This window comes from Bufo gargarizans, chromosome 6, assembly GCF_014858855.1.
Source record: "Bufo gargarizans isolate SCDJY-AF-19 chromosome 6, ASM1485885v1, whole genome shotgun sequence".
NCBI lineage: Eukaryota > Metazoa > Chordata > Amphibia > Anura > Bufonidae > Bufo > Bufo gargarizans.
Window position 1 is genome coordinate 86688445 of NC_058085.1, and position 133191 is coordinate 86821635.

General features: G+C 44.9%; 2 protein-coding genes across 3 annotated transcripts; both read left to right on the forward strand.

Moving 5' to 3' along the window:
* Window positions 1-15869: 15869 nt before the first annotated feature.
* PPP1R16B (protein phosphatase 1 regulatory subunit 16B) lies at window positions 15870-88758 on the forward strand. Of its 2 annotated transcripts, XM_044298002.1 has the most exons (11): window positions 15870-16067; window positions 27513-27827; window positions 48023-48093; window positions 54987-55132; window positions 63568-63671; window positions 63796-63920; window positions 66867-66992; window positions 77839-77914; window positions 81415-81544; window positions 86600-86750; window positions 87940-88758. In XM_044298002.1, exons 2-11 carry the CDS (start codon window positions 27572-27574, stop codon window positions 88414-88416), a joined length of 1662 nt encoding a protein of 553 aa, XP_044153937.1. In that variant the 5' UTR covers window positions 15870-16067; window positions 27513-27571; the 3' UTR covers window positions 88417-88758. The 2 variants fall into 2 exon arrangements, with proteins under 2 accessions (XP_044153937.1, XP_044153938.1); XM_044298003.1 differs by lacking the exon at window positions 66867-66992.
* A 23874-nt stretch (window positions 88759-112632) lies between these two features.
* Window positions 112633-122774, forward strand: FAM83D (family with sequence similarity 83 member D). The gene is made up of 4 exons (XM_044298788.1): window positions 112633-113082; window positions 119814-119981; window positions 120579-120703; window positions 120838-122774. Exons 1-4 carry the CDS (start codon window positions 112639-112641, stop codon window positions 121793-121795), a joined length of 1695 nt encoding a protein of 564 aa, XP_044154723.1. The 5' UTR covers window positions 112633-112638; the 3' UTR covers window positions 121796-122774.
* The last annotated feature ends 10417 nt before the right edge of the window (window positions 122775-133191 follow it).

Here is a 133191-nt window from a genome sequence, read left to right on the forward strand (position 1 = left end):
ACTGGCCAGATACCCACCATATCCCATTTTATTGTCAATGGGGTGCCAGGGGCATGCAGCACTATCCGACTGTGCCGGATCCAGACAACTCTGGGAGACTACCTCACAAAGCCACAATTTAATTTTTTTTACAAATGGTGCTTGTATAAACTTTTTTCTTCACCATTCGAAAAGGGCCTTGAAAAATTACACACTGTCCACCCAGCTAAATGCCCATCTCATTACATCCGCCAGTTCGCTATCCTGGTCAGCTCTGCACTATTCTACGCCTGTTTGACCCTTTCATTTGGCATTGGTGATCTTCCATATATGTACAATGTTGATCACTGTTGATCATTGATCACATATACCTGGGTACATTTTTCTTCTACTCTTCAATCCCACAAGCTTCTACCATCTAAATCCTTTATGTCACCAGTGATTCAGAATCCCTTACAGGTTTTTTTTCACGGTAAGATTCTAGACGTTAAGCTTCAGGACAAACAACTTAATCTTAATATACCAGTTCTATTGATAAGTCGGGTGGTAAGGTCATATGGGATTAAGACCCAGCATTCACTTACACTTGTACAGATTTTGGTAACCAGATATGTAGTAGTCTCGGCAATGTCTTTTGTTTTACTATATCTATTCTTAAGAGCACTTCATTTGTTAGACGGTGGCTAACCTCCAATTCTTAAACTCCAGTTTCAGAATATGTAGTAAATGTATTACACAACCATCAAGTACATCTCTACCTAATATTAGCCGTACCCTCTGTGAAGCATTCAATTACATGAATTCATGACTAACAAGCCTACAATAACTGCATACACATAAAGGAATCATCTTTGCAGACTGTCTCCTCCTTGGTGAATCCCGCAGGTTTTTAAAATTCTGGTCAATTAGCAACCAATTGACTTCCTGTATGGGTGACCACGGGTTGAGTACATGCAGCTAAATATACAAAAGAAATACAATATTGCCCATTCATAGTGCACACATTTTGTAACGGGGTGCCGAAGGCGCACTCGGTCTCCCATCAGCCGCAGACCTGCTGCTTAGCTTAGGGAGCGAGGATCTGTGTTTGACCTCGTTCCCAGGGCGGCTTTGCTAGCTGGGAGGCTACCTGCTCCTAGGTCTGCCTTGAGCGCCGAGCTGATCACTCGGTGCTCGACTGGTCGGTCTGTCGGTCATGTGACACTGGCCACGTCACATGACCTTCACTCCCCACTATAAATACAGGCAGCCTGCTGGCCACAGGTTGCCTGTTAATTTAGGTTCCTGGCGTTTGTTGGATACCTGTATACTTACCTGATCCTGTTACCTGACGATCCTTTGCCTGCTCCTTCTGTACTGCGCATCCCTCCTGGTATTTTGACCTCGGCTTCCACCTGACTATTCTTTGCGGACTCCTTGGGTACTTCTCGACTCTCCTGGTATTTATGACCCCGGCTTCTCCTGACCATTCTTTGCTTATCCCTCTGTACTGCGCTGTCCTCTTGGTTTTGACCCGGTCCGTTCACTATCTGTTATTTGTCTTGTCTGTCCTTCCCGCACGTATCCTAAGTTAAGGACTGCCGTCCAGTTGTCCCCTGTCATCAGGACTCGTGAGGCAAGTAGGCAGGGCCAGGGGTGAGTGTGGAGTGCAGTGGTCACTATCCTCCCCCCTGTGTGTGTGTGTACGTGACCTTTACAGATTAACAGGCCCAATAACCACTGTATAATGAATCCTCTGGTGACCCTGACTGACCATGTCTCTAATCTGATGCAGATGGTGCAGGATCTAGGGAAAAACTCAGTTCTTTTGAGTTAGGGCAAGGTTCTTCCACTCCTCAGGCCTCCAGTCCGCATTTTGAGCCCCATATTAAGCTCCCAGAACCCTTTTCTGGAGACCAGAAGAAGTTTCTCTCTTTAAGGAGAGTTGCAGACTTTACTTCCATTTGCGCCCCGTGTCCTCTGGCCCCGAGAGTCAACGCTTGGGCATTATCATTTCCCGACTACAGGGTGATCCCCAGGACTGGGCGTTCTCTTTACCTGCTGGCGCCAGTTTAACTTCTGTGGAGGGGTTCTTTCAGGCCCTGGGTACCCTCTATGATGAACCAGACAGGGCTCTGGTAGCCGAGACGGCTCTAAAGGCACTGGTTCAGGGCAATCTACCGGCGGAGGATTATTGCACCCAATTCAGAATGTGGTGTGTCCCCTCAGAATGGAACGAACCAGCCCTGAAGAGTCAATTCAGGTCAGGTCTGTCTGATAATTTAAAGGATCTTCTGGTCAGTTATTAACTTCCAGAGACCTTAGAGGAGATGATGACCCTTGTTGTCCAACTTGACCGACGTGTTAGAGAGAGACGACAGGAACGACAGTTCTCTTCCCAGTTGGGGATCCAGCCTGATTAGGAGAGACCTTTTATTGTGGAGGTAGATGCGTCCGAGGACGGCGCAGGAGCAGTCCTTTCACAAGGTCCTGCTAGACTCACTAACCTGAGACTGTGTGCCTTCTTCTCCAGGAAATTCTCTCCCACGGAGAGAAACTACAACATAGGGAATAGGGAGCTGCTGGCCATTAAATGGGCATTTCAGAAGTGGAGGCATTTTCTGGAGGGGGCAAGGCATTGTGTAACTGTTGTCACTGACCATAAAAACCTTATGTTTCTCGAGTCTGCTAAGAGGTTGAATCCCCGTCAAGCCAGATGGGCTCTGTTTTTTTACCCGTTTTGATTTTTCCATTACGTTCAGGCTGGGAAGTAAAAATGTGAAGGCGGATGCATTATCTTGGAGCTTCCATGCTTTTCAACCTACTGAGGTACCACCTGAATCCATCCTACCAGCAAAAATCTTCATAGCAGCTCTAACCCAGGATATCTCGGCTCACATTAGGTCTGAACAACATCTGGCACGGTATCCACCCCAACAGATAAGTTGTTTGTTCCCGTACAATTTCGTCTACAGCTGTTGGGTGAGTGTCACGATTCTGCCTTTTGTGGACATCCGGGTGTTGAGGGCACTAAGGATCTGTTTTCTAGATCTTATTGGTGGCCCACTGTAACTAGGGATGTCAAGTCCTACGTGTCAGCCTGTGAGGTTTATGCCAGGACCAAGACACCTACGACCCCTACCCATTCCCAGTAGACCCTGGTCCCATATCTCTATGGACTTTATAACTGAGCTACCGCCGGCAGAGGGTAAGACTGTGGTTTGGGTAGTGGTCGATAGGTTTATCAAGATGGTCCATTTCATTCCCCTGTCTAAACTCCCGAATGCCAAAACCCTGTGACCCCCCCCCAGTCTCTGAGGACCCGATAACCCGGAACAGGATGGTGATAGGTGGTGTGATATTACACCACCAATCACCATCCTGCAATCCTGAGAGGTGATGTGACATCACCACTCAGGATCGCCTTTGATTGGTAGGTGGGCGGGCGGTGGGACATTAAAATCTTGGCAACGCTCCTCTCCTCCTCCTTTTGTGTCCGGGGAGCAGAGGAGAGAGGAGCTCTGCTGCTGCATGTGTGGATCTCAGCCAGCATTACCCCATCTGTGCCCCAGCCCTTTTTTTAGTTAGCCTTTTTTGTTGTTGTTAGTTTTTGGGATAAGTACGTGAACACCCGTGCCCCTACACACACACACACACACACACACACACTGAATAAAGATTTACACGCACACACACACGCACGCAGACACACACACTCCCCTATGGCCCGCCGGATGTTCAAGGAGGCATATGCCCAGCTTGCTTCTGAGTCCGAGAGTCCTAATGAGGACGAGGATGACCCCACTTTCCTGTTGTCATCCGCGTCCTCCTCATCATCTAGCGATGATGATGAGCCCCCACGGCGGCGGAGGTGCCGCCAGGCGGAGCAAGGGGACCGCCATGCTAGGGACCCTGTGGCCCACCCTAGTACGAGCAGCTCTGGGGCTCGTACTAGTTTTCCGGCCCACCAGTTAAATCCACTGGTGAACTTGTCTGGTGTAGCCCAGAGCGATTTGAGCCCCTGACTCCTGATTTTGTAGGCCAACCAGGAATCCAGATTTCCACAGTGGGCTTCACTGAATATGACTTTTTTAGTCTTTTTTTCAGTGACCAACTGGTAAATCTAATGGTGGAGCAAACAAACCTGTACGCCCAACAGTTTGTTGCTCAACACCCGGGCTCCTTTTTGGCTAGGCCTGGTGGCTGGACCCCGGTCAGTGCAGCCAAGATGAGAACATTTTGGGGCTTCATGCTGCACATGGGCCTAGTCAAGAAACCTAGTGTCAGGCATTACTGGAGTGGGGACGTCCTCTGCCAGACCCCACTTTACAGTACGGCCATGACACGTACCTGGTTTGAGGCCATCTGAAAATGCCTGCATTATTCAGATAATGCAGCATGTCCCCCCCAAGGTGATCCTGCCTATGTCCGCCTGTACAAAATCAGGCCGGTCATCGATCATTTTGGGGCCAAATTTGTACAGGCCTATGTACCTGGAAGGGAGGTCGCGGTTGATGAGTCTCTCATTGTGTTCAAGGGGAGACTTATTTTCCGCCAGTATGTTCCCTCAAAGCGGGCGAGGTATGGCGTGAAGCTGTACAAACTTTGTGAGAGTACCTCAGGGTACACTTACAAGTTTCGTGTGTACGAGGGGCGAGATTCCCGTATTCAACACCCAGAATGTCCCCCCACTCTGGGTGTTAGCGGGAAACTTGTGTGGGACCTTATGCACCCACTGCTAGATAAAGGTTATCACCTGTACGTTGATAACTTTTATACTAGTATCCCCTTGTTCCAGTCCCTCGCCGCCAGATCCACGTCCGCTTGTGGGACCGTGCGGAAAAATCAAAGCGGCCTCCCTGCCCACCCCCTCCAGGTACCTATCCCCAGGGGTGAGACCCGTGGCCTTACCAGTGAAAACCTGTTGCTGGTCAGATATAAGGACAAGAGGGATGTCCTTGTACTGTCCACAATTCATGGTAACGGCATCACCCCTGTCCCTGTGCGAGGTACAGCGGCAACGGTCCTCAAGCCCGATTGTATCGTCAACTACAATCGGTATATGGGAGGAGTTGATCTCTCTGATCAAGTCCTCAAGCCATATAACGTCATGCACAAAACCCGGGCATGGTACAAAAAAGTTGCGGTCTACTTGGTGCAGGTTGCCTTGTACAACTCTTTTGTGCTGTCCCGGAGCGCTGGCAACACAGGGACATTCCTTTAGTTCTATGAGGCAGTCCTCAAGGCCCTGATCTTTTCAAACCGGGAAAGAGCAGGCCGGAGTACCTCGGGAACTGGAGGCGCCCGGATCGTCCCTGGCCAACACTTTCCAGGTGTGGTCGCCCATACTGGAAAGAAGGGACGGACCTAAAAAAAGTACAGAGTGTGTCGCAGGAGGGGGATACGGAAGGACACCGACACGTGCCCCGATCATCCGGGCCTCTGCATTGACGATTGCTTTAGGGAGTACCACACTTCCATTGAGTACTAAATTTATATCCCAATTTAGCCACTTGAGACACTAAAACAAAAACTAAAAAAATGCAAAAATATTATTTAGTAAAACTAAAATGAAAAAAGTTGACTTATTAGGTATCGCCGCGTTTGTAAGAATCTGCTCTATAAAAATACCCCTCCCCCTATCCCCTCAGATGAATATGGTAAAAAAAAACGGTGCAAAAAAAGGTATTTTTTTGTCACCTTACATCACAAATATTGTAATAGCAAGCGATGAAAAAGTCATATGCCCCCCAAAATAGCGTCAATAAAACCATCCTCTCATTCCGCAAAAAATGAGCCCCTACATAAGATAATGGCTAAAAACTTTTAAAAGAATGACTCTTAGACTATGGAAATACTAAAATGTAATTTTTTTTCTTTATAAAAAGATAATATAGTGTAAAACATAAATAAATAAATCAAAAGTAGACATATTAGGTATCGCCGCGTCCGTAAGAATCTGCTCAATAAAAATACCCCCCCAACCCCTCAGATGAACACAGTAAAAAATATTCCGTTTTTTTCCACTAACAAAGCAAGGGTTAACAGCCAAACACCCCATATGTGGTCGTAAACTGCTGTATGACCAAATGGCAGGGCGCAGAAGGAAAGGAACGCCGTATGGTTTCTGGAAGACAGATTTTGATGGCCTTTTTTGGGGGGCACCATGTCCCATTTGAAGCACCCCTAGAGTAAAAACTTTATAAAAGCGACCTCATCTAAGAAACTACACCCTCAAGGTATCCAAAACTGATTTTATAAACATCATTAACCCTTTAGGTGTTCCACAAGAGTTTTTGGCAAATGGAGATGAAATTTCAGAATTTCTATTTCTGGTAACCTTGCCTCACAGAAATGTACTATAGATAAACCAAAAATAATATGTACCCTAAAAATAGTCCCAACAAAACTGCCACCTTATCCCGTAGTTTCCAAAATGGGGTCACTTTTATGGAGTTTCTACTCTAGGGGTGCATCAGGGGGGCTTCAAATGTGACATGGTGTAAATAAACCAGTCCAGCAAAATCTGGCTTCCAAAAACTATACGGCGCACCTTTCCCTCTACGCCCTACCGTGTGCCCGTACAGTAGTTTATGGCCACATATGGGGTGTTTCTGCAAACTACAGAATCGGGGCCATAAATATAGCATTTTGTTTGGCTGTTAACCCTTGATTTGTTACTGGAAAAAAATGCATTAAAATGGAAAATGTGGCAAAAAAATTAAATTCTCAAATTTCACCCTCATTTGCCAATAACTCTTGTGCAACACCTAAAGGGTTAATAAAGTTTGTAAAATCCGTTTTGAATACCTTGAGGGCTGTAGTTTCTTAGATGGTGTCACTTTTATGGAGTTTCTATTCTAGGGGTGCATCATGGGGGCTTCAAATGGGGCATGTTGTAAATAAACCAGTCCAGCAAAATCGGCCTTCCAAAAACCATACGGCACACCTTTCCCTCTACGCCCTACTGTGTGCCCGTACAGTAGTTTACGGCCACATATGGGGTGTTTCTACAAACTACAGAATCGGGGCAATAAATATAGCATTTTTTTGGCTGTTAATCCTTGATTTGTTACTGGAAAAAATTGATTAAAATTGAAAATATGCCCAAAAAATGTAATTCTCACATTTTATCAAGACCGGCGTACCGATCACATACGTGACGCAAAGGGAGGGAAAAGGGAAGGCCCTGTCCAAGGGAGAGGGAAAGGTGGTGACCCCTAACTCACCTTGAGGCTGGCACCTGACTGCCCTGATGTCCCTAGAAGGGTTCCTCACCCGTACGCCGATCACGTGCCTGAAACCCTGGCTCTCCCTAAGATGAGCCCTAGGTAGTGAATAGGGTGGTGGGAACACTAGTCCGCACCACTAACACTAAAGGAAAACACCAAGGAGAGGACAGACAATACAGACAAAACATATAATCCCAGGTGGGCGACAACAGCAGACAACAAAAGCCCAACAGGGATCCGGAGGGTAACACTCTGGAACAACAACCAGGATTCACAGCTCCAGTGGGTCAGTATAGAAGTCCAGGCAGGAAGCTCTATATCTGGCAACCAGAGAAGTGGGAGAGGAGAATATAAGGAGGTTGGGAGTGACAGACAAGAAACAGCTGAGGAGAAGAAGCTACGGATCCCTGAGTGAGACAAAAAGGATTGCAAGGCAAACACAGAAAGCTATCATTAAGAAGCAGCATGATCTTTAGACATAGAGCGCGCAGCCACCCGCTGCGACTTCCTGACCCCGGGTATAACGGAGTCAGACGTGGCTCTTGACACCCTCGTGACACATTTAATCTCCATTTGCCAATAACTCTTGTGCAACACCTAAAGGGTTAACGACATTTGTAAAATCAGTTTAGACTACCTTGAGGGGTGTAGTTTCTAGAATGGGGTAATTTTTGAGTGGTCTCTACCTTTCCCTCTACGCCCTACTGTGTGCCCGTACAGTAGTTTACAGCCACATATGGGGTGTTTCTGCAAACTACAGAATCGGGGCAATAAATATAGCATTTTTTCTGGCTGTTAACCCTTGATTTGTTACTGGAAAAAAATGGATTAAAATTGAAAATTTGCCAAAAAATAGAAATTCTCACATTTCATCTCCATTTGCCAATAACTCTTGTGCAACACCTAAAGGGTTAACGACATTTGTAAAATCAGTTTAGAATACCTTGAGGGGTGTAGTTTCTAGAATGGGGTAATTTTTTTGTGGTTTCTATTATGTAAGCCTAACAAAGTGACTTCAGACCTGAACTGGTCCCTAAAAATTGTTGTTGTTTTTTTAATGTCAAGATTTGCTTCTAAACTTCTAAGCCGATGTGACGAAAAAACAATTTCAGAATGGCCTGGATAAGTCAAAGGGCCAGATTTATCATTAGCTCAAGTCAGAATAATGGAGTGAAAAAGTTGCAAATTTTTGCGCAATCACTAAAACTGCGCAAAAATTTGCGACTTTTTTCTGCTCTGCACTATGCTCGCCAGTTTTCTGAAAGTGGGCGTGTTTTCTTATGTAAATTAATCTCTAGACAGATTTACTATTGAGACTATTTAAAAAGTCGCAAAAAATTGCGCAATTTCACTCCAGTGAGGACCATGCTTATCTTATGAGACTTTTTAATAGAACATGCGACTTTTTCGTAAAGACGTGCGACTTTTGTAAAGCTTCTTACTGACGGATAAACTGCTACCGTCAAACCACATTTATTGCAGTCTTAAAGGGCCGATCATAAATCTGACTTGGCTAAAACTGACTTTAGCCATATGTGAAAGTGGAGTGAGCTGTCAGAGTCATGATAAATCTGGCCCAAAGTGTTTTAAAGTTATCACTTAAAGTGACACTGGTCAGATTTTCAAAAAATGGCCTAGTCCTTAAGGTGAAATAAGGCTGTGTCCTTAAGGAGTTAAATTGATGGTTGTGTTTTTGAGTGATTGCGGAACATACATACCTGCATACATACATCCTTCTTTATATATATAGAATAGAGAACATAGATCTTCTGAAAAAGTACAGTAGTATAACAGTCATGACAGCTGTTAAGGATCCATTTTGAGAAGCATCCTGTCAAATGTTGACTGTTATTGAAGTTTTGTGTTCTGCAGGGGATGTGGATCCACCGTGCCTACTGAATGGATTTTGCTTGGGGCTACTGCTGATGATCTTATCAGGGTGGTTCCCTGGTATTTACCCTTTTACCCCTATACAAGGATCTGGACTTCGCTGCAAGGGCTACCAGGCCAATACTTCTAAGAGTAGTCACCATTCACAGGCTGCTGACCCAGGTGGGCAAAAGACACCAGTGCTTGGCACCAAAGGAACAGGCAGAAGCATGGTCTTTTACTTTAAGGGTACACTTTTGGCAGTGTTGCTTCTTTGGTAGCTGTAGTCTCAGAGAAAAAGATTATTTGCACTTGGCCTAGTCTGCAGGAGCTTGCACATGCAGGTCTTTTCTGCAGCTCTGCTCAACTAAAACTCCACTAACCAGGTCTGCTTGTTAGTCAACCATTTGTTGTATATACATTGCCATTAGGTATACACAGTGTGCAGAGAAAAAAGTGCTTTAATAGTAAATCACAACATTTACCTCAGTAGCATTAAATTACTCCTAGAAGTAATAAACCTTTTGAAGTAGTCCTCTGGGGCACTGCAACAGGGCCAGTGGTCAGATTCCAACACTCAGACACATTTACCATATCTCTTGAATAGGGGATACGTTTAAAGCTTGGCACAATCCCCTTTAAGGGGAAACTAGAACTTTGATGAAAAAGCTAAGATCCACACACTGCACACTCCAAAAACTAACCAGAGGCTATGGAAATCAAAGGGGCAGGGCACTATGAGAAGTACTGCTACCCATTTGTATTTTCATCAAATGTTTAGCTACCTTTTAAGTCTGAATATTATTCCTTACTGTGTCCCCGAGATTGAGATGGGTAAATCAAAGTACACATGTGCCACACAATGCCATATGCTGTAATCCCGCAGTGACAGATCACAATGACTCCTCTCAGATTTCAAGCTCATATCATGTACTTTTCTGTGTCTTGTTATATCAGAACACTTGAAAACGATGAGATGAAAGATTCCAATTAACTTGTTATAGTTGAAGGATATATCTTCATAAAGGTGCTATAAGGAAGAAGAAGAAGACATAGAGTTCAGAGAAGTTTTCATCAAATAGATTTTACTTAACAATAGCATAGGAAGAAACTGATAAAGGAACCGGAAGCAGATAGGGAAGGAAAATAGGAAGAGACCTGCGCTATTTAAGACATACAGATACAGTAAATTCAGTAATGACTAGACAAATACTTATTGAATAATTTATACTAGGAATCTGTAAATCAAATTTTTAATAGAAGCTGGCGAAGCAATCAGTTGATCATTGTGGGTTCAGGCTCTCTAACTCCGAAGGTGCAGCTGCTATTGCCAGGAGAAACCTGTGGGTCTCCAGCTGTTTCCAAACTGCAACTTTCAGGATGACCTAACAGTCTGTGCCATGCTGGGAGTTGTAGTTTCACATCAGCTTGAGACCCACAGATTGTAGACCACTGGTCAATAGACATGTTGAAAACACCATCTAAAAGGAATTATAAACCAATCCAGCTGTGACCATAAGGATGTTTTATCTATAGACAGGAAGAAGATAAAAGCTTGCTGATTGTTGTATTTATAGCCAAATGTTCAAGAGCCTGGGAAAATAGCAAAAAGATCGATTACCCTGAAAAAGATAACTAAAAGCAGTTCCTTTAAGGTTTTAGGCTCCATTGTAGACCTCTTAGAAGAGGGGAAAGGAACTAGGGGTAGGCATGGGGCTAGGAAGGTAGGCAAGGGGATGTTTCCTGGAAGCATGGCAAGGACACACTCAGATGAACTACAACAAAAAGATCTGGACTGAATATTGCCATCACAGTACTACGGCCTCTACGGAGTGCAAAACAGTATTCCCAGTGAAAGGTACAGGTTTTGAATGTTACATGAACTATGATACAGTTTCTTTACGGTCACATATCACAGGTAGTAGCACTGGTGGTTGTCCCTTTTTGGCGGAAAATCTTCTCTCAAACTTGCTTATCTTCTTTATATGCTTGGCATGCCCTCCTGACTGACCTTTTCTGCTAATTAGTCCTGGGTTTCAAATCATTTGCCTCTCAGACTCTCAGTCTCGGTATCCATGGGGAGCCCAATCTCCACCGCTCACAACATCAGTTTGGCTGTGGATCTTCTACTCTCCAGACCCAGCTCTCTGAGTCTTTGTGGGGTGACTCCCTATCTGAATGCTACAATAGTAATGGTTGGTGACTCCACAATCACGAGGGAAGACTCTTCTCCACTCATTGCCCCAGTCCTTCAGGGAAACTCTTCTTCACCCACTATAGTAATCATTTGGGGAGACTGTTCTCCAATCATTGCCCCAGTCCTTCGGGGAGACTCTACTCCACCCACTACAGTAATCATGTGGGGAGACTCTTCTCCACTCATTGCCTCAATCCTTCGAGATGACTCTTCTCCTCCCACTAATAATTTGACATAGAGGCACTCTCTACACATTGAGTATTATGCCCTCACTGCAGGCCTACAGTATGTCCTCACTCTCATTTTTGGGACAAGCAGCCCCCTTGAAGATTAGTTACTCTACTCACATCAGAAACACACCGTCCCTACACCCTCTGGGCCGAACTACACGTGTCTCTCCGAACCCGTGATGGCATCCAGGGCTGTACTCTACTTTGACCATATTAGATTAGACATATGGGCACCTGTTTTGAGGAAAGCAAACAGTAAAACAACAGTAACAGTTGACTGGATTCTGCCGCACGACCAGTGGCAAGCTGGGAAAACATGTCATGTGCCATTCAAAACATTACATTATAACTAGAGATGAGCGAATCGAAGCTGATGAAGTGAAATTTGATCCGAATTTCAGGAAAGATTTTATTCGCACCGAAGCTAAATTTTCTCGCGCTTCGTGGTAACAAATCGCATTTTTTCCTAAAATGGCTGCTACACATGTGAGGAGAAAGGAACTCTGGGAAGGCGGGATCAGCCATAATGCCATGCATGCATCTAATCAGCAGCCAGCCGGCCCTGTGATGTCACAGCCCTATAAATAGTGTCAGCCATCTTAGATTCTGCCATTTACCAGTGTACTTAGTGCAGGGAGAGATATCTGCAGGCGCTAGGGACAGTGATGGGAAAGACTTGATTTGGTGAAAAAACTATTTATAAGTGCAGGGAAAGGATAGGGAGGAATTGTTCCACAACATTTATGTAGAACAGGGTTCAGTAAGGGAGGTTACAGACTGGGTAATGGGAACAATCCTATTACACCTTGCAGCACTGACTGGGGATCCTCTGTAATTCCAGCAAACTGTTCTTGTTATTAGGGTGCAAGTGCTGTTTGATACAGCCATTAACAGGGTTTATTACAATGAAATATTTCTACAGTACGTCTTATTTACCCTTGCGCGGTGCAGTTATATGTTGTAAAGCCCTTTTTTCCGTGTATTAGTGGCAAAAGAAAAATATATTTGCCGTTCACCGTTGCACTTACTGAAAGCCTTTTGTGTTGTGTAAAAGTTGAAATAAATTAGGGCCTAATTGCCGTTCAGCGGTACAGTGATATGTCCTACAGCCGGGACATACAGCAGGGGTTCATGGAGGCAGCGGTGGTAGAAGTCAGTTAGTGCGGAGTGTTAGGGGTAAAATCACCTACTCGGCGGTGTGACAGATTTTTGTTAAGTCGCCGGAGAAAGTGAACATGGCCATATGTCGAATCTGTGGGCAGAAGGTGGTAGCGTGGCCAGGGTGCCAATGTTGGCACTACGGCCCTGCGTCAACATATGCAGCGCCGCCATAAAGTGGCCTGGGAGAACCATGGCTCGGATGTGGTGGTTCAGCCTGCCGCAGCATCACCCAGTGGCATGCACCGGTTTTCAGGCAGTCAAGGCTCCACCACCTTAGCCGAAAGGAGCTGTCTGTCCTTCCCATCATCTGCTGGTCCTGATGTTCCTGCTCCTCCTACTCCTCATCACTCATTCCGTCAGCAATCGATCACCGAAGCGATTGCCAAGTGACAACAGTATGCGTGCACTCATCCAACGGCGCAGAAGCTGAATGTGCTCCTGTCCAAGTTGCTGGTGCTGCAGTCCCTCCCTTTCTAAGTGGTGGACTGTGCACCTTTCAAAGTACTGATGGCTTGTGCCGAGCCAAGGTGGACAGTCCCAAGCCGTAATTTCTTTGCTAAAAAGGCAGTACCAGCACTGCACACACATGTAGAACAGAGGATGGGCCAGTCCTTGAGCCTGTCGGTGTCTACCAAAGTGCACAGCAGCGCCGACGTGTGGAGCTGTAACTACGGTCAGGAACAATACATGTCCTTTACAGCCCACTGGGTGAATGTGCACAGCCACACCAGCAACTTGGAGAGACGATGCTGCTTCCACCTCCACGTTGCCACGCTGTTGGTCCTACGACAATGTCCGCCTCTGCCTCCTCATCCTCCACCGTGTCCTCAGCCTCCACTGCAGGGACAATTCACAGTGCACCTCCAGCATACCACATGTGCAGGGCACAGCGGTGTCACGTATTTCTGCACCTCGTTTGCCTGGGCCAACTGAGTCACACAGGGGAGGAACTGCTCCATGTCCTTCAGCAAGAAATCCAATCCGGTCTTTCTCCACGACAACTGAAAATCGGAACCATGGTGCCCGACAACAGGAAGAACATTGTGTCAACGCTGTGTCAAGGAGGGCTGAGCCATGCGCCCTGCATGGCACACGTGTTCAATCTGGTTGTCAAGCGGTTCCTGAAGTCTTTCACCCATCTGCAAAACATCCTAAAAATGGCCAGGAAACTTTACATGCACTTCAGACACTCGTACACCGCAAAGCACACCGTCCTTGAGCTGCAGCGGCAGAACGGCATCCCCCAACATAGGCTGACATGCGATGTTTCCACCCGTTGGAATTCCACCCTCCATATGTTGGACCGACTGTACGAACAGAGAATTGTCACCATTTAGCAAAGGGATGACTTCTGGCTCTCCACCTTGTTGGACCCTCGCTACCAGTCCAAAATGGGGGCCGCTAAGAGGGAGGACAAACTGAACTACTATAGAGACATTCTATGTAGTTAGTAGGCCGTTGCCTATCTGTGCCATCATCCATCCTCTCGCAGGTCTGACTGGTGGGCCCTCGGCGCTCACATTCCACTGCCATGTCTGCTGGGGAGGGATGGGGTGGCAGGAGCAGTACCAGCTGCATCAGCAGCAGCTAGAGTCGCTGATAAGCAGCTTTCTTCACCAGCAGAGTGAAGAAACTACTCACCAGCAGCCAGGTGTAGAGCAGAACCTGAACCAGCACTCTGTGGCCTCCTGATGCTGCTGCCGCCACCTCCACACTCTGTCATTGGGCCACTCTGTGGTCTGCTCATGCTGCTTCCACCTCACCACTATGTCATAGGGCCACTCTGTGGACTTCTCATGCTGTTTCCACCCTCCCCACTTCATGACTGGGCCACTATTTAACCTTTTTGGCTGGGCTGACATCATCATTTATTTGACCCTTCTTCTAATCTGTCAGAAGGAAGGTAAAATGAGATGCACAACGGATCCTCTCTGTGTAGCAGCTGTAAGGCCTGTATGGTCCCATCAGAATTGGAATATGATTTGGTAGCCAAAAGCAGGAGTGGGTACAAAACACAGAAGACATTATTTATTCAGTTTTGGCCCCGTGACTGCCCAAATAAGTGACGTGTGCAGTGATTCTAAGAGCGACACCTGTCATCTGCATGTCACCTTGCAGACGAGTGTTGGTCACGCTGCGAGTCTGCAGCACAGCTCCTGGCCTGAACTCCTGGCCGTGGGTCACATAGCATTATATTGATTTATGATGCTATGTAACCCTTACAGTTCTGGAATGTATTTGATATGATGCCAGTGTTATCCAATATATTGCAGAACTGTAAGGGTTACATAGCATCATGAATCAATATAAAGCTATGTGACCCCCGGCAGCACTGGAAGTTCAGGCCAGGAGCTGTGCTGCGGACTCGCAGCGTGACCAACACTCGTCTGCAAGGGCCCTAAAGGGTCTCTGCAACCAGGAAATAGCATTTTTTTTAAACGAAATTTGCCGCGAATATATTCGGATCGAACCAAATAAAAAAATTAAAAAAACGGTGAATCGTCGAATTACATTTTTTTTAAAATTCGCTCATCTCTAATTACAACACATCAAGACTGCAACAGTTTCAATATTGTCCATAGGGGGTCTCCACAATCTTGCAGACCCAAGATCCTGGGCTTAGCAAATTAGAAATCCTCCCAGGGTCATAACTGGAAGGGTTGCTGGGTGCCAGTGTGGGGACCAACAAGCCATTCTTCCCCAGTGAAGCAAACCTGGCAGAATGGACTTGAATGCTATTATGAGCAGCAGGTTTGACTTTAGGTGGGTGCACGGCCCATTGATGGTATGACAGCAGAGGCTATATGGTATAATTATTAGACTGTGCTCATCATATGGTGGGCAAGGGGTGCCCACAGAAGCTACCGCCCAGGTCACCATGCGATATAAGGCTAGCCTGGAGAACAGAGTGAACCTTTCATGATGGAATATAGGCACAGTGTACAGTGTATTCATGATGCAGTACTTGTCCGCTAAAGATACCTGATCCAGGCCGGTTGTAATGGATATAAAATGATGCCAAATAAAGAAATGAATCATTGACGTATATATCCAAGGCAAAATGCTAATGTAATGTATGCAGAGTGCAATGCACTGTAGGAGACATGCAGCCGGTGGTGTATGTAGATGGAGTAGCACTAGCTTATGCTGTAGGTGGAGTTGTATAATGAGAAGTCTCTGCACTCTCCCCCTCCTCTTTTCTGGCTTGCGAGGCTGCAGCAGACGCCTCCTCTCTTTACCCTGCAGAGCTAGTAGCACTGAGTAGTGTGTCTATACTGCTCTGTGCAGGGCTGTCTGCATTAGTCCCTCTATGCTGTCACTTGGATCTCATTCCCTATTTGCATCGGTCCCCAAGTGCTGTCTGCTGTCCATAATACTTCTTCCAGATCCTTGACTGCTGCTCCCAGGCTGCTTACACAGGTATGTATGGCTATTGATGATCTGTACTATGTATATCTGCATAGCCGTAATGTGTGTATACTATGTATGCTATATTTCCTATGACATTTGACTTTATTTTTCTATATGATATATATATATATCACAATAAAAAATGTAAACCAAAGAGCAGTTCTACCATATGATCTATTATTATAGTGGTATAAATTAGGAATTACTGTACATATGGCTCCTATTACTTTGCTGCAGGTGCTTTATCCTCAGTGGACACATAATACCTGAACATCATGCCATCAGTGTGCACATCGTGTGTGAGTGAGCACGTGTAGTGGTCATCCGGAATGACTGATATTAACTGCTATATGTAAAATGCACATATATACATTTGCTGCATTTAGCGTACATGGCTAAATTACGATGGGGTAAAATTGTCTCTAGTAGTTCTAGAGATGTAATCCGTTGATAGTCCACCTACCTATTCAGGACCTTTGAGTACAGATGTGCTGTCATTGATGGCTAAACCCAATGGGTCCCTCAATCAAATTACGTTATCACCTACTATGGCTAAGGCCAGGCTGCATTGGAGTTTGTACTTGGAGACCTATGTTCGAGTTTTTTTTTACCTCCCCAAATATTTCCATCTGCCACGAGCCATCATTCTGTGATCGTGCCCTGGAGATTATTTGGATAGCCCTTACCGATCACCTTTTACCTATTTTCATAGCTGTAGCATTTTACTAAATCCCAGGACACAGCTGTTGAGCAGGTGCATAACTACACATGGGTGCTCGCCTGCCTAATGTCACAGTCATATTCTTCTCGTCTGGTCAGAAAATGAAGAATATGCATTTTCAATGTTCTGTTTCTATAAATATAAAGGTTGAGGAAAAAAATTCTGAATTTTAAAGTTCATGAATGAAGAAGATATGCAAAGTTAAAGGAATTATGCATAGTTCAGGAATAATTATTTCCAACGAGCACTGAGAACATAGGACTGACCACGGACGCTATAGAGAGTGGAAAGAGTTCCTGGAAGGTCTGTTTGTTCTACAAAAGTATAAAGATTGCCATATACCTTAGACAGCTGTCAGAAAAAAGAGTGTTCGACCAACCGACATTAATCTTGAGCCCAGAATACTCTTGCACAATGGGTTTGGCCAAACATACATGTGTTCTCAATAGGGGAATAAGCTGCCACCAGAAACCCCTGGTGAAAGACCATCTCACTCAAGAACAACAGATTAGCCATGTTGAAATCCAACATGCCCAGTCCTTACCTTTACCCAGCATCCGTCATTGAAGGAGAGTCGGGACACCCCTCCATGGTCATTAGATGGTTGGCCAGTCCTACTGGTTAGGAGGGAAATATGAGCTGAACTTCATCTTTGAATGCAGAAAAAGAAGGATTCTGGTGCCAGCCAGCCATGACCCGGATAATTTTTTTTCAGATCCACATATAGTCAACATAAAACACGTTTTGGGGATGAAAGTCCCCTTCTTCAGATATAAATTTCCTTTTACATCTGAAGAAGGGGAGTTTCATCCACAAAATGCATTATATGTAGATTATATGTGGATCTTATAAAGAATTATCTGGATCATCCCTGGTTGGCACAAAAATCCTTCTTTTTCTGCTTCCAGTGTTGAAGTTCAGTTCATGTCTCAAGGCAAATTACATGTGTCCAGTCTTCTTCTGTGACGATTCAGGATCCTGCTGCCGTTTGACCTATTAGGATCTGTATTGGTGAGCACCCACCTATAAGTTTCTTTAGCTGCATCTGCCGTATCACTGTCCATACTATACTACTGTATGTGTTGCTTGGCTCTGGTTTTAGGGGGTTAGGCTGATGTCCATCTAATGTGTATGGTTTCACAACCTGGATTCTCTGGAGCCCGATATTGGGCTTCCCTAAATACTGCAACAGCAGGAAATATTTCTTCAACTCAAATGTGAAAAAATTGGTAACGGAGCCTTCAACGTATGTGTGAATCAAGCCTTATGGGAACGCACACTGGTATAGCAAGATGGTGACCACTGGTCAAAAGAACTGTTCTTTACTGTTGTTAACCAGTCAGAACTAGAAATGAATGAGAATTGACTTATTTGACTCTAGATGGCCATATGAATAGTCTTTCTCTGGTATGTCCCATTCCTTGTCCTGGGCAGAGCTTCAGTTCACTGCCCTAGCCCTGTATTTTAATATATTTGCCAACGAATAGTGCACTGTTAATGCTCTTCCAGGTACCTTACACCCTGGGCAAATGCTCCACCAACCCCTGCCAGACCAGCTACTCTTCTATACTAACTAAATTCCTATAAAACAGAGGATTAGGAGGCTGCACCCTGCTTTCCCAACATTCAGTCAGGTTTGAGGCACAGTGGGAATGAGTTAATATATCAGCAACAAGGGAAAAGCTGCAGATTGCAGGATAACAAGGTACTCCCCCACACACCGCCCACCTGACTGAATGTCTGAGTAGGTGGAAGCAGCTTGCAATCTTACCTGATCTGCAGTTTTATTTGGTGGGTGCAACTAGTGCCTTCAAAATTTTCAGGGAAATTGTATTCCAATGTCCATAGTTGAGACTGTATCTATTAATTAACTAGTCTTTCATTTTTTCATTATTTTTGTTTTCCTTTTTTGCTTTTATGCCTTAAATTACATCTAAGAGACATCAGAATGGACACATAGATTTGCCTTATCCATTATATTGGCTAAGGGTACCTAAACATTCACTCAAAGCCCAGAGTGGTACTTCTCAGAGTGCTCTGCACCTTGGTATTGCATTGGCTCTGCTCTGCTTTTGCAGAACACAGAGTACGGGTCCCTAGAAAGCACAAAGGATTCGTACTAAAACAGAGCAGAACCGATGCAGGCCGAAGTTGCAGAGCACTCTTAGGAGCTTTGCTGTACCTTCCATACTTTGCAAGAAGGTTTACTGTACATATCCTTTGACCCAGTGTGACCCATCAACCCACCTTAATTAATCCTAACTTGCCTGCAAAGGAAAGTTTCCAATATACTTTCTGTCTTGAAGTTGCGTAGACCAGCTTCTCTGGAACCCGGCCAAGTGATGTGCCTCTCTTTGGAAATCCCAAATCTTCCAACATCATATCTTTCAGTCTGAATACCAGGTTTCCAGTCTGGTCTATGGATAGTCAAGTCCCTTCTGCAACCCAGGATTGTGGAGGTGCTTTGGACAGGATAGGAACTTTTCTTCCCCCTGGCAAAAGTGGAAACTTATGAATCCAACTCATTTGCACACGCACCAGAACGATAAATGATTCTGGCCTGGTCCACAGCACTTCCCCTATCCTTGGTTCCAGAGAGGCTGATCCACGAACTTTGAGATGGAAATGTTTTTCTACAAACAAGTTGAAATAAGAGTACAGCTACACTGTCGCTGCCAGGATCACAGGTTAGTGATGATCCCATAGAAATGAATAAGAACGCAGTGCGACTCGCATGTTTGCTGCAATCCTATTCATTTCTATGGGATCACTGCTACACTGTGATGCTCCTGCGATCCTGGCCACAACCAGTGTCGCCGTAGATTGGGGGTGGTGGGTCCTGCTTGGCCCTGGAAAACCCATTTAAATTCTGCCTTGGAGACGATCAGGATGGAGACCCGATCATTATTATTTTCCCTTATAACATGGTTATAAGAGAAAATAATAGCATTCTGAATACAGAATGCATAGTAAAATAGCGCTGGAGGGGTTAAAAAATTAATAAAAAAATTTAACTCACCTTAGTCCACTTGATCGCGCAGCCGGCATCTCCTTCTGTCTTCATCTTAGCTGTGTGGAGGAACAGGACCTGTGGTGACGTCACTCCGGTCATCACATGATCCATCACCATGGTAAAAGATCATGTGATGGATCATGTGATGACCGGAGTGACATCACCACGGGTCCTGTTCCTCCACACAGCTAAGATGAAGACAGAAAGAGATGCCGGCTGCGCGATCAAGTGGATTAAGGTGAGTTACATTTTTTTTTTTTTTTTTTTTTTTTTTTTTAACCCACCCTCCAGCCCTATTATACTATGCATTCTGTATTCTGAATGCTATTATTTTCCCTTATAACCATGTTCTAAGGGAAAATAATACAATCTACAGAACACCGATCCCAAGCCTGAACTTCTGTGAAGAAGTTCGGGTTTGGGTACCAAACATGCACGATTTTTCTCACGCGAGTGCAAAACGCATTACAATGTTTTGCACTCGTGCGGAAAAATCATGCGTGTTCCCGCAACGCACCCGCACATTTTCCCGCAACGCCCGAGTGAAAGCGGCCTAACAAGTTTCCCTGCACAGTGGCACTCCTGGTCACCCTCTGTGCTGTGGAGCAGTGTTTCCGCTGCCTGCACAGTGGGTGAACATGGGTACCAGTGTTCAGGGGGAAACTTTGAAGGGACCACGGCACTAAACCAGAGATAAGGCCCCTGCGTCCTCATGAAGCGCAGAGATCAGAAAGTGATGGTGTACCCATAGTTATCTGCCATTGCTTTCAGTAATGTGGAAACCCTACTAATCTGGATTTAGACATGGGTAACCATAATCTTTACAGAACACTCCTGGTAAAATTGTTGCCTCATTTCTGTCTACCTTAGGACTCGAGAGGTGGTGCTTGAAAGGAATTCAAAAAACACTAAGGGGGTCATTTACAAACTGATATACGCCAGTTTTCTTTTCCCCGCTCACGCCATGTCTAAAAAAGGCATATGTGACGTGGACGGCAAAGGGGGTGGGCCACCAGGTCTGTCTCATTTATCATGTTCAAGGAAGCTGGCGTAGATTTAGGGTACTTTTTTACTAGCGTTTTTCTTTTCCGGCACTGAGTTCCGTCAAAAGGGCTCAATGCCAGAAAAGAACTGATCAGTTTTATCCCCATGCATTCTGAATGGAGAGAAATCCATTCAGGATGCATCAGGATGTCTTCCGTTCAGTCATTTTGACTGATCAGGCAAAAGATAAAACCGCAGCATGCTACGGTTTTATCTCCGGCGAAATAAACTGAAGACTTGCCTGAATGCTGGATCCGGCATTTTTTTCCATAGGAATGTATTAGTGCCGGATCCGTCCTTCCTGTGAAGACCGAAAAAAAAGGTGAAAAAGATAAATCCCGTATCCGTTTTGCTGGTTGACACCGGAAAGACTGATCCGGGATTTCAATGCATTTTTTTGCCTGATCAGGATCCTGATCAGTCTTACTAATGCCATCAGTTGGCGTACGTTTCTGGCGACTGAACTACTTGCCGGATCACTCTGCCGCAAGTGTGAAAGTAGACTTAGACCGGCAGTGGATGCGCCAAAGTAATGTAGAGAACGACTCCTTTAATTTATGATATGGTCCCATAAACTTTGTTGTAGATGAAGCCCTGCATCTTCCCTCCTCCCCATTATAGTGTCACTTTTTATTTCACTCCACATTTTTGGGTCCTTTTACACCAGCAAATAAATCACCAGTAACAAAATGCTGATTGACAATACAGGAAGTTGATCAGCGATTAATTTTCACTGCGCAATTTTTGGGAGGGGTTTGAATGAACGATTGTCCTTGTAATTGGTCATTCCATTTCCTCCTCTCATAAAGGACATCGTTTGTCGGCAGGACGTCTCCTGTTTACACGAGAACATGTGCTGCCAATCAATTTTATACCCACAGTAAATATGTCAGAAAGAGACAGGCAGTCCAGTCGCTAAGCATGCCCTCCAGATTTGATTGGCATCCCCCCACTCTGCATTCTTTTCTAGCTACTGTACCCCCTATGTGTCGGGAGTACAGCAGAAGAGTGAATGCTAATGGACTCTAACACTTTGCTTCACTGTGCATGCGCTATTCAACTGTAGTCCAGGGACATAGTAGTTAGCTGGGGATGAGGTCCTGTAGGACAACAGCCAAGACTTCATGACCTGATGGCGGCAATGGGCAGATGACTCCTGACTTGTAATTTGCCTACTGTGTATGCCATTTTAAAAGTTGATTTTATAGGTTGTGCGGCACACGCATCATAGACATGTCTTATATTATGACATGCTGGGGGTAGCTTAGTAGGCTGACCTGACAGGTTCCCTTTAAGTTGTGTATGACTTTTCAATATCATAGGGCAACAGTTGACTTTTAGGGGACGTCCTCAAGGGACATACTTTGCCGCAGAAACCCACTTGGATATTCATGCAGATCCTCCACAAAATCTGCAATAAAAATTGTCAAGCGACATTGGTGCAACAATATGTTGCGCGACAAATGTCATTGTGTAGACCTAGCCTTATGCCTCATGCATACGACCGTGCCGTTTTTTGCAGTCCGCATACCGCGTATCCGCAAAAAACGGAAGCCGTCCGTGTGCCTTCCGCAATTTGCGGAACGGAACGGGCGGCCCATTGTAGAAATGCCTATTCTTGGCCGCAAAACGGACAAGAATAGGACATGCTATATTTTTTTTGCGGGGCCACGGAATGTGCTGCCCGGATACGGAATTGCGGACCCGCACAGTTTAAAGGGAGTCTATCACTGCACTTCCGGGTCCGCAATTCCGTTCCTGAAAAAAATAGAACATGTCCTATTCTTGTCCGCAATTGCGGACAAAAATAGAAATATTCTATTAGTGCCGGCGATGTGCGGTCCGCAAAATGCAAAAAGCACATTGCCGGTGTTTGTGTTTTGCAAAACACGATACGGACATATGAATGGACCCTTAAAGGGAGTAGTTCACCAGGAAATTTACTGATAAACTAGACAGCCCGCTTTTTTTTGGCACATTCTTTAGCTGGTTATAGCCAAATGTCAGGTCCCCCACTGTAAAAGCTGGGGAACCCCACCACTTCTGTCTTCTCTGTCCTGACACACACAGCACTCAGTAACCACTGTATATAGAAAAGGCACAAGGACGCTGTCTTTGTTAGTCCCTGTGGTCATGTAACCAGTCATATGATCACCAGAATGCAGGTGCTAGGAGGCTGCTGCTGGACCTAAGTAGACAGAAAAAATAAATATAGATAAGTAAATACAGTAAAAATATGCCAAAAAAATGGCCCAATCCCAAAGATAGGAGTTTTTGCATCACTAGTATGACCCAATTAGGCAAAATGGACATGTAATATATCAACATTTACAACAGAAAATTATAAATGCAAATAGGAAATTTATTTCTGGATAATACTATATTATTGCTAGAAAAAAAATCGCTACAAGATAAAAAAAAGTATGGGCTACATTTTTGAAAAAATATACATCACTTTTTGGCCTATATAAGGCACAGATTTTGTCGCAAACGTGTTTTGTGGCAAAATATGCACCTTTTTCTCTGTATATGCCACTTACGCCTCTTTTCTCAAGTTCCAAAAAAAGGGGGCATGGTGTGGGCGGGGAAGAGGGCTGCCTGGCAGGACTGTCTTATTCATCATTTTCTACGCCTGTTTTTGGTGTACAAAAATGACTTAAATCTACGCCAGCAAAGAAGCTGGTGTAGATTTCCTCTTGTTGAACAGCCGCCAGATTATGCGCCTAAGTTATGTAGCGGCCGGCACCCTTACATAACTTAGGCGTATCAAGCTGTAGCGGACAGGGACTAAGACCGGCGTCTAAATCGCCGGTCTTAGTAAATGTCCCCCTGTGTTTACACTACTTTTGTCAAACTATAAGCCTAAAACTTCTAAAAAAAATAATAAATTACTGTCATGTGTATAAATATAAATCATGTTGCTAGCTCAACAAATAAAAAAGTTATAGCTGTTAAACTAACCCACGTGAACTCTGGTTCTGAAGACTGAAATTACTTTGGTCCTGACCTGGTAAAGAAAATCTTGGGAAATGTTGCCCTTCGCTTTTGTTCTGTTCCAATTTTTTTAGGAGAACCCGAATGCAAATTGATGTATCTCCTTGGATTGTTATTTTACTCAAATGCTTGAAGACACACTGTAGTCAATAGGAGAGATGTATTATTACTGTCTAGACCAGACAGGAAGAAGATGCACCGAATTGATCACAGCGGTTCACTCTGTCCCTATTTATAGACAATTCTAAAAATTGTCTAGTGAGGCACAACAGATATCTAAAATACTAAATAAATCTGGTGCATAGTGTACATCGGTGATGGCCAGTTCGCATTGTTCGCCCACAGACACATGCGGGCTGCCATCTTTTCTCACAAGTCTGGCGATGCACAGGTAAGTCCTTCGCTGTGCCGCGAGAACAGCCCGATGAAGGCCCCCAGCGGCTGTTCTCAAAACTGCCTGCTACCAGTGACCGCATTTGATTTCAGACCGGCTCATGCACAGGTAAGGACTTACCTGTGCATCGCCAGGCTTGTGAGAAAAGATAGCAGCCCACATGTGTTCACGGGCGAACAATGCGAACTGGCCATCACTGGTGTAATTGTCAGTTCTTTGGTGTAAACTAAGCCAGAAATCTGGTGCAGTTAGCTTAGTAAATCTCCCTTAATGTATATATGCAGAGATATGAGACTCCCATTACAGCCTTGCATTAGCTGCTTATCTTTTACTAGATAGAACTTAAAGGGGTTATCACATGATTAGTGTAAAAAAACATAAATCAGACATCATATAGTACATCACAATTTAATTCTACCAAAGCTAGAACCAGCCCGTGCCTCACATGGACCAAGAGATCTTCCCATAAATTCTTCCAGTTGCTTTGCTAGATTGTCTTGTGAGAACTCAGGGGGCATGTCTGTTCTGCTGCAGCTCAGGGGTGTGCCCTATTTGCTACAGCTCTCTCCCTATCACAGCTCAGGGGGTGTGTCCATCCTGCTGCAGCTTTCTCCCTGTGACTGTCACAGCCCTATCTACTGTTCAGCCCTAACAGTAGATAGGGCTGGTGGCAGTTGAAGAATGGAATTGAGCATGTGCGACCCAGTAGGTTGACATGCACTTTAAGCCATAATAATGAAGAATGGAAAATATTATACAACTGGAGCATTTTTGTAACGTAAATAAAATTACAAAAGTGACTCATTTGTAATGGCAAATTACGGTATATTAAAATAACAATTAGCGGTGGCACAACCACTGCATTAATTAGAAATAATTAATTCACTTGTACAGGTGCCCATTTTATCAATACAAATGCTCAGCACTGATCATATTAACTGATATCTGTATGTGTAGGATAAGACAATAGAGATAAGCTACTAGAAGAAGTGGGAGTTTGTGGCGGTCATCAGTATCCTTATATTATGCAGGTCACAGGACTGTCACCAGAATACCCAGAGGAGAAGGCTTCGCTTTCAGACCAATAAACATCCCATATCCATCTTCATTCGAGAAGGAATCAGTATTGACCATTTTATTGCCACTGGCACTTGATAAATAGCTCCTTCCATGACTGCTTTTTAAGTTCTTTTTTTCTGTATCACTTAGAGTAGGATGTTCATTTTCTTTCTTTGGATTCCTCCCTTAAAGTGGTTGTCCCACGAAAAATATTCTAAAGTTTTCAAACCAGCACCTGGATCTGAATACTTTTGTAATGTCATGTAATTAAAAAATTAGTATAGCTACTAGGTTATTCAATAAAATGTATCTGTATGGCGCCATCTGCTGTTTGTTTCTTTTCTTATTTCTTTGACCTGCTCACTGAGATGGCCGCACATGCTCAGTTTCATCCTTCAACGGTCTCCTGAGCTGTGATAGGGAGAGCATGGACACGCCCCCCTGAGCTGCAGCACAGAAGACACTCCCCTTGAGCTGTCAGCTTGATGTAAATCTAGCAAAGCAATGAATGGGGAGATCTCTGGATCCATGTGAGGTACAGGGCTGGTTCTAGCTTTGTTAGAAAGAGATTGCCATGTACAATATGATGTCTGATTTTCATTTTTTACATTAATTATGGGATAACCCCTTTAAGATGTCTACTTAGACTGGGAACTCGCCAGGAGATGTAGGTAGTAAATTGTTGGAAAGAAAAGGAATCTTTTTACTATAATCTAAGGAACAATATATTCAGGCCCACCATCCCATTTATACATTATGCTATTACATATTCTGTGCACTTTCCATTATCATATTCTGTGCTGATCTATGTGTCACTTTGTCACTGCAGGAAGTCGCATTGTGGGCCAGTCTGTATCTGTCTTTCCGGCTTTGGTTTCATTTGACGCCTCTGTTTCTGTTACCATACAGGATGTGTCACACAGCTGAATGATCAGAGATTACAAATTAGGTCACGTCGCTGTATTGTAGACTACCAGTACTATTAAATGAACACCCAGTGTCTGACTAGAGTACATTGGGACCACTGCATTTAATCATTCAGATGGACCAACCCCCAGCTCTGCAAGTGCATAGATCAGGGTTTCTCAACTCCGGTCCTCAGGACCCACCTACCAGTCAGGATTTGAGAATATCCCACAGAATGAATAACTGTGGTAAGTCCTGATGCATGGACACTAATTATATCACCTGCTCAATACTAAGGAAATCCTGAAAACATGACTGGTAGGTGGGTCCCGAGGACCGGAGTTGATAAACCCTGGCATAGGTAAATGAGTTTTATCAGGTTTTCGGCTGAGTAGTTATTTTTGAAACCCCCCACCCCCTAAAAATGTTAATCTCTATAATGAAGTGATTTGCCAGTTGGGTTGTCCTACTTGGACTTGATGAGTCATATTGCTGCTGGGCCTCATGATTGTGTCTGAACGTGAACCCAGACCAGGATTTGATCCTCAAGGTGGATAGTCCAACCATGTGGTCAACAGTTCTAGAATGTATTAACTATAGATATCTTTATCGTGATGGCTACCTAGCGGCGCACTTTCTCCTCCACTTTTCAAAGAGTACAGTCTCATTTCATGACTTGTGTAAAGACCCTTAGATTACCATTGGCTGAAACTCCCGTTGTTGGTGAAGCCAGTTGGCTTTCTACCAACATATGATGTTGAGGAAAAAGAAAGATCAGGCAAAAAGAATTTCAAATCTTGATCATTTTGCTCTGGCAGGAGATGAACTAGAGGTCCCAATTTTGGCAGGAGTCCAACAAATGTGTATGGAGGTATTTTAAATCTCTCCTGAAGGCAGAGTTGCTGCAAGAGTTGTCAGGCCTGGCATGTCTTTGGATGGGGGATCGGAATGAATGGCTGTCGGCCGAATGAGCATTCAACCAATAGCTATCTAAGTAGTATGGCCATCTCTAGTAATTTATTTGCCTCCTGCTTGAGATGAATAAGTGGCAGGTGCCCAAAATGGACATTTAAAGCAAACTGCAATGGAAAAGTGTTAGAGAGGAACTTGGCTTGATGCCCATTGCACGACATCTGCACAAGTAATAAGGGACAGTCTCATGGAGTGAACATAAAAAATACTAAAAGATGAGTGATAATAACAAAAAGATGAAAGTGACAGTGTCCCAGGAAGCCCTTTTCGATTGTTTTGGCTTCAGGCAACTGAGTGTTTTCACTAGACACAAGACATCTGAATGTCATAGTGCTGCTCTTTATTTCACAGATATGTCAGAACATCCACATTTTGTGAGAGAGACGCCTACGCTATCCTGACAGTGAAATATGGCCACAAAACCAATGGATCTATTGGCAGAACTTCAGCTCTTGGAGAAGGCATCTACCTTAGAAAGATTACGTGCTGCAAAGAAGCGAAGGGAGCAACAACTGAAAAAATGGGCCCAGAATGAGAGGGAAGAAGAGAACAGGAGACGGCGCCATCAGAAAGCCAGAAGGAAGACCCCCACCAGGAGCAAAAGAGTGTCTTTCCCCTCACGTGTCACACTCCATGAGGCTTGTCTGAGGAATGACCCAGAAGAAGGTAAGTTCATCTCAGATAACAATTGACAATCATGATCAGAACAACAATTAGCTAAGAATTTCCCATCTATATCACTGGACAATAGGTTTAATAATGCATGCATATTGGATTGTTCCTTTGGATGGGGCTATAAGTTTGTGTCTATGGTTAGAATAAGGAATTGAATTATGTAGTATGAAAAAATTCAGGAATCAATGCTGTGTGTGCTAAGGTTGTGCTTGAATAATGGGGCTAAGTTTTCCTGTGATATAAGTACAGGTGAAGCATTTATGGATCTATACGAGACAAAACAGATATGTGTTAAACTAGCGGTCTCAGCGATGCACTATTCTACACTAGGTGCAGACCCTGAGGGGGCGGAGCATGATACAAGTAGTCTCATTGCGGTGTCATACATCGCCCCCTCCGCCCCAGTATATGTTTTGCTCAGTGTTTCTTTAACCCTCTTCAGTACCGATCACAGCTATTACCACAAGTGCTGATTTGTGTGGGAATGAAAATTACAAGTGTTTAGAAATTAGTTCTGTTAGTCATAGAATTCAGATGCTTCAAAAACCATTTGCGTATGTGGGATCGTGGGCGGATGCACTCAGTGTTGTTAGCAAGGCGGTTGAAAAAAAAACCCAGCACATTACATAATAAGCCTGTAACCAAATAATCTTGTGCTGTGCTGGCTACATGACATAGGAACAGACAGATGAATACATAATGGGATGGGGCATATTAACCAAATTAATCTGAGTAATGAATGGGTTAGGCTGGTCAATAGCTGATGCACTTATCCTCAGCCGAGAGTGCATGTTTATTTCAGTGGGACGTGCCTCTCTGGCAGCAGCTTACACCCCACTGGAACAAATGATCAGGCATGTTAAAATGGTTGTCCAATTATGAAAACTTCCCCTATCCACAGGACAGGGGATAAATGTCTAATCAGTAGGGGCCCCGCCGATCACAAGAACAAGAGCCTTGATCTCCTGCTTAAATGCTTGTGTGTCTCCCTCCTTATTCAACTTATGGGACTGAATGGAGCAGCTAAAGAATCCATCATGCCTGTTCCTTCTTATCTCTCAACATCTGTTGTCAACGTTTATTGTAATTTGTATGGCCAAATTTATAAGTGTTATCTGATTTTATAAAATGCATACATGTGTCTGAATGCTCATCATGATGCCAACATAGCTCAGAAGTAGTTATTTTTCTTGCCCGGCTCTGTACTAAACCTTTGTTTTGATGCTGCTAGGGCTTGCTGTGGTGGCAGTTACCAATGTAAAGATCTAAAGTTACCATGACAGACATTGCCTCTGTTTACAGCTGCTTGCATTCCACTCTATAACAATTTTAAGGCAGTGCTGTAATTACTCCAGTCTTCACAGTCAGATCTTATGTTGTGAAACTCTGCTGTAGCCCAGCATGTAAAATCCCTCCATAAAAAGAGAGGGAGAAGCGAGCAGTGAAGATAGAGACATTTGATCTGTGATATCTAATACTCTGATGTACAAGATATCACACAAGCAGGACAATTCCCCCTTCTACCCCCTGACATGGTCATGTGTCTGCGTGTGTAATTGGATTATGCGCTTTTCTTATCTGTTTTGGACGCTCCATCACAGATTCCTCCATATTTGCCGGAAGAAAAACTGTGCAGTGGACAGAGATGGTTGAGACTGCAAGTGAATGGGAGTTACGGAAACAGCATAGTACAGCTCACTTGGTGGTTTCCATAGTCCTGACCACCTCTGGCCGTTGTATTCAGGCAGGACAGTGTCAAGGGCGGGTGGGGACCAACCAAGATACTATTTAAGGTCACAAAAACAGCAGATGTCTCTGGAAATATTGGTTAATAGATTGTCACCTGAAATCCATTTTTCCATTGCAGTCTGTAGATGTCAAAAACAATTCTATCACATATAGTCATAAATGTACTGTACCTGCTGTAGACTCATTTCCAGGTGTTTCTTAGTGCTAATTTTCATGACCTTTAATGGCTCGTTCACTTCCATAAAACTCCCATTCATACGACCCATCAGCACATCATTTACCCACTTTTATGTAGGCAAGAATGAATGTATAATTACCATAAGCATCCCTTTCATCAAGTTACTACCACATAATGGAAAAGCTCAGGTAAAATAGGTTTAACAAGACCAGACAAACCCCTCAGATTATTCTTCGAATAGAACAATATTATGAAAATTAATTGATTAAAGGGGTTCTTCACTTTGGAAAATCTCTAAATAATGTCCTGATCAAAAAAGGTCTCCTTGCTGGGACCTAAAAAACGATCACTCATCTTGTGGAAACCTGTCATTATGTTTTACATTTTTCTACAGCGCCTTCGCAAGGGAAATGAAGCATTATGCAGTGCCTATTATGAGTGGGTTGTCTGTGTAGTGTAGGTCTTTCATCCCATGCTGCTGTATAGTTGTAACATGCCGATACCTGTGGTGAACTAAGAATGAGAGTGATATAAGTCAGGTTAACGGGATGCATCGGGATAAAGGTTAATAACGTGAAATCCAATATAATTGCTAAGCTCTGCTGACGTGCGCGTGATGACTTCTGTCTGATTCTGATTGAGAGTTCAAAAAGATTGAGCATTAGATTGAAATATGACTACGTTCAGAATTATAGAGGCGTTGATATCAGGTCAAAATCAAGGTTAGGTCAGTAAGGGTTAAAGAAGCACAAGGACACTTGACTATTTCTGTACCAATAAACCTTGGTGAAGCTTGTTATGCAGACTTGTTAGGAACCGGAACTGGCGGGTTTGAGAGAGCTGAGCACCAGATCTTTGTTTAAGAGAACATAGGGTTGGACACTGCACCTACACAGGTGAGGTTTCTTGGATTCTTTAACCCCTTAAGGACTCAGCCCTATTTCACCTTAAGGACTTGGCCATTTTTTGCAAATCTGACCAGTGTCACTTTAAGTGCTCATAACTTAAAAAAAAATTGACTTATCCTAGCCATTCTGAGATTGTTTTTTCGTCACATATTGTACTTCATGACACTGGTAAAATGAAGTCAAAAAAATTAATTTTTCTGCATAAAAAATACCAAATTTACCCAAAATTTGGAAAAATTTGCAAATTTCAAAGTTTCAGTTTCTCTACTTCTGTAATAGATAGTAATATCCCCAAAAATTTTGATGACTTTACATTCCCCATATGTCTACTTCATGTTTGAATTATTTTGGGAATGATATTTTATTTTTTGGGGATGTTACAAGGCTTAGAAGTTTAGAAGCAAATCTTGAAATTTTTCAGAAATTTACAAAAACCCAATTTTTAGGGACCAGTACAGGTCTGAAGTCACTTTACGAGGCTTACATAATAGAAAACGCCCACAATTGACCCCATTCTATAAACTACACCCCTCAAGGTATTCAAAACTGATTTTACAAACTTTGTTAACCCTTCAGGTGTTGCACAAGAGTTATTGGCAAATGGGGATGAAATTTGAGAATTTTTTGCCACATTTTCCATTTTAACCCATTTTTCCACTAACGAAGCAAGGGTTAACAACCAAACAAGACTGTATCTTTATTGCCCTGACTCTGCCGTTTACAGAAACACCCCATATGTGGCCGTAAACTACTGTACGGGCACACAGTAGGGCGTAGAGGGAAAGGTGCGCCGTATGGTTTTTGGAAGCCAGATTTTGCTGGACAGTTTTTTTGACACCATATCCCATTTGAAGCCCCCCTGATGCACCCCTAGAGTAGAAACTCCAAAAAAGTGACCCCCATCTAAGAAACTACACCCCTCAAGGTATTCAAAACTGATTTTACAAACTTTGTTAACCCTTTAGGTGTTGCACAAGATTTAATGGAAAATAGAGATACAATTTCCAAATGTCACTTTTTTGGCAGATTTTCCATTTTAATATTTTTTTTCCAGTTACAAAGCAAGGGTTAACAGCCAAACAAAACTCATTATTTATGGCCCTGATTCTGTAGTTTACAGAAACACCCCATATGTGGTTGTAAACTGCTGTACGGGCACACGGCAGGGCGCAGAAGGAAAGGAATGCCATGTGGTTTTTGGAAGGCAGATTTTGCTGGACTGTTTTTTTTTTTGACACCATGTCCCATTTGAAGCCCCCCTGATGCACCCCTAGAGTAGAAACTCCAAAAAAGTGACCCCATTTTAGAAACTACGGGATAGGGTGGCAGTTTTGTTGGTACTAGTTTAGGGTACATATGATCTTTGGTTGCTCTATATTACACTTTTTGTGCGGCAAGGTAACAAGAAATAGCTTTTTTGGCACGTTTAATTTTTTTTTGTTATTTACAACATTCATCTGACAGGTTAGATCATGTGGTAATTTTATAGAGCAGGTTGTCATGGACGCAGTGATACCTAATATGAATACAATTTTTTTTATTTATGTAAGTTTTATACAATGACTTCATTTTTAAAACCAAAAAAATGTTTTAGTGTCCCCATAGTCTAATGCCTCATTCACACGTCAGTGTTTGGTCAGTGATTTCCATCAGTGACTGTGAGCCAAAACCAGGACTGGGGCCTCCATGGACATAAGGTATAAGGGAGAGATCTGCTCTTGTTCTGTGTTTAGAGCCGCTCCTGGTTTGGGCTCAAAATCACTGATGGAAATCACTGACCGAACACTGACGTGTGAATGAGGCATAAGAGCCATAGTTTTTTCAGTTTTTGGGCGATTATCTTAAGTAGGGTCTCATTTTTTGCGGGATGAGATGACGGTTTTATTGGCACTATTTTGGGGTGCATATGACTTTTTGATCGCTTGCTATTACACTTTTTGTGACGTAAGATGACAAAAAATGGCTTTTTTTGCACAGTTTTTATTTTTTTACGGTGGTCACCTAAGGGGTTAGGTCATGTGATATTTTTATAGAGCCGGTCTAATATGGCGATACCTAATATGTATACTTTATTTTTATTCATGTAAGTTTTACACAAAAATCATGTTTTAGTGTTTCCATAGTCTAAGAGCCATAGTTTTTTCAGTTTTTGGGCGATTATCTTGGGTAGGGTATGATTTTTGCAGGATGAGATGACGGTTTAATTGGTACTATTTTGGCGTACATGCGACTTTTTTTATCACTTTTATTACCTTTTTTGGGAAGTAAGGTGGGCAAAATTTCAATTTTCTCATAGTTTTTATTTTTTTTATTTTTATGGCGTTCACCATGCGGGGAAAGTAACATGAACGTTTTATAGATCAGGTCGTTACGGACGCGGCGATACCTAATATGTGTAGTGTATTTTTTATTTTTTTATTTTTATTCAGTGATAAATGTGTTTTCTTTTTATCTTAACTTTTTTCACTTTTTTGAAGTTTTTTTTTTTCACTTTTTTTTTTTACATTTTTTGGACCCAGACCCACTTGGTTCTTGATATATAGTGTATTGTACTGTATTTTACTTACACTTTGTCTGAACAGATCTATGCCTTTAGCACAGATCTGTTCAGCACCATGGACAGCAGGATGCCTGAGAAGGTGTCCTGTTGCCATGGGAACCTTCCCCGTCTGCCACAACTTCGCAGACGGGGAAGGGTAAGGGCGGGGGCTGTCTGGGGGCTCTCTTCCTCTCCATCGGGGGGCTGCAAAGGCACAGCAGCCCCCCGATGGGAGAGGGAGCACCCTGACAGTTAACCTTTTCCATACTGCGGTCCTTACGGACCGCAGTATGGAAAGGGTTAAACGGCTGACATCTGCACAACCACTGGCCACCAACAAATTTTCAAGAGGAGGCGGGCGGGGGATCGCGATCCCGCCTGCTGCACCGCCCACAACCCCCTCCCCTGCACCACCCGCCAGCATAAAATCATGCAGGAGTGCAGGGGGGGTGCAAAATTGATAGTTTAGGCACACTAAAGTTTCTGATTTCCGCGGAAACTGCAGAAAGCACAGCAAACCGCAGGTCTAAATTGACCTGCGGTTTGCGGCGATCGCCGATACGGGGGGTCACATGACCCCCCTGGCGTTGTGACAGGATGCCAGCTGAATGATTTCAGCCGGCATCCTGTTCGGATTAACCCCCGGGGCCCCGCAAACGCGATTTAAACTTAGGACGTACTGGTACGCCCTGAGTCCTTAAGGATTCGGGAAATAGGGCGTACCGGTTAACTGGTTTTGAAACATAAAGATTAATCGTCTTGTAAAAAAAAACATTTTCTGAAAAACCAAGGACTTTTAAAGCAGTATACAAAAGTCAAAAGTCATTATGAATGTAATGTATGATGGTAATGCTGGTGGAGTTAAGGGGCTTGTATCATAAATGCTCTTATGTGCTGTACATAGGTTCATCTTGTGCAACAAGACCACAATGAATGGACCAAAGATCCCATAGAAACAATCCAGTGGTTCCAGCTGTATTCCAATATAGCTTGGCTAAAAGCAGCTGAGACTTTACACATCCGTGAATCGAAGTTTGCTGTCCATGGTCTCCATGGACGGACCACTCACGCATCTATTGACGTTAATGTGTGTATTCATATGACACAACGGAAGCATACCCTATTTTGTCAGTGGTTACAGCTCCCTTATGCATGTTACAGTTTATGGGACTGTGAAAACTAAAACACAACACGGATGCCACTGGTAGGAAATGCTCTGGAAACTAATTTTCTGCCCATCATTGTTCATGGAATAATGATAACACACAGAGGGCAAAAAAACGGACACATGGACCAAACGTAGATTCTTCACAGACATGAACCACTGACCATCTTGTCGCAAATGTCACCACGGATGTGCGTATGAGGCCTTAGCCGTACCTATGACCTTCTAAGACATAAGGTGTTTCCCATATTAGAAATCTGTATTAAAATATTCCCTGATGTAATAATATTATTTTCTGCATTTAACTTCATTTTTTGGTTGTACCCCATGTCTTTGTCCTGCTCCTGCAGAGGTGACTGAGTTTACAAAGATGCCCCTGCATTCTTTCGCTTGATCCTGGCCATATTCTTGGCAGCGCACCTATCTAGAGTCTGGCCACCTCTGAGCTGCTCAATACAAATGAATAGGATGAATCCTGGCCATGCACAGAAAGCTTTGCTATTCCATTATACCTGGCTCAATTTCTTTCCATTTTATCACCTGTAAAGTTATGTTCTCGCTGTGGCTTTTGCAGTCAGAATTTGGCGCAGATTTTGTGCCAAAAACCCACCTGGCAGCCATGCAGAGTCTGACTCCTATTGTTCTCAAAGGGAGATCACCCTGCTGTTAATGCAGCTGTCTGTGGTATTGCCATGAGCACTCCAAGAAAATACAGCTTCTTACTTGGCATGGTCTTTGACCGTAAACCGTGGCCTCTGTTTAAGAACAATGGGAGGTGTAATAAGGTACCTGGAATCATTGTGGATGTCACAGAGGTTTCTGGCCTCTGTGAAGTAAGTCAAAGTGCTGGGTGGATGATTACTCCCCATGTTCCAGGCCGGGTTTTGCCAGGCATAAAAACCAGCCAGTACTGCCAGGTGTGGTGGATTTACCTCCCTCTGACAGTGGAGCTCAGGAGTCTGTGCGCTGTGAACTGAGGGCTGTGCTGGGATTTGAGGTTTGAGCCGGGCTGTAGGACTCAGGCCTCTCTAAAGGCGAACAGGCCGCCTATGGACTTGATGAGGCTGAACTGCTAACAGGGTGTGAATTAACACCCAGGAGAAAAGGAGACTTTTATTATTTATTGTGACGAAACCAACCTCGCCACTGGGTTTTGGAGGGGCCTGTTTGCCAGCATCTTGCCTCAGGATTATGGCCCATACTAACTTTGAAGAAGAAGACAGACCGGCCGCACAGCTTAAATCTGTGGAACTGTTTTGGGCAGGAAAGCCATGCTTGCGGCCGGCAAAATGTGACTTCCATGGAATTCGGGAACCCCTGCTTGGATCTGGGTGATTTTTGGATATATTGTTCACCCAGATCAAAGCTATCCATGGATGTATACATTATGGGGATATGTGAGGTTTTGAGGTGTTTTCTGTGTTTTGGGATAAATGTGTGGTTTCTGTCTGTGAGTGATTAAGTTAGCCCATTATGTTGGTAATTGTATTTTGTTGATTGCGTCAAAGACAATGCCAGTGTGTTTGTTAATTGCGTCACAGACAATGCCATTGTGTTTGTTGAATAGGGTTAGTTTTGTGTGAAAACTGTACAGGATTGGCTGCTATATCATGTCCTCAGTATGTCATGTGTATTTAAGTCAATGCTGTGTGTTCAATAAAGAGTTCCTGTTTTTACCCTTCATCATGTTGAGGCTGGTATTTGGGTAACTGATCGACACTGGGGATTGCTATACGCTGAAGATTTTCTATACTCCCCGGGCTATACTATTAGCTATTGTAAGAGCTGTTCCTGCTCTCTAGATTTAGGAGAGGTTCACCCACTGGAGCCTGGAGCCTTGTCGTAAGTCCAGGGTGGGTAGGAGACGGCGAAACCTCAACCAAGCTTCGGCGGTTCATGGGGTCTGCAGTGCTTACGGTCTCAAGCAAAGTGCTTGGAGTCCTCGGGAAGTGCTAGGAGCATCCATCGACGGAGGTACCCGGTCGGGGTGCCAGGAGATCCGTTACATTTATGGACTTTCCTTGTGTGTGAACAAACACCAAGTCACCTGCGTTTTGTGATACACCCTATCTGCATTTTGTTATACACCAATGTGTGAATAAACACAGCTGTTTGATTCAAGAACTGTGTACTTTGCCTCTATACTGCATCCGCTAGTCCTAACTACCAGAGCGAATCCCCACAATTGGTGGAGGATGCGTGCAAACGCAGTGAGGTGGGCGTGAACGCCGATATACTTTTGGGTTTGCATTTTTGGGCACAGTTGTATGTCGCACATCAAACCAGATGTATTTCAACCCATGCCCCACGACAAAATGGAGGCTGTTGTGAAGGCCCTTATGGAGGCTAATTTGCAGCAGCAGGAGACCAACCTGCACCAACGGGAGGCTAATAAGCAGGAGCAAGAGACCAACCAGTAGCTGCTACAACACGTGATTGCTTTGCAGGCAGCAGGAGCAACCCCAAGCATCCACGATGCCTGGAAAGCATCAGAGTCCCAGCGGGTGTATTTCGCCTTGCCGGATGATCAAACGGCCGACTACACGAAGATAAAGGGTGAGATTTTGGCAAGACTGGGGATGCATGTGTTGGTCAGGGCCCAGCGGGTACATCAGTGTGGGTTTAAGCCGGCTGAGCCCCCAGTATTATGACTTGCTCTACCTTTTGCAAAAGTGGCTACAGCCTAATTTTCTGAGTCCCACAGTTATGCTGGATAAACTATTGGCTGACATATTCTGGAGGGCGCTGCCACCCCCTCTCCAGCACTGGATCGGCCAGGTATCTCCCTCCTGGAAATGGTGGACCTGGTGGAGGCCACCAAGAATCTCAAGGGGGGTTATTTTGGGAGGAAGGCAGGCAAACTCCAGAACTCCCCACCCCAGGCCCACCGGTAGCCAATGAAACCCCCCCTGGGAGGTTCCCCCTATGGGCCCGACCTAGTTAATCTGCTGGCGGTGTCAGGAACCTGGCCACACCAGGGCTGAGTGTCCTCATCGGGTTGAGCCCATGGACACTAATTGTGGTTACCGACAATCGCTATATGCTAGGAAACTGTGTGCCACAGGTACCCCAGAGGCTCTAGACCACTTGTGCCAGGTAGAAATGGGAGACAATTAAGCGGAGGCGCTGCTGGACTCAGGGAGCTTGGGGACCCTGGTAAGGGCTACCCTCGTGCGGTCCGCTGAATATACTGGCTGGAAAATTGGGGTGATGTGCATTCATGGAGACTTGAAAGACTACCCCACCGCGCTGGTGTCTCGTCTCTAACCACGGTGGCCAGCAGGTGGACCCACCAAGTGGCAGTCGCCACAAATCTCCACTATAAACTCATATTAGGGGAGGACTTTCCAGGTTTCCCTGCCCAATGGCCGATTGTGAGAGTTACGGATACCCCTGAGACAGGAATGAGCCCAAGAGATTGGCCTTGTTGAGGGGGATGGCCAGAACCCTGGGAACCTGAGGCTGAAGGGTCATCAGTAGGGGTGACCGCCACTTCGGTGAAAGAGGGGGAGACAACCCCGCGTAGGGTAATGGTGGGAGATGTGGAGGAGTTGCCACCGGGTCCTGGGTTGGCAGACCCCAACGTCTTTTGGGATAATTTCGGTACAGCCCAACGCCGAGACCCAACCCTATCCTGGGCCCGGGAGAATGTGGTAATACTTGATGGTGTACCCCAACAACCTGGGGCCGAGTCGATGTTTCCCCGTTTTGAGGTTCACCAGAATATGCTATATCGGGTAAACCAGCTGCAGGGTGAGCCTGTTGAACAGTTGGTGGTGCCCAGGGCCTATCGAAAAACTTGTGTTAGAGTTAGCCCACCAACATGTTTTCAGGGGTCATCTGTAATTGCAGAAGACACAGGAATGGATACTACAACGGTTTTACTGGCCCAGTGTCTTTAGAGAGGTGGATGACTTTTGTAAGTCTTATCCCGACCTGCCAAACCACTATCTCCAGCACCTGTTCTGCAGTTCCTTAGTGCCCCTCCCAATTATCGAGGTACTATTTGAGAGAATCGCTATGGATCTCGTAGGCCCGGTACTGAAGTCCGCTAGGAGGCACCAAAACATCTTGGTCGTCCTGGACTACGCCACTCGGTACCCGGAGGCGGTGCCACTGCGACCTACATAGGCCAAACTCATAGCAAAAGAGTTAATGGAGATGTTTTCCCGAGTGGGGATACCCAAAGAGGTTCTGACTGACCAGGGGACTCCTTTTATGTCCAAGGTCATGCGGGAGTTCTGCAAGTTGCTGAATATCAAACAGATACGGACATCCGTCTATCACCTGCAAACTGACGTCCTAGTAGAAAGGTTTCATCAAACGTTAAAAATTATGTTAAAACAAGTAGTATCTAAGGATGGAAAGGACTGGGACCTCCTTCTGCCCTATCTTATGTTCGCAGTGCGAGAAGTGCCCCAAGCCTCTACTGGGTTCTCCCCCTTCGAACTACTATATGGCACACATCCATGTGGTGTGTTGGACATAGCCAAAGAGGCGTGGGAGCAACCATCCACATCATATAAAAGTTTTGTTGCATACGTGACCCAGATCCAGGAACGTATGGAAACTGTGTTGCCACTAGTAAAGGAACATATGGAGGCAGCTCAGCAAGCTCAAAGTCGGGTGTATAATCGGCAGGCTTGGATCCGGGTCTTTAACCCGGGAGATCGGGTTTTAGTTCTGGTACCGACAGTGGACAGTAAGTTACTAGCTAGGTGGCAGGGACCCTACGAGGTACTCGAAAAGGTTGGAGAAGTAAACTACAAGGTACACCAGCCAGGGCGGCGGAAGCCAGAGTGGGTGTACCATGTGAATTTACTCAAACCGCGGAAGGATAGGGAGACTAGTACTGACAATAGCCCGCGGCCGAGTTTTCTAGGGGGAGAGGTTCCGGCCCCTAAGTCTGATGTAAGGGAAGCGGTTGCCACAGTGAAGATTGCTGACAGCCTCTCCTCTAAACAGACTCAGGAGGTTAGGGAGTTTGTCAGCAGGAACACGGATGTGTTCTCCGACCTCCCTGGACGCACTTCCATAATCCAGCATGACATTGTCACTTAGCCTCAGGCCATAATCCGGTTGAAACCATACTGGGTACCCGAGGCAACAACTAATAATCTTGTACAACTAATGCTGCAATTAGACGTCATCGAGGAGTCTAGAAGTGAGTGGGCCAGTCCTATAGTACTGATACCCAAACCGGACGCGATGTTGCGGTTTTGTAACGATTTTCAAAAATTAAACGAGGTATCTAAGTTCAACATGTAGCCCATGCCCCGGGTAGACGAGCTGATTGAGAGGTTAGGACAAGCCTGGTATTTTTCTGTTTTGAACCTTACCAAAGGGTACTGGCAGGTACCCTTAATGGAGGCTGCTAAACAGAAAATAGCCTTCATCACACTGTACCAGTATAAGGTGTTACCCTTTGGTCTGCATGGCGCCCCCGCCACTTTCCAAAGGCTAATGGACATTGTGCTGCGACCACATCGTCGGTACGCTTCGGCTTACCTGGATGATATTGTCATCCACAGCACCAACTGGGAAAGTCACCTACCCAAAGTGCAGGCTGTAGTCGACTCCCTTCGAAAAGCTAAACTAACTGCTAACTCCCAAAAAATGGGCGATAGGGTTAGAGGAGACAAAATACCTGAGGTATGTCATTGGGCGCGGAGTGATCAAACCCAAGTAAACAAAATAGAGGCGATAAGAAATGTGTGACACTAGCCTAAATAAATTAAGTATAGTCTATTCAGGACTTCCCCGTACCTTTCTCTCTTCAAGAAAGAGCTGGCAGCTATATTGGGAAGTGTTAGGAAATGTTATGTCAGCGGACTAAATTATAATCTGTGCCCTAGATCAGTGTTCCTCAACTCTGGTCCTCGGGATCCACCTGCCAGTCATGTTTTCAGGATTTCCTTAGTATTGAGCAGGTGATATAATTGTTGTCAATGCATCAGGACTTACCACAGGTATTTGTTCTGTGGGATATTCTTAAATCGGCTGTTCGAAGAGGCTGCAACACTCTTGCTTGGGCCTCTTCCTAGGCCAATGACATCACTGTAGATTGGTCATATGGCCTAGACGCAGCTCAGTCTCATTTAAGTAAATTGGCCTGGGCTGAAATACCATTCACAGCCGCTATCTAATATAAGGTGATTGGTAAGCTGTGAGGAGACCGCAGACTCTTCAAACAGCAGATTGGCAGGGAGCTGGAGTCAGACCCCCCGGCTGATCTGATATTAATAACCTATCCTGAGCATAGGCCATCAATATCAAAATTCGGAAAAAACCCTTTAAAGGATATGGTAATTCTATGTCCTGTTCTCATTGGTGATCATATGGTACATAAGACAGGAAGTATGTTTAAACTACCTTAGACTCAAGTTACACAGTGGACGAGGAGTGTAGTCTCTTTTTTTCTGTAACAAGACTCCCACAAACAGCTGTTCGGCATAGGTACTTTGTTAACTAATCTACCCAGTCAATGCCATGTGCCACTTGTGCAGAGGGTGGAGAACTAGAGGCCCGCCTTGCTCAGTGGTCCATCCAGGGATTTACCTGTTCCACCTGTGGGAAAGTATGAGCTTTTCCACCAGTTCCATAAAGATGTATGTATTGCCCATGCTCAACCACCATTCTATGGGGATACACAGGGCAACCATTCTCATGATCGAAGACAGTCCTAACAGTCTAATTCCCTTTGATGGGACTCTTGTCACCTATTCTGTGGATGTGAGATAAATCTGGCCGACAAACCTGCTGTTTAGTTGTAGCTCTGGCTTCATGGGCTGAATAGTCATTACCATAATGCTGACAAACAAGGATTTTCTATGTCACATAAAAGATTGAATCCGGAAATTGAGAATATAATGAAACCCTTCACGCTTACGCAATGGTACTTAGAGGAACAGCTGAAAGGGACGTTAGGCCGATTAACACAATGAAATCAGTTTAAAACGATACAGGGCATTGTACATGCTTCGGCATAAAATCTCTTGCTTTTTCTGTCAGGTTGTATGGAAATTGCCAAGTTGTTAATATGGTCCTCGAGCAGGATACATATTAGGTTAACTAGTGTTAGGGGGCTAGGGAAGGAGGGGGGATGGTGGGAGGGAGGTTGTTGGATACAGAGGGGAAAAAATGGGGAACATATTGTATTGATCATTTGTTTTCAAATAATTGGTGCAAAAGTCATCAACATGTGCTTTTCATGTAAGAATGTCTTTTATTGATATGATTTGTAACCTCCAAGATATGTTGTCATGAACCATGCATGTCTTTTCCCGAAATAAAAAATGTTGTTTTAAAAAAAAAAGATTGAATCACCCGATGAACAAGTGTTTTCTCCAGCGGCACATCTGCAAAAGGCAACAGTTTCTGAACGAGCGGTCCTAAGAGCACTAATTCCTATAATTTCCCCGATCCGCACCCCTAAAAGGAAGATGGACATTGATCCAGGGATTTGTTCCATGGATCAATATAGCAGGATTGCAGGTTGGACTTGATAGAATTTTTCCTACCTTTGGGCACATTTGTTAAGACTGGAGGTTTAGACGCTGGTCTTAATAAAGCCCTGCACTGGTGCCGGCCTGTACATAACTTCGGCGCATCCTCTGCCAGTTCTAAATGTAAGAGAGCTTCCGAGCGTACAAAATAGTAAACGTGAATAGGCGTATTTCAGTATAGTAAATGACCCCCTATGTAACTATGTATTAGGGCTCAGCACACAAACATATTTTTCTTCCTTTCCATTTTTTTACAGGTCCGTATGCGGAACCATTCATTTCAGTGGGTCCGCAAAAAAACGGAATGTAACATGTAAAAGGGCTTTTACGGCTGCTGTATACATTCATTAGCTATCAGTCGAACGATCGTTCGGCCGAAAGCTATCACCCTCAACATCCTCCAGATTCCCTCATACACATTCAGTTCGGCCGAACGTGTATGTGTATTCATTAGGCAGAGGGGAGAAATCTGCGGGCTTATGTCGCAGGAGAACAAAAGTATTGGGCGAAAGTAATTACTTCACTCGATCGTTGTGTCCCCCAACAGCTTCCCACTAACATTAGCTTGTCCTCTTAACCTGCTGTTCTTGGCGGGTCGGCAGACAATACCGAAATGTGTATAGCTGCCTTTAGACAAGTGCCTTATCTGCCTGTTCAGCACCTCCTGTGATATCTTCTGACCTTGAGAAAGATGGATCACCGGTGATAAAGGTCCTTTAACCAAAGTGGAATTTTCAGGTTTTGGCTGGATATGCACCTTAATAGATTGTTTATGCGGTTCTGAAAGCTCATGCCATTACCTGATACTATAATTAGTACTCTTATGTATTACATAATAGGCATTATAAAGCACGTGCATCAGTCCAAGACCAGGGGACTCTCCAGGGAAAAACACTGCGCTATGCCTAGCGTGGGGCCTGAAGGGTGTGCTACATGACAATCCCCAAGTCATGTACCGGCCGCATGAGCCCTGCACTTGCCATAACACAGTGTATCAGTTCTGCCTGAAGTGTTCCTTTTCTGAAACACATATGGAGCTGTGTCTCATGTCTGTGTCTAAAAATCAGTTTCATTCATTTGAATGGGACTTTCAGAAATCCATGTGCAGGGGCGTAGCTATAGGAAAAGAGGCTGCTTTGGGGCCCGAACTCATAAGGGGGCCACCCAGGAGGAGGACTAAAAGATTTTATAGTCAGGGCCCCCTCAATGGTGTTATGCAATGACATTATATACAGTGACACTGTAGGACACTAACGGAGCGGCTGCCGGGCCTTGTCTGAGAGCGCGATCTTGACTAGCCTCAGGAGTGGAGAGTTGCGAAGAAGTTGCTGGCGGAGGGGGACTCTTTAAAAAATTTGCTGTGGGGCCCAGTCATTTCTAGTTACACCACTGTCCATGTGCTTGCCTTCAAAACAACCCCATTCAAAGGAATGGAAATTTCTGCAAATGTTATAGGGCAACATTCGAATTTTTGTTATTCTTTTTTTTTTAAAGAGGACCTATCACCACAAAAACACCATTACATACAGAATACTATCAATTACTAATAACTAGGCATGAGCCAACTTCAAGTTTTGAAGTTCAGGTTCTGGTATATGGTGAACTGCGTTATGGATTCCAATACCATGGGCCATAACGCAATTCCATGACGGAATGCCTTTAGAGGAGTTATGCATTCTGTCATAATAGAAGTCTATGGCCAGCATCCCGGATCCGCAGTTTTATTCTTCATCCTTATTAAGAGGCTGTGCACGATCTTCTATCTGTCCATTCCCTACTTTTTTCAAAAAAACATCAATGGATGACCTCAGATGACTGAGGAGCCTTTACAGGTTTTGATCTGATCAAACAGCTTTGATCTTTCTATAAGTCTGTCCAAAAATCGATTAAATCCAGCTGCTAACCAACCTCTGATGTCGCCTAACGTTTTTCAGGCTGTTTTTGTGATAAGATATAGAATAGACATGTGCAGAGGAAATACAAAAGCTGCAAATGCATTGTGAAGAGAGTCTGCTAATAATAAAAAGTCCACGGTGGGAATTTCTCATTCCCTCTGCGGCAGAATTCTGGTGGAAAAATAGTTGCAAATTGTGGGGCACGCCATTTTTGTGCAAATATGTGTGACTTTTTTTCAAACTGGGTGGAACAGTGGGCATATTTATGTGCTAAAATTTTGTCACATAGTGAGACAACACCAAATTAACCTTCCAGCATGAGCCACTGTAATAAATCTGGTGCATCTTAAAACTGTCTGGTGTAAATTTACGTAATCTACAAGATTAGTAAATCTGCCCCAGTGACTTTTGACATCTCATCACCTGCCACATTTAGAGCAGGTCTACTCTGTGTTTTGCTACACATAACCAGATTCTACAGCTAAAAGCTAGTGTTACAGGTTCAGGTAAATGGTAATTACCTAGTTGAAAAGCATTGAATAATTGTTGAAACAACTATTACTTCACTCCAGTGTGTACTCGAGTGGAAAGGTCACACTTCCCTTTAATTGCGTGTGAGGTGAAGGGGTTAATTGGAGCTTGGTTCTAGATTAACCTTTTAGTTCAGGAAGCTTCACACCACTACAGTATGTAAACTACAATAACTTAACAGCAAAAGTAAAACGGTCAGTGAAAGATTCTGGTTCTGTACTAGAAAATATGCCTAGAAAATTTTTGAGATGGACCATGGGATTGATTGACGACAGAAAAGGGTCTACAGAGTATTGTCGTCCAGCGAGGTCTGAAAGCCATCATAAATTAACTCTGAGGAAATCATGATAACTGATGTGTTGGGTTAAGGTTGGTGGATTGGGGTTAGGGGTTTTCTGAGAAAACATCAGGGTGGTTTTGTCACTTTTGAAGGCAACAATAGTCCACTATGCAGAACCTTGGTGAGACCACAACAGGTACCATTATCATGGCCAGGTTAAGGTTGGTGGAGGCCCCTAGGGGAAAAATGGTAGGGGTCCCAATCCCACCTCTGAAAATAAGAATCCAACCTATTCCCTACTGCAGGTAGATGTAGAAGAGGTGACCACATGTGAGCTTTTCCTTTTTTACTGGTCTATGAAAGTTATGGAGGCAGCCATGATAGTGACCCACAGAGATCTGGCCAAGGTCAGGGCAGGCAGAATTTGTGCAATTCGATAAAGAGTCTGAGATCAGGGCCTGCGACTCAGAGTCAGTATGGAGATCAGGCAGCGTTCGGTCATACAGTGACGGGTAAAATCCAGGAAACAAGTAAAAGTTGGTACATAAGCAGATGAACGTATATACCTCACACCATAGAAGAAAGCTGGAGGGGCAGGGCAGATTGGAAGGGAGGGTGGCTGGTGGAAACCCCCTAGATTCTATAAGTGGTGGAGTTCCCATATGTGCCCTCCCCATTATCCAGCTCTGCCCATTATAAATCAAAGTATATTTTCAGATGGAAGTTGCCTGGTCTGGCTGAGGAGACACATCCCCAACTGCTGACAACCAGTTATGCTTTTATTCGTAAACTTTTAGTAGGAATAATCAAAGAATTACAAAACAGCCTTTCCACCTCAGGACACACCTGGGACTTTAGGGTCACCTGACAGGTGGTGGCGGAGGTGCCCTTGATGTTAGGTGAGAAGTGGGGTGCAAAACAGAAGTACAAGGGTTCAACTCTGTGAAGGAAACCAATGACTAAGCCGGTTTGGTTGTAGTGAATATAAAGTCTCTCTTTTACTGAATAGATGATGGAGGTCACAGTACAAATACAAGCAGTAAGCACCGTTCTGAAGTATTCCACAGAGTAGGCTTTTTATAGGGGTTAGGCAATATGATGGTTCCCTTTAAGACTCTCTCTGCATATACCATGCATTCTTCTTAAATGTCCAAAGGCGTGTAAGCTCTCAATATTTCTCTGCAGAGCCCAATTGCCGTGTGCAGTCCCAGATCAGATGTCCAGTCCGTCTCAGTAGTGTAGTGGGCGCCAGAAACCATTAACCCTCACCACATGCAGTAAAGTGTAAAGCTGTATGCATGTATTACTTTACTTTCTCATTCCAAGGATGGCCCTTATAGTCCTCAACTTCTACAATAATGCAGTGCTTCTTTCTCTCAGGGGTTGATCCTTAGCAAAATTGCTTTTCTGGCAGTTTTTTTTATCCTGGCAGGTGTTTTCCTGGGGAAGGCTTCTGTCTTGGCCCTCTTGGCATCAGCACTCACCAAACAGGTTTTCACTGTAGCTTGCTTACCAGAAGACTTTTAACGAGGGGAAATAGAACCAGCCCACTAAAGATTGCCAGTTAACTATTTTTGGGTTACATAGTGCATATATCATAGTTAGTATAGCAGTAAACACTTGAATAGATTTAGTAATGAACCATAACATTAACCCTTTAGCAGTGAACCAGCCGGTCACTGCAATTATCCTGATGAAAGCCACTGCCATTAGAGAATACCACTGGCATGACAGGGTGTGCCTAGTCTGCAAAAATGTTTAGGTAGGTGATACATGTCAAAGTAACATCTACATGACCGGACCCATGATTTTCCAGCAGGATATTACGTACAGTTTCAAACTGCTCCACCAGCTTGTCTTCTTCCCATAGTGCATCCAGGTACCATATCTTCCCCAGTTTATTGATGCCAACATACCCGTCTGTCTACTTAATGTAAAAGAAGATGTGATTCTTCAGACCAGGTCACCTTCTTCTCTTGCTCTATGGTCCAGTTGTGATCTCACGTGCCCACTGTGGGAACTTTTGGCAGTGGACATAGGTTATAATGGGCACTCTGGTCAGTCTACAACTACACAGCCCCATACCCAGCAAGCTGTAATGCCCTATATGTTCTGACACCTCTTATCATTGTCAGCAGTAACTTTTTTGATAATTTGTACTAAAGTCTTCTGTGGGAATGAACCAGAAGGTCTAGCCTTCGCCCCCCTCCCCTTCCATGTGCATCAGTAAGCCTAGGCATCTGTAATCCTGTCTCCACTTGGCCTTGGGACACTTTCATTAGGTCATAACCACTGCATACTGGGAACAACCCAGAACACCTGCCATTTTGGACCCAGTCACCTAGCCATCACAATTTTGCCGTTTGTCAAAATCGCTTAGGTACCTTCTCACATGCCATGGCTACTACATGGTACTTTATGGCTGAAGACATCCTTCAGTTCAGTGCCCGGTGTGACCTTTCTGAAAACCATAATTGCTCTGCAAGTTCCTGGGCTCTGCACCATCAGTCACACAGTTAAATTGAATTCAGTATTAAATAAAGCATGGATCGATCAATGGGTAGCTGGTGACCTAGAATTAATTATATCTCTGCAACAGACACTGAAGTGAGCAGATACATGGTCTCTGCAGTGCACGAAGAGGTGCAGCCATGTGGATCCTGGAACTTTTGTTGCACTGAGATATACATCAAATCTACCTTTAATTTTTGCAATAAGGGTCTGCAGCCTGATAACATACACAGAGATGTCTGACATAAACATGGCATAGCAGCAGGGGCTCTCTATCATCAATAACATAAACTCACTGTCTGCACTAAAGTTAAAGGGCATCTGTCAGCAGATTTGTACCCATGAAACTGGCTGATCTGTTACATGTGCACTTGGCAGCTGAAGACACCTGTGTTGGTCCCATGTTCATATGTGTCCGCATTGCTGAGAAACATGGTGTTTTTATTTTATGCAAATGAGCCTCTAGGTGCAACAAGGGCGTTGCTGTTACACCTAGTGGCTCTGCTCACTCTGAAACTGCTGACAGATGCCCTTTAAAGAGGAATGTCTGACTGTCTTAGTAGAAACTTGCATTTCCCATTATATACAATTTCTGGAGCAACTCTTCATTGTGCTGTTATTCCTTCTGAAAATGTATTACTATGTTTATAGCTGAGTGTTACCATTCCGCTTGTCAAAATGATGCATCCCTACACACCTTGGCACTTCCAGTAGGAATAGCAATGCAGTGTCAGATCCTCTTTTAAAAAACTTGTACATTACTCTCCTTAGCTTAGGAATTGGTTATCATGAATTACTGCACACAAACATTGCAATGTGTTGAATAGGTTGTCTGTATTTTAGGGGTCAGTAGTATAATACAGAAACGTCCTATGCATTTGATAAATAGCTTACATACGTTTGCCGTATTTCTTCTCTTTTGCAGTCCTTTCATTACTGCAGAACAATGTGGACCCCAACCTGAGCAATGAAGATGGCCTGACAGCTCTACATCAGGTATGAGGATACGTATATATCTAGCGTTCAGCCAGCGCTCATCCCTGAGAATCATCCTGACCTCTACGTAAATTGTGTTCCGGTATGTGGCCACCTAGCAGTTATAGGGTTAAACCAAGCCAAGGGCCAGTCTTTGCAGTGGGAGAGAACTTCAGCCTTCAGCGCATTCCTTACCCCTACATGAATTTCACTATAACGAGGGCATTGTGTGCCACCCACTGCTTGTCTGTCTGATCTTGGGTGCTCCTAATACTTCTGCATCTTTACTGAACTACAGAGATAGGGAAATAATGGGGCTTGTTTTATGAAGGTCCAAGAAGGCAAGTTCCCTTGATCTTCAGGAAGTCTGATCAAGACCTGACCTGTTGTCAAGATGATGATCATGTGTTTTATACCACAATGTGTAATCTGATGTTTGATTTTTTTTTAGAAAGTAAAGAACCACTAATTTCATATTTGTGATACTTAGCTGTGGCTTCTTCATCCCCGTTCCCCCTGGCAAGGTGGCCGCATCCAGCTGCAGACTCTCTGTGTAACTCCACATTAGCTCATTCTGTCGTCCTGATCGATGGAGAAAGCCACGCATATGCACGTCCACCTTTTGTTTCAGACTGCAGACCCTAAAGATCACCTCAGCTAGTGGCTTGGAGGTCATTGGACCTCTGTCCTTTTGAACACAGGGAGTAGAACCCCCATCTATCAGACCAGTGACACCTATTGTGCCAAGTGAGGTGGACACATCAGCAACAGGCTCTATACATAACTCCCATCATCTCTTTCAGTAACATCCACATGGACAGAGCCATGGAACCTTTCCATTCAGTCTGCTGCCACTGTCGGGCACTTCATCTGGCAGATTGGGGAGTCAGGGGACATCTATTCTTTGATAGGTGGAGGTTTCAGAGGTAGAACCCCTATTTATAAGATGTAGTGACTAGTGTTGGGCAAGCATGCTCGGCTGAACACAAATTTTACTCAAGCATCGCAATGCTCGGCACATCGCGGTGTTCAGCCAAATACTGCGTGTTTGGCTGAAACACGCAGCGTGATGCTCGAGTTTCCTCCCCGTACGTTTGTTAGTTGCTACGCAGCCAATAAACGTGCAGGTAAGTACTGCCATTCACTGTAATGCCGTAGCCATGTTGGTTGCTGGCATTACAGTGATTGGCTGGCCGTAACGCGTCATCGGGTGCTATATAGCACCCGATGACACGTGTTCAGCTCAGTCTTAGTCAGGGAGAGCTGGAGAGCAGAAGGGAGAGATGGTGTAGGGCGTGAAATAGGAATATTTTAGCTTTTATACTTGTTATAGACCCAAAAGTCCTTTTAAGGACTATTGTTGTGTGTGGCAGCAATATATATTTTTAGCGCAACCTGCGCTAAATTGCTAAAACTTGTTAAAGACCCAAAAGTCATTTTAAGGACTATTGTTGTATCTGGCAGCAATATATATTTTTAGTGCAACCTGCACTAAATAGCTTGCAATTGTTTGGCCGCTGCAGACAGCGACATTATCTGCATTACATCTCCTGTCTAAAAATATCTGTGACATCCAGTGTACTTTTTTCCGTAGACGGTGTCCGCTGCAGACAGTTACATTACCTGCGCTACATCTCCAGTATAATGTTAGCGCATCCGAAATATCAGTGACATTCAGTGTCATTTTTTTTGCCGCTGGTGACAGCGACATTACCTGCGCTACATCTCCAGTATAATGTGTGCGCAGCCTGAATATCAGTGACATTCATTCAGTGTAATTTTTTTTAGGCGGTGGTTACAGCGACATTACTTGCACTATACCTCCTGTTTAACGTGTGCGCATCCTAAAAATATCAGTGACATTCTGTGTAATTTATTTGCTCATACACTTACAAAACCTGCCCTACTGTACATGTGACATACTTGCAAGCATATATACCATTAAATATGCGCAAGGCGAGCAGTAAGAGACGGGGCAGTGGCCGTGGCCCTGTACACAGTGAAACGGTGCCTGCTGCCAGAGCACAAGAAACACACTCATCCACGATACCTAGCTTCATGTCCCAGTTTGCAGGGCAGTGCAGGACATCACTCTCGAAGTCAGACCAGTGCGACCAGGTGGTCGGTTGGATTGCAGCAGATAATGCTTCCAGTCGGTTAAGCACCACCCTGTCTTCCACAAAGTCCAGTCTCAGTAGCCAAGAGTCTGGGCAACAGAATCCTCACCATGATCCTCCTTCCTCCCACCATGGAGAGTCTTGGCAAACAAGTGATCCCACACTCGGATATTCCGAGGAGCTGTTTTCATCGCCATTCCTTAATTTGGGCCTCTCGCCAAGCCCGCTTGAAGAGGGACATGAAGAGATCTTGTGTCCTGATTCCCAAACTCTAAAGCATCCACAGTCAGAAGAAGATGATGGTAGGGAACGGCAATTAGTGTTTCATGAGGTGGATGATGATAATGAGACACAGTTGCCAATAAGTCAACCACAATTAGTGTCTCAAGAGGTTCATGATGAGGATTGGACACAGTTGTCAATAACTGAGGTTGTTGTTAGGTTAACAAGTGAGGAGGATGACCAGAGTAAGGAAGTGGAAGAGGAGGTGCTGGACGATGAAGTCACTGACCCAACCTGGGAAGGTGGCAAGCCGAGCAAGGACAGCAGTACAGAGGGGGAGAGATCCGCAGCACCGCAACAGGCTGGAAGAGAAAGTGGGGTGGCACCCCTTACCAAGGGGTAGGTGTTCCGCATTCTGGTGCTTTTTTGAGGAAAGTGCGGATGATAAAAGAATTGTCATTTGCAACCTGTGCCATACCCAAATGAGCAGGGGGGTGAACACTAGCAACCTCAGCACCACCAGAATAATCCGCCACATGGCATCAAAGCACCCTAATAGGTGGGCGGAACGCCTGGGTCCACAACCAGTGTCTGTGGGTCACACCACTGCCTCCTCTTCCCCTGTGTTACGTGCTGGCCAATCCCCTGTCCAAGACACAGGCCCGGATCCTGCCATGCACCTATACCTTCGCAAGCACCATCAGCTAGCACATCCACTTCTGTGTCCCAGCGCAGCACACCGATGTCTATACCCCAGGCCTTTGAACGAAAGCACAAATACCCAGCCACCCACCCACAGAGCATAGCACTAAATGCGCACCTTTCCAAATTGCTGGCTCTGGAAATGTTGCGATTCAGGATTGTGGACACTGAGGCTTTCCGCAGCCTGATGGTGGCGGCTGTCCCGCGGTATTCTGTCCCCAGCCGCCAATATTTTTCACACTGTGCAGTCCCAGCCTTACACCAGCATGTGTCCCGTAACATCACCCGTGTCCTGACCAATGCAGTTATTGGGAAGGTCCACTTAATGACTGACACATGGACAAGTGCTTTTGGCCAGGGACGCTACATTTCCCTGACAGCACACTTGGTGAACGTTGTGGAGGCTGGGAGCGAGTCGTACCCTGGGATGGCACAGGTGCTACCGACGCCAAGGATTGTGGGCCCTACTTCCATCAGCATTCCTGATGCCACCTACGTTAGTGGCTGCAACCCCCCCTTCTCATCCTCCACTTCTACCTCCCTGAATTATCATATTGCAGCAACAGTCAGTAGCTGGAAGCAGTGTAGCACTGCAGTGGGGAAGCGGTAACAGGCCGTGCTTAAACTGATCTGCTTAGGTGACAAACAGCACACCGCCGAAGAGCTGTGGCAGGGTAACCATCCCACTTCTGAATCTACTCAAACGCTCGCTGCTCACAATGAAGGCGGACGCTTTGCATGTGGAAGAGGTGGAAATGGGGGAAGACAGTACACAGGGTGATAGCCAGACCACCCTCAGTTCGTCTTCTCAGCGCAAATTGGACGATGAAGAGGAGCAGGAGACGGTTGCCTCCGCTACAGAGGGTAGTACCCATGGAAGTTTTATTCCATCTGTTTAGCGTGGATGGGTAAAAGAGGAGGAAGAGGATGAGGAAATTGAGAGTCATCCTTCTGATAAGGACACACAAAGTCTTCTCTGTTGGGACCCTGCCACACATGGCTGACTTTATGTTAGGCTGCCTTTCCCATGACCCTCACCTTGTATGCATTTTGGCCAACACTGATTACTGGTTGCTCATCCTTCTCGACCCCCGCTACAAAGATAAATTCTCATCTCTTATTCCTATGGTGGAAAGGACGAGCAAAATGGTGCAATGCCAGAAGGTCCTTGTGGAAAAATTGCTCCAAAAATTTCCAGCTGACAACGCTGGCTGCAGAGTACGTAGTTTCTTGGTCAACCGAGGAGGGGAGATGAGGGGAACACACAGCCGTTCCTACAGAGGCAGGGCAACACTCTCCAAGGCCTGGGACAGTTTTATGACACCCCGCCAGCACCCTCAACCTGATGCACAGCCTAGTGTCACAAGGAGGGAAAAATTTTGAAAAATGGTGAAGGAGTACGTAGCAAACCATGTCAGATTCTTCAGTGATCCCTGTGTGCCTTACAACTATTGGGTGGGCACGCAACCCCTCCCACCGCTAAAAAGGGTATATGGTTCAATCTTCCTTTTCTCGTCCTCCTCCTCCATCATATCAACATGCTTACTAGTCTGCCCTCGCTCCTAATGTTTTAGAGGGTCAGCTCAGCAGCGGGCTCTCACCCATAATGTTTTAGAGGGTCACCAGCAGGCCCTCACACATAATGTTTTTGAGGGTCACCAGCAGGCCCTCAACCATAATGTTTTAGAGGGTCAGCTCAGCAGCAGACCTTCACCCCTAAATTTTTAGATGGTCAGCTCGGCAGCAGGCCCTCGCCCACAAATTTTTTTAGATGGTCAGCTTGGCAGCAGGCCCTCACCCCTAATGTTTTAGATGGTCAGCTAAGCAGCAGACCCTCACGCCTAATGTTTTAGATGGTCAGATCAGCAGCAGGCCCTCACCCCTAATGTTTTAGATGGTCAGATCAGCAGCAGGCCCTCTCCCCTAATGTTTTAGAGGGTCACCAGCAGGCCCTTGCTCCTAATGTTTTTGAGGGTCACCAGCAGGCCATCAATCATAATTTTTCAAGGGTGTTTGATTCCCTCCTTTATGTGTAACGGGTGCATTGGAGTGCCGGTTCCTTGTAATTTTTGGCAGCCCATTCACTAGTGCATAGGCTTTATGAGTGTAGGAGTCCCACTACCTGAACAATTGTACCGCAATGTGAATGAGGCCCTCCTTTATGTGATATACAGGTTGCATCAGAGTGCTTCTTCTTTGTAATTTGTGGCAGCACTTGCACTTTATATACAAGTAAATATACAGGAAAAAATGTTTCCTAACAATTCTTACTCTAAAAACGATTTTATCTTCGGTTTGGTGCGCATTATTGTCTGTAGAAGTGGCATACTACTCAGACAACATTGCTCCCAGCAGCGATCTGGGAGTCCAAGATGCATCCAGACATCCTCCCCATGCTGTTCCCGAAGCATTTCAGTGGTGTTTCCATCGATTTCTGACCTTTTCCTATGAACCAGACATCCTCCCCTCTTCAGAGCAGGGGGTGCCTGGTTAAATGCTCAGGTTCTCCCATTGACTTCCATTGTGCTCGGGTGCTCGGTTGAGCACCCGAGCATCCCGAGGTGTTCTACTCGAGCACCAGAGCACTTTGGTGCTCGACCAACACTAGTGGTGACTACAGCCAGCCACATACTTTTTTTAATATGATTTGTAGAATTGAATGGAGTAAGGCTACTTTCACACTAGCTTTTCTGGGTCCGCTTGTGAGATTCGTTTCAGGGCTTTCACAAGCGGACCAAAACGGATCAGTTTTGCCCCAATGCATTCTGAATGGATAAGGATCCGGTCAGAATGCATCCGTTTGCCTCCGTTCAGCCTCCATTCCGCTCTGGGGGCGGACACCAAAACGCTGCTTGCAGCGATGTGGAGCCAAGCGGATCCGTTCTGACTTACAATGTAAGTCAATGGGGACGGATCCGTTTTCACTGACACAATATGGTGCAATTGAAAACGGATCCGCCTCCGATTGACTTTCAACGGATTTTTTTATTATTTTTTTTCATGGTAATGCAAACGGGTCCGTTCTGAATGGATACAATCGTTTGCAATATAGGTGCGGAGCCGTCTGTGCAGATACCGGACGGATCCACACCTAACGCAGGTGTGAAAGTAGCCTGAGCTGCACACCTCTCTATTCAGTCTGCAGATGATGAAGGTCACCTCACCAGAAGGAAGAGGGGGTCAAAAGACCCCCATTGTAGGTATCTGAGAGTTGGACACCTCACCTTATCCTATGAATATGCCATAAATGCCTTAGGCCCAGTGCACACGACCATATATTTTTTCCTAATCCGATCCACATTTTTTGCAGATGGGATGCGAACCCATTCATTTCAATGGGTCAGCAAAAAATGCGGACAGCATACCATGTGCTGTCCGAATATGTATGTCCTATTTTTGTCCATTTTGCAGATAATAGGACATTTCTACAAAACAATGGTGGCATGCACACGACCGGTATCCGTGTTTGCGGACCACAAAACACATACAGTCGTGTGCATGCAGCCATAGATTTAAATACTATTATATTAATGTGCTAGTACTAGTATTATTGTTTTATATATTTTTATGTATTTACTGCCATTTTCCTTTCAATTACTTTACACTGGGTCAAATGTGTCACATTCTGAGAGCCTCTAGTCCTCCTCCTCACACCAAACCATTCCATGTAGATTGAAGGAGATGGCATATTTTATTTGAGTCACATAGTTTGTAATGTCCTCCTCTTATCTGGTGCTACCAGTCACCATGATGTCCTCTTTATTAGTCCCTCGTGTCTTTGTCCGCCTGTATTTATGTCAGGAAACCTGTTTTATTTCAAGCCATTGTTACATGCCATGTCACATAGTGTGTCCTGTCACTCTGTCCCCTCAGTGCTGCATTGATAACTATGAAGATCTTCTCAAGTTGCTCTTATCACATGGTGCTAACGTTAATGTCACAGACAATGAGCTCTGGACTCCTCTCCACGCAGCGGCAACCTGTGGTCACACCAACCTGGTGCGGATACTGATTCAGCAGTAAGTATGTTTGCTGAAAATATTCTATATCACCACATTGTGCAAGCAGACCAATACGAGATACATTATATCCAAGCAGGTCCTGGGACTACCAGAGTTGGACTGGCCCACTAGAGTACCGGAGGATCCTCTGGTGGACCCAGGCTCTGATTCCATAATGGGCCCCAAAGACCAAGGGAAAAAAAAAACATTAGGTTGCTTTTGGAGCCAGTCACTTGCCACTATGGTCTTATACTTGTGATTCAAAACCTATAAAACTTTATTGATAATATAGGGGTTGGGCCTCAAGAATAATTTCCTCTGGTGGTCCCAAGGAATCCCAGTCCAAGATTGGGGATTACGGACAGTGTTAGGAAGTAACTAAAAAGACTGCTTTTTTCCCCCAGCTCTGTTCTTTTCCAGGGGATGTGTCTGGTATTGTAGCTCAGCTACATTCATATTATATATCTGATGTTTAAATGCAGAAAATGAGACTATACACACGTTCATAAACCATTTTATTATTGCTCCATGGCACCTACAATAAAAAGTAAAGGAACTTTGAAAATGGTATTCATTAAAAAGTCCTACTGTTTTGTCCTCACACCTGCTATGTAGACTTACACATCTCCACGGTAACAGACTACAAACAAATGCTGGGTAGTCTGAATCTGCAGTTCTACTTCCTTCCATATGTCCCCTACTTCCTCCTAACCTACATTTAATACATATGCAGGGAATAATGGGACAGATAGAAGGGAATTATATGACTACTGGATCAGACTACATGGGTTTTATTGTCTGTTACCATGGAGATACACAAGTTTGCATGGCAGATGTTTTTAATGAAGACTATTTGCAAAGTCGCTTCTTTTTTTCCATTGCAGATACATCAATGCAAAAAAAAAATGCAATTGGTTCACAGAAGTCTATTTAGCCTACATTTTTGGAATGTTACAAATATGCATATGCAACATTAAAGAGGTTGTCCGGCCTTAGGATAGGTCATCAGTGGCGTGCCTAGGGTGTTTGGCACCCGGGGCGGGTCCTTTCTCTGCCCCTTAATACTTGACCACATACCTCTTACATCCAGGGACATCTCTACTCATGTAGACCTTCTCTTTCCTCTTCTCCTCCGTTAGACCGCCATGACAAATTATTTCAGCCGCATCTCGTCTATACAGTTTGTAACACAGACACATTAGATTTCAAAATTTTTCCATCATCAACCCCCCCATCCTGGTGTCTCCACAGTGTCATCCTGCTGCCACCCCCAATAAATGTGCCCGTTGTGCCCCCCGATGCCCCAGGTACCTACTGCTGAAAAAATAGTGACCCCCATTACACATAATTGGGGTCATTTACCAAACTGGTGTGACGTAGAACTGGATTTCCAAAAGAGCTGTCAAATATGAAAAGTGGAATCTGATTGGCTGCTATGGGCAACTAAGCCAGTCCTACTTTACACCAGTTTGATAAATTACCCCAAATGTCCCTATAGTGTCCACAGCAGCTATAATGTCCCCAGTAATAATACCACCCTCTATTGTGCTCCAGGTAATAATACCTGAATAGTATCCCCAGAAATAATAGAATTGCCACTACAGTGCCCCTCACGCTGCCCCCATATAGTAATTTCCCCCACACTGCCCCATATAGTAATTTCCCCCACACTACCCCATATAGTAATTTCCCCCACACTGCCCCCATATAGTAATTTCCCCCACACTGCCCCTACATAGTAATTTCCCCCACACTGCCCCCATATGGTAATTTCCCCCACACTGCCCTATTTAGTAATTCCCCACACACTGCCCCATATAGTAATTCCCCCCACACTGCCCCATATAGTAATTTCTCCCACACTACCCCATATAATAATTTCCCCCACACTGCCCCCATATAGTAATTTCCCCCACACTGCCCCCATATAGTAATTTCCCCCACACTGCCCCCATATGGTAATTTCCCCCACACTGCCCTATTTAGTAATTCCCCACACACTGCCCCATATAGTAATTCCCCCCACACTGCCCCCATACAGTAGTGTCCCCCACACTGCCCCATACAGTAATTTCTCCCACACTACCCCATATAATAATTTCCCCCACACTGCCCCATATAGTAATTTCCCCCACACTGCCCCGTTTAGTAATTGCCCCACACTGCCCCATACAGTAATTTCTCCCACACTGTCCCCATACAGTAATTTGCCCCACACTGCCCCCACACAGTAATTTCTCCCACACTGCCCCCACACAGTAATTTCCCCCACACTGCCACATAATGCGCCAGGATTTCACTACCGCATAGGCCTCAGGCCTATTAGGCCTGAAGCCTATAGCATGGTGATCAGCGGTGGGGCAGGCCGGGAACTATGTGCTCCCGTGCCCCACCGCAGTATGTGGGCGTCAGCGCCACAGCAATGAGCACTTCCATCTGTATTGATGGAAGCGCTCATTGCTTCTGGGCCTGGCACCCGGGGCGGACTATGTATGTATTTTATGCAGTTTATTGTTCATATATAGATATAAAGGGGCTTTAGAGATTGAGCTGCTCCAGGACGATTTTAACAGTGTATGGGTAACATACGGCAGAGGCAGTGAAAGCGCCAGCTTCAATATTGTGTTGTACATCTCCGCAGCTGTTTGTTCTCTTACATGTGCCATTTACGTAATCTTATTAAAGAAATAACTCCCTAAAGCTTCACTCGGGAAATAGTGCACATTTATTCAGTCCAATTAGTCATATTGCCACCTTGTGGTCACAAGTGGTATTAATCTATAAGTATGTAATTAAAAGTTGTGCGGAGGTTTACAGCCCTCAGTAGATACGTATTATGTTTCCATGGTTAATAATCTTCTATAATATACTAAGATAGGCTAATGTTTTCCTGCAGTAATGTCGATGCCTGAAAATAATCTTGTATATTTCTGTTGTGTATCTATCTATACTTCTATATATAAATATATATACATACATAATGGGACATTTATTAAGACCAGCCATTTATACGCCAGTCTTAATCCCTCTGCACTGCCGGTGGATGCGCCAATGTTATGTAGAGGTGCATGCCTTGCTGCTGCGAGCCATGCGACATGCTTTAAACTACGCCAGCTCCCTTGCTGGCATACCGTAGTTTAAGGCCGGTTTCCCACACCATAAACTGGCGTGTAAAATGATGAATGAGACAGGCCGGCCAGCCCGCCCTCTTTTCTGCCCACTTCACTCCCTCTTTTCTGCCCACCTCACTCCCTCTTTTTCCGCCACTTTGCAAAAGTGGCATGAGTGGGGTAAAGTCACTGATTTTGTCGCATAACGCCTTTGCGACAAAATCTGCGAGCTAAATATGCCGAAAAGTGGTGTAAAACAAATAATAAATGATCGCCATCCTGTATAATACACATATATAACGTTCTCAAGGGGGAAAAATACCCCTGATAGGAGACTCCCTTTGGGGTACATTCACAAATCCATTTTGGATTTTATTTAGAAAGATAAAATCCGTAATGAAAATCTGCTGAACGTATAGACAAGGTACACTGAAAATCTGCACCACATGTCAATTTCTGCAACATTTTTGGCTTTTGTATAACTGATGCCAAAGTTTGCTGCCCTAGTCCTTTAGATAAAAATCCTATCCAAGGCAGATTGGCTTACTGGCACCCCTCATGGCCCAGAGTGCACCTTGCTCATGTCCCATTAGTTCTCCCCTTGTGTCTTGGATATGCGCCTAGCCTTCTATGAATGAATAAATCACCTTAAATCTCATTATTTGGTACATTTGTAAAAAATCATTTAACACGAATTAAAGTAACATTTCATTCTGCACAGACTTGTCCTAGCTGTAAAGAGTTGTATAACTTGATATCATGTCTATATATGTGCAGGGACCCGGTGGTTTACTGCTAAAGGGGTTTTATGCCATTATAGTGCATTGTCATTCCCAAAGGCTGTATATGGGAGTAAAGGGGTTAAATTGCCAGGCCTAGATTCAGTTGCCAGGTGTGGGCCTGCTCCCAGCCTTCTGATCTGGGGGCTGTGAATAGTAAGGAGGTGGAAAGAAGCAAGCAGAGAGACAACAGCAGTCTGAGCAGAAAAGCAGCCAGCAGACTGGATGTAAGAGACAGAAGCAAGTGGCAGTCTCTGAGGGAGAGCTGAATGGAATCTAATAGAAGGTTTAGCAGCCAGTATAAGGAAGAGTGCTGCTAAAATAACACATGTATATTGGTTGTGGACTTCACTGCACTTTGGTTGGGGTTAGAAGTTTCAAGCTGCCTACCATACAAAAGAAAGAGATTGGCCATCTGTTAAAGGACTACAGCCCGCAACTGGGTATTTTACAAATAAAGATTGAAACAAAGAAAAGTCTGAAAATTGCACCCTTTGGATGAATTGGAAAGACTGCACAGTTTATCTGGAGAGGAACTCAGAGGGGCCATTATACTGTTTGACCCTATATGCAGCCTTAGGAAAACATGTGTGTATCAGCTGCCACATTTCTTCAGTAAAGTCCTGTTTACCGGTTGCACCTTAAAACCGTCCTTGTTATTGCTTTGAACCATCACCTGCACTGTCACAGTATTGCATTGCCCTGTACTCCAAGGGACCGCTGCCTGGCATCCCAAAATCCACTGACACTACAAGCACCTTATCTACCTTCAGAGAGGAGACCAGAGGTCAGGTTATGCCCCCAGGGAAAGCAGGGAGCACCCATCCCTTCATCATTGCCAATATCTCCACTACGGTCCTCTTCCCCTTCCCTCCCGAGCTTGCTGCATATCTCTTGCCAATGAGCTCCATATTTATCACCACTGCTCATTGCAGTGCCATAAAACCAGGCTTCAGCTTCAGGCGTGAGAAACTATTAGCTTTTGGACTTGAGGTTTTCTTTACTGCAAGAACCCTATCTGCATGGGGCAGGGGTATGCAACCTGTCGCTCTACAGTCATCGTGAAACTACGACTCCCAGCATGACATGACAGCTAATGTCTGTCTGGGCATATTGGGAGTTGCAGTCCCAGCTTACAACAGCTGGAGGGCAGCAGGTTGTACACCATTTATAGATGCCTGGAACTGGTTCCCCGGGAGCACACAATATATATAAAGCTGGAATAACTGAGCAGGAGATTATGTCCTCATAGTCTGGCACCTGGGCTCTTCATTTGGGGACAACAAAAATTGTAGAAGGGAACCAGTCTTGTACTTCACATGGGTCCAGGGATCTCCTCATTTATTACTCCAATTGCTCTGCTAGATTTATTTCAAGCTGGCAGATCAGGGGGCGTGTTCTTTCTCAGGGGGTGTCCCAGTTGCCAAAGCTCTGCTCTCCTGTCTTGCTCCCCTTGCATTGTAAGTAGTCCCTCTTACACAGCCCCAGTGAAGAAATGTACAAGAGTCAGGATGTTACATGTTTAGCAAGTAGGATATACGTTAAATTAGAAGACTAGATGGTATTGTAGAACCCTTTAATATTAAGTGTAAAATTGAGTGGACAGTCAAGGGTCTGCAATGACATTAAGGAATATTGGGAGATTTTAGCTCTTGAGCCTGCAGAACTGTAAATGCAGCTCTGGAGTGTAATACAGATTGAATACAAGATAAATAATGCAGTGTATTCATAATTTATTCTTCACTTAATGGTTATGTACACCTTTGGGACATTTTTTATAATTGCATTGTACTCATTTTGAGCTAAAAATCACTTTTTTAATTGGTCTTTGTTAAAAATGTTGAGCTCCTTTCTCTGTGCAGCCCTGTGATTCTCTAGTAGCAGACTCTGTTATCCTTCAGGCAGCTCAGCTGACGGCTCTTATCTCTGATCTCCTAAACACTCATTATAGCTCAGTTCTTATCTTACTGATAACAATATGGCTTAAATAAGTGGTTATGACCCATTAGTAATTTAGAGATTAGGTTTATTAGATGACCCAATGGACGATTCACACAGCGAGACAGTTAACCATTTGTGACAGAACGGCTCAAATTTTTTTAATAAAGACTAATTGAAAAAGGATTATTTTTTTTGCCCAAAATCAGTAAAATGCAATCATAAAAAATTGCCCCAAAGGTCCACATAGCCTTTATATTTTTTATATCACTTTAAAGTGATTGTCCAGGATTTTATTATTGATGGCCTATCACCAGGATAAGCTATCAATATCTGATCAGTGGGGATCTGACACTCCACACCCCAGCCAATCAGTTGTTTCTGGGTAGCTCCCATGCTGAAAGCTAGCGCTCCCAAGCAAATGGGAGCAATGCTGCAGTATCCAGTTCCGTCTATACCAGTGGTGCACAACCCGCGACCCCAGAGCCACGGTTTGCGGCCCCGTCCTCCTGGACAGAAACACAGCTGATCATGTGATGAGCTGTGTTTCTGCCCACAGCGCCACATGATGGAGCATTACAGTTCCTGCACTGTAGCATGAGCAGGACGGGTCCCCGGTTGTCAGTTACAGTGGGGGAGCCAAGGAGAAGGCAGAATCAGTGTATCAGCGCTTCTGCCTTCTCCTCAGATAGGTGAGCGGCGCACTATGCAGGGTGGACCCTGCTTGGGGGAAAAGGATTGCAGAGCTGCAAGGTCAGGAGACCTTGATCAGATCTGCCTTGTACAATTCCCCCACAGCAGGCTGATTTCCCCTGTAACTGGAGCTCCTTTGGATGCCCTAGTTACAGTGGAAATAGTGCAAAAAAAGTCTGTGTCCCCAAAGGTCTTTCAGTGACCTCTTGGGGACACATTATGCAGAAAAAAATATAAAAAAATAAGTACAAAGAAAATTGAAAAAAAAAACACAAAAGAAAAAAAGAAGTAAAATATGATGTGGAAAAAAATGTTAAATTATAAACAATTATAACAATCTTTTTATGATCCCTTGGGGGACACATTATATGGCAAAAATATATTTAAAAAAAATAATAGAAAATGTAAAAATTTTTTTTTTTATAAAATACAAATAAAATAAAAAGAAAGTGCAAAATAGTAGAGTGTTCATTGTCCCCCAACAGTATTTTTATGATCTCTTCTTGGGGGACATATTATGTGGCAAAAATATATTTAAATAATAAGTAATAAATCAATTATAAAAAAATACAATAAAAGGAAAAAATACAAATAAAAGGAAAAAATAAAAAGGAAAAAGTGAAAAAATTTACGAAAAGTGTCAGAGTATTTGTAGCAGAAATATATAAAAAATTCAGTTAAAAGAAAAAAAATAATAAAATACAGTACATAAAAGAAAAAACACCCACACCAACCAAAACTGTTGCCATTATTGCCCCATTCACGTGAATGAAAGGAGCTATAGTTTGAAAAAAAAATACTTTTTAAAAATGTTTTGTACAGTTTCCCCCAAATAAAAATAAAAAACTAATTATAAGGCCCTATGTATCAAGTGAAAAATTGTTGCAAAAATTATTTTTATATTCCCAACACAAAAAAGTTACAACCGTTCAAACCACCACGTGCGCTAATCACAATAAAAAGTGTCTCTTCAGGCCTGGTTATTAAAGTGTGACCCAATAAGCGCTTTCCCCACTAGTAAGGGAAATTGCTTACTGGTTATTACATGGCGCCTGTAACTGGCAGGAGGTGGTAATAACCAGGGAGCACCGTCCTCTGCAGTGAAGAAAAGCGCTGATTTATGAATAGGAGGCAGGAAGTTAATGTCGCCACTTTTCCGTAAAAATGACTTTTAACAAGTTCCTGCAGCATAGTCCCTGAAACAGAAGAGTCATACTTACCTGCTTCATGCCACCCTGGCCCCCTCTGCCTCCATCTTCTGGTTCCTGCACTTTTACACCTGCATGGCCATGGTCACATACACAACTCTAGTCAATGACTGGCTGCAGCAGTGACACGTTGCTTGTGGCCACATCACCGCTGAAGCCAGTGATTGGCTGGAGAGGTGCATGTGACCATAGCCATGCACTGCCAGGTGAAAACAGCGTGGGGAGCAGGTAAGTATAACTCTTCGGTTTCAGGGGCCATGCTGCAAGAACTTTTACTGGGAAATTGCTTTAAGCCCCTATTACACTGCGAGATATTCAGGTCAATTACTGGAAACAAGTCTTCATAGGAACGCTCATTCATGATAACTGGCGGTATAATCGTGCCGCACATCTCTGTGTAATCAGGAATGTGCTACTGCTTATCAATATAACTAAATGAAGGAAGAACGACTGTGATAGCGATCATTCCTCCCCAGTCACTTTACATTGGCCTGTGTAATAGGCTTATGCAACTTTTTTTTTAATTTGCGGCCCCTTGGAATAGAGCGTTATGATAATGCAGCCCTTAGACCAAAAAAGGTTGTGCACCCCTGCTCTATACAATAGGTGCAGTTGTGTAGTTCGACCCTTGCTGATCAGATATTGATTGCCTATCCTGATAGGAAGAAAAATCCCATATAACCCTTTAAGGCCATGACTGAGCTCTGATTCTTTGCTGTCTCCAGTGGTGCAGATCTCCTGGCAGTAAATGCTGATGGTAACATGGTGTATGACCTGTGTGAGGAGGAAGCTACGCTGAACGTCATAGAAAGCTGCATGACCTACAAAGGTGAGAAGCTACAAAACCCTTCTAATTCTTCAGACTTCTGCTCTGGGTTAATTAATACAAAAACATAGGTACCCTTGACTTCACTGAGATTGTACCTAATCTCACGGTGTCCACCTCTCTCTAGGACTCACACAAGAAATGGTTAATGAAGCACGGCAGGCCCCGGAGCGTCACATGCTGAATGATGTGAGAGCTCTGGTGGCAGCCGGACAGGACCTGAACAGAACAGACAGCCAAGGGGCCACTCTGGTGAGATAAATAGCCTGGTCGTGTTACTTTACCCAATTACACAATCTAAGCCCCCGCCTACCATATGCCATTTATATTACTGATGTGGCAGCGGTGCCTTTGGACCCCCTAATGCTCGGTGAGGTCAGCATAAAGCTGATGATAGGTTCCCTTTAAGTGTCAAGTTAAAGAACACTACAACTGTATTATGCAAGGTGCCAATTAGGCTTTGTTCACACTTGGTTTGGAACCTCTGTTGGCAGTTTTAGTACATTTGAAGGCAAGAATGGCTAAGCATGCAGCACTATTCATGACATGCAAAAGACAGGCACACAACTGACCCCATTGCAAGCCATTGATGTCTGTTGGGTGCCATTGATATCCATTGTATGAAAGATCTGGGAGAGCACTGCAGCTTCCATTATAATTTGAAGTACACAGAGCAGATGTGTCTTAAAGGAGTATTAGAGTACCTGTTGAATGTGGTGGCCAGAAGTGGCTGAGGTTACAGAATCAGCCAAGTGGACTGAGTTCTGCTGTTTCTGTAACCCCATAGAACTGAATGGAAGCCACAGACTGCACTCGCTGCAGGAGTATGACTGCAATTACCTGCGGGAGTACAACATTTGCATCTTCATTATGAATAACTCATTGGTTCCTTGCTGGCTGATTGGCTAAATGCCATTCAGCTGACTCACCGGGCATCTTCATGGGTGACACCTGACAGCCCAGGTATCCCCTGGTCCAAATCAGCCTGTGTGCCACTCTGTCAACAGGGTTAGGCCTCATGCACACGACCGTTGTGTGCACCCGTGGCCGTTGTGCCGTTTTCCGTTTTTTTTCACGGACCCATTGACTTTCAATGGGTCCGTGGAAAAATCGGAAAATGCACCGTTTTGCAGCCGAGGCCGTGATCCGTGTATCCTGTCCGTCAAAAAAATATGACCTGTCCTATTTTTTTGACGGACAACGGTTCACGGACCCATTCAAGTCAATGGGTCTGTGAAAGAACACGGATGCACACAAGATTGGCATCCGTGTCCGTGATCCGTGGCCGTAGGTTGCTTTCATACAGACGGATCCGAAGATCCGTCTGCATAAAAGCTTTTTCTGATCTAAGTTTTCACTTCGTGAAAACTCATTTCCGACAGTATATTCTAACACAGAAGCGTTCCCATGGTGATGGGACGCTTCTAGTTAGAATACACTGCATACTTGGTACAAGACTGCCCCCTGCTGCCTGGCACCACCCGATCTCTTACAGGGGGATATGATAGCACAATTAACTCCTTCAGGTGCGGCACCTCAAGGGGTTAATTGTACTATCATATTCTCCTGTAAGAGATCAGGGATGCCAGGCAGCAGGGGGCAGACTGGGGGCAGACCCCCCCCCCCTCCCCAGTTTGAATATCGTTGGTGGCACAGTGTGCCAACCACCATCGCACCCCCCCCCTCCCTCTATAGCAGTAACATTGGTGGCAGTGTGCCAACCACCATCGCACCCCCCCCCCCCCTCCCTCTATAGCAGTAACATTGGTGGCAGTGTGCCAACCACCATCGTACCCCCCCCCCCTCCCTCTATAGCAGTAACATTGGTGGCAGTGTGCCAACCACCATCGCACCCCCCCCCCCCTCCCTCTATAGCAGTAACATTGGTGGCAGTGTGCCAACCACCATCGCACCCCCCCCCCCCCCCCCCTCCCTCTATAGCAGTAACATTGGTGGCAGTGTGCCAACCACCATCGCACCCCCCCCCCCTCCCTCTATAGCAGTAACATTGGTGGCAGTGTGCCAACCACCATCGCGCCCCCCCCCCCCCCCCTTCTATAGCAGTAACATTGGTGGCAGTGTGCGGTCTCAACAGTAGAAGATTCATACTTACCTGCTTCTTGCTGCTGCGATGTCTGTGAACGGCCGGGAGCTCCTCCTACTGGTAAGTGACAGTTCTTTAGCAATGCGCCGCACAGACCTTTCACTTACCAGTAGGAGGAGCTCCCGGCCGGACACAGACATCGCAGCAGCCAGCAGCCAGGTAAGTATGAATCTTCTACTGTTGAGACCGCACACTGCCACCAATGTTACTGCTATAGAGGGAGGGGGGGGGGGGGGAGTGCGATGGTGGTTGGCACACTGCCACCAATGTTACTGCTATAGAGGGAGGGGGGGGGGGGGAGTGCGATGGTGGTTGGCACACTGCCACCAATGTTACTGCTATAGAGGGAGGGGGGGGTGCGATGGTGGTTGGCACACTGTGCCACCAACGATATTCAAACTGGGGAGGGGGGGGGGGGGGGGTCTGCCCCCTGCTGCCTGGCATCCCTGATCTCTTACAGGAGAATATGATAGTACAATTAACCCCTTTAGGTGCCGCACCTGAAGGAGTTAATTGTGCTATCATATCCCCCTGTAAGAGATCGGGTGCTGCCAGGCAGCAGGGGGCAGTCTTGTACCAAGTTTGTAGTGTATTCTAACCTGAAGCGTCCCCATCACCATGGGAACGCCTCTGTGTTAGAATATACTGTCGGATCTGAGGTTCACGAAGTAGCTCATATCCGACAGTATATTCTAACATAGAGGCGTTCCCATGGTGATGGGGACGCTTCAAGTAAAAATATACCATCGGATTGGAGAAAACTCCAATCCGATGGTATAAAAGAACTCCAGACTTTACATTGAAAGTCAATGGGGACGGATCCGTTTGAAATGGCACCATATTGTGTCAACGTCAAACGGATCCGTCCCCATTGACTTGCATTGTAATTCAGGACGGATCCGTTTGGCTCCGCACGGCCAGGCGGACGCCAAAACGACTTTTTTTTCATGTCCGTGGATCCTCCAAAAATCAAGGAAGACCCACGGACGAAAAAACGGTCACGGATCACGGACCCACGGACCCCGTTTTTGCGGGCCGTGAAAAAAAACTGTCGTGTGCATGAGGCCTAACATGTATGTTCTCTGTTACTACAGCTCCATGTTGCAGCCTCTAGAGGCTTTGCAGAAGTGGCAGAGACCCTGCTTGAAAATGGGGCTTCTGTGGATGTGACAGATCCTGACATGTGGGAACCTCTTCATGCTGCAGCCTTTTGGGGACAGGTAAGGACTGTGTAGACTATGACATATGTTTTGGTTGCAATACGTTGGCTTTAACATATATCCGGGCAGTGTTGGACTGAGGTACTTTAAGCACGCCAGTGGAAATGATTTTGAGGGATGGGACCTGCAAGGATGGGATTCAGATGTTTAACAGTTTTCCTACCATATAAAAAAAAAAAAACACTGTACCCCAGAAACAATACTGCAACACACAGCAAGCCCCCCAACTACAGACTGGCACACACAGTGCCCTGAATACAATACTGCCACACACAACATCCCCCCCACCCCCGAATACAATACTGCCACACACTGTTCCCCTGAATACAATACTGCCACACACAGTGCCTCCTGAAAACAATACTGTCACACACATCACCCCCAAAATAGACTGCCACACACAGTGCCCCTAAATACAGACTGTCACACACGGTGCCCCTGAATCAATACTGCCTGCACCCCCCATCCCGAATACAATACTGCCACACACAGTTCCCCTGAATACAATACTGCCACACACAGTTCCCCTGAAAACAATACTGCCACACACAGTTCCCCTGAATACAATACTGCCACACACAGTTCCCCTGAATACAATACTGCCACACACAGTTCCCCTGAATACAATACTGCCACACACAGTGCCTCCTGAAAACAATACTGTCACACACATCACCCCCAAAATAGACTGCCACACACAGTGCCCCTAAATACAGACTGTCACACACGGTGCCCCTGAATCAATACTGCCTGCACCCCCCATCCCGAATACAATACTGCCACACACAGTTCCCCTGAATACAATACTGCCACACACAGTTCCCCTGAAAACAATACTGCCACACACAGTTCCCCTGAATACAATACTGCCACACACAGTTCCCCTGAATACAATACTGCCACACACAGTTCCCCTGAATACAATACTGCCACACACAGTGCCCCCCAAATACAGACTGCCACCCATACCGTGCCCCTGAATACAGTACTGCAACACACAGCAAGCCCCCCCAACTACAGACTGGCACACACAGTGCCCTGAATACAGTACTGCCACACACAGCTTTGGGTCTCTTTCTGTCTGAGCTCCGTCTGTCCACACTATTTTTCGGCCTCCTCACTCCACCCACCACTCTGAACCTCAGGGGTTGACGCACAGGACAGGCATGCTCTTCTTGGCCTGCCGGTGGTGAAAAGTCTTCTACCTTCACCCACCAGTCTGAACCTCCATATCTACCAGCTCTATGCACAAGGTGCCATCATACAGCACCTCACAGGCCCTTGTTTCAGCTCCATCACTCTCTAGACCCGACTTCTATCAGTTGCTCTCTTGTGAGAGGACTTTTTTTCAACCACTCTCTCTCTCTGTTATGCGAAGAGGCTCTTTTCTACCTGCTCTCTAATTCTGTCAAGCAGTCTCTGTAGCTGACAGTCCCTCTCCCTGCAGCCATCTCCTTGGCTCACAGTCATTTTCATGTAGCACAATTTTTTAGTGCATTGTGCCCAATGACTCCAGCGGCTGCCATGACTGACCCGCACATTCAGCAGGTGGGTGTACGCTAGTGTTGAGCGCGAATATTCGAATATCGATTTTTTTTTTGCGAATATCGGCACTTCGCTAATTCGTGAATATTTCAAATATAGTGCTATAAATTCGATATTTCGAATATTATTTTTTTTTTGTTTTTTTTTAATTGTTATATTTTTTTTCCCCCCACTTCCCTAAAGTTGTTCTTACCTGTCCTTTGGATTCCTTGCCGCTTCTGCCGACTTCCGTGCTCATGGAGCGTCCCCATCACCATGGGAACGTCTCCATATACTAGAATGTACTGTCGGATTTGAGAATTACGTTGAAATCGCAATTCGATTATTTTAAGTTATAATAATCGAATTGCGATTTCAACTTAACACTGCTATATTCCATATTCGTTAATTCTAGCCTAATATGGAATATAGCAGTGCTAAGCTGAAATCGCAATTTGATTAATTCAAGTTATAATAATCGAATTGCGATTTCAACTTGGACCTGGTTTACTATGGTTGGCTTGGTAGAATTAGCGAATATGACGAATGTATTCGTCATATTCCACAAAACGAATATAACGAATGTAATCGTCATATTCCACAAAGCGGGGGCGGAGCCGACTGAGCATGGTGGAGGACGTGTGCGTCTGAGCTCCTTGCCAAAAGCCCGGTCTTTTAGCCTATCTCACAGCTACCCGACGAGATTATGGGGAAGATTAACAGAGATAAGAGAGGGGAAGTGGAGAGCACCCCGAAATTGAAAAGCTCACAGAGCGATATGAACAAGTACCTCAGCAAAAAGACTTCTTCGTCTCAGCCGGAGCGGGGGAAAGCAGCACGACATACGCCAGCTGCAGAGGCGCGGGAAGAGGACTCTGATGGCGACAGCTCGGATGCCTGTTCTGAAATACAAGGTGAGCGGGACGCTTTACCAATCACCAGAGCATTCCTACAACAGTCGCTAGCTCAATCGCTAGACAAAGCTCTGTCGCCAGTCCTGAAAGAGCTGGCGGACATTAAGGCAGAGGTCCTACATATGGGCCACAGAGTGGAGGCCTTGGAAGACTCACATTCCCTCATGACTCAGCACAGTGCAGGGATGCAGTCGCAACTTGCCTCGGTCTGTAAACAGGTGAATGCTGCCTTTTTGCACCTGGAAGACCAAGAGAACCGGGGGCGACGCAAGAATATACGTTTAAGAGGGATTCCAGAATTGATTACTGCAGAGGAGCTGACACCCACAGTACGCCATTTATTTGGGATGCTGGTGGGCAAAGAGCACGCAGACGCCATTGTTATTGAACGCGCCCATAGAGCCCTGCGCCCGAAACCGCCGGCTACAGAACCCCCCAGGGATGTGGTTTGTGCTCTTATGAACTACCTAGATACTGCGGCCTTGCTCAGAGCTGCGAGAGAGGCGGGTGATCTCTTACTGGAAGAACATAAGATCCTATTGTTTCAGGACTTGGCGGCCAGTACGTTGGCGAAAAGAAGGGCCTTTCGTCCACTAACTAATGCCTTAAGGGAGAAGAAGCTCCCGGTGAAGTGGCTCTTCCCTTTTGGCCTGACAACCACAATTGAGGGACGGCAATATACGGTGCCGGAAGATTTGCCCAGGTTGTGGGACGCATTACAGATGGAACCGCTTGAAATCCCATCATGGCTACCAACGTCTTTCCCGCCAGACTTACCTCAGCTTCCGCTCGCCGAGGAAGAAAGCCGCCTGAGATACAGGACTTTTTTCCTATGAGAGAAGTCCTTCTTCCTGTTAAATTGTTTAATATCTCGGTACTCATAGAGGATACCTCATGTGTTAGGGTTTTTCTTTGAGATAACAGAGATGGTTTCTCCAGTCAGGGGTTTACGGTTTTACTTCATAGTAACCTACAAATTTTTCCCATTGTACTTACATGTTGTTTAATTGATGTAATTACGGGTACTCTTTTTCCAGCTTGATAGACCGGGTGGATGGAGATGGGTCCTGTGACTTCTCCACACATGTCACCCCCCACTGGCCTTAGTTATTTGGCCAGCGTGTGCCTCACTGCGTCGCGAGACGCCATTGGGCTCTATAGTCCACTTGTTTTGTTCATTTTCATTTTTAAATGTTATTGTTTATGTCCTGTTTTGCTTGACATCCAATGTACTGCTACTCTCTTAGATAGCTGTTGGTTTGGATATGGCTGAAGTGAAAGTATACTCGCTTAATGTTAATGGAGCTAATATCCCTCAAAAGAGGAGTCAGCTATATCACACATTAAAGAAAGAACGTGTTGATATTGCCTTTATACAGGAGACTCACTTCAGGCATATGCATATACCTAATGTGATTAGCAAACAATTCCCCCAATGGTTTCATGCATCCCACTCGTCGGCCTCAAGGGGCGTCTCTATAGGTGTGGGAAAGAATGTCCCGTTCCAACTGTTAGCTAAAATGGTGGATCCAGAAGGTAGATACCTGTTAGTTAAAGGGAAAATTCCTAACTTAACAGTTACTATGGCGAACCTATATGCTCCGAACTATAACCAGATTAAGTGGATTTTACGGACACTAGACATCCTGAAGCCCTTTGCGGAAGGATTGTTGATCATTGGAGGAGATTTGAACATGATCTTTGACCCCATAAAAGACACCACGTCCAGAGGTAGGAGTGTGCCAGCTAAGCAACTCCGCAGACTTCACCTTGCGCTGTCGGACTTTGGTCTCTCGGATGTTTGGAGATTGTTACATCCAGAAGATAAGGACTATACGTTCCACTCTAGAGTACATGATTCGTACCAGAGGTTGGACTATATTTTCTTATCCAATCATGCGCTCCCATTGGTCACGGAGGCCACGATAGACAATGCAGTTATCTCTGACCACGCTCCCATAAGTGTAAGTGTGAGGTTTGCGGACTTGCCGCGTAGATCCTGGACCTGGCGTTTAAACACCACGTTAATAGATGATGCAACCCATGCGCAGGCAATCGCACAAAAACTGAGAGATTACTTTCTAAATAATGACTCAGATCAGATCTCGAGGCCCATTCTGTGGGAAGCTCATAAAGAAGTGATCAGAGGAGAGCTTATTGGTCTGGGCACTAAGTTAAAAAGAGATAGAGCGAAAGAACTGAACTCTTTATTACTGCAAATATCTACGCTTGAATGTATACACAAAAAATCGCAGTCAGATGAGATATACAACTCCCTAGCTTCTCTACGTAGGCAGGTTAGAGATCTCCTTAATATTAAAACAGCAAAAATATTACAGGCCCTACGTTTTAAACATTACCTTCACGGTAATAAAAGCTCCAAACTAATGTCCGCTCTTTTAAAGCATCAGAGAGATAAGTCCTTTATTCAGGTGATAAAAACTTCAGATGGAAGTAGGCTAACAAACATGCCAGCCATAGCAAAGGAGTTCTGTAAGTTTTATGAATCTCTATACAACTTGAAAGATGGGGGCTCCCACCCAGACTTAGCCCTGCAGATTAAAAAATTTTTAAGCTCTGTTACGATCCCGTCAGTCTCAGAGGCGAATAACCGTGAGCTACTGAAGCCTTTCACTGCAGAGGAGGTGGCACAAGTCCTAGATACCATTCCGACTGGGAAATCCCCGGGGCCGGATGGGTTTCCCATTGCTTATTATAAAAAGTTTAGAGATATACTTGTTCCTTACTTTGTCAGCTTATGCAACTCTTTACTTAGAGGAGAGACTCTACCCCCACAGTCTCAGGCAGCGCATATTACAGTGATACATAAGGAGGGGAAAGACCAAGAAGTATGTGGAAGCTACAGGCCCATTTCCCTGCTTAACACTGATTTGAAGTGGTGGGCTAAATTGCTTAGTTCCAGAATTTCCAAGCTCCTGCCTGAGCTTGTGGGGGAGGAACAAGTGGGGTTCGTCCCAGGACGAGAAGGGAGACATAATGTTAGCAGAGTGGTCCATGCGGTTTGTCATGCTAGGAAGAATCGGATACCAATGGTCCTACTAGGTACGGATGCGGAGAAGGCGTTCGACAGAGTCAGTTGGCTATACATGCGAAGTGTATTGGAGGCATTTGGCTTCCCAGTACAGTTTATTAATGCCATTTTCTCGCTATACTCTTCACCATCAGCACGCATCATGGTTAATGGGACTCTGTCGGACGCCTTCATGATACGTAATGGCACGAGGCAGGGATGCCCCCTATCCCCCACACTCTTTATACTCACCTTAGAGACCTTACTTCTAAAGTTTAGACAAAACTCTGCTATCCAGGGGTTGCGCTTAGGTACACACACACACAAAATGGCAGCGTTCGCTGACGATTTACTACTTATGTTAACTGACCCTGAAAAGGCTATGAGCGAGGTTTTGACTATTTTCCAGCAGTTTGGGGCTCTGTCCAACTTTAAGATTAACATGGACAAGTCTGAAGCACTAGGTATATCTTTATCCCCTGCACAACAAATTAAACTTAAGAAACTGACACCCTTCAAGTGGCCACCTACTTCTATCAAGCATTTAGGAATTAATATCTCTAGTGATCCTGGCCTGCTGTTCAGACTAAACTTCCCTCCTCTATTGAATAGGATAGAAACCTTTCTCACCAAAAGTTCTCTGCCATTCCTTTCCTGGTTAGGGAGGAAAAATGTGATTACGGCTTACATATTACCTCAGCTGTTATATACCCTAAGATCTCTTCCACTGTATTTACCGGCCAATTATCTACTTAAGATCAGGAGGATAATAGGGAGATATATCTGGGCGAACAAAAAGGCTAGGCTCCCGATTGGGTTACTTACTAGGAGAAAGAAGCAGGGAGGCATATCACTCCCAGATGTGGAGCAGTATGTAAAGGCTATACATCTGGAGAGATGGATTGCCTTGGTGAGGCCCACACCCTCACCATTGCATGTGGAGATGGAGCGTGCCCTAATGGGAAACTCAGCAGACTACATGCTATGGTTCCCTTTCAAAAAACCAGATAAAGATTCCCTGGTCAGTGTCATCACGAAAAAGTACAGTTATTGCCTGTAGTAGAGCAGAGGAGCTTAACATGGGGAGGGGGAAATTGTCACCTCTAACACCTCTTAAAATGCTGCCCCAGATCCTGAACAAATCATATGTCGAACCAGGTCCCATCTGGAACTCTTTTCCGGGGACAGTATTGGGAGATCTTGTGAAACTGTCACATCAGAATGACTACTATACCTCCTTTGCAGGGGAAAATGCTGCCAATTGGGACTTCCTGCAAGTAAGGGACTTTGAGATCACGTGTACTAAGCTCAAAAAGTCCAAGTTTGTCCCGCTTGCAGATCCTACCTGGTTGGAATCCTACACTTTACTTCCCAAGATCCCCCCGAAATGCATCTCACTCATCTATACGCAATTGTTGAGAGATAAGTACAAAAGTATACCCACGTATATTGGCGCTTGGGAGAGAGAACTGAACTACATACTGGATGATAGGGAAAGGAACTATATCCTGACTCATTCACATGGGTTTTCTAAATGTATTTTGACTCAGGAAAACTCCCTAAAAATTCTCACTAGGTGGTATAGAACGCCCGAGATGTTATTCAAAATGGGTTTGGTATCTGATGATCTCTGTTGGAGGTGCAGGAAGGACAGAGGTTCTATATCACACCTATGGTGGTTCTGCCCGAGTTTGAAGGCGTTTTGGGGAGATATTGAAAAATTAATCAACGAGATTTGTTCTGTTGACCTGAAACTTACCCCGGAACTAGTTCTTTTGTGGTTACCCCTAGCTGGATTCAGACCAAATAGAATGAATCTTTCTACACATATGATTGCAGCTGCCAAGTTGTTAGTCCCTATGAAATGGAGAGATAAGGACCCGCCGTCCCTTAGGATGTGGCATGAGAAAATGAGTGACATGTGCAGAATGGAGGAGTTAGTGGGATGGACTTATAACACAAGAGATAAATATTTGAAGGTCTGGGAACCGTGGATAAAGTATGTTAAGAGGATAGATATGGAGGAGATTGGCAAGGATCTGGTATTGGGACAGTAAACTTACATTATGATTCCACCACACACGCCCCAAGTAGCTCGAACCTGATAAGGGGGAATATGTTGCTCATTGAGTCTAGTCTTGACTGAACCTCATTAATATGCCTTTGGAACGAGTCATATGACACAGTAGATGGAAGGTCTTAGTGAACATTGGACAAAATCACAGGCGACAGGACTAATATGTTCTATTAGTTATTTGTGTTGTTAGTGTCTTTCTGTATGTTCTCACCAGATATTCCATATGTACATTTAGAGATATCAGAAATTACAATACGATTGGATGTCTTCACATGCCTGTATTGTCGGGTTATTGCCCTAGAAGCCTAATTGATACTTGATTGTGTTAATTGTGAAGATGTACAATCTGTCTTTTGCACTGGTGTAACTTAGTGAGACTGTTATCACTGTATGTACTATATATATGCTTTACTTTTCAATAAAAACAGATTTGACACATATTCCACAAAGCGAGGATAACGAAGTATTCTGCATCTTACTTTTAGCTACCTATTCATCAACTTCGCTAATTCTAGCAAACATATAGGAAAGTTTACTATAGAGACAGCTAAGTTTAATTCGCTATGCGATTATATTACTTTGCTTTTTTTTATAAATAGAATAATTATAATAATTATCAGGTATTATAATTATTCTATTTATAAAAAAAAAAAGGTAAGTAATATAATCGCATAGCGAATTAAACTTAGCTGTCTCTATAGTCAACTTTCCTATACGATTGCTAGAATTAGCGAAGTTGACGAATAGGTAGCTAAAACGAACATGCAGAATACTTTATTATCTTAGTTTTGTGGAATATAACGAATACATTGCCCTGGTCCTCAAGGGGTTATTGAATTTGCTTAGTACTTCCAGAAAGCAGACAGACCTTGTTTTGTTGTATGGTACTGTTGGCGCCATATGGCACTGGGTGGGTGTTGTGTGACTCTCGTGCATGTACAGTATGGCATATGCTATTATTTATATTCTCCGATATACAATAAATTACAGAGAATAAAACAAGCTTGGAAATAAGAAAAATTCTTGGATATTAAAAGAAAACCTTTGTCCACTGACAAGTGTCACGCTGTACAAAGGTAAAAGTAGGCAAGGGAAGGATTTTTAAAAAATTTATGAAATACCATTATGGAGAGAAGCTGCAAATGGAAATGATGTTGAGCAAATCTCTCTTTGGAGAGCAGATGTTGAGTAGATTGCTGGTTGTTGTTATCCAGCAAAGGAGGCCACTGGTGGTAGTTGTTATCCAGCTCAGGAGATCACTGGTGGTGGTTGTTATCCAGTACAGAAGGCCACTGGTGGTGGTTGTTATCCAGTACAGGAGGCCACTGGTGGTGGTTGTTATCCAGTACAGGAGGCCACTGGTGGTGGTTGTTATCCAACTCAGGAGATCACCGGTGGTGGTTGTTATGCAGCTCAGGAGATCACCGGTGGTGGTTGTTATCCAGCTCAAGAGATCACCGATGATGGTGATTATCCAATCCAGAAGTTTGCTGGTGGTGGTGATCCAGCTGTCACGGAAGGTGTACAGAAAACTAGAAGACACAAAATGAAGATCCGACTGACTGGATCCAAAACTAAGGAACCAAAGGGAAAGCCCTGCAACAGACCTGGCTCTCTCTCTAACTGCTCAGCCTATGCAAAAATCTCAATGGTAGATGAGCGCATATCGTCGTTCCTCGACTGTATAACACCTGAACACCCTATAATAGTGAGGGGACACGACCACCAGCTCCCTACACTTGATACGGAGGGAGTCAGGGTCACCTGGGATCCAACAAACAGGAAAACACAAATGAATGATCAAAACTTATCTGTAGAAGACTCAGTAGTAGCACCCAGCATGCACACACTCCAGGAAGTTGTATAAACCGCAAAGTGATGCAGTATGGGAAGGGATTTAAAGGGATGCAATCAGTGCAACTGCATGACAGCTGAGAGAGGCTAACGAGATAAGAAAACTAAAGCAAAACAAAAGGAAGCTCAAGCAGGAGGTTCTGAAGAACGTCTGACAGAGCTTCTCAGATGTCTGGTGGTGACACCAGCTCAGTAGAGATATTAGTGGTGGTGATGATTATCCAACTTAGGTGATCAATGGTGGTGCTGAACCAAGTCTGCAGATCGCTGATACTGATTATCGAGCTTAGGAAATTGCTGGTAGATGTTTTTCAACTAAGGAGAGTTTATGTGTTGTTCAAGTCCCACTAGGGGACTCAAACTTCTAATAGATTGATGCCTGGTATAATACACTGCAATACTTCTGGACTGCTGTATGGTACAAGTCTCCATTGGGACTTCCCTTTCTATAGTAAAAAAGTGTGGAATAATTGTGATTCACCGTTTTTCTATACTTCTTGGCGCAAGGATGCGACCTCAGGTAGTTGTAGATAGTTCCTTCATTATGTATAGAGGTTACAATGCGTTTCGGAGTTATAAATACTCCTTTTTGAAGTCTAAAAGGTAGTCAAGTTCCATAAAATAAATACATGGGTGAAAGGTTGGGATATATAACAATAAAGATTGTATATGATATATAAATAATTGGATAAAATAATAGTAGTGTTGGTAGTAGTATAATAAAAATCATGTTGATATGTATACATATATGTATATAGCAGGATTTTTTCAGGAAGTCTTTTAGGAGTCACGTAATAAAAAATAATAAATAATAATAAATAAACCATAAATTAAAAGTATCAAAAATTGTCAGAAAGGTATTTAATAATAAAAATATGTTTTCAAGGAAAAGGAAATGTATTGGAGTATATGTTATAAATAAAATAAAATGTAAAAAAAAGTGAAGGACGCGCTCCTGGAGCCGGCTTCCTCACTGCGCCTGCGCCGAATACAGAAGTGGACGCTGCAGGCGCGGGATTTTTTTCACCGATCGGGAGAACTCGGACATCACTCAAGAGGAGCGGGCGGGCTAAACGGAGGACCTGGGCGGGATAAAGGGTTAGTAGACCGAGGCTCTAAGTGCGGAATCAACGCCCTCATAGCACCTATAGGCTCATTAGCATATTTTAAAAGTGTGTTTTTTAGGAGAACGGCAGCAGGGACAAAAGTATAAAGAACGCTGTTATGTAGTGCTGACATTAGCACATCGCTCATGTCAGTCAGCTACATAACAGTAATTCTGATGGTAGAAACCCTTTAAGCAGTTCGTATCTGCTGAGAGATGGAAAGGAAACTTACCTTAATTTTTAAAGTGTACAATTCTGATAAAGACAAAAGTAAATGTGAACCTTCCCTAACATCGTCTTCCAATGGGATTGGCCTAAATTCTCTCTAATTCCTTTGCAGATTTATGTGGCTGAGATTTTAGTGTCACATGGTGCCAGTCTGAGCAGTAAGACTTCCTTGGATGAAACTCCTCTTGGTGAGTTTGGCTTTTACGGACAAACCCTTCTTCGTAATTCCTTCTGAGCACCCATAGGGTAGGTTCACACAGGGGTTTTGAAGGAGGTTTTGAGGCAGATTTTCCAGCAGGGAGGCAAAGTATAATCCTTCCTTTATATTTCTGAATCCTTTCGTATCCACTTCTTGCTTTGGCTTAAAAACCTGCAGAAAAATCTGCCTCAAACCTTCCTCCAAAAAACTCAGTGTGAACCTACCCTGTACAGAAATGCTTTTTTCCTCTTTGTCTGCCACATATCCAGATTAATGAACTATGAACAGAGATGAGCAAAGTTATCAAACATTTGATTCGGCTGCATCGCCGAAGTTCACAAAGAAATTCAATTAATTACGAATTACTTCGTAACGAATCGCATTTCATTGTATATAGCAGGCGCAATGGCGGGGAACAACGATCACGCCGCTCCCTGTCATTGAACCCCTCAGATGCTATGTTCAACGCTTCCGACAGTTACATTGAGGTTTTTCAGGGGTTAATCTGGGGTTTAAAACAAAAAAAATACATACTCACCTCATCCATTTGCTCGCTGAGAGTCTATCGTGGCCATCTTGATTGAAGAAAACGATCCAAATCTTGCACGTGCTGACATCACCACGTCATTACATTGGCCAGGCCCGGTGACGTCATCACTAATGACAGAGTGGCCGCCAACGGCCTCTCCGCAAACAAATCGATCAGGTGAGTACTGTATTTTTTTTGTTTTTTTTTAACGCCATTTCAGGAAAAATTTATTCGTTACCACGAAGCGCTAGGAAATTCAGCTTTGCGAAGAATCAAATTTTTCCTGAAATTCGGATCAAAGTCCACTTAGCTAACTTCGATTCGCTCAACACTATGGAACTGATGACCTATCCCCTGTAGCTGATCAATAGGGGTACGACACCTAGCTGTTTGAGAAGGCACCAGTGCTCTCAGTGGCGCCACGGCCTTCTCTCAGCAAACCAAGCACAGCTCGTACATTGTATAGCGGCTGTGCTTGCTATGGCGGCTCAACTCCATTCTCTTCAATGGGACTGAGCTGCACCTAGGCCATGTGACCGATGAAAGTGACATCACACGGCCTAGGCTAAGCTGTGAGAAGGTTTCGGCGTTAGTGCTGCTGAAAATCAGACATCATATACGGTAGTACATGACAATCTCTTTCTAACAAAGCTAGAACCAGCCCTGTACCTCACATGGATCCAGAGCTTCCCGCATTTATTTCTCCAATAATGCTGGATTCTCTTCAGGCTGGCAGCTCAGGGGTGTGTCCTTTCTCAGGAGGTGTGTCCTTTCTGTTACAGCTCTCACCCTATCAAAGCTAAAGGTGTGTGTCTTTTCTCAGGGGCGTGTCATTTCGGCAGCAGCAGCTCTCTCTGTGTCACAGCTTGTAATAGTAATTAGGACTGGTGGCATTTGAAACATAGAACTGAGCATTTATGTCCACTTCAGTAGATGGGCATGTGAATATTACTATACGGATTATAATCTGTATAGTAATATGCGTCATTATTATGATTAAAGAGAATATCTCACAACTGAACAGAAAGTAAATTACAAATTACTTTTACAACAAATTTTACATGCTGAATTATATTAACCCCTTAGTGACCAGCCTGTTTTGGGCCTTACTGACCAAGCGTTTTTCTTCTTTTTTTCATTGTCGCCTTCCTATAACTTTTTTTTCCCCCGACTTTATAGCTGTATGAGGGCTTGTTTTTTATAGTGTTATAGTGTTGTAGTTTTTAATAGTGTCATTTTGGGGTACACATAACTTTCTGATTAACTTTTATTAACTCTTTCTGGGAGGGAGATGTGAAAAAATAGCAATACTGCCAATACTACATGATAAATTTACGGAGTTCAATCGGTTGATTTTCGGTATAAATAATATAATATCTTTATTCTCTGGGTCAGTACGATTACAAGGATACCAAATACATATAGGTTTTTTTTTTTACGTTTTACAACTTTTGTGCAATAAAACCTCTTTTTTCAAAAAGAAGAAAATCTTTTTGCATCGCCGCTTCCCAAGACCTATAACTTTTTTATTTTTCCTTCTATGAAGTTGTGTGAGGGCTTGATTTTTGCAGTATGACTTGTAGTTTTCATTGGTATCATTTTGGGGTAAATTACGCTTTTTGATCACTTGTTATTATGTTTTTTGGGGTGACTAAGAATAAATGAGCAATTCTGCAATGTTTTTTAACTGCGTTCACCGTAGGGGATAATTTACATAATAATAGTGTAGTGCAGGTCGTTACGGAGATGGCGACACAAAACATATTGAAATTTATTTAATTAAAAAGCGTATTTCAGTGGAAAAAAAGTAACTTTTGTAACTTTTTTTTTACCACTTAATAGTCCCACAAGAACAGGCAATATTTTGATTGCTTTTAAAATACTATGCACTATCCCTATAGTTCATTGCATTTTATTGCCAGTACTATACTGACATTGACCAGCAGGCTGTGCCAGAGAGGCTGCTGGAAAACACTCAAGGCTGGCTTGGGGCCTATACAAGGCCCCAACCAGCCTATACACACATTGGCACCCCGCGATCGCATTTGTGGGTGCCGATGGGAGACAGTGGGAGTCTGTCACTTACATGCAGTGGGGGCCATTGCCTGCAGCATGTAAGGGGTTAAACAGCCCAGATTGGCACTTTTGCCGGTCTGGCCTGTTAGAGCAGGAGCACGGCTCTCATGTGAGAGCCAAGCCCCTGCTCTCTGCTGCACAGGGAATCCGTGCAGAGCTTAGATTGGGCCACTGTGAAAAGGCAGAGGCCCAGCCTAAGACCCCTTAGTGACCGCTGTAAAATGGCGTATTGGTGGTCACTAAGAGGTTAAAACATTTAATGGTGGCACAATCCCTTTAAGGCATCACAAAACGATGACAGGTGGAAATGTATAGGCAGAGTTGGACACGTGTAGAAAGATATAACAACATTTATGTATTTTGGATACAAGTTGTTGTGCAGGTACCATGGTCATTGGCAGTGTTGAGCGAATCAAAGCCAAAGGAATTGACTTTGATCTGAATCTCAGGAAAAATTAAATTCGCCGCAAAGCCGAATTTCTTCATGTTTCGTGGTAACGAATCTATTTTTCCTGAAATGGTGGCAAAAAAAACATACTTACCTCATCCATTTGCTCTTGGAGAGGGTGTCACGATCAATAAAGGGGGGTGGTGGGATCGCTGTTCCCAGTCATTGCGCCTGCCTGATTCAAAGGAATGCGGTTTCGGCGAAGCAGCTGAATCACATTTTTCATAACTTCACTCATCACTACTCATTGGCTTGTCACCATCTTGCAATCACCTATTTTAGATTTTTTTATCATGCCTTAAAAGACATCTTTATCAGGAAGCCGCCAGGTGATGAGGAGTATTCACATCAAGTACTGTCAAGAATACAAGGTTTCCTTGCTTGTGCCCCTCTTGTAATGTGTCTTCACATATATGTCATTGTATTTTGTCCCTAGATCTATGTGAGGACGAAGAACTCCGCTCATTGCTCCTAGAGCTGAAGCACAAACATGACCTTATAATGAAATCTCAGCAGAAAAACAAGTCTTCTCTGAGTCGCCGGAGCTCCAGCACAGGGAGTCATGGGTCAGTAAGAATATGGTACCTGGTTATTAAGTCATAAAATGGCTTCTTCCCTGTCTACTACCTTATAGGAACCCTCTCCACCAGCCTCAATACCACTCCTCTAACTGGTATTACTAACTTTCATCCAGTAACCAGAGCTCCCATATCAAAGGGGCTTTCCAGGATTTAGATACCAATGACCTATCCCCAGGATAGATCATCAATATCATAATGGTGGGGATCGGACATCTGGAACCCCCACTGCTTGCAGCAGCCGCCAGTGCCGTAATCTATACAGTGGATGGAGCCGGAAGCAGAAGGTTGGCTTACTGCAGATCAGTTCATGTGAATAGGAACTGAGCTGAGGCACACTGGTACAACCAATACACACAGGATGGTGCCTTCTGCTTTCAGCTCTATCCACTGCTTTGTGTCCGGCATTGGAGGTTGCTGCAAGCAGCTGATCAGCGAGAAGTGCCGGATGTCGGATCCCCACCAATCTGATATTGATGCTGTATCCTGAGCACAGTTCATCAATGTCTAAATCCAGGAAATCCCCTTTATTGTTGACCCTAGCGAGCCCATTCAATGCTCAGCGTACAACAAAAACAGCTACTTTTGTAGGGGCAAATAAATATTAAGCCATTGATACAAGGACATGTGTAGATTCAGTCCAAACATGGCTCTTCGTACTTTGAGTGGTTGTTCCAGAGACCTGGGTGATCGAGTGGCAAAAAAGGAAGTCCTATGAGAGCTAATATAGCTGTCAGACAGCTACTTCTTGTTCCAGGAAGCACCATGATTCAGGAGCCCACTCAGATGTTAAACTTTGACTGGAGGTATCTTGTTCTGTTTGGCGGTCCAAATCCTTCATTTCATTATAAACTAGATATTTCAGAAGGCCATTTCCCGAATGACTTGTCATTCATGGCTGGCCTCTGGCTGCCAACGGCGAATGTAAAATGATACAATTGGTGGAACTATCTGGGACCTGAGTTTACCTTGTATTGACGGGGTATAATACATCTGTCCAAGTATAATGACAGTCTCTGAACTTCGTTCCATAGTACGGCATTCGATCCATAGTACGGCATTCATCTGAAAGTGATGCAACCAACATATGGACTCTGCTAGCTACCCATCTCTTTCACTGTAGCCTCTTGTCTCTCGGTTCCTCTTCCTATATCTTCTTGCAGCTCCATGCTTCACTTTCTCCTGTTTTTCTCTCTGCTCAGCACACATGCAGTGAGCCCTTTAATAGCTGGAGCAGAGGATGGGAGTGATAGTGGCTCCTATTATAACATAGTCTATCACAGTGGCTCTCCTCCCACCATTGCTCCAAAGGACCAGTGCAGCGCAAGGAGAGGGCACCCTTTCTTCCTTTGAGGAACACCATAATTCTGGGGCTCCTACCTGAGGGTAGCTGCAATGCCCATGATGTTAGGTATTTGGATGGATGCAAGGCAGGGCATGTGTCAAGTGCAATGACCAGAGCATGGTGTAAGGGTCAGGAAACCAGGCCAGAGATAGAAAAACACCTCTCTTTACTGTAGTGCAAAACAGGAGTTGTAGTACATTTAAGTATAGCAAAGCACAGTTCGAACTGTACACAGTGCAATTCTCTCCCAGACAGCAGTGTATGGATTTAGGCAAGGATGGGAGTTATGGTCCTCTTTCCTCTCTATCTTGGTAAAGTCAGTAGAATCTATGGTAGGCAATAGGACTCTGGCAATGATGTCTGTGGCGCCAACTGCAGAATACAGGGTTTTGATATCATGTCTGGCCAGGATGTTTCAAGGTGTGAAGGGTGTCTTAATGGGGTTCCTCGCTTGCAGCAAAGTCTGAATGGTTGTAGTAGCAGATTACCTTGCTGATTCCTATGTAGAGATCTGTTAGTCTCTGAAGCCTTCCCGGCCTAGGAAGAAGCAGCATCAGGCAACAGCTTCCTTTTTCCCTCCACTCTCTCCTCAGACTCTCCTAGAACACTCTAGAGCTAGGGGTGGAGCCAGCTGCCACCTAGCAACCTCCTGCAAAGGGCTGTGTTAGAGTTAGTTAACTCTATCCATACCATACAGAGCTATACTAAGATAAATAAATGGCATAGCAATACATGACATTTCATTAAAGTGTAACTGTAATTATTTATTTTTATTGCTAGTTTATTAGAGCTAGGCATGTATACCTGAGTTAGTCTGTCAATGATTGTCAAAAGATCTGTAATTACCTTATAATAACAGCTTTCATTAATGTCCTCTGTCCCTTTCCACTGCTCTCTTAAAAGACAGTTGCTAGGGCTTGTCTGTCTCCAGCTAAGAAGACATTAAAACAGAGGGGCGGTCCTTCACACTGCATGGTTGCATTAGGCTTCAGAGTGTGGAGGCGTGTCTCTCAGTAATCTAATCTGATTGGCTGGCAGGGAGCTGTTGGCTTCAGCAAGTGTGTATGTGAAGTGAGGGAAAGCAGTTTTGGCCTCAGAGAAATGGCAGAGGAGCCATCTTGATAAGGTCCTCATATTGTAGAGGTTAAAACAGCAGTAACTAAGGGAAAAACTAAAAAAAACTGTGGTATGTGAAGAAACTAAAGATTGCTTTATGCATAATGCTGCAGCAGCAGTAACATATGCTAAAATAGATTTTTTTGATGAAAACATGGAGGTTACACATTAAAGAACAAACCATTTGCAGATACCTCCTGCAAAGGGCTGTGTTAGAGTTAGTTAACTCCATCACTTCCATACTGAGCTATACTGAGATGAATAAATGGCATAGCAATACATGACATTTCATTAAAGAACAAACCATTTGCAGATACCTCCTGCTCTGGGGTACTGCACACATGCCGGGTAGCAGGTTGCGCCTTTTAAAACAGTAGTATCTAACCTCCATGCACTGTAAGGACCTTGTGACTTTGCAGGGTCACATGACATTCAAAGCCTAAGTTTCAAGGTGACCATGCGCCTCACCCTACAAAAACATTGTTATTATTATTTTTGTATTATATTACTAATCTTTATTACCACAGTGCATGGGATGTTGATATTACCCTGCTGCTACATACCATGGCTGCTTTATACCCACATGGTCCTTAAGGCACATGGAGTTTAGATACAGCCCTTCTAAAATACCCCAACTACTTCCTGTGCGCCACCAAAGTCTTTCCCTGAGAACCAAGTCTTGTTTTCTTGTTCTGTTCCCTCTATTATAGGCTACACTTCTCTACACCAACACAAGCTACATCAATCTCATTTTCTTCACTAGAACGCCACTGGCATTTAAGGTTTTAGACAGATGCTTCATTCATGATTGTTATGATACACAAAGGAAGCAGTTTCTCATAGGGGAAGGTCGTAGCTCCATTCAGTCAGTCTTCGTATTTCCAGTCTAACAATATATAATTGTATAATTGGCTGAAAAATAGAGCAAGACAAAATAAAAACCAACATCCTGTTACGATAGGATGCAGCTGGTTAACCGCACCATACAACAGCTCATATAAAGGGAAATAACATACAAGTATGTAACATACATATGTACATACACATGTAAATGCTGGCTCACTTCAGGATCAAAAGTAGATGCACGAGAAGGAGCTACAGTAAAACACTCCGAAATCAATGCACATATTATGCTGTCAGATGATGGCCATGTTGGGAGGGTACCAATGGGCCTCAATGCAATGCAAGACACCATCCGCCAGATTAATCAATGTCTAGGAGGACTTCATTTGTTGAGCTTACAAATATTGCATGTCATGATGAGACATATATATTTAGCCCTAGCCTTAAAGGGGTTGTTCACTCCTTTTATATTGATGGCCTATCTCCATCAATAGCTGATCGGAGGGGGTCTGACACCCCACACCTCTGGCGATCAGCTTCAGTAACGGATTTGTCCACTTCACACAATGGACAGAATTCTGTAGTTCCAGCACCTTCTTCCAGCAATGGAGCTACTGCAGGACAGTTCACCCGGGGCCATCAATATAAAAGGAGTGGGAAACCCATTTAAAGGGGGTTGTCTCAAAAAGACAATTCCTTTTTGAAAATAAGCCATTTCTCGTGGCTATCTACACTGTTGTGGCAAATGAATGGGTGTCAACAGGCTCGGACTGGCCCACAGGGGTACAGGGGAATCCCCCGGTGGGCCCCTGAGCAAGGTGGGCCCCTAGTCTTCCACCCCCTGCACAAGTGGCACATAACACATTAGATTTACTGCACTACATACATATATTCAATGTACAGCACCTCAACCAACCTATGTTCATATAAAAAACTTGTTAAAGGGTAACTGTCATATTTTCTGGAAAAAAAATCATAAAAGCATTATGCATAAAGCAATCTTTAGTTTCTTCACTTACCACTGTTATTCTTGAGTTTTTCCCTTAGTTACAGCTGTCTTGAATCCTACATTATGAGGATCTTCTCAAGATGGCTCCTCTGCCAGTTCTCTGAGGCCAAAACTGCATTCCCTCTGGTCACATACAAACTTGCTGTAGCCAGCAGCTTCCTGCCAGCCAATCAGATTGGATTACTGAGAGACACGCCTCCTCACTCTAAAGCCTAATGCAGACATTCACTGTGAAGGACCGCCCCTCTGTCTTCCTAGCTGGAGACAGATGAGCCATAGAAATGGTCTTTTAAGGGAGCAGTGGAAAGGGACAGGGGACATTAATGAAAGCTGTTATTATAAGGTTTTTACAGATCTTTTGGCAATCATTGACAGACTAACTCAGGTATACATGCCTAGCTAGCAAATAAATAAAAAATGACAGTTATCCTTTAAATTATTTATTATATTCAAATGTATCTGTATGGTGGGCCCAAAAAATAAATTTTACTGTTGGGCCCTGGGTACCCCAGTCCAACTCTGGGTGTCAATATATCAATATGATACACATAGGGGGTTATTTATCTATCTATCTATCTATCATCTCATATCTATCTGTCCATCCATCCATCCATCCAGTCATATGGGCAAATGAATCTATTCTGTTATCTGTCCGTCCGTCCAGTCTACTCATTTTACAAATATCGCGCACATCTCATTGTAGCTTTCTGACAGTCTTTTTGTCTTTCAGAAAGGTGGTACGACGTGCCAGCTTATCGGAGAGAACAAATATGTACAGGCGAGAGTATGAGAAGGAGGCTGTGGTGTGGCAGTGCCTCGTCTCTGCAGGAGATACTGAGGGGACTCAAGATGAGGAAGACGGCAGCCCTGATATGCAAAGGGTAAAAACTCAGTCTAAACGGATGAAGGACTGGGTGAACTACACGGGCGGAATATACAACATAACTGTGTACTATAGTTGCAATTTAATCTTAAAAAAAATAGATAGTAACTACATCTATGGATGTAGCAAATGGTAGTCACCCAGACAGGAAACTGATTTGTTGCTAGGCAACTCACCCTGAGGAATATACTACAGGGGAGCTTAAAAAAGAAAGAGACATATGCTGTGCAAAAGGTATATATAATACTAAATATTATATCTGGAGACCATCCTGTTTTGGGTCTAAATGATCATTTTTTTTCATTTTCTTTAAAATCAAAAAAGGCTTTATTTTTTATAGGCTACTTTCACACTCGCATTTGGTGCAGCTCCGTCATGGACCTGCACAGACGGATCCGTTCAGATAATACAAACATCTGCATCTGTTCAGAACGGATCCGTTTGTATTATCTTTAACATAGCCAAGACGGATCCGTTTTCTATTGTGCCAGATTGTGTCATAGAAAAAGGATCTGTCCCCATTGACTTACATTGTGTGTCAGGACGGATCCGTTTGGTGCAAGCAGCGTTTTGGTGTCCGCCTCCTGAGGCAAACTGATGCATTCTGAGCGGATCCTTTTCCATTCAGAATGCATTAGGGTAAAACTTATCCGTTTTGGACCGCTTGTGAGAGCCCTGAACGGATCTCACAAACTGAAAGCCAAAACGCCAGTGTGAAAGTAGCCTTACTTGGAATTTTTTGGGGTATTTAATAAAACTTTTTTTTTACCTTTTTAAACAATTTAATAATCCCAAAAAGGGACTATATTAGGTGATCTTTTGATTGCTTCCCAAATACTGTTCTTGCAGTGCAATGTATTACTGTCTTTGCTATACTGATATCCCCCAGCAGGCTGCAGCAGAGAGGCATGGCCTGCTGGGACACACTGGAGGCAGGCCTGGGACCTTCACTAGGCCCCAGCCTGTGTGCACAGAGATCAGCAACCTGCGATCTCATTCGGCCCAGGAGTACCGAAGCCTCTTCAAACAGCTGATCGGCAGGGGTGCTTTGAATGTGGACAACTACTGATCAGATATCCTGAGGATTGATCATCAATATTTTACTCCCAGAAAACCCCTTTAATGTAAAACTTGTGCTGATGACATCATCAGACGTCAATAATTTCTCATATATATCTTCTTTACAGAGGGATTCTGTGGACCTTAACTCCGTGTTGTCATCTCCACAGACCTTTCCAGAAACCCCATATCGGAATGGGTACTGCTCTCCACTACCTCCTTTCTATTGCTCGCAAACCATTACTGATTCGCCAGTACCCACCCAACTAACCAATGGTAACAGCAATCATTCATTGTCCTCGTATTCACAAAGTCCTATATGGAGGGGAATCCTGGACCAGACACCTATTACCCTATCGGAGCTAAAAAGACAGAGGATGGCAGCCAAGCAGGGGCGATACCTAGCCAGGAGTACTAGTGAGTTGCTTGGATCTGGAAGCTTAGATTACTCTAGTGACCCTGGAACTCCACCGTGGTGCTCAAATGGGACCTCTGTATACTACACACCTACCAGCGGAGACCCTCCAATCTTACGACTAAAGTCTCCGGTTGACGATGAAGGACAAGAGGCGTGCAGGATGTTGCGCTGTTGTCGGCTGTCATAACTGCAAGTATACAATATTTGCAGAGGACTGTATCTGTGTTCTACGCAGAACAAGGGTTTCATGTATACATTCAGATCTGTGTAGATATATATGTAAAAAATCCTAAACTGTACATATGTCAAGCTACATGTACACAGGAATCGTACCTTCCTGTATAGAAGCAGACATATACATATATATGAAGGTGCTTACATAGACCAACAGTGGATTATACTCTTTTTAAAGGAGTTCTGTCATCAGGTATGTTGCAATAAAAACCATCTCACCTAAGGCCTCTTTCACACTTGCGTTGTCCGGATCCGGCGTGTACTCCACTAGCCGGATCCGGAAAAACGCAAGTGAACTGAAAGCATTTGAAGACGGATCCGTCTTCAAAATGCGTTCAGTGTTACTATGGCAGCCAGGACGCTATTAAAGTCCTGGTTGCCATAGTAGTAGTGGGGAGCGGTATACTTACCGTCCGTGCGGCTCCCGGGGCGCTCCAGAATGACGTCAGAGCGCCCCATGTGCATGGATGACGTGCCATGTGATCGCGTCATCCATGCGCGTGGGGCGCCCTGACGTCACTCTGGAGCGCCCCGGGAGCCGCACGGATGGTAAGTATGCTGCTCCCCCGCTCCCCACTACACTTTACCATGGCTGCCAGGACTTTAGCGTCCCGCTAGCCATGGTAACCATTCAGAAAAAGCTAAACGTCAGATCCGGTAATGCGCCGAAACGACGTTTAGCTTAAAGGGACACTGACAGGCCCAATTAGCATATTTAGGCATATATATGTCAGTACAGGTCTTCTAAAGTCTATTAAAATCATCTAAGTATCCCCCCTGTCCACCTTATAAATACCGAAATATAAAGTTTTATAACCTGCTTGTCCGGTCACCAATCTGCCCAAGGGGCAGCGTTTCATGTCAAAATGCGCCCAGCCAGCCGCTCCCAACTGCCGTTCTGAAGCCCCGCCCAGCTCATCAATATTCACTTCGCTGGGCGGCGGCTACAACTCTCCCGACTCACGATCCTGCGCATGGCCCATTCAATCCTCTGGGCACGTCCTCCGTCCAATCTTCAGTGCATGTGCCCGGCCGGGGTCACATCGCGCCTGCGTAGAGCGCTGCAGCCTCTGCTTTATGCGCATGCGCCGGGCACTTGAGTCGGGAGAGTTGTAGCCGCCGCCCAGCTAAGTGAATATTGATGAGCTGGGCGGGGCTTCAGAACGGCAGTTGGGAGCGGCTGGCTGGGCGCATTTTGACATGAAACGCCGCCCCTTGGGCAGATTGGTGACCGGACAAGCAGGTTATAAAACTTTATATTTCGGTATTTATAAGGTGGACAGGGGGGATACTTAGATGATTTTAATAGACTTTAGAAGACCTGTACTGACATATATATACCTAAATATGCTAATTGGGCCTGTCAGTGTCCCTTTAAGGCCGGATCCGGATTAATGCCTTTCAATGGGAATTAATTCCGGATATGGCCTTGCGGCAAGTCTTCAGGATTTTTGGCCGGAGCAAAAAGTGCAGCATGCTGCGGTATTTTCTCCGGCCAAAAAACGTTCCGGTCCGGAACTGAAGACATCCTGATGCATCCTGAACGGATTTCTCTCCATTCAGAATGCATTAGGATAATCCTGATCAGGATTCTTCCGGCATAGAGCCCCGACGACGGAACTCTATGCCGGAAGAAAAGAATGTAAGTGTGAAAGAGCCCTAAGACATGTGTGCTTGACTGGAGCTCGTTCAGTGCACGCGCTGTACAGGGCTGGAGCACCTCCCGCGAGACTTCAGTACCAGGCGTTACGATTGCCTGGCCCTATCAGTCGGTGGGTGGGAGTGAGCAGAGCCTCTGAGAATGAGGGGCAACGACACCACCCTCGTTGCTCCCAGGAGCTCAATTTTCTTAAAAACGTGAGCACCTAGGAAGATGGGACTACAACCATGATATTCAACTGTCAAGGACATGTCTCAGGTGACAGTTTGATTGCCACATATCTGATGACAGAACCCCTTTCAAACCAAAAGCCAGTGTTAAACATCAATCTTTAAATTCAAATTTTCAGATTGTTATACCTATTTTTGGAATAGCTGTGGGACAACAAATATGGCCACCAATATAATTCCCAAGCAGGGTTTTTGAGGGTCTGACTAGAGTGAAGTCATAATTTGCGGTATTTTGAGTTCTCAACAGTTTTCTAAAGTGTCCTGCCAGATTTACGATAACCTACACTAGAAAACTGGCGGAATTTATAGCTCAAGTCTATGCCAACCCCTAGATGGCGCAGATTTGAGATTCTGGCACACAAAAGGGCAGAGATGCACCTAATTTGTTAGGAGGAATCTTAATAAATTAGGTGCCTCTCACTACGGTGCACAGAGGCTCAAGACTGGCGTATGGGACCATCAGTCTTGATAAATGTCCACCCTAGTGTTTTCTTCTTCTTCATTTAAAGTGAAGATTGCAGCAGTTAGACCCCCACCTTTCAGGCATCCATGCAATATGCCAGCAAAGTCTGCACAAGACAACCCTTCTAGTGACTGATCATATGTAAATGTTGTATAGAAACTGAAGTTGGCCATACACATTCGATGAATGTTGGTCTAACCTGTTTTCGGCAACCTCTGTAGACCATCTAATGTGCATGGGGTATCTCAATAGCATATGTCAGGGGATAGAAGGATTGGGCAGTTGGATTTAAACATGCTTTATCATTATGTTTACAGGGAAGATAGGCCACCAGCAGAGGTGCCCGCCATCGGCTGAGGGCTCATCAGCCGAGTGTGCCTATGTATAGGGGAACCGGGAATCAGAACACGTGTTAGGCTGACTTCTATCTAATGAAATTGGTCACCCCAGGGAATATTTCTCGAGCTACATAATTCTGTACATGTATTATATGGAAAGTTGTATATAAAAAATATTGTAAGTATTCTAAGACAAACATATGCAGAACAGAGAGCATGATGGGTGGTAAAGCTGTGGAATTCAAGATGGCAGTGCCAATGACTACCTAGTCCTGATGATCATAGCAATGAGTGGTCACAAAGTACTACTGTGCATGTATCTCACACGGATTACAGCAGGGGATGTGATCATTAACAGTAGAGGTTTCTGCAGCTGTTGCAAAACTACAACTCCCAGCTTGGCTGTCAGGGCATGCTGGGAGTTGTAGTTTTGTGACAGGTTGGAGACCTCCAATGTACAGCAATACTGTGTGGACTGCAGCATGTCTCAGGAATGAGTATGTTAGTGGAGGATCAACCCATATATGCTCTGACAGTTTGCACTTTGAGAATATAAACCTAAAAAAAAAACTTTAAAATGAAATTTAATAAATTCTGCATCGTTTTCCTTTTGTAATAAAGTCGGTTTTAACAAAGAAATGTCATGTGTCTTCTTTAACCTAAGTCTGAATCGATCACATGACGCAGTTATATCTCCTGTCAGATCTCCGAGGGGTAAGAAAAGGATGAAACTAGTGTCAGAGTGTTTCCTTCAAGACATAATGGACATGAATGTGAGATGACTGCGGGTGAAGCAATGGTGACAGCATAAGTAAAAAGCTGCTAAAGTTTTCAGAGGGTGGATCATAAGGCAAAACAACTGTATTTACTGAGGCAACTTTTCCGAAAAGTCCTACATTTTAAAACAAATCCCATTTACACAAAAATTTGCAACTTTCTGCTTGTGCTGACCATGTTTCTAAAAAGTGGGTGTGGTGTTGTGAGAAGGGGTGGGGCCTATACATTTAACATAGACCAGAAATCTACATCAACTTCTAACTGGCCTAGATTTCAGTTTCTGGTCAATGGACTTCTTGAGATGCGGCAAGATTATGAAAAGGGGTGCACCTCTTAAAGGGGTTGTTCACCTCTGGGGACCTTTTCTACAGACCCTCAAGCATGGCCAGACCTATGGTGACAATCATAGCTAACAGATGACCACTGCGGGGTTCCGACTCAAACCCTCCCCTTTCGGCCATCGCAGGTCTGCAGTTGTCCGCATCCAGTTTGACGTGGGTCATGTGGCCGCTGCAGCCACAGTGATGTGTCATGTCACTGGGTCACATGACACATGGATGACACGCCACCGCTGCAGCCAGTCATTGGCTGTAGCAGCCACATGACCCACGTCTAATCAGATGTTGATGTGGGGACCCAAAACCTGGGGCAGCAAGGGGAAGTGATAGACCCAGAACCCAGTGGCAGGCATCAGGTACTGAAAGTATGATTACCTCCGCGGATTCAGCCATGCTGGGTGTGGGTCTGCAGAAAAGGTCCTTAGGGGTACAAAACCCCTTTGATAAAATCTGGTCATTTTATGCCAGCACCTCCTACCGCGTCCCTAATACTCTCCCTGACTCCTCACCGTATGAGCGGACCATGATGGTGGGACGGCTCATACGGTGAGGAGTCAGGGAGAGTATTAGGGACACGGTAGGAGGTGACCTGCTCCTTATTACTTCTTTTGGCCAGGCTGATCCCCTTTACCCTTTGACACCGCACGGTGGGGGGTTTCCCCCACTCCCCACCGTGACAGTATGACCACAAGGGTGGCACTCACTGGAAAGATGGTACAACCAGGCAGCATAACTCCAGCACACACCAAGGCTGGAGTACCACTCAGTTACAGGCTTCCAGCAGAGACTAGGGCTCTTTCACACTTGCGGCAGGACGGATCCGGCAGGCTGGTCTCCCTGTCGGATCCGTCCTTCTGCTGTTTCGCCGAGCCGCCGGACCGCTGCTCCGTCCCCATTGACTATAATGGGGATGGGGACTGAGCTCCGGCGCAGCACGGCGAAAGCCGCCGGACTAAAAAGTCGGACATGCAGGACTTTTTAGTCCAGCGGCTTTCGCCGTGCTGCGACGGAGCTCAGCCCCCGTCCCCATTATAGTCAATGGGGACGGAGCGGCGGTCCGGTGGCTCAGTGAGGTCAGCATAAAGTTGATGACAGGTTCCCTTTAAATTCAGGTGTATAAATATGAACATATGGATATTTCACACAATGAACCGTAAAGCGGGGGTACGCCTCTAAATAGCTTAGAAACTAATCTTCATCAATATTGTACAAGCTTACACACAACCGCATCTACCATGAGGCGAGATGAGCATCTCGTCTCAGGTGGTGTCCGACCTGCCTCTATGGAGGCGAGAGTTTACTTTAAGCCTCAAAGGCCGCAGATCACTAGGCCTGAATCCTATGACGAGGTAGAACAGTGCAAGAATGAGGGGTCCCAGCAGTATAATCACGTGGTTACAAATGACTGCGTCCTGACCTGGCGCAGGATATCACTGTCATTATATTATGACCCCCTGAACTTGGACACATCAACACAGGCTACAGGTAGAAGAGAGTGGGTCATGTGGGTATTTTAATTTTTTTTAATATATGGGGGCACTACAGTGGGGCATTACAGGCTGGAACACTACGGGTGTGCACCCTCTATGGGGTGCCTAATAGAGGAGTCCTATTACTGGTGGGGCACTATGATGGCATTATTACTACTGGAGGTAGTGGGGGCATTCTTATTGGGCACAATATGGAGGGCAGTACTACCAATGGGGGCACTTATGGGGAGCATTATAGCTATTGGGGGCACTACTACTAATGAGAGCAATCTGAGAGAGAACAATAACTATTGGTGGGACTCTGGGGAGCACTATTACTATGGAGGACTAGCTGTATAACACTATTTCTGCTGTATAGGGTTTGGGGGTAACAGGGAGCACATCAGGCACAGTATTGGGGGTAGCAGCAGGCCAATACTGTTGGGGCACTGGGGGGGGGGGGGGGATGATGTAAAAGTGAGGAACCTAAGATGGCAAACTCTGAAGAGACGAGACATGGGTCCTCAAGTCGGTCTGGTCTGAATAGAGAAGACGACTAAACAGAACATCTACATCAGAGGAGACGTCACTGGAGATACGAGGTATGTGGTGCTGTATTCTCCTGTATGTTGTATACAGCTGTATGTAATGTCCACTCAGATCTGTAGCGCATTGATGAGGGGTTGCTTTGGGAATTTGTCACAGGGAGTGGGGTGGCACCATTTCAATTTTAGTCTCGGTTTGCAGATAGGTTCAACCCTGACAATTAATATACAGTTTTACAATGAAAAATGAGTGGCTTGGGTTGTGTTATGACGTGTATGATTATAAATTGGAACTGTACATTCTGACTATTGCCACATTATATACAATTGATCATTTGGTGATACTAATTTTCTTGTTTGTAATTACTTGCATGAAACTCAATAAAAAGTATATTTAAAAAAATATATATAATTTAGTGGCAATAAAACATACCCCCACCCCAAGCATCCTGAATTGATCAGGACAGTCCCAGGTTACGTCTCATGTCCCAAGTGACACATTATTAGTTTTACCGGATGCAGCCAGCAGAGGGCAGCATCACTCTCTCCCTGCACAGTCCAGGAGAGTTTAGCAGTACAGAAAAGATAGGTGGTGGTTGGTTCTGTAGGTGACTGTGGGTATCATTTGGGTACTGGATGTGAGTGCAGTATGACACTATCTGGGCACTGTTTGGCACTATTATCGTAAATCTGGTACTGTTTGGCTGTGTTTGTACAAACTCTGTGTGAGCAGTGATAGTTTGTCACTATTGGTAATGTAATAGGTAGGTACTATATACCTGGAGAATGAATAACACCAACTAAGTACTTTATATAAAGTGACCCAGAGGGGAGGTGCAGAGCGAGAAAATGGGAGTGGTGGTTATGGCCCTGGGAGGGGTAGTAGTACTCACAGTTCACAGTGGCAGTCCTCCCTTTGGCACTCCCTAGGGTCATGCAGTGAATGGAGGGTGCACGCTTTCTTTCCTCAGGGCACACCCTGGTAATGGGGTTTCTGCCTGATGGTAGTTGGGGTGGCCTTGATGGTAGACATTTGGCTGGATGCGAGGCAGAAATGCAGATGTAGGGGTCGGCGAATGGTGGGGACAATAACCAGGCCCACTGGTTGCGTTAAATTTGGCTTCTTTTGATAATAGGAGTAGTAGTAGTACAAATAGCAGCAAAGGCACCAGGTAGATCACCAATCCTGTCTTAATAGCAGCATATAGACAGCAACAAATGATGGTGCTTGTAGTACTCCTTTGCTGACTCTCTATCACTTTTCAGTCTCTTCTGTGGTTCCCAGACCGAGGGGTGCACAACTTAGATACGGGCAGGGCCGGCCTTAGGTGTTCAGGCGCCCTGTGCGCGCTAACCTTGTGGCGCCCCCCCCCCCCCCCCAAAAAAAAAAAAAAAAAAAACTGCTTGTTGCTGGCATCATGGCATAGGCTGGCTGACTATCCAACCAAGTAGTTACCAGCCCTCACACCCCAAAGGCCGGTGTAATGTTATACTTCCCTAGTTCGTGAGATTTCCCTACCCTCGTCACTTCCGGTCGCACCGGACATGACGTGAGGAGGTGTGCAGCATCGCGCAGGCGCACAACGACAGGTTAGGGAAGTGATAGTTTGTCACTATTGGTAATGTAATAGGTAGGTACTATATACCTGGAGAATGAATAACACCAACTAAGTACTTTATATAAAGTGACCCAGAGGGGAGGTGCAGAGCGAGAAAATGGGAGTGGTGGTTATGGCCCTGGGAGGGGTAGTAGTACTCACAGTTCACAGTGGCAGTCCTCCCTTTGGCACTCCCTAGGGTCATGCAGTGAATGGAGGGTGCACGCTTTCTTTCCTCAGGGCACACCCTGGTAATGGGGTTTCTGCCTGATGGTAGTTGGGGTGGCCTTGATGGTAGACATTTGGCTGGATGCGAGGCAGAAATGCAGATGTAGGGGTCGGCGAATGGTGGGGACAATAACCAGGCCCACTGGTTGCGTTAAATTTGGCTTCTTTTGATAATAGGAGTAGTAGTAGTACAAATAGCAGCAAAGGCACCAGGTAGATCACCAATCCTGTCTTAATAGCAGCATATAGACAGCAACAAATGATGGTGCTTGTAGTACTCCTTTGCTGACTCTCTATCACTTTTCAGTCTCTTCTGTGGTTCCCAGACCGAGGGGTGCACAACTTAGATACGGGCAGGGCCGGCCTTAGGTGTTCAGGCGCCCTGTGCGAGCTAACCTTGTGGCGCCCCCCCCCCCCCCCCCCCAAAAAAAAAAAAAAAAAAAACTGCTTGTTGCTGGCATCATGGCATAGGCTGGCTGACTATCCAACCAAGTAGTTACCAGCCCTCACACCCCAAAGGCCGGTGTAATGTTATACTTCCCTAGTTCGTGAGATTTCCCTACCCTCGTCACTTCCGGTCGCACCGGACATGACGTGAGGAGGTGTGCAGCATCGCGCAGGCGCACAACGACAGGTTAGGGAAGTGATAGTTTGTCACTATTGGTAATGTAATAGGTAGGTACTATATACCTGGAGAATGAATAACACCAACTAAGTACTTTATATAAAGTGACCCAGAGGGGAGGTGCAGAGCGAGAAAATGGGAGTGGTGGTTATGGCCCTGGGAGGGGTAGTAGTACTCACAGTTCACAGTGGCAGTCCTCCCTTTGGCACTCCCTAGGGTCATGCAGTGAATGGAGGGTGCACGCTTTCTTTCCTCAGGGCACACCCTGGTAATGGGGTTTCTGCCTGATGGTAGTTGGGGTGGCCTTGATGGTAGACATTTGGCTGGATGCGAGGCAGAAATGCAGATGTAGGGGTCGGCGAATGGTGGGGACAATAACCAGGCCCACTGGTTGCGTTAAATTTGGCTTCTTTTGATAATAGGAGTAGTAGTAGTACAAATAGCAGTGAAATTTCACAGCAGAATGCGCATGCGCCAGGAGCCTCGCCGGCGGTTAGGGTAGGGAAAAACTATGGGCCAATGCGCAGTGATCGGATGGATGTTTTCAGCTGAACACCGGCCGACACTGCGCATGCACCGGGAGCCTCACCAGCGGTTAGGGAAGGGAAAGATTTACGTACGGGCCAGTGCTTTTTCCCTACCCTAACCGCTGGTGAGGCCCCCAGCGCATGTCGGCCGGTGTCCAGCTGAGAAAATTAGTTTCCAATGTAGTATTAATAACTAAACAATTAAATAATAAACATATTGCATTGTCTACTTACCACCAGGACAATAAGATGATCTGGACTCTGGCTGCAGTCTGGCTCTGGGGACTCCATTGTCACTCTCCCCCCCCCCCCCGCCATCACTCTCATTATTTCCCCCCCCCCGCCATCACTTTCATTATTTCCCCCCCCCCCCCGCCATCACTCTCATTATTTCCCCCCCCGCCATCACTCTCATTATTTCCCCCCCCGCCATCACTCTCATTATTCCCCCCCCCCATCACTCTCATTATTCCCCACCCATCACTCTCATTATTCCCCCCCCATCACTCTCATTATTCTCCCCCCCATCACTCTCATTATTCTCCCCCCCATCACTCTCATTATTCTCCCCCCCATCACTCTCATTATTCTCCCCCCCATCACTCTCATTATTCTCCCCCCCCATCACTCTCATTATTCTCCCCCCCATCACTCTCATTATTCTCCCCCCCATCACTCTCATTATTCTCCCCCCCATCACTCTCATTATTCTCCCCCCCCCCATCACTCTCATTATTCTCCCCCCCCCCCAATCACTCTCATTATTTCTCCCCCCCCCCATCACTCTCATTATTCTCCCCCCCCCAATCACTCTCATTATTTCTCCCCCCCCCATCACTCTCATTATTTCTCCCCCCCCCATCACTCTCATTATTTCTCCCCCCCCCCATCACTCTCATTATTTCTCCCCCCCCCATCACTCTCATTATTTCTCCCCCCCAATCACTCTCATTATTTCTCCCCCCCCCCATCACTCATTATTTCTCCCCCCCCCAATCACTCATTATTTCCCCCCCCCCATCACATCACTCTCATTATTTCTCCCCCCATCACATCACTCTCATTATTTCTCCCCCCCCATCACATCACTCTCATTATTTCTCTCCCCCCCATCACATCACTCTCATTATTTCTCTCCCCCCCCATCACATCACTCTCATTATTTCTCTCCCCCCCCATCACATCACTCTCATTATTTCTCTCCCCCCCCCATCACATCACTCTCATTATTTCTCCCCCCCCCCATCACATCACTCTCATTATTTCTCTCCCCCCCCATCACATCACTCTCATTATTTCTCCCCCCCCATCACATCACTCTCATTATTTCTCCCCCCCCCCAATCACTCATTATTTCTCCCCCCCCCCAATCACTCATTATTTCTCCCCCCCCCCATCACATCACTCTCATTATTTCTCCCCCCCATCACATCACTCTCATTATTTCTCCCCCCCCCCATCACATCACTCTCATTATTTCTCTCCCCCCCATCACATCACTCTCATTATTTCTCTCCCCCCCCATCACATCACTCTCATTATTTCTCCCCCCCCCCATCACATCACTCTCATTATTTCTCTCCCCCCCATCACATCACTCTCATTATTTCTCCCCCCCCCCATCACATCACTCTCATTATTTCTCTCCCCCCCCATCACATCACTCTCATTATTCTCCCCCCCCATCACATCACTCTCATTATTTCTCTCCCCCCCCATCACATCACTCTCATTATTTCTCTCCCCCCCCCCCCATCACATCACTCTCATTATTTCTCCCCCCCCATCACATCACTCTCATTATTTCTCTCCCCCCCCCATCACATCACTCTCATTATTTCTCCCCCCCCCCCATCACATCACTCTCATTATTTCTCCCCCCCATCACTCTCATTATTTCTCTCCCCCCCCCCATCACATCACTCTCATTATTTCTCCCCCCCCCCCATCACATCACTCTCATTATTTCTCCCCCCCCCATCACATCACTCTCATTATTTCTCTCCCCCCCCCATCACATCACTCTCATTATTTCTCCCCCCCCCCCATCACATCACTCTCATTATTTCTCTCCCCCCCCCATCACAACACTCTCATTATTTCTCTCCCCCCCCCATCACATCACTCTCATTATTTCTCCCCCCATCACATCACTCTCATTATTTCTCCCCCCCATCACTCTCATTATTTCTCCCCCCCCCATCACATCACTCTCATTATTTCTCTCCCCCCCCATCACATCACTCTCATTATTTCTCCCCCCCATCACATCACTCTCATTATTTCTCCCCCCATCACTCTCATTATTTCTCCCCCCCCCCCATCACATCACTCTCATTATTTCTCCCCCCCCCATCACATCACTCATTATTTCTCCCCCCCCCCCTCTCATTATTTCCTCCCCCTTTTCACTCTCTTTTCCACCTCTAGTGTAGCGTGGCCGAGCTCTGTTCGATCCGCGGTACAGGAGCATTTGTTTCCTGTACCCGGCCGGACTGACAGGAAGTGCACACTAAGTGAGCACTTCCTGTCAGTCCGGCCGGGTACAGGAAACAAAAGCTCCTGTACCGCGGATCGAACAGAGCTCGGCCACGCTACATTAACAGCACACAGCAGGCGCAGGCAGGCGCTCAGCCTCAGCCACTCAGGCGGCGCAGAATGAGGGGCGCCGCCAGCCGCCCGAACTTATATAAGCAAGTTTTTTTTTTTTTAAACCGCAACGTGCGCCCCCTGCTGAATACAGGGGAGGGGGAGATGGAGGGGGCGGGGGCCCGCCCCGTGGGAAAACATAAGTGCCGCCTCGCCTGCCCATATTACATTGCGGGCTGTCGGCCGCCCGGCGCCCCTGTTGCTATGGCGCCCTGTGCGGCCGCACAGCCCGCACACCCCAAAGGCCGGCCCTGGATACGGGTGGCCAGTCTGTCTCAAAGTGTGGGGGATGCTTTAGCAGAATTCCCTCTCCACAGCAGCAAAGTCTTTCTGCCTTAGACATGCACAATACCTTGCCGCCTGAGTCCAATGCACGGCCTTGTGGATTCTAGACCTTTCTATCTCAGGGCTACTCTGGTAATGAAGTTGCTTCTTTGGTAGCTGCAGCCTCAGAGACAGAAGTTCTCGTCACACACATGCCCTTCTTGTAGTTTCCCTCAGACTAGACTCCTTACTCTCACCAACCAGGGTGAGGACCTGGTCCATTATCTGGTACTCTAAATAGTCTGCCAAATGTTAACTGTTTACTTGCTGCTACAGTGATTTTGAGTTCACATAAAACACGTGAAATCGCAACATTTAACTTAAGATCATTCCATTAACTCTTTTGGTATTAGTTAACCCTTTGCAGTAGACCTCTGTGGTACTGCATATGCACTGTTAAACATGGGCAATGTTTAAAATTAATTCACTGTACTGTAAACTGTACACGGATGCCCTCCTTCTCTGGGCACCAAATAGCACGGTGTTGGCAATATATAGCATTACGGCTCATGTGCCCATGCTGCGGACTGCAAATAGGGGTCCGCAATGCACGGGTGCCAGCCGTGTGCACTCCTGGTGCGGATGCGGACCCGTTGACTTGAGTGGGTCCGCGATCTGCAAAATACAGCCAAATATAGGACATGTCTTATCTTTTGCGGTGCGGAGGCACGGACCCGAAATCCCATGTAAGCGTTTCATAGTGCTTCCGTTTCAGGAGATTACCAATCTTTGGCCGTATCTGGCGGATCGCCGCCCCCTTCAAGTCAATGGCTTTGTGGTCCGCAATACAGGCATGGAGCCCTTACATTTGTGGGCATGAGCCCCTATGCAGCAAATCTATATAAAAATATGGGCATTATTAATGCCGGACCGTACATTGTAGATACTTTATGTACGGTTTAACCCTTGCACTTCTTATAGATGTCCCTGCTTAACGAGTACCATAAAGAACCAGCCTGACATCCGCATTGAAGAGTAAACCTTTGTAATGCATTTGCCATATCTCCAGCTGACACGTGCGATTAAAGCGCTAGCAATGTAGGACTCAACCTAAACCCAGAAGTAAAAATGAATTAAAGGGAACCTGTCATCAACTTTGTGCTGCCCATACTAACGGCAGTATAAAGTACAGACAGGTGAGTTGATTTCAGCGGTCTGTCATTTAAAAGTTAAAAGTAAGGCCTCGTTCACACCAGCGTTCAGCCTTTCCGTTCTCCTGCTCCATTATAGGAGCAGGAGAACGGAAAGGACGGATTGGGCACATAACTGAGGCGAGCGGAGCCTACAGACCCCATAGACTGTAATAGGGTCCGTTCGGTTTACGCTCTGATGATGAGTTTGGAGCGGAGACGAAAGTACTGCATGCAGGACTTTTGTCTCCGGTCCAAAATCATCTTCTGAGCGTAAACCTAACGGACCCCATTATAGTCTATGGGGTCCGTAGGCTCCGCTCGCCTCAGTTATGTGCCCAATCCGTCCTTTCCGTTCTCCTGCTCCTATAACGGAGCAGGAGAATGGAAAGGCTGAACGCTGGTGTGAACGAGGCCTAAGTGGTTGTTGAGAACCAACATCACAATCACTGCAGACTGGGCCTGGAAAAGAGTCCCGACCACCTGAGAAGAGTCCTGGTTATTCATGAAGTCCTGCCTACCTGCTGATGTCTGACAGTCTTCTACCTAGTTGTCTCCCTTTCTCTCTAGGAGAGAACTGCCAATCAGCAGATGGGCGAGAGAGCAGGAGATTAAGAATAAGGCCTCATGCACACGACCATTGTTCTGGTCCGCATCCGAGCCGCAGTTTTTGCAGCTCGGGTGCGGACCCATTCACTTCAATGGGGCCGCAAAAGATGTGGACAGCACTCCATGTGCTCTCCGCATCCGTTGCTCTGTTCCGTGGCTCCGCAAAAAATATATAGCATGTCCTATTCTTGTCCATTTTGCAGACAAGAATAGGCATTTCTACAATGGGTAGCTCGTTCCGCAAATTGCAGAAGGCACACGGGCGGCTTCCGTGTTTTGCGGATCGGAAAAAAAAGAACAGTCGTGTGCATGAGGCATAACTCTGACTCTTCTCAGGTAGATTTGACTATTTTCAAGGCCTGGGCTGCAATGATTATGATGCTGGTTCTCGGCAACCACTTACTTTTAGCTCATGAGTGACACAGCGCTGAAATCAGCATTTCTGTCACTATTTTATCCTGCCCTCAGTGCGGTCAGCATAAAGATGATGACAGCTTCTCTTTAAATCCTAAGAAATCACACAATACACTAAAGCTCATATGGGGCAAGTTCAAAATTGTGCCATATACCCTGAAGACGGCAGATGTCAGAACGTGTCAAGAAAATATTGGAAACAAAGTGACAGGAGCTTATGGAATCTCCCGCAGGCGTTATCAGATGCTGTGCCTCACTGGAGAAAATTGTGAAAAAATACCGTAAGAGGAGGATGATGAGGAAAATGTACACCCGTGCATGCTGTGCTAAGGGCAGGAGTGCGGACCCCAGCACATGGTTATGCTATTTTTATTAGGTTGAAGATATGGCAGCTAAAGATAAAGCATACAGCAAAAAAAAAAAAAAAACGGATGCAAAACGGCTTTTATTTGTACTTTGCAGACTATGTTTTACGGACCGCAAAATGCGTACGGTTGTGTGAATGTACCGCTGACAGTATGGGAGAGAAGGCTTCCCAGGTCTCCGTTTATCTCTACTTCCTGGTCCATTTCAACACAGGTCAATGCTCAACCACAGCCACGACCCGCCTCAGCCAGTGATTGGTGGTCAAGTACTAGAGCCAGGAAGGGGACCCTGGAAATGTCAGAATTAGTGAAGAGGAGATCATGTGGTTGGCAATGGCACGAGTATCACTTAAAAATAAAAATAACTATTTTGCCCATTAAAAAACTCCTTTAAAGGAATTGTCCTATTTGAACATTATTGGCATACCAATAGGATAGGTGCAAATCCTACCTCTAGGACCCACTCCTATCTCAAGAATCGGCACCTCCATGAATGGAGAGTACTTCATTCATTGCTATTGAACATGTACATGCAAGTGCAAGTCGGCACTTTAAAGATGGCGGCCGCTCAGGAGTGGAGCAGGTATCATAGCCTCCGGTGCTTGTTGGTTTACACAGTAGACACCCGGAGGCAGTGTGTGTGATCGGCGATAACGCCTATCACAGACATTTAACACCTCAGACGCTGTAGTAATTTGCAACCATGGCATATGAGCGGTCTGTTCCTGGCAGCGCTGTGCTCCCGGGGACCTTGGGCCTTCTGAAGGCTCTGAGGCATACCATAGCGAAGTTTCTAGCAAACCGAATAAATAGACTGCAATGTTAACTATTGGGAGAAGCGATCAGACGACTGCATATTAAATAAAACAAAAAAGTGAAAAAAAAGTTTAAAAAAATATAAAGAAAAAATAAAAATTCTAATCACCCCCTTTGCCCATATTAAAAATAAATAATAAAATAATCAACATCATTACAATCTCCACATCCCCAAACACCTAAACTATCAAAAAATGTATATATTTACGGTGAAAGGCATAATGGAAAAATAATCAAAATGGACGATTTGTCGTTTCAAAAAATTTAAAAGGTGATCAAAAAGTCATACACAAAATGGGATCAATAAAGCCTAGAGATCACCCTGCAAAAAATGAGCCCCACACAGCTCAGTAGATGTAAATATACAAAAGTTGTGGGGATCAGACTATGGTGATGAAAACAGAAAAAAAAATTCTAAGATTTTTAAGACATAAGAAACACTATATAAAAGTGATATCGCTGTTATCGTACTGGGGAGAGGAATAGTTCTGATCCCATTGACAGCACCTCCCCTGGCCTGGGTTGCAGAAGTACAATAATAGAAAATTGCGGCACACGGCTTTTTTGAGATTTGCAATTAATCAAGTATTTAATGATTTCATTTCACATCGTCAACATGATCCAGTTATAATCCCACATCACAATGGTAGTCACAATTAGTGCGTACACCAGGACAAGACCGTACGTTTCCGCCAGGGTGGCCTTCTTCAGCGGTCAAAAAATCTGAAGGTGTTATGGGTGGTGAGCGTGGGATCTAGCGCTCACCACCCATAACACCTTCAGATTTTTGGACCGCTGAAGAAGGCCACCCTGGCGGAAACGTACGGTCTTTGTACGCACTAATTGTGACTACCATTGTGATGTGGGATTATAACTGGATCATGTTGACGATGTGAAATGAAATCATTAAATACTTGATTAATTGCAAATCTCAAAAAAGCCGTGTGCCGCAATTTTCTATTATTGTGCTACGACTATCAAGTCCTTGTGGGCACCAGCCAACACGGAGTGCGGTACTTCATTTAGTGAATATTGGGTTGCAGAAGTGACATCCCCGTCCATAGAATAGATAAACTGGAAACTTGGTAAAGGACATGACATTGGCAGAAGTAGGATTTTCAGAGGTGGCGATCCACTGAACTTTAAGGCATTGAGTATATTAGAATCTTTCTTCCATGGGCTAAACAATTTAGGTGGGTTTGCGGGACCTGCTGGCTCCAGGGGAACCCCTTCCTGACATCTGCCATACATGTACAGTAGATATTGGGCCTTTAACCCCTTAAGGACTCAGCCCTATTTCACCTTAAGGACTTAGCCATTTTTTTGCAAATCTGACCAGTGTCACTTTAAGTGCTGATAACTTTAAAATGCTTTGACTTATCCAGGCCGTTCTGAGATTGTTTTTTCGTCACATATTGTACTTCATGACAGTACATAATAACTTAATAATGTACTTAATAATGTACTTCATAACTTAACATAAAGTTAAGTTAAAAAAATCATTTTTATTTATAAAAAAATACAAAATTTACCAAAGATTTGTAAAAAATTGCAAATTTCCAAGTTTAAATTTCTCTACTTCTATAATACATAGTAATACCTACAAAAATAGTTTTAAATTATTTACATTCCCCATATGTCTACTTCATGTTTGGATCAATTTGGGAATGATAATTTTTAGGGACCACAATAATAGAAACCCCCCAAAAATGACCCCATTCTAGCAACTACACCCCTCAAGGTATTCAGAACTGATTTTACAAACATCGTTAACCCTTTAGGTGTTCCACAAGAGTTAAAGGGAACCTGTTACCGGGATTTTGTGTATAGAGCTGAGGACATGGGTTGCTAGATGGCCGCTAGCACATCCGCAATACCCAGTCCCCATAGCTCTGTGTACTTTTATTGTGCCAAAAAAACTATTTGATACATATGCAAATTAACCTGAGATGAGTCCTGTCCCTGACTCATCTCACATACAGCAGTGTTTCCCAACCAGCGTGCCTCCAGCTGTTGCAAAACGACAACTCCCAGCATGCCTGCACAGCCTTTGGCTGTGCAGGCATGCTGGGAGTTGTAGTTTTGCAACAGCTGGAGGCACACTGGTTGGGAAACACTGACATACAGGACTCATCTCAGGTTAATTTGCATATGTATCAAATAGGTTTTTTTACACAATAAAAGCACACAGAGCTATGGGGACTGGGTATTGCGGATGTGCTAGCGGCCATCTAGCAGCCCATGTCCTCAGCTCTATACACAAAATCCAGGTGACAGGTTCCCTTTAATGGCAAATGGAGATGAAATTTGAGAATTTAAATTTTTTGGCACATTTTCCATTTTAATCAATTTTTTCCAGAAACAAAGCAAGGGTTAACAGCCAAACAAAATGCTATATTTATTGCCTCGATTCTTTAGTTTGCAGAAACACCCCATATGTGGCCGTAAACTACTGTACGGGCACACAGTAGGGCGTAGAGGGAAAGGTGCGCCGTATGGTTTTTGGAAGGCAGATTTTGCTGGACTGGTTTATTTACACCATGTCCCATTTGAAGCCCCCTGATGCACCCCTAGAGTAGAAACTCAATAAAAGTGACCCCATCTAAGAAACTACACCCCTCAAGGTATTCAAAACCGATTTTTACAAACTTTGTTAACCCTTTAGGTGTTGCACAAGATTTAATGGAAAATAGAGATACAATTTCAAAATTTCACTTTTTTGGCAGATTTTCCATTTTTATATTTTTTTCCAGTTACAAAGCAAGGGTTAACAGTCAAACAAAACTCATTATTTATGGCCCTGATTCTGTGGTTTACAGAAACACCCCATATGTGGTCGTAAACTGCTGTATGGGCACACGGCAGGGCGCAGAAGGAAAGGAATGCCATTCGGTTTTTGGAAGGCAGATTTTGCTAGACAGTTTTTTGGGACACCATGTCCCATTTGATGCACCCCTAGAGTAGAAACTCCAAAAAAAGTGAGCCCATTTTAGAAACTACAGGATAGGGTGGAAGTTTTGTTGGTACTAGTTTAGGGTACATATGATTTTTGGTTGCTCTATATTACACTTTTTGTGAGGCAAGGTAACAAGAAATAGCTTTTTTGGCACAGTTTTTCCCCCCAGTTATTTACAACATTCATCTGACAGGTTAGATCATGTGGTATTTTTATAGAGCAGGTTATCACGGATGCGGCGATACCTAATATGTATACTTTTTTTTATTTATGTAAGTTTTACACAATGATTTCATTTTTTAAACAAAAAAAAACATGTTTTAGTGTCTCCATAGTCTGAGAGCCATAGTTTTTTCAGTTTTTGGGCGATTATCTTAGGTAGGGTCTTATTTTTTGTAGGATGAGATGGCGGTTTGATTGAAACTATTTTGGGGGTGCATATGACTTTTTGATCGCTTACTATTACAATTTTTGCGACGTAAGATGACAACAAATGGCTTTTTTACACAGTTTTTATTTTTTTACGGTGTTCATCTGAGGGATTAGGTCATGTGATATTTTTATAGAGCCGGTCGATACGGACGCGGCGATACCTAATATCTATACATTTTTTTTATTTATGTAAGTTTTACACAATGATTTCATTTTTGAAACAAAAAAAATCATGTTTTAGTGTTTCCATAGTCTAAGAGCCATATTTTTTTTAGTTTTTGGGCGATTATCTTGGGTAGGGTATAATTTTTGCAGGATGAGATGATGGCTTGATTGGTACTATTTTGGCATACATGCAACTTTTTTTATCACTTTTATTACCTTTTTTGGGAAGCAAGGTGGGCAAAATTTCAATTTCCTCATAGTTTTTATTTTTTTAACATGACCGTTTTATAGATCAGGTTGTTACGGACGCGGTGATATCAAACATGTGTGGGGAATTTTATTTTTTTCATTTTTAATCAGTGATAAATGTGTTTTTTGATTTTTACTTTTTTTCACTTTTTTTTTTTACCTAGACCCACTTGGTTCTTGAAGATCCAGTGGGTCTGATGTCTGTATAATACAGTACAGTACACTATAGAGTGTCTTGTACTTTATTTTACTTACACTTTGTCTGAACAGATCTATGCCTTTAGCACAGATCTGTTCAGCACCATGGACAGCAGGATGCCTGAGAAGGCGTCCTGTTGCCATGGGAACCTTCCTCGTCTGCCACAACTGAGCAGACAGGGAAGGGGAAGGAGGGGGAACTCCCTCCCTCTGTGACCCCATCCTGTCTAGGGGCTGCAAAGGCACAGCAGCCCCCCGATGGGAGAGGGAGGGAGATCCCTGACTGTTAACCCTTTCCATACAGCGGTCCGTACGGACTGCGGTATGGAAAGGGTTAAACAGGTGACATCACAGCACAGATGTCAGCCGTTTATACCAAAGTGTCAGCAATGTGCTGACACTCTGGTATAACCACTGGACACCAATGAATATTCAAGAGGAGGCAGGCAGGGGATCGCGATCCCGCCTGCCGCACCGTCCGCCTCCCGCACCGCCCGCAACCCCCCCTGCCGGCATAAAATCATTCAGGGGTGCAGGGAGGGGGGGGGGGGGGGTCAGGGACCACGGGGATCAGAAACTGCAGAAAGCGCTGCATACCGCAGGTCTGAATTGACCTGTGGTTTGCTGCGATCGCCAATACGGGGGGTCATATGACCCCCCCCGGCGTTGTGACAGGATCCTGTTCCGATTAACCCCCGCAGCGCCGCAATCTCGTTTTAAACTCATGACGTACCGGTACATCATGGGTCCTTAAGGACTTGGGAAACATGCCGTACCGGTACCCGGTACGTCATGCATCCCTAAGGGTTTAAAGATGGCTACTGCCCCAGAGTGGAGTGAGCGCCATAGCTGTCTGGTGCTTGCACAGAGCTAATGTCTGCGATCGGCGATAACGCCTATCGCGAACATTTAACCCTGCAAATGCCATGGTCAAATGTGACCACAGCATCTAAAAGGCAAAAATCCTGGGTGCTTCGTGGGCAGGAACACCTTCCTCTGGCTGAGATCGGGGAAAGCGTTTAATAGAAGTAATAAGCCAGAGTCTGTACAAGGCTTCTAGGCTTATTACTGGTAGACTGGCCTATTACTTACAGCACTGCATTGGAATATACCAATCCTTGTATTCTGTAATGGATACAATTCTATTACTTTAGACAAAAGGCAATCTAATGATTGCATGTTGGGATCCATTTAAGGGGCCTAATAAGAGTTAAAAAAAAGTTTTTATAGATATGAAAAACAAATAAGTAAATATTCTAACCCTATTTCTAAAATTAAAATAATCAAAAAAATAAACATATGCATCCGCGCATCCGAAAACGCCCGTACTATTAAAATAATGTTTATATTTTAATAGTATGGGCATTTTTGGAGGCGGCAATGCATATGATGTGAATGGCGTAGCAAAAAAAATAAAAAATCAATATGCCGTTTTTCATACCTCTCCCCAAAAATAATTTATAAAAAAGTGGTGAAAAAATCATACACAATCCAAAACTACAGATCGGCCTGCAAAATATAGAATATGGCGATGAAAAAAAAAAAAATTAAATGGAAGTTTTTATTTTTTTTCAGTATGTAAAAAAAAAAAGCCTACATATTTTTGGGACATGCCGGGCTATAAACCTGTATTAGACGGAGTGATTCCTTCCTGACAATCGCCGGCAGAATTGCGCTGTCTAATACAGCCTTAAGACTTTGGAGGAAGAAAATAGAAAAAAAAAATTTCATCAGACCTCAGATCAGACCCCCAATCCTCATCAGACCTCAGATCAGACCCCCAAGCTCCATCACCCTCAGATCAGTCCCCCATCAGTCTCCGATCGGACACCCATTAGACCTCAGATCAGATGTTTAGAAAAAAAAAAAAAACTTACCTGGCTTGCTCCGGACGGCGCTGCCACTCTCCAGACCCAGGACTCCCCGCTCCCTGCTAGTCTTCCGGCCCGCGCTGCACTGTCACCTGATGTTGCACAGCGTCAGGTCATAGTGCATGCCTGTACGCAGTCAGAACAAAGTGCAGCATTTCACCTGAAAGAAGACCAGGGAGGGTGAGTACAGCCGGTGCAGCACTTCCCTCACCGCTCCCCGCGTCTCCTGCGTGCTGATGACCATTTCCATAATGGAAGCGGTCCATAGCATTCAGACTAGAAGGCTAGTTTCACACGAGCGGACCTCCGGTGGCACGCGTGCACTAACGGAAGCACGGATCCGGCAGACTGTTCACCCGCAGGAACAGCCTGCCGGATCCGTACTTCCATTAGTGCACGCGTGCCGCCGAAGGTCCGCTCCAGCCCCATTGACTATAATGGGGTGGGTCGGAGTTCCGGCGGCAGCACGGCAAACATGCCAAGAGGCGGCCGGAATAAAACTACATTTCTATCTTTACTCAGCAGGACCTGCGCTGACGTCACCGCGCAATTATGTCACCAAAGGTCCTTTTGCAGGTCCTGAAAGAAGAAGCAAGAAGAGGATGTCGACTGCGCGATCAAGTGGAAACGGTAAGTTAATTTTTATTTATTTTTAACACCTCAATCTACATTTTACTAAGCATTCTGTATTCAGAATGCTATTATTTTCCCTTATAACCACCCTGTTATAAGGGAAAATAATACAATCTACAGAACACCGATCCCAAGTCCGAACGTCAGTAAAGAAGTCCAGGTTTGGGTCTGGGTACCACATTCAGTGGCGGATTACAATAGGGACGTTCGGGTCGGCAGCCACGGGCCCAGCACTGCTGGGGGGCCCAACGCTGACCCGAACGGCCACATACTGCGACAGGGCACGGGAGCGCATAGCTCCCTGTCCCGTCGCCGATCACCGCCATAGGCTTCAGGCCTTGTAGGCCTGAGGCCTATGCGGTAGTGAAATCTCGGCGCAGGCGTACGTGATGACGTCATCGCGCACCTGTGCTGGGACGCAGCACTGTGACGCGCCTGACTTATCCCGCCTTCCTCTGCGAGCAAGCGCCTGGCCCTGGACATAGGTGAGTATTTAGCTTTTCATTTTTTGTTCATTTTTTATTTCATGTGCCTACTTTGGGGGGGTGGGGCACACAGGAGGACATATTAGGGAAGATAAATCGAGTACATGGGGGGGCTGTATGGGGCCAAATTATTATGTGGGGGCAAATTATTATGGGAGGGACTACTATGTGGGGGCAAATTACTAGATGGGGCAATGTGGGGGTAAATTATTAAGGGAGGGACTACTATGTGGGGGCAAATTTCTAAATGGGGGCAGTGTGGGGGAAACTATTGTGTGGGGGCAGTGTGGGGGTAATTTCTATGTGGGGACAGTGTGGGGTAATTTCTATGTGGGGAAATTGCTATGTGGGGGCAGTGTGGGGGCTAATTGCTATGTGGGGGCAAATTACTATATGGGGGCAGTGTGGTGAAAATTACTATGTGGGGGCAGTGTGGTGGAAATTACTATGTGGGGGTGGTGTGGGGCAAATTACTGTGTGGGGGCAAACTACTATATGGGGGCAGTTTGGGGGGAAATACTGTGTGGGGGCAAATTACTATGGGGGGATTACTATGTGGGGGCAGTGTGGTTGAAATTACTATATGGGGTGTTGCTATTGGGGAGGCACTGTAGGGGCAATTCTATTATTTATGGGGACACTATACAGGGATTATTGCCTGGAGCACAATAGAGGGTGGTATTATTACTGGGGGCACTCTAGGGCAGTGTTTCCCAACCAGTGTGCCTCTAGCTGTTGCAAAACTACAACTCCCAGCATGCCTGCACAACCAAAGGCTGTCCGGGCATGCTGGGAGTTGTAGTTTTGCAACAGCTGAAGGCACACTGGTTGGGAAACACTGCTCTAGGGGACATTATAGCTGCTGTGGACACTATAGGAACATTTGGGGTAATTTATCAAACTGGTGTAATGCAGAACTGGCTTAGTTGCCCATAGCAGCCAATCAGATTCCACCTTTCATATTTGACAGCTCTTTTGGAAATCCAGTTCTACTTTACACCAGTTTGATAAATTACCCCAATTATATCTATCAGGGTCACTATTTTTTCAGCAGTATAGTTCCTGGGGCATTGGGGAGCACAACGGGCACAGTATTGGGAGTGGCAGCAGGATGACACTGTGGGGACACCAGGATGAGGAGGTTGATGGAAAAACAGAGAAATCTAACGTGTCTGTGTTACAAACTGTAGAGACGAGATGCGGCTGAAAGAATTTGCCATGGTGGTCTAGGTCAAATGGAGGAGAAGAGGAAAGAGAAGGTCTACATGACAGGAGATGTCACTGGATGTAAGAGGTATGTCGTGCTGTATTCTCCTCCATGTCTTTTTTATTACAATTATATGTATTTTAAATTTGGCGACCCAATTTTTTTTTTAGTCTGAAGATGTCATATGGCCTAAGAAGAGACTGTGGCGCTCATGAAGCACCGCAGCCTCTTCATACAAAAAAAAAAAAAAGAAACTAAACTAAAATGGAGGGGGGCCCCTGACCACATTCCGTTTTTTATCACGTGTGTGCAAAACGCATTGCACTCGCGCAGAAATGCAACGCAATTGCAGTCAAAACTCTCACTCGCAGGCAAAATAGCACGATTTTCCCACGAGGCACCTGCATCCTATCCGGCCCTCACAGGCTACGCCCGTGTGAAGCCAGCCTGACCCTAAGTTCACACCTGAGCGTTTTACAGCGCGTTCAAACGCTCAGGAGTGAACCCAGCCTTACTGTTGCCTGCGTTCTGACACACATGACGCTTTTTCTGCTCCACGTGCTATAACATGGAAGCCTCCCTCTCCCACCACGTGATATAACGCCCGTATACCGCACAGACTCGGGACGCGGTACTACCGTCACTCACAGATGCCGGGGTTCTAACAAAACTCCTACTTCGTGACAATACCTCACTATAGGGGCGTGGCTTGTCACCTATACTAGGAGGAGCTGATCTCAGGCCTATCATTGGTCGAGGGTGTGTTTACTCAGCCAATCAGCGGCCACCCCGGGCTTGTTTGGATTTAAATGGCATATAAATAGGGAAGTCGCTATGGGCCGCTCAGTAGCTGGCTGTACCGGCGGAGACTGCCATGGCGAACCTGTCCCAGTGCCTGGATGACTTGCCCCTGGGCTCCCGCTGCCCCGTCGTGCCCCCGGACCTGTACAGTGAGGCCCAGCGCCTGGCACTGGAGCAGCTGCTGTCCGGGGGCCCTGAGGCGCTGCGCGCCTTCCTGCAGCGGGAGCGGGTGCCGGGCTTCCTGTCCGAGCCCGAAGTGGCGGAGATCCTGAGCTCTGCGGCCGCCGTCCAGTGCGGGGAGGACGAGGTGTCCGCCTCCATGGATTGTTCTTCAGTGACTTATTTCCCGGAGGTGTCAGATGTGGAGCCCCCGCTGCTGGAGCTCGGCTGGCCGGCCTTCAGCGCTGGCTCCTACCGGGGAGTCACACGGGTGGACGCACACTTCCAGCCCGGCCACGGGGAAACCATCTACAGCTGCAAAGAAACGGCCAGGTCCCTGATCAAAGCGGCCAAGGAGGTGGGTGCCCTCTGACGTTATTGTGGAGGAGGACCTACCTCTGATGCATGGAGGGGGGTAGAATACTGGACCTCTGATAGGGGAGGGGGGGGGGGGTAGAATACTGGACCTCTGATGGGGGGGGGGGGGCGTGGGTAGAATACTGGACCTCTGGGGGGGGGGGGGGGGGTAGAATACTGGACCTCTGATGGGGGGGGGGGTAGAATACTGGACCTCTGATGGGGGGGGGGGGTAGAATACTGGACCTCTGATGGGGGGGGGGGGTAGAATACTGGACCTCTGATAGGGGGGGGGGGTAGAATACTGGACCTCTGATAGGGGGGGGGTAGAATACTGGACCTCTGATAGGGGGGGGGTAGAATACTGGACCTCTGATAGGGGGGGGGGTAGAATACTGGACCTCTGATAGGGGGGGGGGTAGAATACTGGACCTCTGATACAGTCGGAGGGGGAGACAGACGCTACTTAACACCATGTGGAGGGGGTGAGCACATTGACCACTTGGGGGGGGGGGGGGGGGTCCGAAGGCTAGAACAAAGTCTGCTCACAATTGAAATTTTGGAGGCAAGTTTTTCATTTCTTGATCACACTTTTAGGTTTTGCTGAAAAACCTAACTGCCTCAAAACATCCTCCAAAAAACTCTGTGAACCTACCCTAAAAAGATGGGCACCATGATAAACCATCCCCGATCCCATAAAAGGTAGTGAGGTCTATCAGGTACTGTTGGTGTCTGATATGACGGATCCATCAGATTTCTTCTTTCTGCTCCAGAAAAAAATGGAAACTGATAGGCAGATGTGAACCCAGTGGTGGTGAGGATGGTCACCACAATGTTACTGGTCATGTGTGGTCTTACAGTAGCCCGATAGTGTATAACATAACAGTCTGACCACATTACAGTCCATCGTGTGACTACCTTTTTCATCTTTAATACTTGGAGGCACCGAGGCGTCATAGAGGTTTCCTCTTCCATGCCTCCCATTAGAGGTCACCTAGAGGCTGCTCATCCTTTGAAGATCCGACCACTGTTTTCTTCTCTGCAAAGCCTGACTCGTATGGCAATGGGTTTATCACGTCCTCATTGTGCTGACAGCGAAGTTCTGGCTGAGAAGGTGGTTTTATGAGCTTATATACTGTTTACGCTGGTTCAATGAAACTTTGTCTGGATCAAAAGGCCCAGCCTTCGTATCGGGCAGTAACCTAGTGACTTGGGCTTTATGGGAAGGGTTTCCATAGAAAGAATATCCACCTTGAAATGGTGTCAATATTGGCTTTGGTCATCGAGCCTGAATTTCTAACCACACACAACTTCTATGGAAGATCTTTAATGTCCGCCTATTAACTCTTCCCTCTCACTTCCTATAAATGATGAAGGAACGTTACAGATAAGGAGGGTGAAATCTATAGTGTGAGGGTTTACTTCTCACTCCAGCCCTTGTGTTTGTACGTAGTACTCAACCTTTAATGGGTTAACACAGGAGATATTTTCCTAAAAGGTGGAACTTGAGAAAACACGAATTATAGGCTGATTGGCTTTAACAAGGCATTTAGTGAATTACAAGGCGGCTGTTATTTTGGGGCCTTGGCCTACGTTACGATGACTGAGTTATTGGAATAGCTTTGAAGGTGGCTTGCTATGACTCGTGTCATAAAGTCAGATATGACGGTGAAAATTAGTGGCTTTCTAATTCCCTGGAAAGATGTTTAGGGAGGGTTCCTGATGATGGTCACATTAATGACCCTGTGATTTGCTTTACAAATTGTAGACACTCTTTCTCAAACGTGGACTAGATGGCATCGAATTGGTTCAACATAGTCTAGGTTATGGTTAATTTTGGACTATATTAAAGGTTGGCCCATCTTATACATTGGTGGCATATTGCTAAGATATGCCACCAATGTCTGGTAGGTGCGGGTCCTACCTCTGGGAGCCGCACCTATCTGTAGAGTGGGGCTCCCAAAGCGAAGAACGCACAGCGCATGCTCACTCTTCACTTCTATATGAGTTCCAAAAAGAGCAGAGCGAGTGCCATTTGGGTAATTCCCAGAAATCCCATAGAAGTAAATGGAGGACGTACCATGCAAGCACGGCGACCTCTCCTTTCCCTTCTACAGAAGTAGACGCTCGGCTATTTTCAGCACCCCTTAGAAGCGAGTTGTAGCCATGCCTGCGTGGTGTGCCCTTCACTTTACAGGGGCCCTATTCTAGAGATAGGTGTGGGTCCCAGAGGTGGTATTTTCCTACTAATCAAACCATACTGACGCACACCCCTCCCCATTCAACCTTTACAATCAAAGTTCTATCTCTCAATCGAGGCCCCTCAGTGCCCTGGGCTGTTCAAATACCTGTCCAGTTAATTTGATATCAAGAAGATGGTTAACATAGCATCAGCATTACTAGAAGCCTCGGGGGTCTGCTGATTCAGCCCGGAACCTTTTATTCATCTTGTGTCTCGACATGCTCGCCCCAAAAGCATCCATCCTCACAAAATTGTGCAGCAATGCATCATTCTATGTGACCCTATGCGTTCCTTCTGCTCACCTGTCCCCTTGAGTATTTTGTGAGGAGGATGAACACTTCAGAACAGGGAAGGTATTGGTTCTATTCAGGCGAGGACAATCCACACTGCTGATATCCCAATAGATAACTTTTTGTTTGACATTTGTAGACTGAAGGGTAATGGGTTTTAACAAGTCTAGACTTGGAGGCTTCATGTTATTAGCAAAATTGTGTAAATTCATATATGGGGTTCTTGCATAGTAATGTTAGAGAGAGAGAGAGAGAGAGAGAGGTTTTCTGGGACTTGAATATTGAAGACCTATCATGGTCATCAGTATCAGATTGGTGGGGGTCACCTGGCTGAAGGAGACGCTGCACTTCTGAGCAGGCCTCTGTACATTGTTTTTTGGCTGTGACCTGTACTTGGCCTCTCTTCCAGTCATCTGAAGTCACTTGACTTTCAGCCAGCTGATTGGTAAGGGTGCTAAGAGTCAGAACCCCACCAAGATTTTGATGATCTAAGGATAGGTCATCAGTAGTAAAGTCCCAGTAAACCCCTTTGATCCTCAGGGGACTTTCACAACCAATTAAAAGGGTTTTCCAGTGAGGAATAACTTCTAGGAATGCGTTAAAATATATTTAAGCCCACTCTCTGCCCTTTCCTAGAAATTATTCACCGATAAGATCTCTAGACAGCAGCCAAGAAATGACAACATGTTTAGGGCGTTTCTTAAAGGAGTATTCCGGTTACCATAAATATAACTTATGTTTTAGACTAATTCATCAATAATTACCTAATTTAATGTCCAGTTCACATATTTACCGTTCAGTAGTTATAAAAGTAGTTTTCTTCCTCTGCTACCCACTGTTTCCACATAAATTACCATAGCATCGACCTGTAGTTCTGAGCCTCTCTTAGGTCGAGCATGTTATCAATTCTCTAGCTAAATGTCTTGTGAAACAAAGGGAGTGTTAGGCCCCTTTCACACTAGCGTTTTTTTTTATTTCAGCAATGGAACTGCCTTTTGGATCTGGCAAGCCGGGTACAAAAGGAAAGCCTTTGTTTTTCCCCCAGATATGTTAGACGGATCCGGTGAAATACCGGATCCATTATTCCGGATGCAACGAATCTGGTATTTAAAAAAAAAATATTCAAATCAAATTTTAAAGATCAATAGCAAAAAATAGCTACTATGTTCCGGCACATGCGCAGACCGGAAAACCGGATGCGCAAATTCTGGAAAACTTGATCCCAGATCCGGCATTAATACATCTCTATGGAAATTAATGCCGGATCTGGCAAGTGCAGTATTGTTCTGGGACTTTGTCCGGAAAAAATACCTCAGCATGCTGCAATATTTTGTCCGGTCAAATACCATACGAGGGACGGAACGGAAGACATCCTGATGCATACTGAACGGACTGCTTTCCATTCAGAATGGACAAAACTGATGCATTTGTTTCTGCTATTGAGACCCTTTACCGTATTTCAATACCAGAAAAGAATAACTCTAGTGTGAAAGTACCCTAGGTGTGCTGGTCATTATCAGGCAGCCAATCAGTAAACATCAACACATTTAGAGTACTTTCACACTTGCGTCAAAGTTTTCCGGCATTGAGTTCCGTCCTAGGGGCTCAATACCGGAAAAGAACCGATGAGTTTTATTCTAATGCATTCTGAATGGAGAGCAATCTGTTCAGTATGCATCAGAATGTCTTCGGTTCAGTTCTTTTACAGTATTTGGATGGAGAAAAAACCGCAGCATGCTCCATTTTTCTCTCCGGCCAAAAAACATGAACACTTGTCGGAATGCCGGATCCAGAATTTTTTCCATTGGAATTTATTGGTGCCGGATTAAAATTGCCGTATTAACGGATCTGGTCTTCCAGTCTGCGAATGTGCAGACCTTTAAAAATGTAAAAAAAATAATACTGTATCCGTTTTTCCAGATGACACTGGAGATACTGATCCGGTATTGCAATGCATTTTTGAGACTGATCCGTCTACAAATGATTTTCGTTTCCATACAGATTGCCGGATCCGGCGGAACTGCCTGACGGAATCCAGCAACACAAGCGTGAAAGTAGCCTAACAAGCACAAACTCGCAGCAGGAAAGCTAGAGATTGTGGGGATTGTAGTCTTTGCAGTTTTGTGAGGATGATACTCTGTGTGTTGCAGGCTCACACGGGAGCTAAATAAATGGATTGCAAGGGAAATTGAAACTGGTTGGGTCAGAGCTTGCAGTTTTTCAAAATTTTTATTTACTTTACCGGAATACCCCTTTAAAGGGATTCTGTCACCTCTCTTTCACTAATATATCTACGAGCACTGCCCCACAGAAGATTGCAGACACACTCCAAGCACACCTGTGTGCGCTTTGTGTCTATTCCATGTCCAGGAAAAGCACTTTTAAGGCACGTTCACGCGAACGTATTTTGCGTTCCGTATACGGAACGCTTCATTTCAATGGGTCTGCATCCGTTGCTCCGTTCCGGGGCCCTGCAAGAATTGAGTCCTGCCCCATTCTTGTCAGTTTTGCAGACAATAGGCATTTCTATAATGGGCCTCCTGTTCTATTCCGCAAATTGCGTAAGGCACACGTGCACCGTATTTTGCGCACCGCAAAAGAAACTGCACGGTCGTGTGAACTAGCCTTTATTCTGCTGGAAAACGGCTCCCAAGTGCCCAGCTCTGCTGCTCCAAGTGCCCAAAGCAAACCATCCTGAAGAGGGGAGGGCTGCTTTAGGCTACTTTCACACTAGCGTTCGGAGCGGGTCCGTCTGATGTTTCATCAGACGGATCCGCTCCTATAATGCAGACGTTTGCATCCGTTCAGAACGGATCCGTCTGCATTATATTGTATAAAATTTTCTAAGTGTGAAAGTAGCCTGAGCGGATCCGTTCAGACTTTACATTGAAATTCAATGGGGGGCGGATCTGCTTGAAGATTGAGCCATATGGTGTCATCTTCAAGCGGATCCGTCCCCATTGACTTCCATTATAAGTCTGGACGGATCCGCTTGCCTCCGCACAGCCAGGCGGACACCCGAACGCTGCTTGCAGCGTTCAGGTGTCCGCTCACTGAGCGGAGCGGAGGCTGAGCGCTGGCAGGCGGATGCATTCTCAGTGGATCTGCCTCCACTGAGAATGCATTAGGGCCAGACGGCAGCGTTCAGGGCCGCTTGTGAGCCCCTTCAAACGGAGCTCACGAGCGGACACCTGAACGCAGGTGTAAAAGTAGCCTTAGCTGCTCCTATTTTAGAATTGGTACCAGCTAAAAATATGACCTGGCCTTGTTTGAAAGCTGGCATTCCAACCTTTCAAACTATACCAGAACCACAGCATTATATCCACTATAACAGAAGATATAGCTGTTAGACATAGTCAGGAGTGAAAGCTCTCTTTACTTTCACTTTCAGCCGGGCTCTTGGGAGCTGTTTTCCAGCAGAATAAAAGTGCTTTTCCTGGACATGGAATACAGACAGAGTACACACAGGTATGCTTGGAAAGAGTTTGCAATCTTCTATGGGGCAGTGTTGGTTATATTGGTGAAAATGAGGTGAGACTCCCTCAAGTCCAGGACTCTATTCAAGAAATGGTGCTTTAGGTTGTAGGACAACACTAGGGCCTAAAAAAAAAAATCTGAGTTCTCCATATGTTCAATACATATACTCTGATAAACTGTGATATTGTTGAGACATATTATTTAAAGCGATGCAGTGCCCACAATGGGCACCGCAGTGCGCATGCTGCGGCCCGGCTAGGCAGTGCACAGTCGCGGGATCTCGGACGGACCTTAGGATGACGCAAGGGAATAGGAGGGCGGGCATATGCAGAGGCTGGGGCGGGGGGACAATAAAAGAAGGCAGGGCAGCCTGGGCACCAGCACAGTGAACGCCGCCCCTGGGCACTTGCGAGTGCTCATTTGCATATCAATCAAAGTTCGTTTTTCCAGCTTCTGCAAGTGTAAAGACAAAGATACCATAACGCTTATGTATAGGTGTGCTATAGGGCAATGTAAGCACTGTATATGGAGGTGACAGACTCCCTTTAAGGTATTATGCCCCGGTGTGTTCACTTGACAAGTATCCAGATAGCTGTCCAAGTATGGTTGCTGAATAACCTGTATCCAAGATAGTCATGTGGTTATGGCTATCGTAGAAGTTATGGATGACTCTGGTTTTTAATTTTCCACTTATCCTTCTTATTCACCAATCTTATTCCTTAGGTGATTGCAGTGGTCATGGATTCCTTTACAGACAATGACATCTTCCGTGATATTCATGAAGTATGCCGAAAACGTAGGGTTCCAGCTTACATCTTGCTGGATGAGGCACAGCTTCCAGACTTTCTTACAATGTGTCAGAACCTTGGAGTTTCCATAGAAAATGAACCGGTATGCTCTCAAAATGATGCTCATTGCTGTTATACCTCATCTTACCCCCCCCCCCCCCTCCCTTTTTTATATATAATATATTTAATTATATCATGGTTCTGCCTTAGGCTACTTTCACACTGCGTTCGATCGGAACCGATCATAATAATGCAGACGGAGGCTCCGTTCAGAACGGATCCGTCTGCATTATATTTGCAAAAAAAAAGCTAGGTGTGAAATTAGCCTGAGCGGATCCGTCCAGACTTTTACATTGAAAGTCAATGGGGGACGGATCCGTTCGAAGATTGAGCCATATTGTGGCATCTTCAAACGGATCCGTCCCCATTGACTTACATTGTAAGTCTGGACGGATCCGCACGGCCAGGCGGACATCCGAACGCTGCAAGCAGCGTTCAGGTGTCCGCCTGCTGATCGGAGGCTGAACGCAGCCAGACTGATGCAGTCTGAGCGGATCCGCATCCATTCAGACTGCATCAGGGCTGGACGGAAGCGTTCGGGTCCGCTCGTGAGCCCCTTCAAACGGAGCTCACGAGCGGACAGCAGAACGCTAGTGTGAAACTAGCCTTAAAAGTAATAATTTCTGCTCTGTCTTCTCAGTTTATGAGGGTCCGAACATTAACTGGAAATAACTATTACACCAGATCTGGTGCCAAAATTGTCGGAAAGGCTCGTGAGAAGTTCCTGCTTGTTGATGGGTTGAAGGTTGCTACAGGAAGTTACAGGTGCGCTACTGAAACATGTACTGAAACCAAATAGTATAGATATGCAATGAGGGATCTCAAGCAGCATGGCTAACCTTAGCATGTTGCATAACTGAACGGCACGTGATCCCATGTTTTTCTTAATATCTTCACAGTTTCACTTGGATGGATGGGAAGCTCAACAGCAGCAATTTGCTTGTACTAACTGGACAAGTGGTGGAGAAATTTGACCTCCAATTTAGGATCCTCTATGCTCAGTCCAAACCAGTCAGTAATAAGCTTGTTTCCAGCATCCGAAACCGCCCAATATTCACTTCCAAGCTGACGTTTAATCCGATAGCGCAAAAAAATCCTTTATTAAGCAATCTTCTGCATCTGGGGTTGGCAAAGGTCTCCAGCACTCCAAAGAGAAATAATATAGAAGCTAAACCAAGGTGGGAGAGAAACTGTGATCTGTCTACGAATGTGAGGGCTTTTGAAGATGATTTGATGCAGAATTGTGACATCATCTCTGGCCTTAAAGAAACTGAATGTGTAGCCACTCAGACAGAGCCATGGCTTGATTGGAAGACTGTGAAAGCAGTGGATGCAGCCACTCAAACAAATGTCTCTACCTCAACTGCTGGAACACAAACTTCTGTGGTGGCAAGGGTGGCTTCTACCCAAACTATGGTCTCCTCAAGGTCTATAACTACTCAGACAGCTAGTGTCCCAGAGTCATCCTCTGCTGGTTATAGTCAAACCACATCCAGCTCTTCTAAGTCAAGGTTGTCATCCTCTTCTTTCACATCCTTGTCCTCCTCATCTTCTGCATCCACCACCAGCACTGGCTCCAGTATCTCCATTCGCTCCTCTGACAATATAGGCAATGGACGAAATTTTTCAGAATATCCAGTGCGGGACTCTTTCAAGAAACTTACAAAGGAACGTCAATATCATTACACTTCTATAAGGTCTAAACTAGACCACATGGTATCCATACTTTCTAGGAGAAGCCGCTTAGGCAACACATTCCTCAGTTGTGAAACGCCTAGTTATGGCTTGCAAAGAAGTGCTATGCACAGCAGTTTGTTCAACCTCCGAGATGGTGCTCGCTTTGCTCACAATATGTGATAGACCTTCTTCCTTTTGGCTTGATTCAAGTGGCTGTGATGTTGGGCACAGTTTATTGTGTTAGCGGTGAAAATCCTGACCTTGCATCATTGTAGATCCCTATGATGTTGTTAGGGTTAATAGAGTCACAGTCCAACTGTAATTGGGAGCTGAAATATATCCTGGACTGATGATCCTTGCGCTTACCACTTTTTAAATATCTGCTGTACGTTTGTCACTTTAGGCCTATGCCACTAGTTAGTGACTAAAAGCTGAGGTAATGCTCAGAACGTGTAACACTATTGCCTCTTGCCCCTGTTCATGATGTCTGCAGTGTTACTAAAGAACTTTATACAAGTGACATCCTCTCATGTCACCATGTATCCAGATATGTACTCCAAGTTGCGTATTTTATGGAGAATGACATGGACCAATGTTAAGGTATTTGCCGTTCTTGCCTCCAGCCATGGATGGTTGATACTTAGCATCTACATCTCTAGGAGGCCATCACACATGAGGATCTCAATCTCCTGGGGCACAATGTGGGATAGATTTGGACTTTTACCAATTCCAGAATGCAGTTTTCATCGGTTATTTAACTTCACCACACCTGTCATGATTCTTTTGTAACGTGTATGCGTTTTTTTTTGTTTGTTTTTCTCCCTCTTACTTTACTGCTAGATGAATGCTTCTAGGGCTGAGTTGTACAATTCCATGGTCTTTCAATAGGTTAAACAAGCAGCCCGAGAGGGAGCTTTGTGTTGTTACGGATATCTGATACTTCCCAAGGAAGTTTGTAAGAGCCATCTAGCTCTATGGAGCCATCATTTATGGTAACTCTTTGTGCTGAAGGTTGGAGGTGGTCTGCTTGTACTTGAAACTAAAGTATGGATAAAATACAAACACCTATTCTAAGGCTGCTTTCACACTCAGGTTTGGTGCGGATCTGCACAGATGGATCCGTTCAGATAATGCATCCGTTTGTATTATCTTTAACATAGCCAAGATGGATCAGACTTGAACACCGTTGAAAGTCAATGGTGGACGGATCCGTTTTCTATTGTGGCAGATTGTGTCATAGAAAACTGATTCGTCCTCATTGACTTACGTTGTGTGTCAGTGGATCTGTTTGGCTCAGTTTTGTCAGACTGACACCAAAACGCTGCAACGCCTCCAACACGAAATGGAGACGGAACGGAGGCAAACTGATGCATTCGGAGCGGATCCTTTTCCCTCCAGAATGCATTAGGGCAAAACTCATCCGTTTTGGACCACTTTGTGAGATCTGTTCAGGGCTCTCCCAATGGAAAGCCAAAACGCCAGTGTGAAAGTAGCCTAAGAGTAGTTTTTAAGCAAACTAGTGAAAAAAAAAAATACACTTTTATCTTTAAACCAGATTAAGTTATATTGTATACCTCTGCAAATTTTATATATAAAAAAAAAAATTCTTATCTCCAATGCACCAAAAAAGAAGCTATATTGAAATAGTATCTTCTATACTTTGCGCATGTAAACCTATGTGTACTAGGTTAAGCGGCTGCCACAACATTGTGAGAGACTACAAAGGAATAATGGGGGAGATATATTATGAGGGGATTTCTTTAAGTCTGTTCAGAGAAAAACCTTAAATAAATGTTCCTGCCATATATGTAAATACAGCAACAGTGGACTATAAAGGAAGTACTTGGAGGTGTTAAAAAAAAAAACCCTAGGACAGTGATGGCGAACCTTTTATAGACCGAGTGCCAAAACTGCAACCCAAAACACAACTATTTATTGCAAAGTGCCAACACGGCAATTTAACCTGAATACTACAGTCGAGTATAGTATATCCTCCATGTAGTATAATAACCTGAATACTACAGTCCAGTATATATTCCATGTAGTATAATAGCACTGCCTGGGCTGTTCATAGTGCACCCTGCGCTGATAAATGGCAGGATAAGTCTAAGGCATACTGGCACACCATACACTTTTTCCAGGGTGCGGGTGCCCACAAAGAGGGCTCTGAGTGCCGCCTCTGGCACCCGTGCCATAGGTTTGCCACCACTGCCCTAGGATGATTAGGGTGGGGGAGAACTATCTCAGGATGCCGATGATTCTTATGGTTAAAAAACGGTGACAGGTTTCTTTTAACCCCCCCTGGGCCAAAAGGCTTCTGCAAGGGACTAGGCCAAGTGGCAAGCCGAAGCCGAGGGTACGCCCGTCTGTGCTCAGCTTCCACCCAGGGTGTCGGCTGGAGCTCAACATACCAGGTCTGGGCTCTCCCCTGAGTGAGAGCCCTAGGGGTTTTGCAGGGGGGTGAGGAACATAAAGACCACACACCACCCTAGACCTTAGGGTTGCCCATACCGGTGCCGCAATCTTTACTCCTGTTCATTCTGGACTGAAAACAAAGGTATTTGTGCAGGGGTGAGGGGGAATACTGGCTTTCATTAAAGGGACTCAATAATGCATAGAAAATTAGTTTACAAGCAGTGCTCCATGGGAAAAAAATAGCTGATGTCCCATCTGTAGACAGCACTGTTTTGAGGTTCTTGCTCCTAATCAGCACAGAGTGGGGTAGTCACTATTTAAATACAGTACATATTGGGGGGGTGGGGGGGGGGGGGGGGCTAGGTTAATAGTAGGGCTTTTGCAACATTTAGGTCACTTGTGCACAAATATTTAGCAACTTTTAGCATTTTTACATCACTCCAGTTTTGACCAGTAGGTATGGTTAGTTATGTTAATGAATTTTACATGCAGGTCCTTCTGTCTTGCAAGCCGGCGCTGCTTTTGGAGAATCCCGTCCAAGACCTGCCTCCATTCACTTATGCCGGGGAGGGGCAATGCATCCCTATTATATGCAAAGGGACACCACTGTTGGATGGGCTTCTCCACCGGCGGCCATGTTCCCAGCGAAGCACTGACATCCGTGCAATATGCTCTGTTTCCAGCAGCAAGTATTATAACCTGGACAACCCCTTTAACAACATGTGCTGTGAGATATGCCAATGCAGACTCAAGGAAAACTGATTTCAAATGTTATCTTCATGATAAATCCCCCCCCCCGCCCCCGCCCCCGTTCTCTATCCCCAAGGTTTGTTGTGAGCTTCCAGACATGAGAACAAAAAAGGGCAGCAGCTAAATGCAGAGGGGCTAATACATTAGGAGACGAGAATTCCCACTGAGCTTGCAGCTTCACATGCGGGCATGTCAGAAAGCAGTGGCAGTTTTTTTTTTTTTTTTTTTTTATATACAATCCATGGGCGAAGACTTTACCCCTTGTTTTTAAGTACAGGACAATACCTCCAACCAAGCAGCAACACAAAGCCGTTAAGACTTGTGGATGATAATTTTATGTGCAGATATAAAACCTGTTGAAGAGCTATGTTTACAGTGACAATCCTCTGTCATGCACTTTGTTCTTTAGCGTCTGTCCTTTTTATACTTTTATTGAGTTGAATTTTGTGGCTTTTGTATGCTATAGGGGTGGAGGTTTGTGTTACAATTTTGGAAATACATAGGAGAAGTTGGTGGTAGGAATCTAATATGCATGCACTTTGGTGATGGTACTTGCAGCACGGTCGTGTGTTGCTGTGACTTAATTGTCTTCAGACTGTAAAATATGTAATAATAAAACTGTGTTTTGTGTCATTTATCTGCCAAAGACTTGATTGTTAGGAACATCGACCTGAATACTTAAGAAAAGTATAATCAGAGGATAGTTCTACCTTTAAAAAAAAAAAAAAGAAATGTCTGCTTCACTTTATGAGCTTCCTATTTCAGATATGAGAGAACAAGTCACAGTCTCTTACAGGAAGCCCACTTCTCATCTACCATGCTGGACATCCTGGACTTGAAGGATGACTTGTCTAAAGTGAAGACAAATAAATCACAGGGGCCTGATGAGATACACCCAAAATTATTAAAAGAGCTTAGTGGTGAGCTGGCAAAACCGTTAACAGATTTATTTAACCAATCATTAGTAACAGGAGTCGTCCCGGAAGATTGGAAATTGGCAAATGTCGTGCCCATTCACAAGAAAGGTAGTAGGGAGGAATCGAGCAACTATAGACCAGTGAGTCTGACATCAATAGTAGGCAAATTAATGGAAACCCTATTAAAGGATAGGATTGTGGAACATCTAAAATCCCATGGATTGCAAGATGAAAAACAGCATGGGTTTACTTCAGGGAGATCATGTCAAACAAATCTTATAGATTTTTTTGACTGGGTGACTAAAATAATAGACGGTGGAGGTGCAGTAGACATCGCTTATCTGGATTTTAGTAAGGCTTTTGACACTGTCCCACATAGAAGACTTATCAATAAACTGCAGTCATTGAGCATGAACTCCAATATTGTTGAGTGGATTAGGCAGTGGCTGAGGGACAGACAACAGAGGGTTGTAGTCAATGGAGAACATTCAAAACAAGGTCATGTTACCAGTGGGATTCCACAGGGATCTGTACTGGGACCAATTTTGTTTAATATCTTCATAAGTGATATTGCAAAAGGCCTCGATGGTAAGGTTTGTCTTTTTGCTGATGACACAAAGATATGTAACAGGGTTGATGTTCCTGGAGGGAAACGCCAAATGGAAAAGGACTTAGGAAAACTAGAAGAATGGTCAGAACTCTGGCAACTGAAATTTAATGTGGATAAGTGCAAGATAATGCACCTGGGGCGTAAAAACCCAAGGGCAGAATATAGAATATTTGACACAGTCCTGACCTCAGTATCTGAGGAAAGGGATTTAGGAGTAATTATTTCAGAAGACTTAAAGGTGGGAAGACAATGTAATAGAGCAGCACGAAATGCCAGCAGAATGCTTGGATGTATAGGGAGAGGTATAAGCAGTAGAAAGAGTGAAGTGCTTATGCCGCTGTACAGAACACTAGTGAGACCTCACTTGGAGTATTGTGCGCAGTACTGGAGGCCATATCTCCAGAAGGACTGGTCCATGGATTGCAGGATAAAACTTACCAGGAAAGGTTAAAAGACCTTAATATGTATAGCTTGGAAGAAAGAAGAGACCGAGGGGATATGATAGAAACTTTTAAATACATAAAGGGAATCAACTCGGTAAAGGAGGAGAGCATATTTAAAAGAAGAAAAACTACCACAAGAGGACACAGTTTTAAATTAGAGGGGCAAAGGTTTAAAAGTAATATAAGGAAGTATTACTTTACTGAGAGGGTAGTGGATGCATGGAATAGCCTTCCTGCAGAAGTGGTAGCTGCAAATACAGTGAAGGAGTTTAAGCATGCATGGGATAGGCATAAGGCCATCCTTCATATAAGATAGGGCCGGGGCTATTCATAGGATTCAGATATATTGGGCAGACTAGATGGGCCAAATGGTTCTTATCTGCCGACACATTCTATGTTTCTATGAAGAAGACGGCAGTCTAATAAAGTCCATATTGACTGCCATGAAGCACATAAACAAAGCTCTGAGCTTTAACGATTCGTGATTTGGCCTTGGGAAAGGTCATCAACGTCAGATCAGTGGTGGCCCGTTTCCAGACACTCGTGCCGATCAGCTATTTAGCACCAGAACTGCACATCTCTGTCCACGGTGTGGTGTCCGTTCCTGGTGCTGGGAGTTGGAACCCAGCTAATTTGCTATTGATGACCTATTGCAAGGATTGTAGTGAAGAAATCCTCTGGTTCAAGCAGTCACAATGGTTTATTCAATAACCAGCACCAAACATAGAGATGTTTTGACTTTAACCAAGTCTTTATTAAGCCAAATGTGAGTATAGGACATTACTTAAATAGAAAATATACCTAGGTGGACCACCCACCATTAGTTGACACCTGCTACTTTGTAATCGCATGTGAATTAAAAAGAAAATGTGGAAAAGGTGAACCATAGAATCTGGAGCAGGCACAATTCTACCTAATTCAGCCAACAGGTGTATGAGGTGTCAAGAGGCCTCAATTCTAACAAGCGGGACCAAGTGGACAGTGGGAACCCAGCCCCCCCGCCCCCCACGTTTGGCTGGAAGTGTTGTCATGGCCAGGACAAGACAAGAATACTGGAAGTGATGTGCAGCGTCACTGGTAACCAGATATCGGCGACAGTCACAATCCGGCACGATCATAGTCCGCAATGAGAGAATAAGATGAATCCAAGATTGTGGCATTAATGGGCAATAAGAGCCTTAGCCAAGTAAGCACAGGCAGAAGGGCACAGGACCGCGGGAAGTAGTAGCAGATGAGTAGTGATTTATACCACAACTCAAAAGCTGGTCAGACAGCCACTTAGTGGGGTCATCACTTAGATGACAAGCACCCACTAGTAGTCTGGCTTTTTGATCAGTATCATACATACTTATTAGGAAAACCAGTCTTTAGTCCACCCGTTTTCCCCATACCATCATGGACAGTAAATGGGCTAAAACAAGTGGACGGAACACATATACACAGATCACGCTACCTGCAAACCCAAGTTCTCTGCTTACAAAACTTACCCCATGTGGGAGGTAATAGAGAAAGGAAAAAGGCAACCAATACTGGAATCTTGACTATGAAGTCTTCTGTAAGCATACGCCTAAAAAGTGGTGCTGACGTTCTGGTTTCCAAGTGCAACCAAGACCTAAAAATAACAAAGTATTGGTTCAAGTATATCTAATTAGTAAATCCACCTAAGTTTGAGTTTCTTGAGGAAGGATTCACAGTCCTCCCCTGTTCTCTGTACTGGGACCCTGTCTATGATCCTGGGTCTCAATTGTGATAAGTTATGCCAGGCCTTAATAAAATGATCTGAATTGGGTGGTTGCTGTGCTGAGGGCAGGAGCGGACTTCCGGTAGCATGGATCCGGCAGGCTGTTTCCCTGTCGGAGAAGGCTGCTGCTAGCGTGAAACTAGCCTGAGTTGTCTCACTATTTCTCTCTTATATTTTTCAGAGTCCATGATCACAATGGCAGCACCCCTTATCTGCTGGTTTTACAACAGTAAGCCCCCGAAAAAAGTGAGATCTACACAAAGCAAAAGCATAAAGGAAAGATTTGCTCCTCTGACATGTTTTGGATCCAATGCTAATAAAGGTTTTTTTTTGTTCCTGGACTTAGATATTGATGACCCCTGGATCGGTATCTGATCAGTGGGGGTACGACCACGACTCCGATGACTGCTGCAGCCTCCTTACAGCTTACTAACCACGAATCCCGTATAGTGACTATACTTCTCACTTGAATGGGACTGAGCTGACACTAGGCCATGTGAAGTCAGGAAGAGACCAGAGCAGTGCAGTGGGGGTGCTGGAGATTGGACCCCATCAATATATGAAATTCGGAAAAAAACTCTTAAATGATTAACATCATTTACCAGTTATTGCATCCACCACACGTGTGGAAAGTGTGGGCCTAACTATCTCTATAAGTGGTGTATCAATATGGTGAAACCTAAAAAACATGAAATAATGACAAAAAGATATCAACAGCGCCAAAAGCAAATGATCTTTCCAGGAGGTAATTTTTTTTAAAGAGGACCCATCTCCTGCAATGTCTGTATTAGTAAATCATTGTGATCCACACTTCATACATCACCTGGGACCCCCGCCAATCACCTGTTTGAGAAGGCACCAACGCTCGCAGTGGCTAAGCACAAGCACTGAAGTGAGTGGGGCTGAGCTGCGCCTAGGCCACGTGACCGATAAATGTGACGTCATACGGCTTAGACAAAGCCGCAGAAGGCTGTGGTGCTACTGCAAGCCCCGTGGCCTTCTCAAACAGCTGATCAGTGGGGTTACTGGGTGTCAGACCCCCACTGATCAGATACTGATGACCTGTCCGGAAGATAGATAAAGGTGAGTAACTGGTGAAGTGCATCATTTATACTTTAGTCATTCAGCTATTACTGGATGGTTTTGATTCTTTATCTCACAGGCTTGCAATATTCTACATGAGGACCCTGAAGGCGAGTACATCATGTTGTAAGAATGGGTGTGAAATTCAGCTGTACCTGACATCTTTGGAGACGCCCAGCAGGAGAAGCCGCTTCATATCTGCCTGTTCTTCACTTATCTTGGCTTGTAGACCATTATTACTGAAGACATCTATGAAAATACGTCTCTTAGGCCTCCTGCACACGGCCGTTGGGCGTCCCGCAAACCTGTGAGGGTATGTTCACACAAAAAATCCACCAACAGGTTCTCCATTGACTTTACTATAAAAAACTCAACTATGATTTTTTTTTTTTCCAGTAGCTGATTTGAAAAACGCTTCATAAGGTCGGATGTGGGCCCGTTCATTTCAATGGGGCTGTAAAAGAGGTCTAAAACTGCATGTCTGTTCCACGGCCCCACAATAAGACAGAACATGTCCCGTTCTTTCTACATCTATATATTCTCCCAATATATGAATATGAAAAGTGTATAAATAATATTTAAAATTATATATATATAATAAACTATATTATGCTGTATAGGTATTGATACATGGCTAATTCTCTGTTTGCGCACTACATGGTCATATGCATGAGGCCTAAGGCTGCGTTCACATCTCCATTAGGCTTCTTGCACACGACTGTATGGCTTTTTCTGTATTTTCCGGTCCGCAAAAAAAAACGGATCTACAAAAAATACATCCGTGTGCATTCCGTTTTTTGCGGAACAGAACAGCTGGTCCCTGATAGATCAGTACTATCCTTGTCCGTTATGCGGACAATAATAGGACATGTTCTATCTTTGAACGGAAATACAGAAACGGAAGGCATACAGAGTACCTTCCGCTTTTTTTTGCGGATCCATTGAAATGAATGGTTCCGTATACGGAACGCAAAAAGTGTAACGTAAATGAAAAAAAACACGTTTGTGTGCAAGAGGACTTCGAGATGATCCAGCAGCTAAATGCCGGATGGACAAAAACCACAGCGTGCAGCAGTGTTTGTCTGTCCGAAACCCGGCATTTATTATTAGAAAGAGTCAATATGGATCCGGCGATGATTTGTTGAATACGGCAATCCCAGATCCGGAGAACAGCCTGCTGGAAACGTTCACCGGAGATGCGAACGCAGCCTAAGGGCTCGTGCACACAATCGGATGTTTTGCGGTCCACAAATTGCGGATCTGCAAAACACGGATACTGCCCATGTACATTCTGCATTTTGTGGAATGAAAAGGCCGGCCTCTAATAGAACAGTCCTATCCTTGTTCGTAATGCGGACAATAATAGGACATTTTATTTGCGGAATGGCCATACGGACACGGAATGCGCACGGACCTTATTTACGTTTTTTTGCGGTCCCATTGAAGTGAATGGTTTCACATAAGGGACGCAAAAAAAATGGAACGGACACAGAAAAAAGCCTTTGTGTGCATGAACCCTAAGTGACATGTTACTTCCTCGAAGTTTCTCATTGGAGAAGCAGGAAAACCTTAACGCTTGTAAAAAAAAAAAATCCTTTAAAACCAAATTACAAATCGGCCACAAAAAATGACCTGTTTTGAGGTTCAGATTTTTTCTCCTCTGGATTTTTAGCTGTGTAAACATAATTTTCCTGAACTTACATGCACCAATCAGCCGTAACATGAAAACACAAAGGCGCAGTGAAGAACATTGATTATCTTGTGACAATGGCCCCTGTCATGGGGCGCGATATATTCGGGCAGCTTATGAACCGCCAGTTCTTGATGTTGAGGTGTTGGAAGAAGGAGAAGTGGTCAAATGTAACATCTGAGTGACTGAGCCAGATTGTGATGTCTGGACGACTGGGCCAGAGCAGCTCCAAAACAGCAGATCTTGTGGATGATGGGAGTGGTTGTGGTTATCACCTATCAAGGAGGATCCGAGGAAGGATGACTGGAAACGGGGTCATGGGATTGGGTGTGAGAGCACATAGGGCATTGCTGATGACTTCATTTCTTTCATTTATAGATTTTTGGTTTATCTATTTTTATTTGTAAACTTGGGAAAGGGTGGGATAAAATTTATTAATTCCTTTAGTTTTTTTTATAAAATATGTATAGAATTTTTTTTAACTTTAACCCCCCCCCCCCCCAAAAAAAAAAAAAAAGGATTTGAACATGCTATTGTTAGATCGCTTTTACCATGGACTGTAATGGTTTACCAATGTAGTCTATGGGAAAATCACATTCTTACTGATGGGTAGGGCTCAGTAGGAACTTTGCTATGGCAGGGATGAGAGTCTTCACAAGGCCCCAGCTGCAACCAAACGTCCAGTGATCACAACACGCGGTGGAGGCGTACGGTCCCCAAGAGCCAGGGGCGTAGCTAAAGGTTCATGGGCCCTGGTGCAAGAGTTCAGCTTGGGCCCCCCTAACCTCAGTGCTTTGTGGCCAGGGGCAGGGGAGCACATAGCCTCCCTGCTGTCTGAGGCAAAAATTGAAATGGCCCCTCCCATGCCAAAATCTTGACCTAACCCCTTCCCTCCAGCCAGAGGTGTAACTTGACCAGCATGCACTTTCTATGACACCAGTGTCTTGTTATACAGCACAAGGGTCTTTGGACCCCCTCAGGCTCCTGGGCCCGGTAGCGACTGCTACCTCTGCGCCCCTGCCAAGAGCAGCAAGCTTCTAGCAAACGATCCCTCAGATAGCATGGCTGCAAAATGGTACAAAGTTTTAAAGACAAAGCACTAACTTCAAGGTAATGCCAACTATTCACTGTCAAGGCTTCAGACTGGATGACAGGTGCTGAGAGACTGCTCAAGAAATCTGATGGATTTGATGTTCGACTTTAAGATTTATATTCTCTTGTATTATTTGTAGAGCAGTGCAATGTAGCAGGCGATATGTCTCAAGGATATTCGGTAACAACATAGGATCCACATATCACCATGGGGCTCTGGTTATCCAGCCTGTGGAGCCTATATCCAGCCACACTGCTTGAGGAGCCTCTGCATTTGGGTACACAATGTTATTGGGAGTGGGTACTTATGTGGCTGGCACACTTATAATGAATCTATGGCTGGCAATCTATAACTGGCACTTATGGACGCTGTGCTGTATAGCTGGCACATTATGGGGCATCTGTGAAGGGTACATTTAGAGGCCTTTGTAATGGTGTACGTGGCTATAAGGGACCCTCTGATGGGCACTTATGTGAGTGGCACACAAAGTAAATCTATGGCTGGCACTTATGGCCGCTGTGCTGTGTAGCTGGCACATTATGCAGCATTTATAATTGCTATTGATTGCTATAGGGACTCTATAATGGGTACTTATGTGGCAGGCACATTTACACTGAATCTATGGCTGGCACCTATAGGCGCTGTGCTGTGTAGCTGGCACATTATGGGGCATCTGCATTTGGGTATACAATGGTATAGGGACGCTATAATGGGTGGCTGGCACCTATGGGTACTGTGCTCTGTAGCTGGCACATAATGGGTACTTGTGTGGCTGGCACCTGTGGGCACTGCGCAGTGTCGTGTATCTGGAGTGTGCCACTCTTGTTGGAAGGT

Excerpts from the sequence above, each read along its gene's own strand:
- PPP1R16B (XM_044298002.1), top strand. The coding sequence starts at position 27,572 with ATGGCCACAAAACCAATGGATCTATTGGCAGAACTTCAGCTCTTGGAG. Across the intron at positions 63,921-66,866 it reads ACAGCCAAGGGGCCACTCTG|CTCCATGTTGCAGCCTCTAG; the intron begins GTGAGATAAATA and ends CTGTTACTACAG. Across the intron at positions 77,915-81,414 it reads CTTGGATGAAACTCCTCTTG|ATCTATGTGAGGACGAAGAA; the intron begins GTGAGTTTGGCT and ends TTTTGTCCCTAG.
- FAM83D (XM_044298788.1), top strand. The coding sequence starts at position 112,639 with ATGGCGAACCTGTCCCAGTGCCTGGATGACTTGCCCCTGGGCTCCCGC. Across the intron at positions 119,982-120,578 it reads TTTCCATAGAAAATGAACCG|TTTATGAGGGTCCGAACATT; the intron begins GTATGCTCTCAA and ends CTGTCTTCTCAG. Across the intron at positions 120,704-120,837 it reads GTTGCTACAGGAAGTTACAG|TTTCACTTGGATGGATGGGA; the intron begins GTGCGCTACTGA and ends ATATCTTCACAG.